This window comes from Stomoxys calcitrans, chromosome 4 (assembly GCF_963082655.1).
Source record: "Stomoxys calcitrans chromosome 4, idStoCalc2.1, whole genome shotgun sequence".
Classification (NCBI taxonomy): Eukaryota; Metazoa; Arthropoda; class Insecta; order Diptera; family Muscidae; genus Stomoxys; species Stomoxys calcitrans.
The window spans coordinates 110,153,051-110,297,229 of record NC_081555.1 but is presented as its reverse complement, the minus strand read 5'-3'; positions in this window follow the sequence as shown (position 1 = coordinate 110,297,229).

Here is a 144,179-nt window from a genome sequence, read left to right as displayed (position 1 = left end):
TTGCTTGCTTATAAAGAGATATCTTTAAAATTCAATAGAGCCAAATAGTCTTAGAAAATATTTTGCATTCAATTTGTTTGAGTAACATTTAGATGTGACTCTGATGGCAGACTTCAACTTAACGTTTATTTGACTTAAATAAAAACAAAAAGCAAACAACTAATTCTACAACTTTAGTAACTTCAATTTCTTCTCTAACTTCAATGAAATAATTTGTCTAACTTTGCTTAACCTATCTCTCTCTTAGTCTAGACTAGGTTGTTGGATTATTTGCTGTCAGCCATATTTCCGTTTCCTACTTACATTTTCTGTGAAAACTCATTTCGAACTCATTTTTATTTCCTCCTGCTGCTCAGAGCATCGACCTAACAAAACACATTGTTCAAGTTGTGACATAATAACTAATTATTTCGGAAATATAATGTCTATCTATATGGCTACCAATCCGTTTAGGTGCCTGCAAAGTGTAGTTGTCGTCAGTGGAAAATGGGCTGTGAATAAGAGAAATAAAAGAAGTTACAAAAGAAGGGGAACATTTTACATGTATATCTAAAAATACTAAAAACCTGTAAGGAAAGGCAAAAGTCGAGCGGATCACACTATAGTATACCTAACACACCGAATCTACGTACTACTTTTCAAACAAAGAACTCATGTCTAAATCTAGTAAACTTTAATATTTAAGAACACATTGAACAGCCTCAGATGGGTGGACGTTTTGAGGGCCATGGAGATGGACTCTAAAGTGCTGGAGTATCTGATGAGGATCATGGAAAGCTTTTTGAGAGACCGGCTGCTCTTCGACACATCCACCGAGTATATAGGAAGGTATGAAGTGGCGTCGGACGCTGCACAAGGTTCAAAACTTAGGCCCGACCTTTGGAACGTCAGCTACGACGGTGTACTGAGGATGGAGATACCAGTAAACACATTTATGGTCGGATACACAGGCGGCATTGTGGCTGTCATCACAGCAAGAAATGCGGACGAGGCACTAAGAAGACTACAGTAGGTCATGATCAGAACTAGACATTAGTTGGAATCCCACGGACTACAGCTGGCAGTGGAACGATTGAGCTACTCCTGCTCACGACGAACACATCCCCACAGAGATAGATATGCCGATCGGGGTCTTCATCTTACCCAACAGAAGCCACGTGAAAATCCTAGTGCTACGACTCGACACCAAACAGACGTTTACAGCTCAGACGCAGTACGCGGCAACAAAAGGGGCGAAGAAACGGCCCAATTAGGGTGATTAATGGCAAAGATCGGAGCACCTCTACCAGGCAGGCGCAAGGTAATGATGGATGCCTGCTATAGTATTTTTTTATATGACAGCAAAATCCGGGCTAAACCCACATTTAGGGCGAAGGCGCTGGTTTCGGTACAAAGGATGGCTGACCTAAGAGTTACGTCATCTTACGGAACAGAGATCTCAATCTACTCCGATGGCTCCAAGAAGAAGTTAGCGATTCGATTGGACGTCTACTCTGACGCGCTCAATATCGGTATGTCTTTGAGACTACCGGACGAGTGTACGGTCTTTCAGGCAGAGGTCTGTAGCATTGCAGTGGCCTCAAGGGAAATTCCGGTAAGAGATTTACCGCCCTCAAAACTCAGAATTTATGTGGACAGTACGGCGGCACTCAAGGCCTTGGTGTCGAGGATGGTCAGGTCGAGATGCAAGGTGGACTGTGTCCCTTGATAGGCTCCGGGCCCAGAATGTGATGCTGACATGGGTTCCTAGGCATGAGGAGATGAGGCCAGAGGTGTTCGTCTGCGCCGCGCGGACCAGTCACCGATCTTGCCTATGTGTCATTTGTCGAGCTACTGAACACAGTAGAGGGGATGGCCAGAGCGGTGTCGGTGGCGAGATGGGATTCGGTGGATGGTTGTCGGACTGCAAAGGCGCTCTGGCCTGTCATCGACCGGAGAAAAACGAGGGAGCGGCTGGCGTTCAATAGGAGGTCGATGAGTACCTTAACAGGGATTATAACTGTGCACTATGCCATAGGCTGCAAGGCGGCGCGCATAGGAATACCGAACGATGATTTCTGTAGGAGTTGCCTTGATGACTATGAAGAGGACAATATTCAGCACTTGCTGTGTTCATATTCCGGTCTGCAGGACGTAGTCTCTTCTTTTTGGGGAGTCGTTTCTTCTGTGATCTTTGTGAACTTGCAGACGTACCTCTGGTAGGTCTCCTGAGATTTGTTGAAGGAACAGGATGGTTTCGACGGGAGGTGTCATAAGCTGCGGTGTAGTTACATGCGTGCTTTCGTGGGGATGGGCGTTTCTTCACCCTCCGCTCGGTTTCTCCATTCCTCCTGTTTTTCTTTTACTCGTGTAAAACCTCTAGTCCGAGGTGTCACATCTTCCATCTCTTCCCTTTATTCCCAGTCTGGCATTCTTTGGTGGCATTCTAACTTACGGAACAGTGTCTGAACCAGCAGTTCTCGTTATTGCCAGTATGGTGCCAATCGATCTACAAGACCTAGAGCGGATAAAAATATATGCCGCCAAACTGAACCCCTAACAGAAGTCCATATTGGAAGATATTCGACAAGACATGCTGAGCATTTGACAGTCAAGATGGAATAATGTCATGCGAGGCAGATGGACGTTGAAGCTCCTCCCCGATATACAACAATAGATAGGTGGATATAAAGGTTACGTAAACTTTTTGATGCAGGCAATATGTGGACACGGATACTGCCGCAAGTACCTGCGTAGAATGTGAAAATGAAGCTCATCATTCTGCTTTTACGAAGAAGAAGAGGTTGTGGATGATGCAGAGCGCACAGTCTTCTGCTGTTAACGCTGGCGCGAAGGCCGGAAGCGACTGAAATAGATGATCGCTGAAATAAGAGCGGAAAACCTAACAAAGAAGATGTTCGGCAGAGAGGATAGGTGGAGAGCTGTGACAACTTTCGTCGAAGTAATACTCACGTAAAAAAAAGATACCTTGATGCGACATCAATAATAAAGCGACTGCTATATGAAGAGGGCACCTGGACGCAGGAACACTCAGACGCATGGTTTAATTTCCACAGAGGATCCACATCTAAGTAATGCGAGAGCGGTGTCGAGATGGTTTGGCATTTTCCAAGAGATAAGGTGGATTTTTAGCCGGTAGAGACCGAGCCCGGCAGAGGCCATTTTATATTTAAATCCGATCCGGATTAGTTCAAATTAATAAGGGTTTTCCTTAGACCAAGTTGTTAATTTAAGTAGATTCTATATAGTTTGGCTAAAACTTATATTTTTTCTCTTCTTTTTTCAGGTGAGTCCAATCATACATTTGTTATCATAAGCCAAGTGAGTACCCGAAATTTTATTATTATTATACCCAAAACTATAATAGTATTTAAGAAGTCCGTGCCCAACTATTGATAACCATCACCATGGATATATATATGTTATATACTCACCTAGACGTTTACGTCTGACAAGTTCTAAAAGAAATGAGAACCTAAAGTGGAACTCCTTCTGACTGCCAGTGCGAGCCACACATACAGCAGATGTTCTATAGTCTCTTTTTTCCTCGACGTCCTCACAGCAGCTGCAAAAGTCGTTACTCCCAGCGTTCAGTCTGTCAGCATGTTTTCCGATGAGACAGTGACCTGAGTAGTTTACATTTCGCTAGAGGCATACCTCTATTTCCTTGTGTAAGGTAGTTCCTAGTCTCGCAAGCTCGTCCGCTCTACAATTCCCTGGGCTATCTCTGTGGCCCGGCACCAAGAACAGGTGAATTTTAAAATGTTTAGCCATATCGTTGAGAGATCTGCCACCGTCGAGGATGGTTTTTGAATTCAGAAATACTTTCTCCAGGGATTTAATGTCAGTCGTCATTATAACATTACATCTAAGCCATTCTACCACTTCTTTAATCGCAATGATCTCCGCTTGATACACACTGCAGAGGTCGGGTAACCTTCTCTATATGACCAGTCCAAAATCTTTAGAATACACGCCAAAGCTTACCTAGTTGTTTAGTTTGGAGCCATCCGTATGAAAGTCTATGTTATATCTATTACTAGGGATCTTGCAGTTTCAATGTGTCCTATCAGGAATGTGGTACAGTACTTTTCATCAAAAAGCAGTTAAGGCAGTGTGTAATCAACACTGCCATACTGATGTGTGACTCAGACACCATTTCCCTAATACCCATCAGTGAATGCATACCAGTGACAACCTCTTTTGGCGCCACTCTGTCTATTGGAGAGTTTCCCGTTAAATGTGTATCATCGAGTAGCTCTAGTGTTTCCTCACTATACATTGTCCATACATACTCCGAGATCTGAGTGTATCCCACTGTAATAGGCCTCGAAGACAGAATCTTCCTTAGTCTAGAGACCTCAAATGTATCCACCACGGAGCTGCTGAACTCCATTGTCGACTTGTTATGAGCCTTTCTCACCTCGCCCTTGTTATACATTAGCTCAACCTTGTTGACTTCCCAGTCGTGTGGTTCCCTTGTGGCTTCTGCCCTGTTGAAGGGGTTTCTGCAGCCCTTCCAGTTCCTGGGTCCACCATGGTGGTCGCTTTTTCCCCCTTGGCTTGGCACTAGGACATGCTGACACAATCGAGTCTTTCAGGGCCTTCGTTATCCGCTTGATCCGCCATTATGTCTATGTCATCCGCAGTTTCCACTTAATTTTTCGTTCTAAAAGGGAAAGTCGTGCAGAATATATGCCAAAATTTATTCCAGTCCGCCTTTCTTCTCCAAGCCTGAAACAATATAGCGATGATCAGAGAAGCTGTGGTCATCCAACTCTTGTCAATCGAATATCTTTCCGCTTATATCTGCCGATACAAAGGTGACATCTAGTACCTCCTGCCTGGTTGTAGTACCTCCTGCCTTTCTTCGCCAAGCCTGAAACAATATAGCGATGATCAGAGAAGCTGTGGTCATTCAACTCTTGCCAATCGAATATCCTTCCGTTTATATCTGCCGATACAAAGGTGACATCTAGTACTCCCTGCATGTTTTTGGTAATAAAGGTCGGTTTATTCCCTTCCCTTCCCTTAGTTTCAATCCAGGAATTCTTGGTCAACAAACCATACCTCTTCAAAACCTCCTGCAATCAGAAGGACCTTTATTTCCGCCGAAGCGGCCTTACAATGGTAGATTTTTATATCCAGACACTGGACCCTAGTCAGAATTCAGAATTACCACCACCGTGACGTTAGCCTCATCTTCTGAGTCCGCCAGGAGTTCAATCTCACAAGATTCGTTCGATCTTGTCATTATGAGTTTCCTCACGCATCCAGGGGTAGTTGCGAAAGCATTGAAGACACTCTTCCTCATGACACTAGACACTTGCGGTGCGGACGATTCTTCCATGCATGCTTCACAACTGCTACTGTGGAAGCATTTCTTGAGCTCTGTCCTTCTCTGCAGGCGCACGCCTTGAGCCCAGTACCGCCGGATGACCCACACACACAGAACTTGTTGGGTTCCGTTTCGATATCTTTCCCTCCATTTTTAATCGTTGTTTAGGAATTTCCAATTCTGTCCTTCTCTGCAGGCGCACACCTTGAGCCCAATCCCACCGGATGACTCACACACACAGAACTTGTTGGGTTCCGTTTCGATATCTTCCCCTCCATTTTCAATCGTTGCTTAGGAATTTTCAGTCTCCAGCAATCCGTCTGACTTTAGTGAACTGGTCGATAGTTCCTCGGACATGTGCTCAGTAACAACTGAATTTTCTTCTGATTCCACAACCCCACCGATTCTATAAACCTTAAGTCTCAACTTGATTGGCAGGATCTCGTCAATCTTTCTTAGGTCACAACGATACATTTTAATTGAGTGTTCATCCCCGGAAGCAATTAGTTTGTATGCGCCCCGCTACCAGTCCGCATCCTCACAAACTGGAGGAGGTCCAGGCAATTCCGCTAGGACAGCAGAGTATACAGATGACTGCCCATAGACTATCCCACTCCAATTGTTCCTGAGTATGCAGCCCTGTTCTTCTCTGTCGACAACTACCATCACCACTCTGCCCCTAGCGACATTAGCTAAGCTTTTTGGACCCATATTGCTATTGTTCGCTTAGTCCTCTTGAGCAAGGGATGGCCTCCAGTTGGCCGCAGCCTTTTGGCTGACTGCAGTGCCGTTTTCGATTCTAGCCGTATAACCTTTAGTGTAGAGAGTCTACAAGAACAGTTAAGGGAGTCTCTCCCCTTATCGGAGAGAGTCTTAGGATCATTCGCACCAAGCCTCTTAATTAACCTGAGAGCGATGCGCCTCTCATCATTCCAAAATCTTAAATGGCGTATTTGTTTGTCGAAAAAGGCCGGCGGACTAGGTAAATTATTGGCACGCAAAGATAAAATAGGTTCGGCCTTGTCCTTAAGACCCGAATCGAGTGTCTTCGTCAAAAGCCCCTGCTGACCAGACACTTGTCGGTTAGTGGAGCCTGGCGCAACCGTTCCCCCAGTCGAGGTTTCAATAGCAGACAACAGGCTCCGGCCTGATATAAGCTCCGCAGCTGCTGGGTCTTTGGAGTCCATTCTAAACCTACTCCCGGGCTCTATATCTGCCGCCCCACCGCAAATGGCCGCAGATCATCAACCGCCTTATGGCAAACACTATCTTTAAGTGACTTTAAATCTTATCTGAAAATAATTACCTATTGGGTTGCCCAAAAAGTAATTGCGGATTTTTTAAAGTAAGTAAATGCATTTTTAGTGAAACTTAGAATGAACTTTAATCAAACATACTTTTTTACACTTTTTTTCTAAAGCAAGCTAAAAGTAACAGCTGATAACTGACAGAAGAAGGAATGCAATTACAGAGTCACAAGCTGTGAAAAAAAATGCCGACTATATGAAAAATCCGCAATTACTTCTTGGGCAACCCAATATTACGAGTTACAGAAAACTCTTGCGAAGCGAAGTAAAAATGAGTCCGCTCAACTCAAGGGTTCAAACAATATACCCGTTTAAGCCTATCTAGCAATGCCCGTCCATCCGTTTATCGAAAGCAAGTTGACTTTCGAAGCGACAAAGCTTCGAACTTGAAATTTTGTACAAATATTTCTTATTAGTGTAGGTCGGCTGGAATTGTAAATGGGCCAAATCGGTCCATGTTTTGATATAGCTGCCATATAATGCGATCTTGGGACTTGACTTCTTGAGATTCTGGAGGGCGAAATTCGTATCCAATTTAGCTGAAAATTTGCACAGATGTTTTGGTATGACTTCCAATAACTGTGCCAAGTATGGTCTAAATCAGTCCACAACCTGATGCCATATAAACCGATCTCCCGATTAGACTTCTTGAGCTTCTAGAGGTCGCAATACTTATCGGATGTGGCTGAAATTTTGCACATTTCGTTTTGGTTCAAATCAGTCTATAACCTGATATAGCCCCATATAAATCGATCTCCTGATTTGATATCTTGAGTCAATTTGGAAGAAATTTTGCATATGTCTTTTGGTATAACATCCAACAACTGTTCTAAGTATGGCCTAAATCGGTCCATAAACCTTGATCTCATATAATTATTACTCGATTTGCCTGAAATTTTGGAGGTGGTATTTTTCTATGTCTTGTTCTGCATGACAAGTACGGCCCATATCGGTCATATAGCTCATATAGATTTGAAGAAATCATTCAAAGAGCTTGACAAATGCGATCCATGGTAGAGGGTATACTATGGGTTGCCCAAAAAGTAATTGCGGATTTTTTAAAAGAAAGTAAATGCATTTTTAATAAAACTTAGAATGAACTTTAATCAAATATACTTTTTTACACTTTTTTTCTAAAGCAAGCTAAAAGTAACAGCTGATAACTGACAGAAGAAAGAATGCAATTACAGAGTCACAAGCTGTGAAAAAATTTGTCAACGCCGACTATATGAAAAATCGGCAATTATTTTTTGGGCAACCAATAGATTCGGACTGGCCAAACTTATCACGCTTTTTCTTGTTTGCTGTTTTTACTAACAAGTCTCTGTGAGTGTATTGACCAATTCGGCAAGATCCCTTTAGAAGGATATTTAAAAGTTTGTGCTGGCCCAACGCCTATATTTTACTTATTTTATGAATTATGTAATTTTCTCATTAATTTTCGTTTTCATTCCACAGCCTAAAAGCATGTAATTCCTTTTTGTTTACTCAGCCTTAAAAAGGATAAGTTAATTTTCCCAAGAACAAGTTAACTGTCAACATAATAAGATCATAAATGTGTATGACCGTCTTTATTTAATTCTATCCCTTTTTAAAGAGAGCTCTTAAAAATCATAAATGACTTTAGACAAGTTAATTTAATCTTTTCATTTACTCGGAAGACCTTAAAGGACATTTGGCTGTATTTGAAATTTGATATGGGATATTTAATTTGCTTTTGCTGTAATGTCATTCATATAATCGTTCGAGGGTTGTTAAATACGGTAAAATGTCATTTGAAGCACTATTCAATTTCTGCAGTTGTTTGTATTTTCAATGTTTTTAAGTTGTATCACATTATAAGGCCATAGAATAAGATACTAATATGCTACAATGAAGGTTAGTGAGTTCAAATAAGCCTCTTAATGCCGTTACTGTCAATTAATTTTGTCTCAGATAACTTTTTGTTTTGATTTGTCATAGACTAACTATAAAGTTTAGAACACTTGAGAAAAATAAGGGAAAATATCATTGAAATTTACATTGAAAAGAAATTTTGTCTTTAGAGAAAATTTCATAGAAATTTTGTCTTTCGAGAAAATTTCATAGAAATTTTGTCTTTAGAGAAAATTTCATTGAAATTTTGTCTTTAGAGAAAATTTCATTGAAATTTTGTCTTTAGAGAAAATTTCATTGAAATTTTGTCTTTAGAGAAAATTTCATTGAAATTTTGTCTTTAGAGAAAATTTCATTGAAATTTTGTCTTTAGAGAAAATTTCATTGAAATTTTGTCTTTAGAGAAAATTTCATTGAAATTTTGTCTTTAGAGAAAATTTCATTGAAATTTTGTCTTTAGAGAAAATTTCATTGAAATTTTGTCTTTAGCATTTTTTGTCATAGCATGTTACTCGTTAAAATTTTGCACAAATACTTTTTATTAGAGTAGATCGGTTGGGATTGTAAATGGGCCAAATCGGTTCATGTTTTGATAAAGCTGCCATATATACCGATCTTGGGTCTTGAATTCTTGAGCCTCTAGAGGACTCATTTTTCGTCCGGTTTAACTGAAACTTTGCAAGTGGTGTTTTGGTATCACTTCCAACAACTCCTCTAAGTATGGTTAAAATCGGCCCATAATCTTGACTTATGCAGCCTCTAGAGGGCGCACTTCTCGTCCGATTTGACTGAAATTTTGCACGTGGTGTTTTTCACTTCCAACAACTCTGCTAAGTATGGTTGAAATCGGCTCATAACCTGATGTAGCTGCCATATAAACCGATCTTGGATCTTGCCTTCTTGAGCCTCCAGAGGGCGCAATTCTCATCTAATTTGGCTGAAATGTTGCATGAGGAGTTTTGATATGACTTTCAATAACTGTTCTTAGTACGGCACAAATCGGTACATAACCTGATATAGTTGCCGTTTAAACCGATCTGGGATTTAGACTTCTTGAGCCTCTAGAGGGCCCAATTGTCTTCCGATTTGACTAAAATTTTGAACGTGGTATTTTCTTATCACTTCCAACAACTCTGCTAAGCATGGTTGAAATCGGCTCATAACCTGATATAGCTGCGCAATTCTTATCTAATTTGGCTGAAATTTTGCATGATTAGTTTTGATATGACATCCAATAACTGTGCTAAGTGTGGCACAAATCAGTACATAACCTGATATAGCTGCCATATAAATCAATCTTGGGTCTTGACTTCTTGAGCCTCTAGAGGGGGCACTGCTCGTCCGATTTGATTGAAATTTTGCACGTGGTGTTTTGGTAGCACTTCTAACAATTGTGCTAAGTATGGTTGAAATCGGTCATAACCTGATATAGCTGCCGTTTAAACCGATCTGGGATCTTGACTTCTGCAGCCTCTAGAGGGCGCACTTCTCGTCCGATTCTCATCCGATTTGGCTGAAATTTTGCATGAGGTGTTTTGTTACGACTTCCAACAACTGTACTTAGTACGGCGCAAAACGGTAAATAACCTGATATAGCCGCCGTTTAAACCGATTTGGGATCTTGACTTCTGGAAACTCTAGAGGGCACAATTTTCATCCGATACGGCAGAAATTTTGTACAACGGCTTCGTCCATGACGTTCAATATACGTGCCCAATATGGTCTGAATCAGTTCTTATTCAATATTCTCTGTTTACTTAAAAACAGATACCGCGAAAAGAGCTCGACAAATGCGTTCAATGGTGGAGGATATATAAGATTCGGCCTGGCCGAACTTAGCACGCTCATACTTGTTCTTGATCGTCTCGACACTCTGAGTTGATCTAGCCTTGTCCGTCCGTCTGTCGAAATCACGATAGAGGTCGAACGCGAAGAGATAGGCGCTTGAAATTTTGCACAGGTACATAATATTGATGTAGGTCGTTGGGGATTGCAAACGGGACATATCGGTTCAGATTAGGATATAGCTGGATATAGTTAAACCGATCTCCCGATTTGACTTCTTGAGTCCCTGGAAGCGTCAATTTTCATCCTATTTGGCTGAAATTTTACACATAGTGTTCTGGTTCGACTTTCAATAACTGTACCAAGTATGGTTCAAATCGGTCAGGAAATTGATATACAATAGCTCCCATATAAACCGATCTCCCGATTTGAATTCTTGAGCCTCTGAAATTTTGAATATAGGGTTCAGGTATGACTTTTAACAATTGTGAAAAGTACGGTCGAAATCGGTTAGGAACCTGATATAGCTTCCGTTTAAAAGGATCTCCCGATTTCACTTCTTGAGCCCCTGGACGCCTCAGTTTTCAACCGATTTGGGTGAAATTTTGCATATAGTGTTTTGTTATGACTTCGAACAACTGTGCCAAATTTGCTCCGAATTGGTTTATAACTTGATATAGCTTCCATACTAACCGATCTCTTGATTTGACTTCTTGAGCCTTTAGAAGCCTCAGTTTTCATCCGATTTGACTGAAATTTTGCATATAGTGTTTTGTTATGACTTTGAACTACAATGCCAAACTTGGTCCGAATCGGTTAAGAACTTTGTATAGCTTTCATTTAAACCTGTCTCGATAACCCTTGTACGTTTCCTAGAGCTTTTATTTTTGCACATAGTGTTCTGTTAAGACTTTCAACAACTATGACAAGTATGGTTCCAATCGGTTAGGAACTTGATATAACTCCCATATAAACCGATCTCCCGATTTGACTTCTTGAGCCCCTGGAAGCCGCAATTTTCAACCGATTTGGCGGAAATATTGCATATAGTGTTTTGTTATTACTTCGAACAATTATTTCAAATTTGGCTCGAATCGGTTTTTAACCTGATATAGCTCTCATATAAACCGATCTCCCGATTTGACTTCTTGAGCCTTTGGAAGCATTAGTTTTCATCCGATTTGGCTGAAATTTTCCTTATAGTGTTCTGTTATGACTTTGAACCACTATGCCAAATTTGGTCCGAATCGGTTAAGAACTTTATATAGCTCCCATGTAAACCTGTCTCTCGATAGCCCTTGTGCGTTTCCTAGAGCTTTAATTTTTGCTGGTTCGACAGAAGTTTCGTATGTAGAAAAAAATTAAAATAAAATTAAATTTATTTTGTAAAAATTTTTTGCATAATCCATGGTGGTGGGTTTCCAAGTCAGAACTTAGCACGCTTTTACTTGTTTATTGGAAATAGTTCCTTACAGAAAATTTTACTGATAGTTTTGCCTTTACTGGAAATTTTTCTTCTTTAAAACTTTGTCTTAAGAGAAAATTTTATTAAAATTGTGTCTATAGACACTTCCGGCACACCCCTGTTTTAACCTTGAGCCTATAAAATGCAGTTGAAATAACAGCATCGCTATAACAAAGCGATGCTGTTATTTTAATATGACATCAATATAGTAGTCCTCAATGAAAAAACGTTAATGCATACTCTACGACCACCATTAGCAGAGGGGGAAAATTGGCACGATACAGCAAATACGTATCCATCCATTCTCCTATAGACGGCTACTTTACGTATGTGGAACCTGACACAAACATAAATGGACTTTTTGTGAAGCATTATCCTGGAAAATGTTCCACGAAAACGATACGATGGCTCACTCATCGTGTCAACATAAACTGCGAACAACCAAACAAGGGATAATTGCTTTTCCCTGTTTTGTTCTTTGAATATCTATGCCATCCATTGCCTCCTTTGCGAAAACCAACAAATATGTCATGTGGAAAATTGTCTTGAAAATTTAATCAACCGACATTGTTAAAGGTTCATTTGTGTTGGTAGGCGGTCCTGATTGGCATGGCCAGGAGAGGTGGTAGAATGGTTTTATTCGTTAGCTCTCAGACATGATAAATGTAGTGGAAACACTGTTTCTCTATATTCTCTATTTTCTATTTTTTTTTTTTGTCAAATTTAAAATTTGAATTTTCTTTATTGTCACTTTTCTTTTCCTTCGCCTTCGTAAGTCGTATATCTAGTCAATATCATTCAAAAGCATCGTAAAATTGTGTAAATCGAAGATGACTTCGATTTACAGACGAAAGGGATGGGATGACCAAGTTTAGTATGGGATTTACAACGGCTAGTTAACATTTCAAGGACAATGGAAAATGCTTGACTATTAAATAGATTGCCTTCTATAAGCTTCGTTTTTTTGAGTGTGAGCAAATCAAGAGAACAAAACTTGGTTTATAGGTATATTCGAGTAGAAGCAAAATAAAATTAAGACTGGATTTTTATGCCCAACACCAAAGGCAGGTTAAGGTCGTTTTACCATCCAAAACTTCTCTATTTATCGAATTCTAGATATACAGCTTTTACTTCAGTGCTGATTATGGTCCAGATCCGACCATATTCGGATAAAGCTGTTATGTGGCTATACAGAGTTCGAGCCACCCAATCTTACCGAGTAATTACTAAACTTGTACTAGTTTTTATAGCCTCCACTATATGATGGGGGTATACCAACTTCTCCATTCCGTTTGTAACACATCGAAGTATTGGTCTAAGACCCTATAAATTATATATATTCTTGATCGCCATGGCATTTTAAGTCGATCTAGCCATGTCCGTCCGTCCGTCTGTCTGTCTGTGGAAAGCACGCTAACTTTCGAAGTAGTTAAGCTCGGCGCTTAAAATTTTGCACGAATACTTTTTATTAGTGTATGGCGGTTGGGATTGTAAATGGGCCAAATCGGTCTATGTTTTGATATAGCTGCCATATGAATCGATCTCCCCATTAGACTTCTTGAGCTGGTAGAGAGCGCAATTATCCGATTTCGATAAATTTTCCAAGAGGAATACTGATTTGACCTCCAACAAGTATGCCAAGTATAGTCCAAATCAGTTTATAACCTGATAACGCTCTCCCGATTACACTTCTAGAGCCTATAGAGGGCCCAATTCTTATCCGATTTGGCTGAAATTTTATACAACGACTTCTATGACCATGACCAAATATAGTCTGAATCGGTCTATAATCTGATATAGCTCTCATATAAACTCATTTCGCGAAATTACTTCTGGTGCTCCTATAGGGCGCAATTCTTATCCGATATGGTTGGCATTTTGTAGAACGACTTCTACTATAGTCTCCAACATCTATCCGAAACGGTCCATAACCTTATATGACTTCAATGGCTTGGAATCTGCGGCAAGCATATGATTTATCAAGTCTCTAAGCACCCGGTCCACCTAGACCTGGATCAGTGTGTAGGTCTGCACATTTTTCAAACCCCCTCATATCAATGCATACCGCCGTAGTCTACAATGATCTTCCCTTGACATAGGCATGCTTTTCATATTTCAGGAGTTCGCTCTATCAAGAAAATCGCAGTGTTCGGCTCACTAATTCCATAGCAAGATCTGTCGTGATCAGCGATCCAGTCCTGGCCTTAATGGCCTGGGACTCAGCAGAGCTTGACAACCTTTGCCATGTTCCGAAGTAGCTCTTAACTTCTTATAACCAGTTTCGATCTCACGCGTCCTGACGCCGGAGCCTTCAGCGCCGCCTAACAGTCCACGTGTATCGTAACAGACTGATCCGGCCGCCGCTCCCGCATCAACATCGTCTTCAGTGCCTCCAGCACCACAAAGCCCTCCACCTCAAATATGCTGCATCCATCCAGAAACCTACAGGATTCAATGAAGATTCTGCTCCCGTGTCCCAACCAATTTAGATCCATCTGTGTATACAGAGGGTGGCGGGAAGGTTTGACTTGACTTTTAAACCATCAACAAAGGACTCCTCTGGTATGTAATCAGTTGTGCAGCATTTTCCATGAGTGGGGTGGCATCACCACCCCCCGCAGAACAGACAGAAGACCTAAGTTCGAGGAGCGCCATGTATTTGACTTCCAGTATCTCATGGCGATCTTTGTTACACGCACACAACGTATAGGCGCAGACATAAAATCGAAAATGGCATTTAGCGCTCCTCTCGGAGAACATCTTCTTGCCTTAAGATAAGCACTGTCGCGTTACCCTGTGCCTCCAGATCATCCTACGAAGGGCACAGTTGTAGGTGAGACTTGGCCAAATGACCGACATCCGTCCCACAGTGGGAGAAAATCGAAAAAAAAAACTATTAAAAAAATATGCCGTGTGAGAACGGGTAGAAATATCTTAAAGTGATGTCTCTACCCGTTCTCAAACGGTATGTTTATTCTGTACACCACATCTGTGGTACATGATATTATAACTTAGTGCGTCTATCTCACCCCTAAGGAAGAGAGATAGACGCATTGAAAAGTATACCGATCGACCCAGATTCACTTTCTGATTCGATTTAGCCATGTCCGTTTATCTGTCTGTCCGTCTATCCTAGTTGATTTGTGTACAAACTACTGGTCGGAATTTTCATCCTATCGTCTTCAAATGTGGCATGTGCATTTTTTTTGGCGAAGAGACGAAGCCTATTGAAATTGGAAAAAATCCTTTCCGATGTTAATATATATCTCCCATGTATATGCTCGTCCGATTTTAATAAATATTGCAATAAAGTGCTCATTCGTTAATCGATTCTCTCGAAATTTGGCAGGAAGGATTTTATTATGAGTCTTAGTTTTACTGATGTGTTTTATAGAAATCGGTTAAAATTTAAATATTGCTGCCATACATGTATTTCGTCCGACTTTCAATTTAGGTCCACTGCAAGCGTATTTATTGACCATTCTTGCCAAAATTTTGCACAAAGATTTCCTCGACGACTATCACAACATCGTAGAAAATTTGGTCAAAATCGGTTCAAATTTTTGTCATATTTTCTAGAAATTTAATACGGATTGTTAAATAACCCATCTAAAACATCCGCCGAGGTCCACCAAATTTGGTTCAGAATTAGATATGGCTCCTTCTTTGTACTTTAAGGGTAGGAGTAGGATATTATACAGTCGGCATCACCCGACTTTTGCCTTTCCATACTGACTTTTTCTAGCCTTTTTTCGATTTTCTCCCACTGTGCGTCCCCAGCCTTACCCTTAAACTCCTTTCTATCGAGTTGCGACAGGAGTAGAGTGCATTTAGTCCCCTTTTGAAGAGAGCGGTAACTCCACCGCATGCAGGACAGGTCCTTTAAAACACATAGCTTCCTCCGCCTGGTAAAAAGTACCATTTCAGTCTTTCTGGGATTTATGCCAAGACCGTTGTCCCTTGCCCATCCGGACAGCTTCCACCATGACAAAGACGTCGTCCTCACAAAGACCTTCACTCTCATAATCTCGGAAAACCGTAGTCCCATGGATCATCAAAAGACACAGTAGATAAGATGAAACCTCTCCTTGCGGAGTTCCTTTAGTTACAATTCTCCTTAACGAGGCATCTGCCAGTGATGCGTTGACAACCTGACCTTTCAGCATTGTATAAACCCAATTTACAAAAAAGGGGGAACTTTCATGTTCACCAGAGCGCCATGTAAGGACTCCAACTTCACTTTGTTAAAAGGACCCTTTATGTCCAAGAAGACCGCCAAAGTGAAGTCGCCAACTCCCAAATTCCCTTCGATGTAACCAACCACATCATAAAGGACGCTATCAACCGACTGACCCTTACCGATTGCATGCAAGCCGATAGCGGATTACCAGTGAAGGATGGAGACGGTCCCTATTACATATGTCAAATTGGTCCCTCTAAAGTCTTCAAAGTGAAGGATGAAAGGATTATTGGCCTATAGTCCTTGTGTAGATGCTCGGTTTTCTCGCTATTGCGAGATCACTTATTTTGGGTAATCCAAAACGAATTTTATTTCAATTGGTGACAGCATTGAAATCTAAAATTCATAAGTATTTTATTCACGCTTAAATCTAATAGTTCACGATGTCATCTTACATTTGTGTTTGGCTCGGGCTTAGTCTGGTGCACTTCTCACAATTTGTTTGGCAATATTAAAAAATATTTCTTACTAACAATGGTTGACGAACATTCAAATGTAGATTTATTTGCAAAAAGGGCAGAGTCATCGCTGATTGTTGACAGATGACAGATGCTCAGCTAGTCGAGTGCCAGACTGCCAAAAATCAAATGACGTCTTGTAATCAAATGCGTAGTTAGTGGGCAGAGTGCATAATTAGCACGCAGCATCCGCTTTCGGTATGATAACTCCCTAACTTCTTGCCATCTATTTGTTACATATTCAAACAAAGCGCAGCCGGTTTCACCTACCGGATTGACCCGATGAAGTCCTTCAACGGCATGGGCTGCCTCCTCGGTGTACTCAAAGCTCCCATGGAAAGATCAAGTGGTAAAAGTGACATTTAAACTTGGCTTCAGAGATTACAGAAGCATCCCAGAAGATCGAGGCGCTTGAAAATTGAAAGTTCTTTGCTGTGCTATTCTTTGAATAGAAATCATTGAACGAAATGGTCCATAGCCGGACAATTTCCTGCAATGGTATTTAAAAAAGTTGTTTCTTTCTTCAAAAATCTGCTACTTAAATTGTTAACTAAATGCGGTTGTCATTTAGTTTTCTATATCAATTTTCAAACTCAGTCATTTGTCCAAACACATTTTAGTTTATTTTTTGGTTTATTCCTTATTTATGTACATCTGCAAGCAGTGTGGTATAGTTGCGGTTTGTAAGTCTTTTGGTTGCTGGCAATTTGCTCAAGAAAATTACAACATAATATAAGAAAAATTTTCTCCTATACATAGGAATTCAACAAAATTGTACTCATTAAGTGTAAATTCGTTAGTAAAATATATTGGTTTTCCTATGTGACCAAATTAACTTGGAGCAGTGAAGTACAAACTTTATATTCAAGGGGGCCACTATGCTTTTAATATGTTCTTCCAATATATTGTACCTACTGTTTCTTATACTTGAATTAATTGGATAAGCATACCCAAAAGAGGATATTAAATTTTGGCTACTTCAGCCATAGAAGCACGTATGGTGTGCTTTTCTCATACTCCTTAATCCTCTTTCATTGTACGTCACTTAGTTGGTTCAAGTCCTGTACTACATTTGATCCAAAACGCTAGAACCTTTACTTTCCGAAGGATGGACATTGGCATCCGTCTCATTATATGCGGGTTTGGTTCCTCTCTTATATTTCCGCTAGTTTTACACCGTATATACAACTTGTCGCATGTGCATACCTCGCCCATGTTCATAACTCAGTTCGTATTGCCACGATAGGTTTCTTGTTTCCCAGATTATCATCGACAAACCTCTGACTCTTACCAGTTTGTCCCTTCTTTCATTACCCCTTACCCAGCTGTTAAAGTGCCCATAGCTCAGTTGGTAGCTTGCACAGATAACCGTTGTGGGAGTCGTGGGTTTGATACCCACTATAGGACATTCCGTTTGCAACACATCGAAATATCCATTTCCGATATATATTCTTGATCAGCGTAAAAATCTAAGACGATCTAGCCATGTCCGACCGTCTGTCATTTGAAATCTCGCAACAGTCTTTAACAAAAGAGATATTGAGCATAAACTTTGCACAGATTCTTTTTTTGTCCATAAGTAGGTTAAGTTCGAAGATGTGCTATATCGGACTATATCTTGGTGTAGCTCCCATACAGTCCGATCCGCCGATTGAGGGTCTTAGGCCCAAAAAGCCACATTTATTATCCGATTTTGCTGAAATTTGGTCTAAATCTTGGTGTATTCCCATACAGACCGATCCGCCGATTTAGGGTCTTAGGCCCAAAAAAGCCACATTTATTATCCGATTTTGCTGAAATTTGGTCTATATCTTGATATAGCCCCCATAGAGACCGATCCGCCGATTTAGGGTCTTAGGCCCATAAAAGCCACATTTATTATCCGATTTTGCTGAAATTTGGGACAGTGAGCTGCGTTAAGCCATCCGACAGCTATCTTCAATTTGGCCCAGATCGGTTCATATTTGGATATAGCCGCCATATAGACCGATCTCTCGGTTTAAGGTCTTGGGTCCATAAAAGGCGCATTTTTTGTCCAATTTTGGTGAAATTTGGGACAGTGAGTTGTGTTGGGTCCTTCGACATCCTCCTTCTATTTATCCTTCAGATCGGTTCAGATTTTAATATAGCTGCCATATAGACCGATTTCTCGATTTCAGATTTAGGGGCCAAAAAAAGGCTAATTTATGTCGTCGAAATTTGGGCCCCTCGACATCTTTCTGAAATATGTCTCAGTTCGGTCCAGATTTCGATATAGCTGTCATATAGACCGATCTCTCGATGTAAGGTTTATGCTCATGAAAGTCGCATTTATTGTCCCATTGCGCCGAAGTTTGGGACAGTGAGTTGTGTTGGGGCCTTCGACATCCTCCTTCAATTTGGCCCAGATCGGTTCAGATTTTAATATAGCTGTCATATAGACCGATCTCTCGATATAAGGTCTTGGACCCATAAAATGCACATTTATAATCCGATTTAGCTTTAACTTTACACGGTGACTCGTGTTAGGCTTTTCGACATCTATGTCGTTTATGTTTCAGATTTGTCTATATTTCGATATGGCTACCAAAAAGACCAATATCTCATTCTTCAAAATTGAACAATGACTTTTACTTAGTAGACCACTCAATATCCGTGTCGAATTTGGTCCAAATTGGATCACATATCGGTAAAGCTGCTAGGGGGGCGTAAATTGTGAATATTTCACCGGATTATGTTGAATGGTGGTGTACAAATATACCCGAGGTGGTGGGCATCCAAAGTTCGGTCCGGCCGAACTTAACGCCTTTTTACTATTGGGTTGCCCAAAAAGCAATTGCGGATTTTTTTAAAAGAAAGTAAATGCATTTTCAATAAAACTTAGAATGAACTTTAATCAAATATACTTTTTTTACACTTTTTTTCTAAAGCAAGCTAAAAGTAGCAGCTGATAACTGACAGAAGAAAGAATGCAATCACAGAGTCACAAGCTGTGAAAAAAATTGTCAACGCCGACTATATGAAAAATCCGCCATTACTTTTTGAGCAACCCAATAGTTTTTCATCCATATTCAGTTTCCATTTGTTTTTTATTCAATGTTATGGAAGTCTTCGAAATTCTCTGCAATTATTATGGATTTTACGGAAGCAAGGTTGTACTTCTCTGACCATTATAAATACCAATCACATACTCTTATGCTAAACCTAAAGTATGGCAAAGGACACAACCAACAAAAAGGGTTTATTTAACATAAATTCAAGCAAATTAGTAAATTTTTTTGGTAATGTAGACTTAACATGTATCTAATGTCACTATGCAAACATATACTACATAGACAACATACATAAGAGACATATGAATGGTGCGGGTCGGCATGCTGCTGCTACTTTTCTTAAACATCTAAATTCAAGCTTCACTTAATGTCTTTGTTGTTGGCTACAACCCTCTCAAGACAAGTTCACGTCCACGTCCAATAAGTAAAAATCTATACCCAAGAAATTGTGGTCTTGTCACTGTCGTATACCAGGACGTGGCAGAGTTGGTTGCTTACTTAATTACTACTGCTCGAAAGGACACAATATCAACACAAAGGCACAACTACATCAACTTAGTTGCAACTATTACCTATACCTAAGAAGCTCCAACAACCATTGGCCACAATAGGCCAAACCACTCAACGACAATGACAAAGTGCAAAATATAATAGAGAGATTAATTTTAATAAGACTTTTACCGAGTTCTGTAAACAAAAGAAATAACATAAAATATAAACATTTTCTGGCCATAACACAACTCAATGGCAAAATTTGGGTCATGCCATGTTTGTTTAATTAGGAACTCGGTTGGGGTTTTTTTTATACATTTTAGTAAATGCATGTCTTGTAATTTTTGTGAATTGCCTTGTAATGACTTTCATGCTTAAGTACTCTTTAATTATGTGATTTTTGCCTAGAAATGGTATATAATTGAAATCATGTTTTAAATATACCAGAAGTGAGTATCCCTTCTTTAGAAGATCGTAAAATTAAAGTAGCTCATAGTTGTTCGTATTAAATGAGGACAAACTTTAATGTCAACTGTAAAAATCATAAACAGTTTTCGGAAAATTATGTTAATATATTTTGTTTTAGTTAGTGTTTAAAAATTAATATCGGCCAATTGTTCCTCGGGTTTCGCTGGCATACCTTTGGTTAATATTTTCATATTTCTATGGGACAAAATAACTTTCATTGAGCTTCGACTTGAATAGGACATTTTGTTATAGCCACATTGCATGTGGAGGTAGCAATCCTCGTCAAACTCCTAAGGATGAGTAAGCTCGTTCCGGTCCGTAGGACCGATTGCTGCGGGAACCTGAAACTCCCCTTGTTTTATCGAACATCATAGGCACTTAGTATTTAAGCAAGAGTCGGTGCCGCCCGGCTTCTCACTGTGACTCTCCACACGACATCGTTGATTATCGCGACTGCAGTTGCAACTATTCTGTATACAAAGCATCCCTCTATCCGCAACCTGTGGACGCGCTCTGTAGCTCCCAGCTGAGCTTATCGTGATAACAACCTATGACCACCACACAGATCGGAGCTCAAAGTTCCAGCCTGGGTTGTTCATAGTTATTTTGTGCCGCGACTTGAAAAGGACATCACTCACTCTTGTGTTTACTATATGGCAAGTGGCACCATACTCTTGGAATACCTAAAAAAATATGTTTGACTTTATCAGCAAGCACTGTCTGGTGATTTTAGTTTTTATACCCACCACCATAGAATGGGAGTGTCTTATATATAAAAGTGACTTTGTGTTTGTTTGTCTGTTTGTTCCGTATAGACTCAAAAACGACTGAACCCAATACCTTGAAATGTTCACAGATTGCGTAGCTTGGTCTAGAAGGAAACATAGGCTATATAATTTTTTTGATATCGGTTGGGGGGCGGACCCTCCCCCTTACCCCAAAACGTACTACACTAAAATAAAAGTAGACCGATTGGAACAATAAGGGATTCAAATGAAAGGTATTCAAGATGAGAGTATGAATTTCATAATAAAAGTAGGGTCCAAGTACCTGGGGGCCGCCCCAGCCCCAAAACCCCTTGAAATATATTTATTTGACGATCATGGCAATATGGGACTCAAATGAAAGGTATTCGGGAGTAGATTAGGAATATGGTCCCGAAGTAGAAATAGGCTCTATAAATTATTGATAACGGAAAGGGGCGGACCCTCCACCGTTACCCCAAAAACACTACCCAAAATCAAAAGTGGACCGATAAAGACAATATGGGTATCAAGTGAAAAGTATGCGGGAGTAGATAACGAATCTGGCATACAAATTCATGTGGAAGTATAGGGGATTACCCCACCCCCACAAAAACGACCAAAATGGGCACGGATATATGGGACTCGGATTGTTTGTTCCGTTATAGACTGAAAAACGGCAGAATCGATTTTCTCGAAATTTTCGCATATTATGTAGGTTGGTATGGAAGGAAACAAAGGCTATTTAATTTTTCGGTATCGAAGGTGTGACGGACCCTCCCCCTTATGCCAAAAACACAACCCATATGGTATTAAGATTTGAGTCTAAGTACGCATCGGGCCGCCCCAACCCCAAAACTCCCTCAAGCAGATGGGTATTGGAGACCAGAAAACGAATATGGTTAACATTACCCTGTGGAAGAACATTACCACCAGGATCCGAGAAGGGGAAAATTCTCACACATCAATGAGTGCTTTCCGATTCAAGTTTAAACTCAACGATAAGGGACCTTTTCGTTCTGAGTCGATCTAGCCATATTCGTCCGTACTTCCGTCTGTAGAAATCGCGACAATGGTCGAACGCGTAGAGCTAGCCTTTTGAAAATTTCCACAGATACTTAATAGTGTTGTAGCTTATTAGGGATTGCAAATGGGCCATATCGGTTCAGATTTAGATGTAGGTCCTATATAAACCGATCTCCCGATTTGACTTCTTTAGCCCCTGGAAGCCACAATTTTTGTCCGATATGGCTAAAATTTTACACATCGTATTTTGTTATGACTTCCACTATGCCAAGTACGTTTCAAATCGGTCTATAACCTTATATAGCTCCCATATAAACCGATCTCCCGATTTGACTTCTTGAGCCCTTACAAGCAGCAATTTGGAATTTTTGTCCAATTTGACTGAAATTTTGAATGTCGTGTTTTGTTATGACTTTTCACGGTTTATGACGGTTCAAATCGGTCTATAACCTTAAATAGCTCCCATATAAACCGATCTCCCGACTGACTTCTTGGGCCCTTACTAGCCGCGATTTTTTCCAATATGGCTGAAGTTTTACATGCGGTGTTCTGTGACGACTTTCAACAACTGTGCCAAGTACAGTGCAAATCACTCTATAACCTGATATAGCTCCCATATAAACCGGTCTCTCGATTATCCTTGTTTGGTTCCTACAAGCTTTAAATTTTGCTGTTTTGATAGAAGTTTGGTATGTAGAATAAAATTATGACCTTCAACTAAATTTATTTTGTATACATTTTGAGCAAGATCCATGGTGGTGGGTTCGAAAGGTTTGTCCCGGCCAAGTTTAGCACGGTTTTACTATTTATACCCTACACCACCACTGTGGTACAGGGTATTATTTGTGAATTTGTTTGCAACGCTAAGAAGGAGAGGAGCTAGACCCATTGATAAGTATACCGATTGACTCAGGATCACTTTCTGATTCGATTTAGCCATATCCGTCTGTCCGTCTGTGAGTCCATGTATTCCTGTAATTAAAGTGTAGGTCGTATTTGTTGCTCATTCATCACGAAATTTTGCACATATCACTTTTTTGGACGAACGCTATTAGTTTTAATAAAAATCTAGAGCATTCAAAAATTTAGATATTGAGCTGAAATTTGGCACAGATACGTCTTTTTGATGCACGGTTAGGTTCTTGAACGGGCCAAATCGGACCATATTTGGATATAGCTGCTATATAGACCGATTTTTTGATAAAGGGTCCAATGCCCATAAAAACTTTTTTCTTCATCCGATATTGATGAAATCTGAAACAGTGAGTAGGTTAAGGCTTCCCGACAACAGACCCAAATCTGGTTCATATCGGACTATATTTAGATATAGCTACCATATAGACCGATCTCCTGATAAAGGGTCTGAAGCCCATAAAAGCTTTATTTATTACCCGATTTCGCTAAAATTTAAAACAGTGAGTTATCTTAAGCCTCCTGACAACTGACCTAAATATGGATTTGATCGGTTCATATTTAGATGTAGCTGTCATATAGACCGATCTCCCGATAAAGGGTCTGAAGGCCATAATACCTTTATTTTTTAACCGTTTTCGCTGAAATTTGAAACGGTGGGTTATTTTAGTCCCCTGACATCTGAGGTAAATATGGTACAGATCGGACTATATTTAGATATAACTGCCATATAGACCGATCTCCCGATAAAGGGTATGAAGGCCATAAAAGCTTTATTTATTACCCGATTTCGCTGAAATTCGGAATAGTGCGCTGTTTTAAGCCTCCCAACATCCGACCCAAATATGGTACAGATCAGATTATATTTAGACACAGCTGCCATATAGACCGATCTGCCGATTAGGGGTCTGAGGACCATAAAAACTTTATTTATTACCCGATTTCGCTGAAATTTGGAATAGTGCGCTGTTTTAAGCCTCCCAACATCCGACCCAAGTATGGTACATATCAGACTATATTTAGACACAGCTGCCATATAGACCGACCTGCCGATTAGTGGTCTGAGGACCATAAAAACTTTCTTTATTACTCGATTTCGCTGAAATTTCGAACAGTGGGTTATTTTAAGCCTCCCGACATCTGACGTAAATGTGGTTTAGATCGGACTATACCTAGATATAGCTGCCATACAGACCGATCTGTCGATGAGGGGCCTGAAGCCAATAAAAGCTTTATTTATTACCCGATTTCCCTGAAATTTGAAACAGTGAGTAGGTTAAGACCTCCCAACATCCGACCTAAGTATGGTTCAGATTGGACTATATTTAGATATAGCTGCCAAATAGACCGATCTGCCGATAAGGACCCATAAAAGCTTTATTTATAACCAGATTTCGCTGAAATTTGAAATAGTGAATTCTTCTGAGCCTCACGATATTTGACCTTTATATTGTTCAAATCGGTTTATAATTGGATATATCAGCCAAAGAGACCCATATTTTGTTCAACAAAATTGTATAGAGACATATTTATTAAACCACTCAATGTCCTAGTCGAATTTAGATGCTTAAGTTATCCAATTTTCTCCGGATTGTGGCGAAATGGGATTTACATATATACCCGAGGTGATGGGTATCCACAGTTCGGCCCGGTCGAACTTAATGCCTTTTTATTTGTTTTGAATTCACTTCTCATTTATTAGAATGCCGTTGACTAAGATGTATACCTGTGTTGACAAAAGATGTGGGCTTAGATCCTCACCCTCTAAAAGCGCACCCTCTGTCGCCCACTATTTAAACTAACTTACGATTATTTAACAATTGTATCCTAAGTAATAGCCAATATCCGTGCCATTGATTATGCATTTAATTTGCGTTACTTTATCATCTTACGCGCCATATACTAAATGTTACTAATTTGTGCATAAAAAACAATTATCCGAACGCACGCACCATGCAAAAGTCTCCTATTAAAGGGAAGACAACATTTATGTTCAATATTAATTTAATTTTATTGCATATGCGAGTTGGCAGCTTTGCTGTCTGTGCCTGCCTGCCTGCCTGTCTGCCATTGCTATAGCGTCAGATATTGCTGTTATTATGTAATTATATTGGCCCCAAAAATAACCGATTAATTTAATCACCTAGAATCATCAGACATGATTAATGGGAGGCCATTAATAAAGGTTTTATTATAACACACTGGCGTTTATTAGGCAAACAATTTAATGGCGAAACTCTAGCGAAAAAAAAACCAAAATCATCTCTTTATTCTCCATTTGGCTCAAAAAGACAATTTTGTGGTATAACGAATTTTTACCAATGATTTCGATAAGCCTCCCTTGCTACACACACACGATTTTCAAATAGATTCTGCCCAAAGATTTCATTACTTCCGCCATTGATAACAAATTCGTTTTAAAGCGTGAATTTGTAACGCATTTTGGTTGCGTCAATATCCAATTGTATATCGTTTAGCAGAAATCGCACAAAAGAGGCATTAAATTTTAACCGATTGTAAACAGGGAATAAATTATCTACTATGCAACAGTGAATTGTTATCGCATGCATACAAATGACTGCTCCTGGAAAATGAGAATTTACCAGCACATGAAACCAATTTTCACTAGCATACGAAAATTTTAAATCATTAAATGGCCATATATTGTCATTATCTATGTCTATAGCGCTTCTACATTGTATCTTGGCCCATAGATTTGGGCCCTATACAAATGTAGGATAGGGTGAAAATGACTCATGACTCGACTCACACAGTACGCATTATGGTAATTTTGATATATTTTATCTAGAATAGGATCCAGTGCCCTAGTGGGTGTGGTCCTTATCGCTCCGTCTATGAGAGACTATTGTAGATATCCGACCCAATGACATACAGATGAAGTGTGAGGCAGCCACTGCGCCTATGAGACTTAAGGCGATGGGTGAATGGATTAGGATGGGAAAAGCTCATACCATCGCGGGATAATCGAGGCAACGATAGGAACCCTGAAAGGAAGGGAAGAGGTTTCCAATCGGATAGATGAGACGACACTTGGGGTCGAGTGCGAAGCACAGCTGCCAGCTGGGAGATCATATTACACGGATGGATCAAAGTCTACATTGAGAACCGAGGGACTGAGATCTGTTTTAGATTGCCTGACCATAATACGGTCCTGAAGGCGGAGATTTGGGATGTGAACATCCTTATGGACTGTAAAATGGTCATACGGGCAATAACAACCAGGACGTTAGGTTAAGAACAGTCTTGCAGTGTGGGGAATGAAATGGCAAACGATTTTGCGGTGAAGGCCACAGACGCAGTCCGATTCAAGAGCGAGGGCGACGAACCCTCATGTAGCACTGTGGAACAGCGAAACAGTCGGTAGGACGGTGAAAATCCTATAGGGTGGCCCGGGTCGTGGGATGACTAGGCTATTACTGAAAAGAAGTAAGCAGGAGGTCCGTATTGCTTTTGGTATCATAACGGGACACATGAGACTATGAGCACACTTATGCAAAATCGATATGGCAAGTGAGAGCTTGTGTGGGGCAAGTGGGGAAGATGATGAGACGTTGGAACATTTCGTATATTATTGCCCGTCTTTCGCTGCTAAAAGACACCGGTACTTGGGTGGGGTCACAATACCAGACATGCATCAACTTACGGGAATGGTATTGAAAACAACTAACGATTTTGTAAGTAGCACTGAAGTCGTAACTTAAATTTTTCTTTTCGCTGTTGCTCTTTATACGTGGGGGTATATTAATTTCGTCATTCTGTTTGTTACTACTCGAAATATTCGTCTGAGACCCTATAAAGTATATATATTCATGATCGTCGTGACATTTTATGTCCATCTAGCCATGTCCGTCCGTTTGTTTGTCGAAAGCACGCTAACTTTCGAAGGAGTAAAGCTAGCCGCTTGAAATTCTGCACAAATACTTCTTATTAGTGTAGGTCGGTTGGGATTGTAAATGAGCCATATCGCTCCATATTTTGATAAAGCTGCCATATAAACCGATCGGGGATCTTGACTTCTTGAGCATCTAGAGGGCGCAATTCTTATCCGATTGAAATTAAATTTTTTCACGACGTGTTTTGCTGTGACTTCCAACAACTGTGCTAAATTTGGTTCAAATCGGTTCATAACCTGATATAGGTGCCAAATAAACCGATCTTGGGTCTTGACTTCTTGAGCCTCTAGAGGGCGCAATGCATATCCGATTGAAATGAAATATTGCACGACGTGTTTTGCTGTGACTTCCAACAACTGTGCTAAATTTGGTTCTAATCGGTCAATAACCTGATATAGCTGCCATATAAACCGAACTTGGGTCTTGACTTCTTAAGCCTCTAGAGGGCGGAGTTCTTATCCGATTGGAATGAAATTTTGCCCGACGTGTTTTGTTATGATATCCAACAATTGTACCAAGTATGATTCAAAACGGTTCATAACCTGATATAGCTGTCATATAAACCGATCTTGGGTCTTGACTTCTTGAGCCTCTAGAGGGCGCAATTCATATCCGATTTGCCTGAAATTTTGTACGATGGATCGTCTCATGACCATCAACAAATGTGTTTATTATGGTCTGAATCGGTCGGTAGCCTGATACAGCTCCAATATAAATTGATCTCTCTATTTTACTTCTTGTTTTTCCTTAGAAGAGATGCCGGGAAAAGAACTCGACAAATGCGATCCATGGTGGAGGTATATAAGATTCGGCCCGGCCGAACTTTGCACGCTTTTACTTGTTCTTTTTAGTTTAAAGAGCGCACAAAAAGGCGATTTCTGGCTTAGGCGAATGGTCATAGTGGCATGCGGCGGATTAATATCAGTACCCTCTTTTCAATCTAACCTAGTTACAATATATTTAATGCCAAATAAACACATGAATAAGGATAGGTAATGTTGAGTTAATGTGAGGTGATGTGAGAATTGCTACGCAATTCCCTGTTACTTCGTGGAATGTTCATGAGCAATATTTGCATTTGCATGCTATTCGAGCTATACCAAGTTATGAACCAATTGAGGTCATACTTGGTTTGACTATTGGAGACCAAAGTGGAAGTCATTATGCAAAATTTCAGCCAAATCGGATTACAATAGCGCCCTATATAGGCGCGAGAAATAAAACCAGAAAATCTGTTTATTTAGAAGCTATTGGGTTGCCCAAAAAGTAATTGCGGATTTTTCATATAGTCGGCGTTGTCAAATTTTTTCACAACTTGTGACTCTGTAATTGCATTCTTTCTTCTGTCAGTTATCAGCTGTTACTTTTAGTTTGCTTTAGAAAAAAAGTGTAAAAAATGTATATTTGATTAAAGTTCATTCTAAGTTTTATTAAAAATGCATTTACTTTCTTTTAAAAAATCCGCAATTACTTTTTGGGCAACCCAATACATTAAGTTATTGACGGGTTCGGACCATATTTGACGCGTATAGGTCATAAAATAAGTATAATTGGGAGATCGGTCTATATGGGAGCTACATCAGGTTATGAAACTATTTATACCATGCTTTTCACAGTTGGTGGAAGTCAAAACAAACCACTCCATTCAAAATTTTAGCCAAATCGGGTGATAGTTGCGGCTCAAGAAGTCAAAATACAATATCGGTTTATATGGGAGCTATATCAGGTTTTGAACCTATTTGAATCATATTTGGCTCAGTTGTTGGAAGTTAAAACAAAACAGTGTGTGCAACATTTCAGCCAAATCGAATATGAATTGTGCCCTTTAGAGGCTCAAGAAGTCAAGATCCACGATCGGTTGGTATATATGGTAGCTATATCAAAAGATACACCGATATAGCCCATTTACAATCCCAACCGACCTATACTTATAGGTAGTATTTGTTCGACATCCGTCTTCAATTTGGCCCACATCGGTTCAGTGAGTTGTGTTAGGCCCCACGACATCTTTCTTTAATTTGGCCCAGATCGGTTCAGATTTGGAAATAGCTGCCATATAGACCGATCTTCCGATTTAGGGTTTTGGGCCCATAAAAGACGCATTTATTGTCCGATGTCGCCGAAATTTGGGACAGTGAGTTAGGTTAGACCCTTCGACATTCTTCGTCAATTTGACTCAGATCGGTCCTAATTTGAATATAGGTGTCGTATAGACCGATCTATGGATTTAAAGTCTTGGCCCTCTAAAAGCGCATTTATAATTCGATTTCGCGGAAATTTGGCTTTTCGACATCCGCGTCGTATATGGTTCAGATCGGTTTAAATTTGGACATATTGTAGCTCCCAAAAAGACCAATATTTTGTTCTACAAAATTTAACAATAACTTGTACTTATTAGACCACTCAATGACCGTGCCGAATTTGGTCCAAATCGGACCATGTTTCAATATATGCATAAATTATGCATTTTTCAGCGGTTTATGACAAAACGTGGTTTACATATATACCCGAGGTGGTGGGTATCCAAGGTTCGGCCCGGCCGAACTTAACGCCTTTTTACATGATTAGTATTTATTTCCTTCTACAACTTCGCGCTGAACCCGTCCAAGGGCTGTGATCTGACAACTTTTATCTCCGGTTTGTCTGTAACCCATTTTTCGTAGCCTATCTCGATATTTTCCCCAGTGGCCTTTTCATGATCGCCTCGTATACTTAGCACTATTGTCGTCTTCACATACGATGATAATCCCATCTCGGTCGAGATCCAAAGAATGTCGTTCACTAGATTCTAGAAAATCGGCAACAATCCTCCTTGAGACATTCCCCTTGTCACCCGCCTTCATATCATATTATCTCCCTGGTCGGTAGTTGTTAAATTGTCCTCCAATATCCAGGAAGACCCCCCATCGTCTATTCGTTCAGTTGGAGACACGTCTAAACTTCGTATACTACCTCATGGAAGTCCGTCACCACTATCCTACGCTTGACAATCCTCCTTGAGGCATTCCCCTTGTCACCCGCCTTCATATCATACTATCTCCCAGGCCGATCGTTGTTAAATGCTCCTCCAATTTCCAGGAAGACCCCCATCGCCTATTCTTTTAGTTGGAGACAAGTCTAAACTTCGTATACTACCTCATGGAAGACCGTCGCTACTTTTCTACGCTTGAGGAATGTGGCGCTACACTAAAATATTCCGTCACCAGTCCATTCCTCATCTTCATAGATATTCTTGCCAGTATTTTGAGCAAAAACGATGACAGACCTACAATCCTTTGTCGTGCTGTGGATTCACGTTTTGGAGATAAAGACTATGATCTCTTCATACCCCCGGTATGTTGGCTGAGGCTGGCTCTGAGAATCCATCCCAGATAGTAACTCCAAGAAATTGCTACACCATCGCCGGGATCACTTCGTCCGCTATGTCAGATTAAAATGGCTTGAAGGTGAGAACTAACCACCAGAGGGTAATATCGTCATTCCGTTTGTAACCCCTTGAAATATTCGTCTAACACCCCATAAAGTATATATTGGGTTGCCCAAAAAGTAATTGCGGATTTTTTAGAAGAAAGTAAATGTATTTTTAATAAAACTTAGAATGAACTTTAATCAAATATATTTTTTTTACACTTTTCTTCTAAAGCAAGCTAAAATTCACAGCTGATAACTGACAGAAGAAAGAATGCAATTACAGAGTCACAAGCTGTGCGAAAATTTGTCAACGCCGACTATATGAAACATATCGCAATTACTTTTTGGGCAACCCAATATTATTGATCGTCTCGACGTTCTGAATCGATTTAGCCATGCCCATCTGTCGAAATCACGATAGCGGTCGGGCGCGTAAAGCTAGCCGCTTGAAATTTTGCACAGGTCGTTGGGGATTACAAACGGGCCTTACCGGTTCACATTTAGTTATAGCTCACATATAAACCGATCTGCCGATTTGACTTCTTGAGCCCCTGGAAACCGCAATTTTTGTCTGATTTGGCTGAAATTTTGCACATGGTGTTTCGTTATGACTTGAACTGTAGTATGTACGGTCCAGTCTAAATCGGTCTATAACCTGACATAGCTTCCATATAAACCGATATCCCGATTTAACTTGTTGAGCTCTAACAAGACGTAATTTTTATCCGATTTGGCTGACATTTCGCACATATTGTTCTGTTATGACTTTCTATAACTGTGTCAAATACAGTCCAAATCGGTCTATAACCTGATATAGCACCCATATAGACCGGTTTCCCGATTTGACTTCTTGAGCCCCCGGAAGCCGCAATTTTTGTCCGATGTGGCTGAAATTTTTCGTGTTGTATTCTGTTATGACTTCCAATGACTGTGTGAAGTACGGCCCAAATCGGCCTATAACCTGATATAGCTCCCATATAAACCGAACTCCCGATTTGACTTCGTGAGCCGCTGGAAGCCGCAATTTTTGTCCGATTTGGCTGAAATTTTTTATGCAGTGTTTTGTTATGACTTCCAACAACTGTGTCAAGTGCTGTCCAAATTGGTCTATAACCTGATAGAGCTCCCATATAAACCGATATAGCTCCCATATAAACCGATATATCTCCCATACAAACCGTTCCCCCGATTTGACTTCTTGAGCCCTTAAAAGCCAAAATTTTTGCATGTAATGTTGTGTTATGCTTCCAACAACTGTGTATAAGTACGGTTAAAATCGGTCTATAACCTGATATAGCTCCCATATAAACAGATCTCCCGATTTGACTTCTTGAGCCCTTACAAGCCTCAATTTTTGTCCGATTTGGCTGTAATTTTGCACCCGATGTTCTGTTACAACTTCAAACAATTGTGCGGTCTTAATCTATAGCCTGATATAGTTCCAATATAAACCGATCTCCCAATTTGACTTCTTAAGCCTTTTCATGCCGCAATGCTTGTCCGATTTTGCTGAAATTTTACATGCGGTGTTCTGTTACGACTTTTAATAACTGTGCCAAATACGGTAAAAATTTGTCTATAACCTCATATTGCTCCCATGTAAACAGGTCTCTCGATCATCCTTGTTCGGTTCGTTTTTCGCTGCTTTGACAGAAGTTTGGTTTGTGGAATAAAATTATGATTGGGTTCGCAAGATTCGGCACGGCCGAACTTGCTCACTGTTACTTATATCTCCTCGTCGACAATGTCAACGATTTGATATTCCGTTGATATCTCTCTATGGCATAGATTGGCATCATACACATCCGCATATAAAAAACGAATAGAAGCACACGGACAGTATAAACAACATTATGTTGATATTTGATGATACTCGCACAAACACAGTTTGCCCTTTTCAAAAGTGTTAGTGTGCCTCTCACAAATTTATGACATTGTGTTATCTTTATCCATCTCTCTCAGTTTAAATTCTGTCTTCGCTGCTCATAGAGATTGGTGTGCTGGGATGCTTAGAGGGAACTTTGAGCACTTTAGATGCCTCACTGTAGTCTTCTAATTCTCCGCAGTATTTCACCCAAGAACCCCACACTTTATCCCAATATACTTTTTGGAACTACCCAGATCTCAAAGATATTGGTCCCAGCACTCTGACGAGTTCCCTCTCTTGGCCTTTCTAAACAGACTCCTGTTTTCCTTCAAGAGTACCTTCAACTCTGGTGCCCAACACCGTTTTGGCATCCGCTCTGGACATGCCTTCTGAAAGGTTTCGGTGATCTGAATTGCCGACAGAAAATATTGCGACAGATATCTCTCTATGGTATTGCGTTATCTTGATCCGTCTCTCTTGGTTTAAGTTCTGTTTTCGCTCCTTAAAAAACTTGGCGCGATGGAATCCTTAGACGGCACTTTGAGCAAACTGGATGGCTCACTAGCGCTCTCCAATACTCCGCAATATTTCGCCCAAGGACCCCACTCTTTATCCTAGTATACTTTTTGGAACTTCCCAGGCCTCAAAGATATTGGTCCCAGAACTTTGACGAGTTACCTCTCTTCGCCTCCTGCTTTCCTTCATGAGTACCTTCAACTCCGGTGTCCACCACGATTGGTTCGCTTATGCTGTGGTATCCATTCTAGACATGCCTTCCGAAAGCCTTCTATGGGCTGAAAATATTGCGACCAGAACAATATTTACTCTGTTTTGCTTAAAATGAATTTACTCCCTCTACCTACGGTTATGACTATCCAAATAGTTGCATGCTTGTATAGTTCGAGCTTTCAATTCATGACCTTCGATCTGTGTTTGCCACTTTCTCTTTGGCAATTGCAGATATTTATAATGTGACCAAATGTGTTGGCAATTAATGAAACTAAATATGATTTATGAGCGGAACAGACGACGAAAGGACAAACATTCAATTATGCATGGTAGCTAGCAAGCGTTGCAAAAACAAAGTTATTAGTATTTTCAACAGTAACGAAAGTTTTATGTCTTGTTCTCTTTTCTGTACCAAATTAATTTTTGGTTTCCTGTCTGCGGGGTTCGAGTGCAAGCATGTGAAGGACATTATCAAGTACTAATCACTGACATGATGCAGAAATTTAAACGCTCTGGGGATTCCTTTAGTTGGCATTACTTGCAGGATTGAAATGAGAAAAACTAATGAGTTTTTGGAATATGTGCAGGAAGTGAAGGCTTTAATGAATGATTAATCACATGTGATGGGCTGTTTCAAGGAAGATAAAACTCCATGTGATTTCAAAATGAAAGAAAATTGTTTTTAATTAACCAAGGAACATTTTTGAAAGCTTAGAAAAGGTTATTGTGATAGTCTAAAATCAGACAATGTGATGAACCAGTCGGATCTTATTAAAGAACCTAATTACCTGCAAATGTTTACATTCTTCAATTCAAACAAGTCTTGAAAAAAAATGAAAATCTGTAAAAAAAAGTTTCTTCTGCTTATCAGTGTTTGACTTATTGACATAGAGCAGATAAACACTCCAAAATTATGTGGCCTAGTTTATACTTTAGTAGGCCTACCGCTCTGCTGTCTTTGGCTTGAACAGATGTCTCAGTCATTGTGTCCGTAGTGACAGGTCATAACATGATGACAGCCTGAAAGTTGTAAGTACCAACTTCTGCGGTCGCCGAGGAAAAAGAGACTATGGAACATCTGTAGTGTGGATGTCAATCACTGAATGTCAGTAGGAGTTCTACTTTAGGTTCTCATTCCATTCCATTTTCATTCCATGACCATTTTATTGCATTATTACTGCAAATCGGACGAACTTATATATGGGATCTATTGTATATGAGAGCTATATCTAAATCTGAACCTCCTGCCAAATTTCGAGAAAATCTGTTCACAATTGACCATTTTATTGCATTATTACTGAAAATCGGACGAACATATATATGGGAGCTATATCTAAATCTTAATCTGACCAGACTCTATGTATGTATTTGGGAAGATTTGTCAATAAATGTGCTTGCAATGGCTCTAGGAGTGAAAATAGGGCTAACTATATATATGAGAGCTATATCTAAATCTGAACCGATATCTATGAATCACCAGTAATGTCGAGAGTCATAAGAAAATCCTTTCTGCCACATTTAGAGAGAATCGGTTAACAAATGACCTCTTTATTGCATTATTACTGCAAATCGGACGCACATATATATGGGAGCTATATCTAAATCTGATTCGATTTTTTCCAATTTCAATAGGCTTCGTCCTAGGCCTAAAAAAATATCTGTACCAAACTTGAAGACGATCGGATGAAAATTGCGACCTGTAGTTTGAACACAAATTAACATGGATAGACGGACAAACAGACAGACGGACATAGCTAAAGCGAATCAGAAAGTGATTCTGAGTCGATCGGTATACTTTTCAATGGGTCTATCTCTCTTTCTTTTGGGTGTTACAAACAAATGCACAAAGTTTCAATACCCTGTACCACAGTAGTGGTGTAGAGTATACAAATTTTCAGCGGTGGTTATTTTCTTACAATTCTGGCGACTGAATTGTGAGGTTTGGTTAAGTTGAAAAGAGGGTGCAAATATTAATCCGCCCATGTCAATATGGACATACACCTAACCCAGTAATCGGCTTGTTGTGCGCCCTTAACACAAAGAAAGGTAACTTCGAAAAAGAAAATCTAAATTAGAAATTGCGTGCTACTTACAAAATCCTTAATTGTTTTCCATGCCTCTCCCTTAAGTTGGTTCATGTCTGGTATAGTGTCCCCACCTAAATACCGGTATCAGTTCAACGCGAAAGTCGGGCAATGACAAAGGAAATGCTCCAACGTCTCATCATCTTTCCCGTATGCCCCACACATGCTATCACTTGCCGCACCGATTTTACACAAGTGAGCTCGTAGTCCTTTGTATACCGTTTTGATATCGTAAGCTATACTGACCTCCTTCTTATTTCCTTTCAGTAATAGCCTCGACCTCTCAAGATCTGAAATTCCCCATAGGATTTTCGCCGTACTCTCGACCGTTTCGCTCTTCCACAATGTTGCATGCACATTTGTCGCCCACGCCCCCAACTCGTACCCGAAAGGCTTCGGGTTAACCAAGTTTGTTGACGGCAGTCCCCTGGCCTTCACCGCCAAATCGTCTAACCTTTCATTCCACCTACTTCGTTATGGCCCAGCACCCAAACGATGCGGAGTTTGCATTTCTCAGAGAAGGCGTTAATCTCCTTCCTACACTGCAAGACTGTTCGTGACCTTTACCGTGCTGGTTGTTATTGTCCTTATGGCATTTTTATTGTTCGTAAAGATGTTCACACTCGATGTCCTCGCGTTAGCACCACCCCACTTCACGCATTCCTCGATCGCCCGGATCTCCGGCTGCAGGACCGCTTATGGTCAATCCAAACTGTGCCGCTGGCAGCAAAGCCTCGTACTCGACCTCAAGGTTCATCCAAGGTAACCGATCGGAAATCTCTTCTCTTCCTTCTAGTTTTCCTATCGTCGCTTCGATTTTACCGCGATGAAATAAGCTGCTCCCATTTTCAAATCAATCTCCCATCGCCTTAAGTCTCATAGCCGCAGTGCTGCAGTGCTGCCTCACACTTAATCTGTATGTCAATGGGTCGGATATTCAAAGTGTGCCAAGACAACATGTTTTCCGAACCTGTTGTATGGTCCTTATGTTGAACTTTTTCTCGAAAGCATTCCACCAAACTACTGAGGAGTAAGTAAGTATTTGTATAATCACGCTCCTGTAGAGCCAGTGGACTATCTTTAGATTCATGCCCAATTTCGAGCCTACGGCCCTTCTACATAGTACCCAACATCTGTGAGCCTTTTCAGTACGCTCCTACATCGGAGGATCGGTCTATATGGCAGTTATATCCAAATCTTGGCCGATCTGGGCCAAATAGACGAAGGATGTCGAAAGGCCTAACACAACTCACTGTCCCAAATTTCAGCAAAATCGGATAATAAATGTGGCTTTTATGAACCTAAGACAAGACCCTAAATTCGCAGATCGGTCTATATGGGGGCTGTATCAAGATATAGCCCGATACAGCACATCTTCGAACTTAACCTGCTTATGGAGAAAAAAAGAATCTGTGCAAAGTTTCAGCTCAATATCTCTATTTTTAAATACTATAGCGTGATTTCAACAGACAGACGGACGGACATGGAAAGATCTTCTAAGATTTTTACGCTGATCAAAAAGATATATACTTTATAGGGTCGGAAATGGATATTTCGATCTGTTGCAAACGGAATGACAAAATGAATATACCCCCTCCTATCGGTGATGGGTATAATATGTAGTTGTTTATACCCTACACCACTACTGTGGTACAGGTAATTATAACTTAGTGAATTAGTTTGTAATACCCAAAAGGAAGAGAGATGGACTATACTGTCCATCTCTCTTCCTTTTGGTGTTAGTGATACTAGTGATACTGCAATAAAATGGTTATTTGATTACCGATTCTCTCGAAATTTGGAAAGAAGAATTTTCTTATAACTCCCGACATTACAGATCAATTTCATAGAAATCGGTTCAGATTTAAATATAGCTCCCATATATATGTTCGTCCGATTTGCAGTAATAATGCAATAAAATGGTCATTTGTTAGCCGATTCTCTTGAAATTTGTTAGAAAGGATTTGTTCTTGATTCTCGTCATTACTGGAATGGAAATCTGTTCAGATTTATATATAGCTGTCATATGTATATATCGCCCGATTTTCACTTCTAGAGCCATTGCAATCGCATTTTTTGACCAATCTTGTCAAAAATTTTGCACAACGCTTTTCTCGACGAGTACCACATTATGTGAGAAGTTTGCTTAAAATCGGTTTAGAATTAGGTATAGCTCCCATATATATCTTCGTCAAATTTTGGGTCATTTGCAATAATGTTGTCATTTGTGAACGTAGTTATTACAGTTTGAATATATTTGCTCGAAATGTGATACGGATTGTTTAACAATCCATCTGAAAACATCTGGCGAGGCCTATCAAAATTGTTTCAGAATTAGACATAGCTCCCACTTTGTACCTACAGGGTAGGTGTAGAGTATTGTAAAATCGGCACCGCCCGTCTTTTGCCTTTCCTTAATGGTTTTCAATGCACATGATCTTCCTTACCACTACATTTTTTTTTTATAGCCTCTAAGCCTTTTGGACTACCCTTTATCTGCAAACACATTTTTTAGCCAGTATCATAGTTCGATCCAAACTTAAATAAAAAGTTGTTAATCATAGTTTTAACACAAAATGTTTTTTTTTTCATATTTATTTGATGATAAAAAGCACAAAGCATTAAATAATTTTTAGAGAATAAATACAAAACTTTTTATTTTGGTTTACTTTTGCTGTCCATAGTTTTTTGGGAACAAAAACCCTGTTTTTCATTGGCTAAATGACAGACTCAATTTACGTACAATATATCAACAACTGTGACAACATGAAAAATATTTCTGCTATTTAAATAAATAGTTTCGCAAACTTTCTGCAGGTATGTAAATACTGCATACCAAACTCAACAATTGTTATGAAACTTAAAATTGTGGTTAAATGCAAAAATTCTATGGAAACTTTTGTGAAGTAGAATATGGGTACCATTTTTAACCACAAGCCCCCTACACTGCACAAATAATTGACCCCTTAGGTGGATGGTTCATGTTCTACTCACCGCTGGTTTGTGGTAATTGCATTTCAAGGGAGATTTCATATTTTGTTGTCAAGTATGCCAAGGGGGTATTTGCAATTGAGGAAGTAAAACAATTCTGTCAGCATGAATCATAGTTTATTGTAAACCTCAGCGTAATTTAATTTCAATAAAAATGTATCATCATGTACTCGTATATCGGGTATACACCTAATGCCGCTTAGAACGTTGAATCCTAGGTTCATGTAATAACAAAGAACTTCCAAAATATGAACAAAATGCAATTGAATGCAAGATTTATCCGCACCGATACTTCTTTTTGATGTAGGACAAATCTATCCATCGACTTGACTACTTCTTGAGCCCCTAGAAGATGAAATTAATATCCGATTTGAAATTTAGCACAAAGTGTTCTTTTGTGACTGCATGCCAATTATGGTTCAAATTGGTATATAAACTCAAAAAGTAATTTCCCGCTTGAAATCTGCAATATCTCCACTGGTTTCAGGGATATTCGACTTTTATTAAACCCTCCACCCTAGAATGGGGGTATACTAATATCGTCATTCTGTCTAAGACCCCATAAAGTATATATATTCTTAATCGTCATGATATTTTGAGTCGATCTAGCCATGTCCGTCCGTCCGTCCGTCTGTCTGTTGAAAGCACCCTAAAAATTCGATGGAATAAAGCTATCCGCTTGAAATTTTCCACGAATACTTCTTATAAGTGTAGGTCGGTTGGGATTGTAGATGGGCCATATCGGTCCATGTTTTGATATAGCTGCCATATAAACCGATCTGGGATCTTGACTTCTTGAGCCACTAGAGGACACAGTTGTTATCCGATTTGGCTGATGCAGTGTTTCGCTATGACGTCCAACAACTGTGCCAAGTACGGTGTAAATCGGTCCATAACCTGATATAGCCCCACTCTAAAACTTACCAAATATATATGTAGACTAATGAGGACAATATGAGACTCAAATGAAAGGTATTTAAGATAAGAAAACGTATCTAATATCCAATTGGCGGACCAAGTGTTAGGGAGACCAACCAACCCGCAAAACACCCCTGAATCGGACATATTTACCGACCAAGGCAATATGGGACTCAAATGAAAGTTATTCGCGAGTAGAATACGAATCTTGTGACTTCCACCAACTGTGCCAGGTATGGTTCAAATCGGTTCATAACCTGATATAGCTGCCGTATAAACCGATCTTGAATCTTGATTCCTTGAGCCACTAGAGGACGCAATTATTTTCCAATTTGCCTGAAAGTTTGCATGAAGCGTTTTGTTATGATTTCCAACAAACGTGCAAAGTATGGTTGTAATCAGTTTGTAACCTGCCATAGCTGCCATATAAACCGATCGGGGATAAGATGCAAATTCTATCCGATTTGGCTGAAATTTTGCATGACGTGATTCGTAGTATCTTCCAACAACAGTGCCAAGTATGGTTTAAATCGGTTCATATCCTGATATAGCTGCTATATAAACCGGTATTGAATCTTGACTTCTTGAGCTACTAGAGGACACAATTATTATCCGATTTGGCTAAAATTTTGTGCAACGGCTCCCATGACCGTCAATATACGTGTTAAATATGGTCTGAATCGGCCTATAGTCTCATATAAACCCATTTCTCTATTTTACATCTTGAACCCACAAAGGACACAATTCTTATTCGAATTGGCTGGAATAAATGCGATCCATGGTGGAGGGTATATAAGATTCGGCCCGGCCGAGCTTAGCACGCTTTTCTTGTTTCGTTTTGTTGTGAAGAGGACATATTTTAGATGTGTTTCAAGTGAAGTTTGAATAAGATATGCCAACATAAACGGGTGCTTTATATTCTTCAAAATAGGCAATTTTGTATTAAACACGTAAAAAGGCTAAAGTTCGGTCAGGCCTATATTTCGGATAATAAATGCCCCTTTTATGGGGCCAAGCCCGATCTCTCAATTTAAGGTCTTTGTCCGATTTCACTGAAATTAATGACACTGAGTTATGTAAGGATCTGTATGGATTTGGATATAGCTGCAATATAGACCGATCTCTCGATTTGACTTCTTGAGTCCTTACAAGCCGCAATTTTTGTCCGATTTGGCTGAAATTTTTATGTAGTCTTCCGTTATAATTTCCAACAATGGTCCTTGTCGGTCTATAACCTGATATAGCTACCATATGAACCGATTTCTCGATATAACCTTATGTCCTTACCGGCCGCAACTTTTGTCCGATTTGGCTGTAATTTAGCATGTGATGTTCTGTTAAGACTTTCAACAACTGTGCCAAGTACGATCTAAATCGGTCTTTAACCTGACATAGCTCCCATATAAACCGATTTCTCCATTTGACTTCTTGAGCCCTTACAATCAGCAATTTTTGTCCGATTTGGCTGAAATTTTTATGTAGTCTTCCGTTATAATTTCCAACAATGGTCCTAGTCGGTCTATAACCTGATATAGCTCCATATAAACCGATTTCTCGATTTGACCTTGTGTCCTTACCGCCCTTAACTTTTGTCCGATTCGGCTGAAATTTTGCTAGTGGTGTTCTGTTTATAAGTAACAAAATCAAAAAAATGTGTTTTGAAAAAAAAAGAAAACTTAGAATCTTTTAACATTGATGAACACAAACACAAAACAATTTCATTTGAACTTTCCTTTTTCTGTGTTTGTTAACCGTGTGTTGGTGAATCCTCGCGCATCTCTCAATGTCTCTCTTGTAGTTAGTTCGTCTGTCGGGAGCGTTATCTATGATGTGTAATATGGGGTTGCCCAAAAAGTAATTGCGGATTTTTCATATAGTCGGCGTTGAAAAATTTTTTCACAGCTTGTGACTCTGTAATTGCATTATTTCTTCTGTCAGTTATCAGCTGTTATTTTTAGCTTGCTTTAGAAAAAAAAGTGTAAACAAAGTATATTTGATTAAAGTTCATTCTAAGTATTATTAAAAATGCATTTACTTTCTTTTAAAAAATCCGCAATTACTTTTTGGGCAACCAATATCTCTAGAATGAATCTTCGTAGGCAGTTGTTTTCCTGTGCTAGGATCTTTACATTGCTTAAGCTTGGTTTGTACCCAGTCAGCGTACAGTGCGCAACAAGTACAGTTTTTATACCCTACACCACCACTGTGGTACAGGGTATTATAAGTTTGTGAATTTGTTTGCAACGCTAAGAAAGAGAAAAGCTAGACCCATTGATAAGTATACCGATCGACTCAGAATCACTTTCTGATTCTGAGTCGATTCTTTCCATGTATGCTTGTAATCAAAGTGCAGGTCGTATGTTTTTCCAATCATCAAGAAATTTTGCAAATATCACTTTTTGACCCAAGGATGAATGCTTTTGATCTTGATAGAAATTGGTTCAGATTTAGATATAGCCCCCATATATATGTATTGCCCGATTTGCACTCAAATGGCCATAGTAACGACAATTTCCCACCGATCTGCACAAAACTTGGCACGGATTGTTTTATTGCTGATCTTAACATTTCTGCAAAATTTCATAAAAATCGGTTCCGATTTATATATAGCTCCCATATATTGGGTTGCCCAAAAAGTAATTGCGGATTTTTTAAAAGAAAGTAAATGCATTTTTAATAAAACTTAGAATGAACTTTAATCAAATATATAATTGCCATTTTGTTCGATAACCTTTTGCCATCTTCCTGGCAAATTTAGTATTCCACGCTCATAGAACTTCTGGCCTTTATCTGCAAAAACTGAACCAAGTGCGATTTTATAGCCTCATCATTGCCGAAAGTTTTACCATTTAAGGAGTTCTGCAAAGATCGAAATAAATGGTAGTCTGATGGTGGTGAAGGTCAGGGCTATATGGTGGATGCATCAAAAGTTCCCAGCCAAGCTCACTCAGTTTTTGGCGAGTGACCAAAGATGTGTGCGGTCTAGCGTTGTCCTGGTGGAATATGACACCTTTACGATTGACCAATTCTGGTCGCTTCTCCTTGATGGCTGTATTCAATTTGTCCAATTGTTGACAGTAAACATCCGAATTAATCGTTTGGTTCCTTGGAAGCAGCTCAAAATATACCACACCCTTCCAATCCCACCAAACAGACAGCATAACCTTCTTTTGGTGGATATCAGCCTTTGAAGTGGTTTGAGCTGTTTTACCATGCTTGGACCATAATCGTTTTCGACTAAGGTTGTTGTAAACAATCCATTTCATCGAATTCATTGCGTTTAAGGTGCATATCACAAGCGTTGATTCGGTTTGTAAAATGAATTTCTTTCAATACATGTGGTACCCATATTAAAATTGACGCCAAACAAACAAATGTAAACAAAATTTCGCGCACTTTTTTCTAAAGCAAGCTAAAAGTAACAGCTGATAACTGACGGAAGAAAGAATGCAATTACAGAGTCACAAGCCGTTGAAAAAATTTGTCAACGCCGACTATATTACTACTATATTACCGACAATTACTTTTTGGGCAACCCAATATTTGATTTTGTCTAGCTATACAATTCGCTGGCCGTCCTTGTTGTTTTAATTGCCAGCTGATATTTTTCTTTATTATATATGTTGAACTTGATTTTTGTTAAAAAATACTCTGACTCCGACTCCGGGCAAAATTGCTCGACTCCGCCTCCGCTGGCCTCACGAAGACTCTTCAAAAAGGCCCTGACGAAGACTCTTACTTCCCTTGTGACTGAACAGAATATTTACTTATTAAAGTTTTATTTTAAAGAATTTAATAAAGAAAAATATTTGCAATCATGACCCCCTCTTTGTGGATATAATTACATATACTTATGTGTATGTTATGCTTTGTAGCGAATCGAGATGATATTGAGAACATCACATTTCACTTTACTTTCATTAAATGAACTTGACGCACATAAAAACAGGACACACATTCTCGAGGACGGGGACATCGACACAAAACTGAGCATTACGAATAATGAAAGTGAAAGTATAGCAGCGTGTGCAGTCTCGAAAAAGAGAACCAAAATAAATACTTCTATATACGATGCATGGTCATGAGCATGAACATTTTTTGCAAAACAAGCGACACACATCTACTTGCCGTCATTAACAGAGATCATATAATGGCCCAGAGTTTGATAAGCATACGAGTTGCGATTTAACAAATTTGGGAAAATCATTGCAACCAGGAATATGAAGACAACGTAAGGGCATAGAAATAATGCAGATATTACCAGATATCGGAGGCTACCGTAGCGCAGAGGTTAGCATGTCCGCCTATGATGCTGAACCCCTGGGTTCGAATTCTGGCGAAACCATCAGAAAAAATTTTCAGCGGTGGCTTTCCCCTTCTATTGCCGGCAACATTTGTGAGGTAATATGCCATGTAAAACTTCTCTCCAAAGAGGTGTCGCACTTTTGCACGCCGTTCGGACTCGGCTATAAAAAGGAGACCCCTTATCATTGAGCTTAAACTTGAATCGGACTGCACTCATTGATATGTGAGAAGTTTGCCCCTGTTCCTTAGTGGAATATTCATGGGAAAAATTTGCAATTTCCATTACCAGATATCGAAATTTCTGGTAATGTGCCTTAGCATCACATTACTTCCCACAATGTTTAATTTCGCTGCATAACCTGTTTCTACCAGAAACTTGGCTTTTGTGGTATCTCTGAATTGTATGTCGAGAGAAATAGCATCACTGGTGTATCTTTGGCGACACTACATTAGCAAAGGTTTTTGGAATCGTAATGCCGCCGCATTGTCTTTGCATTGTCTTTGGGGATGGAATGATTAAGATAAGTGATATACCGTTGCTGGATTATAAAGGGTGATTTTTTTGAGGTTAGGATTTTCATGCATTAATATTTGACAGATCGCGTGGGATTTCAGACATGGTGTCAAAGAGAAAGATGCTCAGTATGCTTTGACATTTCATCATGAATAGACTTACTAACGAGCAACGCTTGCAAATCATTGAATTTTATTACCAAAATCAGTGTTCGGTTCGAAATGTATTAAAATTTTGACAAATTTTGTTCAGCGATGAGGCTCATTTCTGGTTGAATGGCTACGTAAATAAGCAAAATTGCCGCATTTGGAGTGAAGAGCAACCAGAAGCCGTTCAAGAACTGCCCATGCATCCCGAAAAATGCACTGTTTGGTGTGGTTTGTACGCTGGTGGAATCATTGGACCGTATTTTTTCAAAGATGCTGTTGGACGCAACGTTACGGTGAATGAACACATTTCGAACCGAACACTGATTTTGGTAATAAAATTCAATGATTTGCAAGCGTTGCTCGTTAGTAAGTCTATTCATGATGAAATGTCAAAGCATACTGAGCATCTTTCTCTTTGACACCATGTCTGAAATCCCACGTGATCTGTCAAATACTAATGCATGAAAATCCTAACCTCAAAAAAATCACCCTTTAGATAGGTAGTCTGCCAAACCTTTGTGTCCCAAACTCAATCGAGGGGGAGTGTTTTTACACCACTCCTAAAATCCACTTAACGGACATTTGTGTATACCCACTATAATAAACAAGTAAAAGCGTGCCAAGTTCGGCCGGGACGAATCTTGGGAACGCACCACCATGGATTCTGCTAAAATGTGGGAGCTATATATAGTTGAAAACCAAATTGTTGAGAGACATAACAGAACACTATATGCAAAATTTCAGCCAATTCGGATAAAAATCGCGGCTTGTAAGGGCTCAAGAAGTCAAATCGGGAGATCGGTTTATATGGAAGCATGTTCTTGACGGATTTGAACCGCACTTGGCACAGTTTTTGGGATTCATATCCAAACACTATGTACAACATTTCAGACAAATCGGACAAAAATTGCGGCTTCCAAGGGCTCAGGAAGTCAAATCGGGAGATTGGTTTATATGGGAGATAAGTCAGGTTATAGACCGATTTGGACTGTACTTGGGTCCATTGTTGAAAGTTGTAACAGAATAGTATGTGCAAAATTTCAGCCAAATCGGATAAAAATTGAGGCCGACCGGTTTATATGGGAGCTATACCAGGTTCTTGACCGATTTGGAGAGTGCTTGGCACAGTTGTTAAAAGTCATAACAGAACAGTATGTGCAAAACGGATAAAAATTGTGACTTTCATGGGCTCAAGAATTTAAATCGGGAGATCGGTTTATATGGGAGCTATATCAGGTTCTTGACCGATTTAGACCATACTTGGCATAGTTGTTGAAAGCTGCAACAGAACATGCGAAATTTCGGCCAAATCGGACAAAAATTGTGACTTCCATGGGCTCAAGGTGTCAAATCGGGAGATCGGTTTATATGGGAGCATATCAAAATCTGAACCGATATGGTCCAATTGCAAGCCCCAACGACCTACATCAATGTAAAGTATCTGTGTAAAATTTCAAGCGGTTACCTTTAGGCGTTCGAACGCTATCGTGATTTCGACAGACGGACGGACGGATAGGCTAGTTCGAATTAGAATTTCGAGACGATCAAGAATATATTGGGTTGCCCAAAAAGTAATTGCGGATTTTTTAAAAGAAAGTAAATGCATTTTTAATAAAGCTTAGAGTCACAAGCTGTGAAAAAATTTGTCAACGCCGACTATATGAAAAATCCGCAATTACTTTTTGGGCAACCCAATATATACTTTATGGGGTCCGAGATCAATATTTCGAGATGCTACAAACGGAATGACTAGATTAGTATACCTCTATCCTATAGTCGTGGTTATAAGAAGGACTCAAAAATAATCACGGTACTCACTAAATGCAGATCTAAAATAGGTTAATATGACAGATTTCCTTGGCATTTGTGATTCACCATTCCATGCAGTAGAGACCCATCTTGCCTGCACCTGGCGCTAGTGACCCCAACATGGAGTGCATGGGGACAGCAGTCAGGTCCCGTACAGCCGAGATAGTGCTGTACAACGTGTACATACCGCCGGTTGGTAGTTGTGACTCAGTTAATGGCCCAACTTACAAGCCCCACGTAAGTGGGTAATTATTATCTGGTTCTAGGAGACTTTAATGCGCATCATCTTTTATGGCATTCTCCCCTAATTAACGACCAGCGGGGAATAGCTTTGGCAGAGCAGATTGAAGGCTACACGTTTTGCACGGATAATGAAGATGCCCCATTAGGATTACGAGGAGGTGTAGTTATTTGCAAGACATTTCCATTGCATTTCCTTATCTCCTGAGTGACGTAACCTGGCAAGTCGTAATTTCTTTGAGATCAGACCCCTCCCCCCAAATAATTTTCACCATCGACCGATCAACCGACTTCATAACCTCTGAGCGCTGGACGTTTATCAATCAAAAGAAGGCCGATTGGGTCGGCTTCAGAGGGCACACACATCGCCGCTTCAATGAACTGACACTCCCTCAAATGTGCTAGTTGCCGAGAGGAAATTCTGAGACATCATCAACGCAGCAGCCGCTCGCTTTTTAACAGCAAGTCGAATACCCCAATTTCCGGCGCAGGCATCTCTACACTGATGCTGAAGAATTTGGATTTACCTGGAGTACTCAACTCCTCATACAACTGTCCTCAACCTGTCTTTGAAGACTCTTGTAGTTCTCGATGTCTGGAAGATGGGCAAAGTGATCCCGCTACTGAAGCCTGGAAAGGACGCGAGTTTGGGGCCATCGTACAGACCGTTCTCCATTCTCTCACCAGTAGCCAAGACGCTTGAGGCACTACTTCTCCCGAGCCTCGTTGGAGAATTTCCATTCTTCGGGCATCAGCATCGCCCGACCCACACGGGATAACTATGAGCACCACACAGGCTGGAACTTTGAGCTCCAACTTAAGTGGCGTCTATTATTATCACCGGAAGCTTAGCTGAAGGCTATCGGGCGCATCCACAGGTTACGGAAAGTAGAAAGCATCGTTTGTTGCAAATGCGGCCGCGGGCAGCCAGCGATTTTCGAGAGGAGAGTCTCAGTGAGGAGTCTGGTGGCACTGGTTCTTAATTAAATACTGAGTTCCAATGATAAAGACAAGGTGAGTTATTGGCGCCTTCAAAAACCAATGGCCAATATCGGCGTACGTTCCCAGATTAGGGCCGGCTCGCGACAACGGGGGATACATGTGCGATCGCACAAAACCTATGCGGTTGGGGCGGTAACCCGCCCCCGGACAACTGTAAGAGTCACTATAAAAAACAAAGGAATAGTAAAAACGAACCCCCCTAACGTTGACGCCCCACGCAAATGAAAAAAGTACCATGATTTGAGGATCTGCACTCCGCACTCCGAGATAGTGCTTGAAGTGTTTGAGAGAAAGACTCTTTGTAAAATATATGGACCAGTTTGTGTTAATGGACAGTATAGGCGTCGTATAACCATGAGCTGTATGACGGCGATAGCATAGTTACTCGTATCAAAATAAAACGGCTGCGTTAGCTAGGTCATGTTCTCAGAATGGATAAAAAAGCTCCAGCAAAGAAGTCTTTTGAAACAAACACGTTGGTACACGCACAACGGGACGATCAAAAGCATCTCGAAACTTGTTGTCAGCGATTATAAAATGAGCGCAGAAGATCGTGGCGCTTGGAACGCTAGTCTACGTTCGGCTAGTGGAAACATTTTTTTGTCATAGCCAATTAAAGAAAAGTAAGGCATCAGCATGGATTTCAAAGACTACATAGGACAACAAGTGCTTTGCATGCCATCACCGCACACATATCCCATGGCTTCAATCAGCCCAGGCCATATGATAGGCATTGGACCTATCGAATTCATTCGACACGATCAGCCATGCCAAATTATTTTGAGGGCTTCGCCAACACGTCCCTCTAGCCAGGCCTGAAACGCTGGGTGGCGAATTATCGATGTGGTCGCCAGTCATTTGTGATATTCAGGGATGAGAAGTCGAAGCAACGTAGAGTGAAACAGCGAGTTCGCCAAGGCGGGGTGATATCTCCGGCACTGTTTAACCTCTTCCTATCCTCCATTTAGCCACATTGTTCACTACAAATACGCTAAAGGTGAATAATGAGCCGAGTGTGATAGTCGATGGAGAACCGATGCCGACCATCAAGTGTCCCAAAATACTTGGCGTGACCTTTGACAGCACTAACACATTCTGCCCGGAGGCCTCCGTAACGCAGAGGTTATATTGTCTGCCTATGACGCTGAACGGCTGGGTTCGAATCCTGGCGAGAACATCATGAAAATTTTCCCCATTGGAGAGAACACATTCTTCCCGGAGGCCACCGAAGAGCAGAGGTTATCATATCCTCCTATGACGCTATACGGCTGGGTTCGAATCCTGGCGAGAACATCATGAAAATTTTCCGCGTTGGCGCGAACACACATTTGACAGCACTAACACATTCTCTCCGGAGGCCACCGTAGCGCAGAGGTTATCATATCCTCCTACAGGGTGGCTGATGAATATTGCTACAATGATGAATATTGCTACATTTTTTTTTCGGTGTATGGAATACATTTTTCTTTTATTCATGTTAAATTAAATTATTGAATTAATTATTAAATTATTATTAATTAAATTAATTAATTAATTAATTAAATTAATTATTAAATTATTATTATTAAATAGAAAAAAAGTTATTACATTTTTTTTTGGTAACGGCTTTCATCAGCCACCCTGTATGACGCTATACGGCTGGGTTCGAATCCTGGCGAGAACATCATGAAAATTTTTCGCGTTGGTTATCCCCTTCTAATGCTGGAATAACACATAAATAAATAATGTAGCCATGGCGGCCATGTAAAAACTTCTCCACAAAGAGGTGTCGCAATGTGGGACGCTGTTCGGACTCGGCTATAAAAAGGATGCCCCTAAACTTGTATCGGACAGCACTCATAGATAGGTGCGAAGTTTGACCCTGTTCTTTGTTGAAATGTTCATGGGCAAATTTGCATTTGCATACACATTCTCCCCACATGCCACATCAATTTGCGATAAAGTCAAAAGTAGAAATAAGGACCTCAAGTCACTTGCTGGCAGGACTTGGGGTGCTGACAAAGAAACCTTGTTGACCACGTGCAAAGCTATTGGCCGGTGCGGTAAGTTATTCAACACCAGAGTGGTCTCGTCAGCTCTATGAAACACAGTGAAATAGTATTCAGATCTGTCAGAATGCCGCCTTTCATTTGGACCACTTCCATCAGGAGACAAAGATCCTACCCATGCGAAGACATAACGACATGCTGTCCGAACTGCGATGTGCTATCTCCTCAGTTCTCTTGTGGACTACCTCCATCAGGAGACAAAGATCCTACCCATGCGAAGACATAACTGCATGCTGTCAAAGCAATGCCTTCTGGGCTGTTATCGCAGAGATCATCCAAATCATCACATTGCGGACAGATATCCACCGCCCAGAAGCCTAAAAGTAGATCGACATGATCTATAGCGTGAGGTTCAGCGCTACAAGAGGGAACCTCTAGATCAAGCGGGTCTAGACAACATTCATGCGGACAAGGTAGCAGATGTGGTACATAGCTACCGGGTGAATGTGGTCCTTGGACGGCGATCGCCTCCCATCGCACCTGAAGAAGTTGTCTTCCCCCGGCAAACCAGAGAAGTTCTGGCTGGTACGATCCGGCAAATGCAGCCGCCTCAGCCCCTACAGAGCAGGGATTGATGATGACGTGCGGGTGTATGTCCCAATTGTGACCAGGAACCCCACGACACAGGTCACCTATTTAGCGGCCCAATGAGACCCAGATTCCTCTGGACGCACCCCATCTTAGGCGCTGAGTTCCTGGATCTGGATACTCAACAGGATCTAGCAGACGAGAGATAGAACACAACAAACTGCTACAACATAAGATTTTCGTTATAGAACTGTCAAATAAACCTATTTTTTTAGTTCATTTCATTTATTTTTGTGAATACGGCCAATAGTGTTTGGGAGATAAATACGAATCTGTCATCCAATGTTGCAGTCAAGTGTGTAACGGACTGCCTCGCACTCCCAAACATGACAATATGTGAATCAAATATTGGGTTGCCCAAAAAGTAATTGCTTTTTGCCCAAAAAGTAACTGGATTTTTCATATAGTCGGCGTTGATAAATTTTTTCACAGCTTGTGATTCTGTAATTGCATTCTTTCTTCTGTTCTTCTTTTAAAAAATCCGCAATTACTTTTTGGGCAACCCAATATTAGACATTTGACATCAAATGTCTGACAATCACAAATCTAGCATCAAAATATTAGGCCTGGATTCAAATGGTCACCCCAAATCAATAATTTGGACATTTGTATGTGGACAGATCATTACAATATGGCAATGAATTGAAAGTTATTTAGGAGCAGAGAAAGAATTTGACTACCAATTTCGGTGTCAAGTATCTGGACTGTTACACCCAAAAATATTTTTCCCAAAATTTTCATACTCACCCCGTATATGACACCAATATCTCATGTAGACTTATTTATGGTTTGCGCGTTTTTCATACGTACGAGTGCTCTTCTACTTACCCGCATGATGTAACTAACATTTCGTTTTAATAAACCCCAAACACGCAGCAAATACAAATTTACGCACCACTTGTTGTTGCAGTTGGTATTGCCACTGTTCTTGCTGTTATACGTTCTAACCAAAGACTGGGTGACGGGCGTTAGCCCAAAAAGAAAAGAAGCTAACGGCTTGTGTTATATTCTCTGGAAATAGCAATATGAAATTTTCATCTCACAGTCGACGGAGTTCCAAACACGCATTTGTCAACTGCAGATGTTGTCAACATTAGCGTCAGCAACAGCAACTTAAGCAAAGGCAAACAACATCCATCCATCGCCAACATTATGCCGGAATAATAGTCCACCATCATCATCATTTCTCGTATTACTTGAACAAAGTGCCAATGCTCTCAGTATGTGGTAGTTTGCGATGCCGGAATCAGCCATATTTTCACTTTTTATACTCGTATGTATGCAGGAAAATCTGAGCAAATGCTTGTGTGTGTGTGGGTGTGCAATTTTGAAAGGCGAATGCCGAAGTAGTAGGTCAATGATTTGATCAGTGGATAGCAGAATTATGAAGAGTTTTTAATTGCGGTCAAAAAATTGCAATGCAAGTATCAAAGAGAGTCCAATATACCATTGAAACAGTTGTGTTTTTCATTCATATGTCAACAACCTAAATTGTCCTTGTGGCATATTTCCATTCACCCCTAGTTGACCATACATGCTACTCGTACCAAAAAGCATACCACAACAATGTATTGAATGAGTAGAGCAAAACTTCTTGGTAAATTTAATCTTTGCTTTATTTTCATCCTATTGTCTTTGTGAATTTAAGCCAAATTAGTTCATTTGTTCGTGAGAACTTTCGCACGCCCCCAGAAGGGTTCCAACTTGCGTCTGGTGTGTGTGTGTGTGTGTCTATGTGTAAATCAAAGACTCGCATCTGTTACGCCAGAGCTTTGATTTCAACAGCCATGTTCGCTATGCTCTGAAATAACTTTTGGGACTTGGGGACAATGGTTGGCCAACTGGCAACTGTAGTGAAAGGAACCCCGGTGGGCGGTGGATTTTCTGCTTTTTCGCTAGGAATTAAGTTCTTTGCTGCTCCATGATTGATAACTTTTCGCTGTTTGATTAGTTAATATTTGACAAAGTTTTAGCTTTTATTATGGCTTCTCTTTCTAGTTTTGACCGAATGTCAAAGTAAATAAAAACTTTTACTTTATTGGAATAAAGTTTTCGTTTAAAAAATTGTCAGAATTTATTCCAGGCGAGTTGTTATTGTGGAACGAAAGTTAGAGCTAGTGGGATGATGGGGATGGAATAAAAAATAAGCAAAAAAGGCAAAAGTCGATCGGAGCAATTTATATAATAGCCTAGACTTCCAAGGGGGGCCACCGTAACGCAGAAGTTCGTATGTCCGCCTATGACGCTGAACAGCGGGGTTCGAATCAAGAAGAGACAATAAGAACAAGTAAAAAGGCATTAAGTTCGGCCGGGCCGAACTTTGGATACTCACCACCTCGGGTATATATGTAAATCCCATTTCGTCAAAATCCGGAGCAAACTTGACAACTTAAACATCCAAATTCGGCACGGACATTGAGTGGTCTAATATATGTGACACTATTTCATTTTGTAGAAAAAAATTTTGGTTTTTTTTGGCAGATATATCCAATAATAAACCGATCTGAACCATATTAAGGTCGGATATCGGGAGACTCGGAAAAACTCACTGTTTCGACGAAATCGGTTAAAAAATAAAACTTTTATGGGCTTCGGACCCTTTATCGGCAGATCGGTCTATATGACACCTGTATCCAAATGTAGTCCGCTCTGTACGATATTCTGGTCGGATGTTGGGAGGCTTTTAACTGCGCACTATTGCAAATTTCAGCGAAATCGAATAAAAAATAAAGCTTTTATGGCCCTCAGGCCATTTATCGGGAGATCGGTCTATATGACAACTATATTTAAATATAGTCCGATCTGAACCATATTAACGTCAGATATAGGGAGGCTTAAAATAACCCACTGTTGCAAATTCCAGCGAAATCGGGTAATAAATAAAGCTCTTATGGTCATCAGACCATTTATCGGGAGATCGGTCTATATGACAGCTATATTTAAATAAAGTCCGATCTGAACCATATTAACGTCAGATATAGGGAGGCTTAAAATAATCCACCGTTTTAAATTTTAGCGAAATCGGGTAATAAATAAAGCTTTTATGGGCTTCAGACCCTTTATCGGGAGATCGGTCTATATGGCAGCTATATCTAAGTATGGACCGATCTAATCCATATTTAAGTCAGATGTCGGGAGACTTAAAATAACCCTCTGTTGCAAATTTCAGTTGTCGGGAAGCCTTAAACTGCCCACTGTTTCAAATTTCAGCAAAGTCGGATGAAAAATAAAATTTTTGTGGGCATTAGACCCTTTGTCGGAAAATCGGTCTATATTCCAGCTATGGCCAAACATGGTCCGATTTGGCGCGTTCAAGAACTTAACCAGCATGTATCAAAAACACGCATCTGTACCAAATTTCAGCTCAATATTTCAATTTTTGAAGGCTCTAGAGAGATTACAACAGACGGATTGACAGACGTTTAGACGGATAGACATACGGACATCGTTAAATCGTCTTAGAATTTTACGACGATCCGAAATATATATACCCTGTAGGGTCGGAAATTGATATTTCGATGTGTTGCAAACGAAATGACTAAATGAATATACCCCCTATCCTACGGTGGTGGGTATAAAAAATTTTTAGCTGTTATTTTCCCCTCCTAATACTGGCAACATTTCAAAGGTACTATGCCATATAAAAACATCTCTCCAAAGAGGTGTCGCAATTCAGCACCTCTCACAATGTTGCCTTTTCATGTATTCGTGGGATAAAGAGATTTGGAGTTAACGTAGAGCTCTAACATTTTGCGAAGCGGTATATTTAAGTCTAATACAGAAAACAAGTAAAAGCGTGCTAAATTCGGCCGGGCCAAATTTTGAGAACCCACCACCATGAATTCTGCTAAAATATGGGAGCTATATCTGGTTGTACACCGATTTGGGCCGTACTTGTTGTTGAGAGTCACTACAGAACACTATGTGCAAAAATTCAACCAAATCGGTTGAAAATTGCGGCTTCCAGGGGCTCAATTTGGGAGATTGGTTTATATGGGAGCTATATCAGGTTATAGACCGATTTAGACCATACTTGGCACAGTTGTTGGAAGGCATAACGGAACATTATGTGCACAATTTTAGCCAAATCGGATGAAAATGGAGGCTTCCAGGGGATCAATTTGGGAGATCGGTTTATATGGGATCTATATCAGGTTATAGACCGATTTAGACCGTACTTGGCACAGTTGTTGGAAGGCATAACGGAACACTATGTGCAAAATTTCAGCCAAGTCGGGAAAAATTATGGCTTGTAGGGGCTCAAAAATCAAATCGGTTTATAAAGGAGCTATGTCAGATTCTTGACCGATTGGAACTGTACACAGCCGTTAGAAGTCATAACGGAATACTATATGCCAAATTTTAGCCAAATCAGATGAAAATATCGGCTTCCAGGGACTTAAAAAGTCAAATTGGGAGATCGGTTTATAAAGGAGCTATATCAGGTTCTTGACCGATTTGAACCGTACTTGACACAGTTTTTGACAGTCATAATAGAACACTACATGCAAAATTTCAAACAAACCGGACTAAAATTGGGTCTCCAGCGGCTTAAGAAGTCAAATCAGGAGATCGGTTCATATGAGAGCTATATCCAAAACTAAACCGATATAGCCCATTTGCTATCCCCAACAACGTACAACAATAATAAGTATATGCGCAAAATATCAAGTGGCTAGCTCTACGCGTTCGACCGCTATTGTGATATCGAAAGACGGACGGACATTGCTATCGAGACGATTAGAAATATATGTACTTTATGGGGTCCCAGAACAATATTTCGAGGTGTTTCAAACGGAATGACTAGATTAGTATACCCCCATCCTATGGTGTTGGGTATAAAAATTGAAGTATGATCCAAATCCGTCTACAACGTGATATAGCTCCCATATAAGCCGATCTACCGATTTATCATCTTGGGCCTTGAGGGATTGCACCCCCTATTATCCGTTTTGGCTGAAATGTTGAACAATAACTGCTATGACACTTAAATATGGTTCAGATTGGTATATAACCAGATATAGAAGCTCCCATATAAACCATTTGCCCGATCACCATTTGAAATCACGCTAAAGTCTTTTAACACAGAGATATTGAGCTGAAACTTTGCACAGATTCTTTTTTGTCCATAAGCAGGATAAAGCGTTGTGCAAAATTTTGACAAGATTGGTCAATAAATGCGCTTGCAGTGGCTCTTGGAGTGAAAATCGGGCGATATACATATATGGCAGTTATATCTAAATCTGAACCGATTTCTATGAAATTCTTCAGTAGTGTCAAGAGTCATAAGAAAATCTTCCCTGCTAATTTTAGAGAGAATCGGTTAACAAATGAGCACTTTACTGCAATATTTCTCAAAATTGGACGTACATACATATGGGAGCTACATCTAAATCTGAACCGATTTCAAGCAAACTTCTCTTGTTTTGTGTTTGACAACTTACTAAATCGAAACGAGAACATTAAGTTCAATGTTTGGGACTATCTCAATCGATTCAATGCAAATTTAAAAAATCCATCAATAAATGTGGACTTTAGAGCAAAAATATTCAATGGTAAAAATGTCCCATTCGTCCTCAAAGGGTTAACATGTATTTTCACCTTTTTTTTTTGCTGTTATACTAATTATGCTATCACATATCGCAATCTCCCACTACTCGTGCCATAAATTTCCATTTTATATATCTCTTAACATACCTGGGGCTCTCTGTAGTTGAGTTATCATGTGTGCATCGTTTAAATGTCAGCGATACGCTTGCGGTGTTGATGAATTGCGGATGTTTAAACAAAACTTTTCAAATATTCATTTGGAAAAGTTTTCAAATGTACATAAATATTAACAACACCCGCAAAAACTAAACGAAACGAATTCACATATCGATACCACAAGCCCAAGAGCGCAGCAGCAGCTTAGCCACAACATCGCTTTGGCTGCAACATAACCTTAAGATAGTTTGTCAGCAGGGTGCGAATGTCCCTCAACGTTTGCCGGCGGCAAGAAAGTTGAAATGTTTCACGAAAACTTTAACAGCTAATCAAAGCTGAATAAATTGGAAATTGCAAATTTATTTATAAAGCATTGCGGTTTACAATGCTAATAAAGTAATCACATAAAGGGTGTTTTTTTAGGATGAATGAATTTTAAATGTAACTTGAACAAGGGAGGAAACAGATAACTTATGAATTTAGTTGGTTTTTTTAGGAATGAGTATACTTTTCATTTACACTTCTTTATACCCTACATTTTAACTTAGTGCATTTGTTTGTAACACTCAGAAGGAAAAGAGATGGACCCATTGATAAGTATACCGAACGACTCAGAATCACTTTCTGATTCGATTTAGCTATGTCCGTCTGTCCATGTTAATTTGTGTACAAAATACAGGTCGCAGTTTTCATCCGATCGTCTTCAAATGTGGTATGGGCATGTTTTTCGGCCAAGAGATGAAGCCTATTGAAATTGGAAAAAATAGGTTCAGAGTTGGATATAGCTCTCATATATATGTTCGTCCGATTTGCAGTAATACTGCAATAAAATGGTCTTTTGTTAACCGATTCTCTCGAAATTTGGCAGGAAGGATTTTCTTACCGTAGAATTTCATAGAAATCGGTTCAGATTTGGATATAGCTGTAATATATGTTGTTTATATATGGTTGGGTGCTTATCTTGCCCCTTTAAATTATTCTTTTAAAAGAACACTCCTGATCAGTGTTGTCACTCAAAAAAATTATTTCCTACCAAAATTTCGGAAAAATCCTTCCAAACCCGACCAAAACCTGCCAAATATTCTACAAACCAAAAATGCCGAATATGTTTTAAAGCCACCACCAAAGAATTATCATTTTGCCATAATATTTACAACACATCAATTTATATATATTCAACTCTACAAAGAAGTTTACGTACTAGGTCGCCGTTATATTCATTGACAATCTACTCTACTACTACTACAATCCGTCTGTCTGCTTGCTGGAATAACTCTACAGCCTAAAGTTCAAAGAATACTAGGACGTCTTTGAACATAAGGCTGTAGAGTTATTCCAACAAGCAGACAAACTGATTGTAGTAGTAGTAGAGTAGATTGTCAATGAATATAACGGCATATAAAGCACTGATGTCTCGATTAAGGGGGATGAGCCCATAAATAAGGTTTACTACACACTATTGACGTTTATGAGAGCTACATGGACCCTCAACATCTGAGTATGGACCATGATCTGACCATATTTGCAAACAGCTGCCATATTACCCTGTTTTCCGATTAAAGAAACGCAAATAAGAAAAAAGGCGTTAAGTTCGGCCGGGCCGAATTTTGGATACCCACCACCTCAAATGTGTATGTAAACCACCTTTCGTCATTATCCGGTGAAAAAGGCATAATTTATGCCCCCATAGCAGCTTTATCGAAATATGGTCCGATTTGGACCAAATTCGACACAGATATTGAGAGGTCTAATAAGTATAAGTCATTGTTCAATTGTTCAATATTGGTTTTTTTGGTAGCCATATCCAAACATAGACCGATCTGAACCATATAAGACACGTATGCCGAACAGCCTTACACTGTGTCAAATTTCAGCGAAATCGGATTATAAATGTGCTTTTTATGAGGCCAAGACTTAAAATCGAGCGATTGATCTATATGGCAGCTATATCCAAATCTGAACCGAACTGGGCCAAATTAAAGAGGGCTATCGGGGCCTAACACAACACCCTGTCCCAAATTTCGGCGAAATCGGACAATAAATTCGCTTGTTATGGGTCCAAAACCATAAATCAAGAGATCGGTCTATATGGCAGCTATATCCAAATCTGAACCGATTTGAGCCAAATTGTAGAAAGTTGTTCAAGAGCCTAACGCAATTCACTGTCCCAAAATTCGACGAAAACGGACAATAAATGCGCCTTTTATGGGCCCAAAACAATATATTGAGAGATCGGTCTATATGACAGGTATATCCAAATCTGCACCGATCTGGGTCAAATTGAAGGGGGCCATCAAGGGGCCTAACACAACTCCTTGTCCCAAATTTCGGCGAAATCGGACAATAAATGCGTATTTTATAGGGGCAAAAGATTGTTTCGAGAAATCGGTCTATATGACAGCTATATCCAAATCTGAACTGATCTGAGCCAAATTGAAGAGGGCTATCGAAAGGCCTAACACAACTCCCTGTCCCAAATTTTGGAGAAATCCTACTATAAATGCGCTTGCTATGGGTCCAAAACCAAAAATCAAGAGATCGGTCTATATGGCACCTATATGCAAACCTGAACCGATCTGAGCCAAATTGAAGAGGGCTGTTGAGGGGCTGGGACAACTCCTTGTCCCAAATTTCGGCGAAATTGGACAATAAATGCGCCTTTTATGGGTTTAAAACCTTAAATTGGGAGATCGGTCTATATGGCAGCTATATCCAAATCTGCACCGATCTGGCCGAAATTGAAGAGGGCCATCAAAGGGCCTAACACAACTTCCTGTCCCAAAATTCGACGAAAACGGACAATAAATGAGCCTTTTATGGGTCCAAAACATTATATTGAGAGATCGGTCTATACGACAGCTATATCTAAATCTGAACCGATCTTGGCCAAATTGAAGAGGGCCGTCGAGGGGCCTAACACAACTCCGTTTCCCGAATTTTGGCTAAATTGGACAATAAATGCGCCTTTTATGGGCCCAAACCCTTATATTGGGAAATCGGTCTATATGGCAGCTATATCCAAATCTGAACCGATCTGGGCCAAATTGAAGAGGGCCGTCAAAGGGCCTAACACAACTCCGTTTCCCGAATTTTGGCTAAATTTGACAATAAATGCGCCTTTTATGGGTTTAAAACCTTAAATCGAGAGATCGGTCTATATGTCAGCTATATCCAAATCTGGACCGATCTGAGCCAAATTGAAGAGGGCCATCAAAGGACCTAACGCAACTTACTGTCCCAAAATTTTGCCGAAATCGGCCAATAAATGCAACTTTTTATGGGTTTAAAACCTCAAATCGAGAGATCGGTCTATATGGCAGCTATATCTAAATCTGAACCGATCTGGTCCAAATTGAAGTGGGAGGTCGAATGGCCTAGCACAGTTCATTGTCCCAAATTTCAGCAAAATCGAATAATAAATGTGGATTTTAAGGGCCTAAGACCCTAAATCGGCTGATCGGTCTATATGGGGACTATATCAAGATATATTCCGATATAGCCCATCTTCGAACTTAGCCTGCTTATAGACAAAAATACAATCTTTGCAAAGTTTCAGTTCAATATCTCTTTTTTTTAAGACTGTAGCGTGATTTCAACAGACAGACGGACGGTCATGGCTAGACCGTCTTAGTTTTTTACTCTGATCAAGAAATGGATATTTCCATGTGTTGCAAACGGAATGACAAAATGAAGATACCCCCATCCTTCGGTGGTGGGTATATAAAGCCGCATTCCTTGACCAACACTGATACCAGTTGCAATCAATTTCAATCCCAATTTCAAATCCCATGGCAGCCGGTTGTACGAACCGGATTGACCCGATGAAGAACTTCATCGGCAAGGCTTCCCGCCTCAGTTACAACACACTGCTACAACAACAATCAATTGCAGAATAATTTCAGAGAAGCAGTGACATCCCTTGGAACAGTAATTGTCCCCTCGCATCCATGGTTGTATTCAGCACTCTTAATAAAAAACCTACCAAAAATTTAGGTTATTGATTGCCCAAAAAGTAATTGCGGATTTTTCATATAGTCGGCTTTGACAAATTTTTTCAACGGCTTGTGACTCTGTAATTGCATTCTTTCTTCTGTCAGTTACCAGCTGTTACTTTTAGCTTGCTTTAGAAAAAAAAGTGTAAAAAAAGTATATTTGATTAAAGTTCATTCTAAGTTTTATTAAAAATGCATTTACTTTTTTTTTAAATCCGCAATTACTTTTTGGGCATAAGAAACGGCAACACTGCTCCTAACATCTATCCGTTGACAAAGTTATTTGGTTTGGTTTCTTGTAACTTCCTGTTGATTTTTGTCTTATTAAGTTTGAGTTTTACTAGTAAAGATTGTGATTATATCTGCCCTACTTTGTCTCCAATGGAAAAATTGGGATTTGTTTGATAAAAAGTTTAGTATAAGTATTTAATTTTGAATTATTCGGCTTCACCTCATCCAATGCATTGTGAAATTGTAATCCACTCAAAAGAAATTTTTGTTTTTCAAATAAAATTCTGATATAATATTCGCATCAAAAGCAAATGTAAAACCACCATAACTGCAATCGTATCACAATAATACGAATTAAATTGAAAATGCTCTTTCACTAGAGGAAAAGTCTTGTTTGCCTTTTTTTCGGTTTTACCAATTTATTTATACGGAAGCGTGGCATGCAATTTTCGATTAAAAACGCCAGTGTACAGGAGCGTGGTAACTATTGGGGGATCAAAGGCAACTAAAGGTGTTTTTGGAACTCGTATATGGAGAAATTTTTATAGCCTACAACACTAATGCGGTGCAGTATTATAACTCGGCTCGGTATTATAACTTAGTGAATTTGTTTGTAGCACTCAGAGGGAATAGAGATAGACCCCATTGATAAATATATGGATATGGATGGACTTTCTGATTTGATTTAGCCATGTTCCCCCGTTTGTTCTTCTCGCTGTCTGTTAGCCACTTTGTTATTTTTTGTACAAGTTACAGTTCAAAATTCTCATCCGGCCTTTGCAAGGAGATTTACCAACCGATGTTCTCAAAATTTTGTATGTACCCCCACCATAGGATGGAGGTATACAAATTTCGTCATTCCGTTTGTAACACCTCGAAATATTTTGGCGCAATTTTTATCCGATTTTAACAACTGTGCCAAGTGTGGTTTAAATCGGTTCATTATCTGATATAGCCCCCATATAAACGATCTCGGATCTTGAATTTTTGAGCCGCTAGAAGGCACAATTATTTTCCGATTTGGCTGAAATTTCCATGAATTGTTTTGCTCTATCTTCCAACACCTATGTTAAGTATGCTTCAAATCTGTTTATATCTTTATTCCAGCTGGATCGGGCCCGCTCCGTTGCGCCTTTATTTACTTAATATGGAACAAAATTTTCCTTGGAATATTTATTTTCAACAATAAAAGAGCTTTAAGTAAAATACCATGCTACGAAAATAGTATATCGCTTGACAAAGAGTTTAGCAAATATATTGGGTTGCCCAAAAAGTAATTGCGGATTTTTTAAAAGAAAGTAAATGCATTTTTATTAAAACTTATAATGAACTTTAATCAAATATACTTTTTTTACACTTTTTTTTAAAGCAAGCTAAAAGTAACAGCTGATAACTGACAGAAGAAAGAATGCAATTAAAGAGTCACAAGCTGTGAAAAAATTTGTCAACGCCGACTAAATGAAAAATCAGTAATTACTTTTTGGGCAACCCACTAAGTGCTTTTATCTGAATCCCATATGATCTTGGCCTACGAACTTAAGTTAAAACTTTAATTCAACCCGATATTCTCATGATGTCTGATTTAGGGGTGTTTTCGGGGGTAAGGTGATCCCCCAGACACTTGGCCCTGAAAAAATATCATCATCGTGCTCTTCTCTCAAATACCATTTATTTAAACCCCATGTTGCCATTGGTTTTGAGAGGAGTTTACAGGATGAGGCGTCCCCCAAACGCATGGTCTCAAAATTGGTTATCAAATCAGTTTTCTAATCTGAAATACCCTTCATTTGAGCCATATATTGGCATGGTCGAAAAATGTTTACCCTTTGGCGAGTGTTTGGGGAAGAGGTGATGCCTTAAATACATGGTCCTACATTTGGATATCAAATTCGTAGTCTACTACCAAATACCTTTATTTGATCCCTATATTGAGAGGATCAGTAAAAAATTGCTCTTTGTGGGGTATTTTGGGAAAGGGGTAGACCCTCAGAAAATTGGTCCCGAAAGGGGGTATCAATTCTTGCTCTACACCCCCAAATTCCTTTTATTTAAGCCCCACATTGACATGGTCGGTAAATATGCCCGATCACGAAGCCCTGAAAATATATCAACAATGTGCTCTATTCTCATATATTTGAACCCCATATTGCCATTGGCCTTAAAATTGGATATCAAATTCTTTGTATGTTCTCAAATACTATTCACTTAATCCCTTATTGAAAAAGCCAGCAAATATGTCCGGTTTGGGGTATGGACCCAAAAAACTATGAATATCAAGCACCACTGGCTTGAAGACCCAAATTGTCTTGGTGAGCAAATACGACCTACTTGGGGGTTGTTATGGTGGTGGGACGTCCCCTAGACAGTTGGTCCCGAATGTTGATGTCAGATTCATGGTCTACTCCCAAATACCCATCATTTCAGAAACATTTTTCCATAGACGGCAAACATGACCGGTTTGGGGGGTGTTTTGGGGAATGGGGCAGCCACTCAGTGACTTAGCTTTGAAAATATATATAAGATTCGTGTTCTACTATAAAATACCTCTTATTTGAGCCTCATGTTGCAATGGTCAGCAAATACTTCCTATTTGGGTAGTGTTATGCGTGTGGGGTGGCCCCATAGACACTTTTCCCGAACATTGATATCAGATTCGTGCTTTACTTACAAACAACTTTCATTAAAGCTCCATATTGCTTTGGCCGTAAGTTTGTCTTCTTTGGGGGATGTTCTCGGGGATGGGCGGCCGCCCAAACACTTGGTTACACATCTGGATATCAGATTCGTATTATACACCCAAATATCTTTTATTTAAACCCCATATTCCCATTGTCGGTAAATTAGTCCTGTTTGGGGGGTGTTTTGGGCAAGGAGTGGACCCCCGGAAAATTTGTCCCAAATTTGGACATCAGATTCGTATTTTACTCGCAAATATCTTTCATTTGAGTCCCATATTTCCATGGTCGGTAAATATGTCCTATTTAGGGGTTTAGTTCTGAGGGTTGGGGTGGTCCCCAAACACTTGGTCTGACGTTTGGTCGTACGTTTTCAAATCTTAAATACCTTTCATTTGAGTCCCATATTGTCGTGATTGGTATATATACAATATATATTTGGTAGGTTTTGGGGTGGAGCGCCCCCTCCCTATCCGATATTTGGACATCAAATTTTTGTTTGTAGATTACTATAAGAGAGGACACAAAATTTCGCTTACATCGCGTGACCCATCTCCGAGATCTGGCTTTTCTGAAAATGAGGGTAAGGGGGAGGGTCCGCTTCCCCTTCAGATATCAAAAAATGTAGTAACCGATTTTCACCACGGGATCATTATGCACCATCAGTGAAAATTTCAAGAAAATCGGTTCAGCCGTTTCTGAATCTATAAGGAACGCACAAACAAACAAACCTACAAACAAACACAAATTGATTTTTATGTATAAGAAGATAGCTCTCATATAAACCCACCTCGGATCTTGAGCCGCTAGAGGGTGCAATTAAGTGTTTGCTTTAAGTGTTTTGCTTTAACTCCCAACAACTGTGCCAAGTATTGTTTAAATCGATTCATTGCCTGATGTAGCTCCGAAATCTTGATTTTTTGAGCCTCTAGAGGGCGCAATTATTGTTCGATTTGTCTAAAATTGTGCACGAAGTGATTTGTTTAAACTTTCAACAAATGTGCCAAGCATGGTTCAAATAGAATCATTGCCTGATATAACTCCCATATAAAAAAAACTCGGATCCTGACTTCTTGAGCCGCTAGAGGGCGCAATTATGACCAGATTTGGCTGAAATTTTGCACGAAGTGTTTTGTTATGACTTTGAACAACTGTGCCCAGTATGGTGTAAATTGTTTTATAACCTTATAAAACTCCCAGTCTATAGAGGGCGCTATTGTTCAGTCTATAAAGGGCGCTATTGTTATCCGATTTTGCTGAAATTTTGCACAATGATTTTTAGTTTAGTCTTCAAAAGCCAAACCATTATGGCCCTTATCGGTTTAAAACTTGGCATAGCTCCAATAGCATAGCAAATTTTTATCCATTATCATTTGTTTCCCTATAAAGAGATTTCTGCCAAAGAACTTGACAAATGCGATCCATGGTGGAGGGTATATAAGATGCTTCCCGGACGAACTTAACACGCTTTAACTTCATTTAAATGGCATAGTTCCTCACAAATGTCGCCAGCATTAGAAGAGAAAAACCACCTTTGAAAATTTTTTCTGATGTTTAAGCCAAAATTCGAACCCCGGCGTTCAGCATCATAGGCGGACATGCAAACCTCTGCGCTAGGGTGGCTTCTATGGGCTACGGTAAATGGGTTGAGGACTAACCCAAGGAAAATGGAGCTGGTCCTCTTCACTCGGAGATATGTGACACGGGATTTAAGACTTCCGTCTTTGGGACCATTTTGAAGTTGTCGAAGGAGATAGAATAGGTAGGCCTTGTCTTTGGGTTAAAACTAAATTTAGTAAGGAGGAAAGGAGCTGAAAGTCCTAATGGTGCTTAATGCAGGCACCTGCCGTGTTGACTTAATCCTGCACAATGTGGGTGAATATAATGCGTCCACCAACGCCCACAGGAGGCCACCGTAGCGCAGAGGTTAGCATGTCCGCCTATGACGCTGAACGCCTGGGTTCGAATCCTGGCGAGACCATCAGAAAAAATTTTCAGCGGTGGTTTTCCCCTCCTAATGCTGGCAACATTTGTGAGGTACAATGCCATGTAAAACTTCTTTCCAAAGAGGTGTCGCACTGCGGCCCGCAGTTCGAACTCGGCTATAAAAGGAGGTCTCTTATAATTGAGTTTAAAGTTTGCCCCTGTTCCTTAGTAGAATGTTCATGGGGCAAAATTTGCATTTGTACCCACGCATAGCCTAGGCTATGTATGGGTACCAATTCGAGTTCACGTTGTTTGGACGTGTTGTTCCCCTTGGTTAGGGGCGAAACACTATCCAAAACTCCTTTCGATCTATAGGTCACGGCACCGGGTTGCAATGCAACACCATATCGACCTTGCGCTCTACCCGCGATTTGGGTCCAAACCACAGCTACCACGTTAGTCCCCACTGGAGCCTCACCATAGTCGTGCCGGGATCGAAATCCCAGGGTCTCTCGACTACCGTGGTACCAGATTAAGGACTCCAGTATCCTGCGGGAGGGAGTTTGGTAGAAAGGGGGAAGTTAGCCCGAAGATGCGTTTCTTCATGTAAGCAGCCATTATGAAACCTGCGATGACATATGGGACACTGTTACGGTTGAAGGCGGTGGAATGAAAAACTCGTCCAGGCGGTTCGAGCATGTGTGCAAATTTTGGTCACATTACTCCCCAATGGGGCCTAACCATAGGCGGGCTTGAATCGAAATTCCAGAGGGTCCCGACTACTGTGATACCAGATTAAGGACTCCGGTAACCTGCGGGAGGGAGTTTGGTAGAAAGGGGGAAGTTAGCCTGAAGGTGAGTTAGTTCATGCAAGCAGCCATTGTGAAACCTACGATGACATATGGGACACTGATATGGTTGAAGCCCGTGGAATGGAAAACTCGTCCAGGGTGTTCCAGCATGTGTGCAAACTTTAGTGTGCCTTGGAATCACGGCTGCGTTAGGGTCCAAAACGTAAAATGGAAGCGATGTTGAATATTCAACATATTACTCTGTACCGCTTAGGTTGCGCTCAGGCTGAGGGAACTCGGCATATTGAAGGAGTACGGGTAAGGCCGAGTTTCCATTGTACTTACAGTGGTTAAACTGAAGAAAATCTCTGACAATCTAGCATCGAGACCGACTCCAAATAGGATCTTTAGGATTAATTTTCCCAGAAGGGAGGAATTGGAGGCGGAGGTCTCATTATCCTCAACCACAGAGGAGGATAAGACCACAGTCTGCACAAGATGGAGTCAGGAACGGCCTAAGGGGTATATGCCGAAACACTCGATCCGGTACTGCCGCACGAGTGTACGATCTTTCAATCGGAGGATTGCGCTATTATGGTAACCATAAATGAAATCGCAAAATTGAATTTATCGCCTTCGAAACTCAAGATTTATGTGAACAATATGGCAACACTTCAGTCCATCGATACGAGAACCGTGAGTTTAAACGGTGGGCTCAAGAAGTGAAGCCGAAGGACCACTTGCAATTCCAACGATTTATAATGTTTTTATAAAATCTCCAACCGTTTTCGCCCCTGTCATTTTATTTCGCTTTAAGTTCCAAGCACCCAGCTTAATGTTTTGTGGCAATTATCCCTAAATCGCTTGCTTTCATCAACGAGTTTTTAATTATTCGTATTTTTTTCTTCTTTTTTGTTCAACACTATAAACCACCGCACATCACATTTGCTCCCTTTTGTGATTTCATTGATTTATTGGCATGAAAAGCACAAAAAAATGAAAAAATACAAAATTGCATGATTTCTTGCTTTGTAAATGTGAATAGACAGTCGGTCGATTATCAAAGTTAAAAGGACGAACTGTTGTTAGGCACTTTCATAGGAAGGAAGCTAAAGTGAACTACAAATTATTCTGCAGTTGGTAGAGAAAACACAACATGTATAACACTTAATTATTCGTTTGATATTTGAATAATTAAAATGCTCATGTTGTTTTTCAAGTTACTATTGAATTGGTTTTTTTCTTTCACTTTTGTATGAGGGAGGAAACAAGCTTGCATTCGTATACCATAATCATTAAAATGTATAGGTTTTCATTCTAACAAATGAGTAGTTAAACGATGAGCAATCATGATAAAGTACTTTGCACTCGAGACAAAAGTGGTTGGCATTTACATTGACATTTTTTTAAGGTGAAATCTGGTTTTTGTCGCTTTGTTGAAGGTGCAAGGTGTAACTTTTTTTTTGCTCTCCGGCATTTGGGTATGATGTATAAGTTCCGCCTTTGACTTCGAATGCCTGGGTTTAAGTACCGGAATGACCACCAAAAAAAGTTTCAGCGGTCTTTACCCTCGGCTACATTAGTGAGGTATACTGCCATGTTAGAACTTCTCCACCAAGTGGTGTGGCTATACGGCACGCCGTTCGGATTCCTCATAAAAGAGGAGGCTCCTTGTCATTGAGCTTAAACTTGAATCGGACTGCACTCTGCATTGCATATGAGAGAAGTATCCCATGTTCCTTAATGGAATGTTGATGGGAAATTTAGTAGTAGTATAGTTTGTATATATATTCTTGATCGTCGTAAACATTCTAAAATGATCTAAAAGTATCCGTCTGTCTATGGTTATCACGCTACAGTCTTTAAAAATTAAGAAATTGGACTGAAACTTCGCACAGTTAATGTTTTTTAGGCAGGTCAAGTTCGAAGATGGGCTACCACGGACAATATCTTGATATAGCCCCCTTATAGGGTGATCTCCCGATTAAAGGTCTAAGGCCCGTAAAAACCGCATTTTTTACCCGATTTCGTTGAAATTCGGCACTGTGAGCTGAGCTTGACCGTTCATCGTCCGGTGCGGAGTACAGTTCAGATCGGATCATGTTTGGGTATAGCTACCATATATACTGATGCACCGTTTAATAATCCGAAACGGATTTATGGTCTAAATAATAAATATTATGCGATTTTAGTACGATGCATTTTATTACACTCCTTAACATCCTTCCCAAATAAGATGCTGCTCGAATCATAGTTAGCTGTAGCTATCATATACATTGATCTCCCAATTTTAGATCTGTCACCCATAGTTTATGTTGAAAAAAGGATGCGGATATTAATCCGCCCCATGCCACTATGGACATACAGGGTGGCTGATGAAAGCCGCTACCAAAAAAAAATGTAATAACTTTTTTTCTATTTAATAATAATAATTTAATAATTAATTTAATTAATTAATTAATTAATTTAATTAATAATAATTTAATAATTAATTTAATAATTTAATTTAACATGAATAAAAGAAAAATGTATTCCATACACCGAAAAAAAAATGTAGCAATATTCATCATTGTAGCAATATTCATCAGCCACCCTGTACACCTTTGCCAGTAATTGGTTTGTTGTGCGCTTAAAATACTAAAAAAAAAAAACAAATAAGAGGAATTTAGTTCGGCCAGGCGGAACTTTGGACACCCACCACCTCGGGTATATATGTAAACCACCTTTCGTCATAATCCGGTGAAAAATGCAAAATGTATGCCCCCATAGCAGCTTTATCGAAATATGGTCCGATATGGACCAAATTCCTCGAAGATATTGAGAGGTCTAATAAGTACAAGTCATTGTTCAATTTTGTAGAACAAAATATTGGTCTTTTTAGTAGCCATATCCATTTAGACTGATCTAAATCATATACGACACGGATGTCGAAAACCTAACATGAGTCAACGTGTCAAATTTCAGTGAAATCGGACTATAAATGTGCCTTTTATGGGCCCATCCATCTATATCCAAATCTGGATCGATCTGGACCAAATTGCGGAGAGAGGTCGAAGGTCCTAACACAAGTCACTGTCCCAAATTTCGACGAAGTTGGACAATAAATGCGCCTTTTATGGTCCAAGACCTTAAATCGAGAAATCGGTCTATACGGCAGCTGTATCCAAATCTGGACCGATCTGTTCTATATACTAGGAAAATGTCGAGAGATCTAACCTTACTCACTGTTCCAAATTTCGGCGACATCGGACAAGAAATGCGTCTTTTATGGCCCAAGACCTTAAATCGAGTGATCGGTCTATACGGCAGCTATATCCAAATCTAATCCGATCTGTGCCATATTCCAGGAAAATATCGAGGGACCTAACCTTACTCACTGTTCCAAATTTCGGCGACATCGGACAATAAATGCGCCTTTTATGGCCCAAGACCTTAAATCGAGTGATCGGTCTATACGGCAGTTATATCCAAATCTAAACCGATCTGTGCCATATTCCAGGAAAATATCGAGGAACCTAACCTTACTCACTGTCCCAAATTTCGGCAAGATCCGATAACAAATGCGCCTTTTTTGGGCCCAAAACACTAAATCGAGAGATCGGCCTATATGGCAGCTATATCCAAATTTGAACCGATCTGAGCCAAATTAAAGAAGGATGTCGAATGGCTTAGCATAGCTCACTGTTCCAAATTTTGGTAAAATCGGACAATAAATGCACCTTTTATGGACCCAAGACCTAAAATTGGGAGATCGGTCTATATGGCAGCTATATCTAAATCTGGATCGATCTGGACCAAATTGACGAAGGATGACGAAGGACCTTACACAACTCCCTGTCCCAAATTTCAGCAAAATCGGATAATAAATGTGAAATTTATGGGCCTAACACCCTAAATCGGCGGATAGGTCTATATGGGGGCTATATGAAGATATATTCCGATATAGCCCATCTTGGTAGTTATCCTGTTTATGGACAAAAAAAGAATCTGTGCAAAGTTTCAGCTCAATATCTCTATTTTTAAAGACTGTGGCGTGATTTCGACAGACAGACGGACGGACATGTCTAGATCGTCTTAGATTTTTACGCTGATCAAGAATATATATACTTTATAGGGTCGGAAATGGATATTTCGATGTGTTAAAAACGGAATGAGAAGATGAATATACCCCCATCCTTCGGCGGTGGGTATAAAAATAACATCAAACAAGTAAAAGCGTGCTAAGTTCGGCCGGGCCGAATCTTATATACCCTCCACCATGGATCGCATTTGTCGAGTTCTTTTCCCGGCATCTCTTCTTTGGCAAAAAAGGATATAAGAAAAGAGTTGCTCTGCTATTAAAACGATATCAAGATATAGTCCGGTTCGGACCACAATTAAATTATATGTTGGAGACCTGTGTAAAATGTCACCCAATTCGTATAAGAATTGCGCCCATTGGGGCTCACGAATTAAAATAGAGAGAACGATTTATATGGGATCTGTATCGAGCTACAGACCGATTCAGACCATAATAAACACGTTTGTTGATGGTCATGAGAGGATCCGTCATACAAAATTTCAGGCATATCGGATAATAATTGCGACCTCTAGGGGTCAAGAAGTCAAGATCCCAGATCGGTTTATATGGCAGCTATATCAGGTTATGAACCGATTTGAACCTTATTTGACACAGTTGTTGAAAGTAAAAATAAAATACGTCATGCAAAATTTCAGCCAAATCGGATAGGAATTGCGCCTCTAGAAGCTCAAGAAGTCAAATCCCCAGAACTGTTTATATGACAGCTATATCAGGTTATGGACCGATTTCAACCATACTTGGCACAGTTGCTGGATATCATAACGAAATACTTCGTGCAAAAATTCATTCAAATCGGATAAGAATTGCGCACTCTAGAGGCTCAAGAAGTCAAGACCCAAGATCGGTTTATATGGCAGCTATATCATGTTATGGACCGATTTGAACCATACTTGGCACAGTTGTTGGATATAATAACAAAATACGTCGTGCAAATTTTCATTTCAATCGGATAAGAATTGCACACTCTAGAGGCTCAAGAAGTCAAGACCCAAGTTCGGTTTATATGGCAGCTATATCAGGTTATGAACCGATTTGAACCATACTTGACACAGTTGTTGGGTATCATAACAAAACACGTCGTGCGAAATTTCATTTCAATCAGATAGGAATTGCGCACCCTAGAGGCTCAAGAAGTCAAGACCCAAGATCGGTTTATATGGCAGCTATACCAGGTTAAAACATGGACCGATATGGCCCATTTACAATACCAACTGACCTACACTAATAAGAAGTATTTGTGCAAAATTTCATGCTGCTAGCTTAACTCCTTCGAAAGTTAGCGTGCTTTCGACAGACAGACGGACGGACAGACGGACGGACATGGCTAGATCGAAATAAAATGTCACGACGATCAAGAATATATATACTTTATGGGGTCTCAGACGAATATTTCGAGTAGTTACAAACAGAATGACGAAATTAGTATACCCCCCATCTTATGGTGGAGGGTATAAAAAAATCTAAAGTAGGAATTCCGTGCTACTTACAAAATCCTAAATTGGTTTCCATGCTACGCCCTAAGTGAGTTATGTCTGGTGTTATGTCCCCACCTGAGTTTCGTTATCTGTTAGACGCGAAAGCCGGGCAATGACATAGAAAATGCTCCAACATTTCATCATCATTACCGCATGCCCTACACATGGTATCACTTGCCTCACCGATTTCAAGTGATCTCGTCGTCCTATTGACTTTTTCGCTGTTCTACAGGGAACTGCGTCGACCCGAAAGGCTTCGGGTTAATCAAGTTTATCGACGGCAGATCTCTGGCCTTCACTGCCAAATCGTCTGCCCTTTCGTTTTTCCTTACTGCGGTATGGGCCGGCATACAAGCGATGCCGATTGTGGCATCCTCAGAGCAGGCGTTAATCTCCTTCTTACACTCCAAGACTGTTCGTGACCTTACCCCCCTGGATATTATTGCCCTTATGGCAATTTTTCTGTTCGTAAAGATGTTCACACTTGATGACCTCACATTAGTACCACACCACCTCACGCGTTCCGTGATCGTTCGGATCTCCGCCTGCAGAAGATTGTTATTGTCTGGCAGTCAAAAACAGATCCCTGTCCCTGGATTATAAATGTAGACCCCGCGGGCCCACTCAGTCCCCAAGCTTTAATCCATCCAGATAACATGATCTTCCATACGGCAATACTTGGGTTTCGTCAATCCAAGACTGTGCCGCTGGCAGCAGTGTTTCACATGTGACCTCAAGTATCGTCTCAGGTATCCCATCGGAAATGTCTTCCATTCGTTCCAGGTTTTTCTATCGTCGCCTCGAGTATACCGCGATGGTATGAGCTGCACCCATCCTCAATCCATTCTCCTATCACTTTAAGTCGCATAGCCGCAGTGGCTGCCTAACACTTAATCTGTATGTTAATGGGCCGGATATTTAGAATAGTCTCCAGTGCCCTAGAGGGCGTGGTCCTCATAGCTCCGCCTATGCCAAGACAACATGTTGTCTGAACCTGTTGTATTATCCTTACGTGGTACTTTTTCTCCATCGCAGTCCACCAAGCTACTGAGGCGTAAGTAATTATTGGTCTTACCACGCTCCTGTAGAGCCACTGGATTGTCCTCGGATACAGGCCCCACTTCGAGCCTACGGCCTGTCTACATAGTATCCAACATCTGTGAATCTTCTCGGTACACTCCTGAATGCGACACTTCCTTGCTCGATACCCTGTCTTCTAGCTATGAAACAATGCATGTGTTTGTGTGTGTAGTGGAAAATTTTTTGTCTACGCAACTACACTACTCCCATGGCATACAAATGTTTCTGTGCATCTTTCGAAAGTTGTGTAAATGGCTTCGAAAGTTAGATAAAGGCAGCTGTCTCGCTGTTGCTCCGAGTGTTCAGGTTTAAATCGCGGCTGGGCTCCGCCGAATTTTCTACTTCGCCATAAAATTAAGCCTTAATCGTTTTGTCACCTTAGTTCACCTTCAATTTTGTATTGAAATCTCCAACCTCCAGGCATATTTCACATCAGCTGTGGTGTCATTCGATTTAAAGCTTCACTACAAACTCTACCTTGAGCTTCATTGTAATGAAATTTACTGCTCATTGGTGGCAATTCAATGATGCATTTAAACGCCCATACAAAAGTAAGCACTTCTCCCTAAAGTGAATAGTTGTGCTTTGTGCTGATTTTTTTATTTTCATCGCCTCGCATTTTGTTATCAAAGCGACATCCTTGCCAAGCAAATACAATTCAAAGACTTCGTATCTAATGAATTCCATTTGTCTTTAAGACAAAAGCGAATTCATCCCATTATGTTCAACATCCTGATGACTGAAAAGACACAGACAATGACTATGACATCGAGGTCATATTGCCAGACAAACGTTTCCTCAATGGATAAATGATGGCCTTTTTGATACATACACAACAAACTCAAGCGAATACAATTTCGAGAATAGCTATTTTAAGGAAATTTTCCTAAGGCAAATGATGAGAGAAAAGGGCTTTTATGTTGATTGAGTTCAAGCTTTAAATTGTTGGTCCATTGGGAAATTAGTGTGCTGTATTTAAGACAAGAAAAGAGTAATGAAAAATTTTATTTATTTGACATGAAATAAAAACAAGTAAAAACGTTTTAAGATCGGCCGAACTTTACATATCCACCACCATGGACATATGAATTACCCTATTTCTATCTACTATATCCAAATATCTGGATATTGATATTAAAATATGGTTCTCTCTGGTTCATATTTTGACAATTCACAGTCTCAGATTTCTGCTAAATCGGAAATAAAATAGACCGATTTGGACATATTTGAGTCCGTACATATGGGACGAATTTCAGTATAATTGAACAATTAATGCGGCTTTTATTGGCCTAAGACACTTTATGGCCGATATACATATGTAAATATGGCCCGATTCCCTTCGGATGTCGATGGGCCTAATAAAACTCCCTAACCCAAATTTCGGCGAAATTTGGTAAAACGAACTGCGATTTTTATTGGCTTAGGACTCTGTATAGGCATGCCGGTCTATATGGCGGTTATATGTAAATATGTCCCGACATGGACCATATTTGGGTCGGATTTAGGGAGCACTAGTAAAACTCTGTGTTCAAAATTTCAGCGAAATCGAAAAAAATGCTGCTTTCATAGGCTTAGGACGCTAAGTCCGCAGATCAGTCCTTAAGGCAACTATATTCAAATATAGTCCGATTGATAGTCCGATTTGACTTATTAAGAGCACAACCTGAGCATGGAGAAAATGTGGATCCGTGCCATAGTCGAAAATTGATATTTTGATGTGTTGCAAACGGACTGACTAAATGAATATATCCTTCATCCCATGGTGGTATGTATAAGAAGAAACAAGTAAAACTTTCCCCAAATTTCAGCGAAATCGGACAATAAATGCGGATTTTATGGGCCCAAGACCTTAAACCGATAGAACGGTCTATGTGGCAGCTACATCCAAATCTGGACCGATCTGGGTCCAGATTTCGGCGAAATCGGACAAAAAATGGACCTTTAATGGGCCAAAGGCCTTAAATCGAGAGATCGGTCTAAATAGCAGCTATATTCAAATCTGGACAGATCCGGACCAAATTAAAGAAGGATGTCGAGTGGCTTAACACATCTCGCTGTACCAAAGCTTAAATCGGATAATAAATGCGGCTTTTATGGGCTTTAGACTTTAAATCGGCAGATCCGTCTATATGGAGGCTATATCTAAATCTTGACTGATCCGGGCCAAATTATAGAAGGGTGTCGAGTGGATTAACACAACTTATGTCGAAATCTTTCTGCAATTTGGCCCAGATCGGGTCAGGTTTGAATATATCTACCATAGAGACCGATCCCGCGATTCAAGGTCTTGGGCCCATAAAAGGCGCATTTAGTCTCCGATTTCGCCAAAATTTTGGGAAGCTGAGTTGTGTTAGACCCTTCTACATCCCCCTTCAAATTGGCTCAGATCTGTCCAGATTTTGATACAGCTGCCATATAGACCGATCTCTCCATTTAAGGTTATGGGCCCATAAAAGCCATTATTATCGGATTTTGCTGAAATTTGGAACTGTGAGTTGTGTAAGGCCTTTCGACATCCTTCGTCAATTTGGCTCAGATTGGTCCAGATTTGGATATAGCTGCCATATAAACTGATCTCCCGATTAAAGGTTTTGGGCCCATAAGATTCCCATTTACTGTCGGCTTTCGCCGAAATTTGGGACAGCGAGTTGTGTTAGGCTCTTAGACTCCTTTCTGCAATTTGGCCCAGATTGGTTAAGATTTGAATATAGTTACCATATAGACCGATGTCTCGATTTAAAGTCTAGGTCCAATAAAAGGCCCATTTAATGTCCGCTTTCGTCGGAACTTGGTCCAGATAGGTTTAGATTTAGTTATAGCTGCCATGATCTGTCGATTAAAGGTCTTGGGCCCATTAAAGGCGCTATTACTCTCAGATTTCGCCCAAATTTGGGACTGTGAGTTGTGTTAGGGCCTTCGACATCCTTCTTCAATATGGGACAATGAACAATGACTTGTACTTTTATACCACCCAATGTCCGTGTCGAATTTTGGCCAAATCTTACCATATTTCGATATAGCTGCTATGGGACATAAATTTTGCATTTTTCACCAGATTGTAACGAAAGGCGGTTTACATATATACCCGAAGTGGTGTGTATGCAAAATTCGGCCGGGCCATCTTATGCCTTTTTATTATACCCACCACCGTAGGATAGAAGGTATATTCATTTAGTCATTCCGTTTGCAACACATCGAAATATCAATTTCCGACCCTACAAAGTATATCGTCGTAAAATTCTAAGACAATATAACGATGTCTGTATGTCTGTCTGACTGTCCGTCTGTAAGTATGTAAGTCTGTTCGTCTATCCGTCTGTCCGTCCGTCTGTTCTAATCATTCTACAGCCTTCAAAAATTGAGATATTGTGCTGAAATTTGGCACAGATACGTCCATTTGATGCACGCTGGTTAAGTTCTTGATCGGGCCAAATCTGACCATATTTGGACATAGCAGCTATATAGACCGATTTTTCGATAAAGAGTCTAATGCCCATAAAAACTTTAGTTTTCGTCCGATTTTGCTGAAACTGAGTAGTTTAAGGCTTACCGACAACTGACCCAAATATGGTTCAGATCGTACTATATTTAGATATGGCAACCATATAGACTGATCTCCCGGTAAAGGGTCTGAAGACCATAAAAGCTTTATCTATTACCCGATTTAGATGAAATTTGCCTTCCGACATCTGACCTCAATATGGATTAGATCAGTCCAAATTTAGATATAGCTGTCATATAGACCGATCACCCGATAAATGGTCTGAATGTGGTTCAGATCGGACTATATTTAGATATAGCTGCCATATAGACCTATCTCCCGATAAAAGGTCTGAAGACCATAATAGTTTTTTTTTTTTTGTACGATTTCGCTGAAATTTGGAATAGTGCGCAGTTTCAAACCTCCCAACATCCGACCCAAATATGGTACAGATAAGACTATATTTAGATATAGCTTTTATATAGACAGGTCTGCCGATAAGGGGACTGAAGCCCATAAAAGCTTTATTTATTACCCGATTTCGCTGATATTTGAAACAGTGAGTTTTTCTGTGCCTCACGATATACGACCTTAATATGGTTCAGATCGGTTTATAATTGGATATATCTGCCAAAAAGACGAATATTTTGTTCTACAAAATTGAATGGTTACATATATATTAGGCCACTCAGTGTCCGTGCCGAATTTCGGTGCTTAAGTTAACCAATTTTCTCCGGATTGTGACGAAATGGGATTTACATATATACCAGAGTTGGTGGGTATCCAAAGTTCGGCCCGGCCTTAGTGCCTTTTGCTTGTTTTTATGTTATGTTTTGTTGAAACATTTTTTCTATTTTGTCGGAGTCGATGTAATTTTTTGACTCCGATCCCAGGGAAAATTGCTCGACTCCGACCCCAAGAGTCTGCAGCGTTTCGCATTTCGTATTTCGCTTATTGGGATCAAAATGGGGAAAAAAATGGAGAGTCGGTGTTAAAAAAAAAAAATACTTTTTGTTTTTTCGGGACACTCTAAAATTTATACACTTTATGGAGTCTTTAACAAATGTTTTTGAGATGTAACAAACGAAATAACGAAACAGTTTTACCCCCTCCAATGGTGGAGGGTACACAAATTGTGAAATATTTAAAATAAACTTTAGTAGCTGCAATTTTAATGCAAATTTTTTCATGAACAGTCCATTAAAGAACAGGGGGCAAACACACATATCTATGAGTGCTGTCCGATTCAAGTTTTAAGCTCAATGATAAGGGGCCTCCTTTTTAAGCCGAAGTTTTCGCAGAAGTTTATCTTATTTACATGTAAAAATTATTAAATTTTATTAATACGACATTTATTTTTCTCTTTTCATTGCATGCGAATAATTCTTTACCAATACAGAAGGTGAGTAAAAACAAAAACTTTTTGCACACAAATAATTTTGTTTTTTTATTAGCCTCTCAAAATTTAATCCTCTTGTGAAGTGTTTTGTTTTGTTTGGAATTTGTTTACATATTTGCATTAAAATTTACTAACGAATTTTTAATATGAATATTTAATTAAATTTTTAGTTTTGGTTTTTTTAAGTAATGTTTATCCGCTAAGGTAATACTACTTAGTTTTGTTGTATTTTTTAGGATTTTGAATTTTTGTTGTCAATGTTTGCAAAAAAAAAATGGATGAATTTGGGGATGTACCTGTGCATGAATATATGATGGTTGTGGTTTTCATGTGGAGAAAAATAAGAATAATGAATTTCTGCAAATGTGAATATTTTTATAACAATTTCATAAAACCATCTTCGTTATATATCTTCTTTTGGCATTGAGGGTAAAGACTTATAATGCACTCTTACAGTTGGGTTCTAGAATTAAAGTTTTTATCTTTAGGGTATAACATTGAGAATTCTTATTCGCTTACACCCAGGAGGAGGTAAACACTCTTACCCAACTTTTGAAAATGCATCAATTTAAGGGTGATGCAATTAAAGTCCACTGCCATGCTCTTAATGGTGATGAATAAAACGAGTTTAATCCCGGAGTACTTTTTTGATACTCATTTATTTCTTCAAAATCTCATCCTTATATAAATTATTTTTAATGAATGGATTAAACTTTATTCATTGAGTATGAGTTAAAAACTAAGCTTACAATAATGCTGTTACTTAAAACTAAGCCACCACATTATGTTGCGCCGCTGTCGCTCTGCCAACGTTGCCATTGCATTTCTTGCTGACACAGTGGCCCGTGTAGAATATTGGGCTATTAACCTGTAGTGGGGTGTTGAATAGGCGGCTCGTGTTACTTGTGGGAATACGGGAGCATGAAGGTTTCCCATGAATGGTTGTAAGTAGTTGGTTTGGGTGCAACCAAATGAATAAGGTGTCTAATGCGCTGACTTAGCAGCTCGTGTGGGGTTTTTGGTTGCCTTGGTGCAGCTAAACTGAGGGAATACGGAAACACGAGGGTTCCTCATGAAATAAACAAAAAATGGAAAGTATCTTATCTATTCGTTCTCAAGGCTAAAACATTTCCATGACACACATCAACTAATATCCCATGTTTAGAAATCTAAACATTCTGCGGGCGGCCAAAACTAATTATGAAATAGCTCTACTTATAAACTGTAAAAATTCAGCAAAATGGACTGTAATTCAAATATATATGTTAAAATCTAAACATCCCGAGGACGAACAACAACTATGTTACTTTCTCTTGTTAAATACTTATAGATTACATAACTTAAAAATAATATTATTAAGATTAGTGAAATATGACCACTGATGTGATGCCATGATAGCTCCTTAAGGTGGATCGGATTCGCCTTCATCATTTTAATTTCTTCCTCCAATCCTTGAATCGTTGACGAATGATCGATTTTATTGTAGTTTAGCTCGTCCACCATCGCTATGTCCTTCACCTCTCTCAAGATATATGATGTGGAATTATAGGACATCTCAGTTTTTGCTTCTTGTGACGCAGTTAATACGGTTCGTCCAATCCTAGCAGTACACCCAGGCTGGAGAGTGATGATACCTAGGCCTGGTAATTCAAATACTCCTTTAGTGCGCTCAGCACATAGAATATGGGCCGAAACTTGATCTTTAGTTTTAAACAACCATGACCCTCTTGTCTTCAGCTCAATCCAAAAATTCCTGTTCTGAGTCTTCAAAAACTGGCAGCCATATTTACTTGTTGGCTTAAGCGCTGCTAGCTCACATGAATGATCGTTGGCGTCTTCCCAGGCCCAGTTGCCTCTGCAAAGAAATTCATCTTCACCAGTTAGCTGACATTGGTTCATCAATGACTGCGACAGTAGATGATAAGCATCCATTTCATAGTTGTAGGCCAGGAACTGCTGTCTTAAAGCTGCTACCATTGCGGTTCCGTTTCTCACCATCGGCAGTGGTACGACGCGGAATATTTCTGCTGATGATTTTTCTACCAAGGGAATCTGCACGTCAATCACTAATTTTTCTTCCACCAGCAGACCATGCGCCGTCATCACCTTGTATATTGCCTGCAACACATTGTCCTTCTCACCAGGCAACCTTAGTCCTTTAGGTAGCTGATCCTTTATTTTCATCACCTCTGCCTGCAACTGGTTTGGCCGTACTAAATTTGGATTTACTTTTCCATGGTTGATGTCAATTAATAAGCCAATTACCCTGGCTTGAATATGTTCCACTTCAGTAAACAAGCTGCTAAGTTGATCGGCTACCGCGAAGAAGTCCATCGCCTTTTTGAAGAGGGAATAGTCAGTGTTCAGCATCTGACTTATGTTTTGCACCTTCTCATTCAGCTCTTTAAACTGTCCATTTATTTCATCCGTGGTCTTTTTCAGCACATTAAGCGTTGCTTCCACCACAGACGTTTGCTTCTCAGCCAAATATTTCAAGTTGTGCTGATTTTCAAGTACATTTTTCATATTTGCTTCCATACTCTCTCTGTCGTCCGCATCCATTACTCCGAAAAGAATGTGGAAAAGAGACCCAACAAACTCTAAAGGAGCCCTTTTATTTCGTTGACGTTTTTTGTGTGAGAGTAACAAGTGGTTCTCATCTATAGTGTTCAGTCTGTTCGTCATAATATCCATCTGCGTGTCGCACTGCTGCTCGAACGATCTCAGCCGAACACATAATGATTTACACGCTTCTAGACCCTTATCCAGATGATTCACCGTGATAAAATACCCGTGCAGATCGAAATATGTCATAAGGTTCCATGACGATGTTACTCGGTTGATTCTGCCAATTTTATCCATATAAATGATTGTGTCATTTCCCAATTCTTTTATCGCACCGCCGGTAATTGAGGTTGACATCGATTGAACACTTGCCATCATTGCCATGATCATCCATAACATCATTGCTACGTTTATTTTTCTTTTTTGAGGTAATTTGCAAATATATGTCTGCGACACTTCAATGTCGGCTTCCTTTTCACCACCATTAGCGAATATCTCCAGCGGGCATAACTTGTGTATGGGCCGTTTTAACAACCCCTTTTGTTTAGCGACCTTTACTGTAGCGACTCGAACCTTTCCATCTTTGCCTTTATGTACTTCCGCAATACTTCCCAAAGGCCACCTTCCAGGAGCAGTATTTTCATCCCTCACTATCACCATCTGTCCAACCTTGATATTTGGTACTGGAGTTTTCCATTTTACTCTCTGCTGAAGACTACTCAGATAGTCATTGCGCCACTGTTTCCAGAAATCATCCCGCATTCTTTGAATTATTTTCCACCTGTCTAAAGATCCCAGTTTATTCTCCACGCCTCTTTCTGGAATACTTAGCAATGGTCTTCCGACTACAAAGTGTCCTGGCGTTAAAATCTCGCAGTTGTCCTCACTGAGTGGACACAAGGGACGAGAGTTGAGAACAGCTTCTATCTGCGACAAAAACGTTGCCATTTCCTCATACGTTAATTTCGTTTCACCAACAACCCGTCTCAAATGGTGCTTCACAGACTTCACGGCAGCCTCCCACAATCCTCCGAAGTGAGGAGCTCCGGGCGGAATAAAGTGCCACTGTATTCGCTCAGATGCTAATATATGAGCCACGTCTGAATTTTGCTGCACCGCTTTGACGAACTCTTTATCCAGATGTCTTGCCGCTCCCACGAAATTAGTGCCATTGTCCGAATATATATGGCTACTTTTTCCTCTTCTACTGAAGAATCGCCGTAGCGCAGCCAAAAACGCTTCTGTTGTTAGATCGCTGACTGCCTCCAAATGTAATGCTTTGGTTGCCATACAAACAAATACAGCTATGTATCCTTTGTAAGCTCGCTGTCCTCTTCCTTTAGACACCTTCATTTGAATAGGACCTGCATAATCAATTCCTGTGTGATCAAATGGATGAGACACACAAACTCTGCTTTCTGGTAGGTTACCCATTAATTGAGCCGCAGTTTCTCGCCTATAACGCAAACATTTGACGCATGACCGAACTGCTCTCTTGATGGCATTTTTGGCACCAATCACCCAATATCTGCTGCGTAGTTCATTTTCCATGAGTTTCGCACCTCCATGTAGCGTTTCTGTATGGATGCCATCAATTATTCGATCCACCAGACAACCTTTCCCCAATAGAATTGGATGCTTTCTGTTGAAGCTTAAACCAGAATTCTCCAGCCTGCCTCCAACTCTCAACACTCCAGCTGCATCAATGAACGGTGTTAGTCCACATATCTTGCTCCTCGTCGGTACTTCGCTGCCATTCCTTAGACACGAAATCTCTAACGAAAATTGGTTTGCCTGCACGCTCGTAATTATTAATTGCTCTGCCTCGTTTATTTCTTCCGCAGTTAATTCATTTTTTCCTGGTTTACGCTGAGCACGTTCAATAAATCTTCGCACATATGCTATAATTCTTATGAGTTTTTTGTAGCTAGAAATCCTCGTAATTAACTGCATGATGACATCGTCTTCCTGTTTATTTTCCTTTAGAACTCCAACAAAGGGTTGAACCGTCGATATGGGCCAATTGTTTTTCTCCAGCAGCCAATGTGGACCACTCCACCATAACTCATCTCCTTTTAGCAGCTCTGGCTTCATCCCTCTTGATGCAGCATCCGCTGGATTCTCCTTGGATCGCACATGACCCCATACGGCACCAGGAACAGACTTCTTAATTTCCTCTACTCTAACCCGAACAAATTTGTCTTTAATATTTTCAGCCTTTGCGATCCATGCTAGAGCAATAGTTGAATCGCTCCATAAATATTTCTGTTGTTTTTGGACTATTAACTTTTCCACATTAAGCATCAATTTAGCCAACAGATGCGCTGCACACAATTCAAGTTTTGGCAGTGTTTTCCTATTTTTCACTGGGTTTACCTTAGATTTTGCTGCTACCAACGTAACTTTGTTTGCGGCCCGGATGTATATGACAGCTGCGTACGCCTTTTCCGAAGCATCAGCAAAACCATGCAGTTCTATTTCCATTAGTGATGAGGTAGACAACCAACGCGGTATTCGGATTTCTGCTAAGTCGGGCAATTTCCTCATGATGACATCCCATTCCTTTATCATCTCAGAGCTTAACTGGTCGTCCCATGCCATATCCATTACCCATAGTCGCTGAATGAATAGCTTGGCTAGAATGGTTACAGGAGCCAGCCAACCCAAAGGATCATATATCTTGGCCAGTGTGGAAAGCGCCTTCCGCTTAGTCAACTTGTTATCTTCAATGATCTGAAAATAGAAAGCAAAATTATCTGTATGGGGATCCCATTGAACACCCAACGTTTTCATTGTTTCGCCTTCCTCAATCCTAATGACTTCATTTTCGCCAACATTTGGTATTGCTTCCAATATGTCATTTTCATTAGACATCCATTTACGCAGCTTGAAACCAAACTTATCCAATTGTTGGCTGATGTCATGATGAATTCCAATGCATTCCTGTACTGAATCAGCACCTGTCATCAAATCATCCATGTAAAAATCATTTTCTATGATGGCTTGAATCTTTGGATTCCGTTCGCTGCACTCTTTTCCAATTTCAATTAGAGCTCGTTTTGCCAGAAATGGAGCACATGCTGTTCCGTAGGTAACAGTCGTTAGCGCAAACTCCTCAATTGGCATATGTTTATTCTCGCGCCACAATATGCATTGGTATGACTGATCTTTATCTGCTACTAACACTTGTCGATACATTTTCTCCACATCCGCTACCAAGACAAATCTCCATAATCGCCATTTCAATAGAATTTGAAATATATCTTGTTGTAGTTTTGGACCAATTTCAAGTACGTCGTTTAAGCTTTTACCATTCGATGTCTTGGCTGAAGCATCAAATACCACCCGAACTTTTGTTGTAAGATGGCTTTCTCTTATCACCGCTTGATGTGGTAAATAGTACTTTCCACTATTTCTTCTTGAGACCTTTTTCATATGCCCCATCTCCAAATACTCCTTCATAAAAGCACAATATTGTTTCTGTAACTTTTCATCCTTTTCCAATCTTTTTTCAAGATTTAAAAAACGTGCTAACGCCATTTTCCTTGATGCGCCCAACTCGATATCCTCCTTAAACGGCAATCTCACCACCAATCTCTTATCCTCATTTATTGTTGTTGTTGTTGTAAATAGCTGCTCGCATCGATCTTCCTTGACGTCGTCATCTTCACATACTTCCTCCATCTCCCAAAATCTTTCCAGCTCTTTCGTAACCGCCATCACGGCATTTCCAGATTCATGTCCGCAAACGCAACCACAGATTATGAGACCAAGTGACGTCTCTTGTCCAGACAAAGAGCCAATTTTGACTACCCCTTCTTGAATGATTTCATGATATAAATCTGCACCAATTAATAAGTCAATTCTATCGGACTTATAGAACAGCGGATCAGCCAAACAGTAATTTCGCCAGCTCTCCACACTGACGTTCAAATTTCTATCAGGTTGCGCTGAAGATAATGTTGACAACACCATAGCATCTATAACATGAACCGCATCGCTCTCAAACCGTGGTTTGATTTCAATTTGCATGATGGCTTTTGATCTGCCGACTGTCGTGTTACCCAGACCCACTAAATCTGTAACTAACTTCTTTCTGGGTAACCTCAGTATTTGGGCTGCCTCTTCCGATATTGAAGTGCGTTGAGAACCTTGATCGATTAAGGCTCTCATTAAAATTTGCTCACCACTTGCAGCCTTTACTCGTATTTGTGCTGTTGCCAACAGAGTGACAGCATTGCCTTCCATGATTAATTGAGCTTTGGAGTTTGATCTCTGAGTTTCCTGCGTTTTGTTTCTTTCGACGTGAAGCATAGTAATATGTTTTCCGCCGCACTTTTCGCACTTGGTGTTAAATTTGAAGCATTTCTTTTCCGACGGGTGACTCAAACAAATTTTGCACATTTTCATTTTTTGTGCCCACGCACCTTTTTCAGCTGGTTGCAGTTTCAAAAATTTGTAGCACTCTTTTAACCCATGTCCTGATGCTTGACAAAATGCGCACGATCGTTGAGTTGTTTGGTATGACTGTGTTGTTTTTGCTCTTTGATGCGTGTTTCCTTTTTTGCTGTATACCGCTTCCAAAGCCAAGTATTGCTGCTCCAGAAAAGACAGGACATCCTCTAGCCTTTGGACTTCTTTTGATTTCTGGACCCATTGCTCATATTTCAGCAATCCTTCCTTATCTAGCTTTCTAATAAGGATCCGAGCAATGAATGGATCTGCCTCGTCTACCTTCATTCCCATAGCTTTCAATGCATGTAATGATTCCGTAGCCGTATCCAATAGCTGCTTTATACTGTTGCTATACTGAATATTTATTATGCCGTGGTCGATGATCTTGTCAAACAATGTGCAGAATAACAGCCGCCGGTTATCGTATCTCTGCTCCAGTATCTTCCATGCCGCACTGTAGTTCTCCCCTGTCACTTGAAGATGTTGTATTAAGCGAGCAGCATCACCTTTCACCACACTTTTAAGTCGATAAAATTTTTCGACTTCCGATAGCCTTCTGTCCTCCTCTACTAACTTTGTAAATATTTCTTTGAAGGAATTCCAATCGTTGATATACCCACTGAATATGGGCACTTTTAACTCTTCCAATCTAATTAAACTTGTTGATCCTGTATTTTGCATTGTTTCCACACGTTCTTCAATTTCCACACAGACATCCACGTATCTTTCCCTGATACAGTCCCAAGCTTCAATCATGTCTAAATCATCTTCGTCATCATCATCAATAATTATTTCCACTATTGATTCCAGTTGTCCATACTCTGATTGCAACGCCAGCCATTGCATATTTAAATAACTTTTATTCGCAGTTGGCAATCTGCTTTCTATTACTTCCAGCTTTCTTGTAATAGTTCTATACTTCAATTCAAATTTTCTTCTTAGCTTCGACACAGGCTTTTCTTGCTCTCTGCTAATTGCCTGATCTCTCGGCTGGGTGTTACTCTCATTTGCCGTTTGTTCGCTAGGTGCCAATGCAGCTGCACCTTGCGTTACCATTAATTTTTTCTCCGCACTGCCTTGCGTTATCTCTGCGTCCTGATTAGCTGCCACTTTGGCTGAGGCTCCTTTTTCTTGCTGCTCAAACCCTTGCACAATTTTATCCATTTTGCTAATTGCTTCTTCTACTCGTCTTTGCAGCTCCTGGACCTCTTCTTCATGCCCACTGGACGACTTTCCGATATCCTTGTTTAACTTGTTGTAGCCTACAATGATTTCCTGCAGCCACTTTCTATTTTTCTTGACAACTGGCAGTAACATTTCCTCCACATCGAGGTCAACTGCTTTTACTGCCAACAAATGTTCAAGGTTTTTCAATTTCTCCAACAGAGAATCCGATTGACTCCTTGTGAACATTTTTCTTTCAATTTTAAATCACTTACACTGATTCGATACGTGTATTAAATCTTTGTTTATTCTTTACTACTTTGCAAGAATCACCAACTTTTACTTTAAACACACTTAACCGTACCGAAGGTTCGAAGGACCAAATGAATAAAACGAGTTTAATCCCGGAGTACTTTTTTGATACTCATTTATTTCTTCAAAATCTCATCCTTATATAAATTATTTTTAATGAATGGATTAAACTTTATTCATTGAGTATGAGTTAAAAACTAAGCTTACAATAATGCTGTTACTTAAAACTAAGCCACCACATTATGTTGCGCCGCTGTCGCTCTGCCAACGTTGCCATTGCATTTCTTGCTGACACAGTGGCCCGTGTAGAATATTGGGCTATTAACCTGTAGTGGGGTGTTGAATAGGCGGCTCGTGTTACTTGTGGGAATACGGGAGCATGAAGGTTTCCCATGAATGGTTGTAAGTAGTTGGTTTGGGTGCAACCAAATGAATAAGGTGTCTAATGCGCTGACTTAGCAGCTCGTGTGGGGTTTTTGGTTGCCTTGGTGCAGCTAAACTGAGGGAATACGGAAACACGAGGGTTCCTCATGAAATAAACAAAAAATGGAAAGTATCTTATCTATTCGTTCTCAAGGCTAAAACATTTCCATGACACACATCAACTAATATCCCATGTTTAGAAATCTAAACAGGTGATGTGGTCATTATTTCAACCTTACATATGAAGTTTGAGTTTGAGCTTTTGTGATTTTATCATTCGCATGGCTTAAAAAAATAACAGACCACCCTGAAATAATGAATAAAAATGCTATGCAAATTAATCCATTAAAAATATGCCAAGCACTATACAAAAAATTCCCTTGTGTATGTGTGAGTGTTTTTATTTTATTTTTTTGAAGGGAATATAATTTATGAAAACATTTTGTCAATTTATTAACGCAATAAGTCTTAATTTAGTATGTTATTATTGTAAGGGTAATTTGAATGATGGTCAAGCAGTAATGCAAATGCAAATTGATGAACCATAAAAAAAAGATAATAATTTATGGCATAAAATTGTAGTTTTTTCAGTGTTTTATACCCTACACCACTACTGTGGTACTTGGTATAATAACTTAGGGAATTAGTTTGTAACACCATAATGGAAGAGAGATAGACCCATTGATAAGTATACCGATCGACTCAGAATCACTTTCTGATTCGATTTAGCTATGTCCGTCTGTCTGTCTGTCCGTCCGTCTGTCCATGTTAATTTGTGTACAAACTAAAGGCCGTAGTTTTCATCCGATCGTCTTAAAATTTGGTATGGGCATGTTTTTCGGCCTAGAGACGAAGCCTATTGAAATTGGAAAAATCGGTTCAGATTCCGATATAGCTCCCATATATATGTTCGTCTGATTCGCAGTAATACAGCAATAAAATGGTCATTTGTCAACCGAATCTCTCAAAATTTGGCAGGAAGGATTTTCTTATGACTCCCAATATAACTGGTGAATTTTATAGAAATCGGTTCAGATTTGGATATAGCTCCCATATATATGTTCTTCCGATTTGCAGTAAAACAGCATTAAAATGGTCATTTGTTGACCGATTCTCTTGAAATTTAGTAGGTGGGATTTTTATATGACCCTCAATTTTACTGATGAATTTTATAGAAATCGTTTGAGATTTGGATATAGCTCCCATATATATGTTCGTCCGATTTGCAGTAATACAGCAATAAAATTGTCATTTGTTGACCAATTCTCTTGAAATTTGGTAGGTCGGATTTTTATATAACCCTCATAAATTTTATAAAGGGTGATTTTTTTGAGGTTAGGATTTTCATGCATTAGTATTTGACAGATCGCGTGGGATTTCAGACATGGTGTCAAAGAGAAAGATGCTCACTATGCTTTGACATTTCATCATGAATAGACTTACTAACGAGCAACGCTTGCAAATCATTGAATTTTATTACCAAAATCAGTGTTCGGTTCGAAATGTGTTCAAATTTTGACAAATTTTGTTCAGCGATGAGGCTCATTTCTGGTTGAATGGCTACGTAAATAAGCAAAATTGCCGCATTTGGAGTGAAGAGCAACCAGAAGCCGTTCAAGAACTGCCCATGCATCCCGAAAAATGCACTGTTTGGTGTGGTTTGTACGCTGGTGGAATCATTGGACCGTATTTTTTCAAAGATGCTGTTGGACGCAACGTTACGGTGAATGAACACATTTCGAACCGAACACTGATTTTGGTAATAAAATTCAATGATTTGCAAGCGTTGCTCGTTAGTAAGTCTATTCATGATGAAATGTCAAAGCATACTGAGCATCTTTCTCTTTGACACCATGTCTGAAATCCCACATGATCTGTCAAATACTAATGCATGAAAATCCTAACCTCAAAAAAATCACCCTTTAGAAGTCGGTTGAGATTTGGATATAGCTCCCATATATATACAGCAATAAAATTGTATATATATACAGCAATAATACAGCAATAAAATTGTCATTTGTTAACCGATTCTCTCGAAATTTGGCAGAAAGGATTTTCTTATCACTGGTGATATTAGAAATCTGTTCAGATTTAGGTATAGCTCACATAAGTATATATGGCCTGATTTTCACTCCTGGACCAACTGCAAGCGCATTTATTGACCAAACTTCCCAAAATGTTGTACAACGCTTTCCTCGACGAATTCCACAATATCCATAAAGTTTAATCGAAATCGGTTCAGATTGAGATATAGCTCCCATCTCCCCTCATTTGTCAATCGTAGTTATAATTGGGTTGCCCAAAAAGTAATTGCGGATTTTTTAAAAGAAAACAAATGCATTTTTAATAAAACTTAGAATGAACTTTAATCAAATGTACTTTTTTTACAATTTTTTTTCTAAAGCAAGCTAAAAGTAACAGCTGATAACTGACAGAAGAAAGAATGCAATTACAGAGTCACAAGCCGTTGAAAAAATTTGTCAACGCCGACTATATGAAAAATCCACAATTACTTTTTGGGCAACCCAATACATTTTGAACATATTTGCTTTGCTCGAAATTTGATACAGTAATTTTAATAACCTATCTGAATACATCCGCCGAGCTCCATCAAAATTGGTTCAGAATTAGATATAGTCCCACGTTTGTATTTAAAGGGTAGGTGTGGGGTATTATCAAGTCGGCAGCGCCCGAATTTTGCCTTTCCTTACTGGTTTATCATATATAAAATGAATTTTTGGTGATTCGTATAGGGATGTAAGCTTTAATGATATAAATGCTCGAAGGGTCGAACTTTAGGTATCCACCACCATCGATTCATCTAAATGAATCACTAGGTTAGGTTGAAAAGAGGGTGCAGATATTAATCCGCCCCATGCCACTATGGCCATACAACTAAGTCGGTAATCGACTTGTTATGCACTGTAAATACACAAAAAAAGTAACCTCGAAAAAGAAATTCCTAGGAATTCCAAGCTATTTACAAAATCCTTAATTGTTTTCCATGCCCCCACCTAAGTGCAGGTATCTGTTAGGCGCGAAAGCCGGCAATGAGAAATTAAATGTTCCATCTTCCCCACATGCCCTACACATGCTATCACTTGCCGCACCGATTTTACATAAGTGAGCTCGTAGTCCTATGAGTTCCGTTATAATACCAATAGCTATACTGACCTACTTCTTGCTTCCTTTCAGTAATAGCCTCGACGATCTGGATCCCCCCATAGGATTTTCTACGTCCTACCGACCGTTTTGCTGTTCCACAATGTTGCATACGCATTCGTCGCCCACTCCCTTAACTCGGACTGCGTCGACCCGAAAGGCTTCGGGGTGACCAAATTTATTGACGGCAGTCCTCCGGCCTTCACCGCCAAATCGTCTGCCTTTTCATTTCCCCTTACTCCCTTATGGCCCGACACCCTAAAAATGCGGGTTCTGCCATGCTCAGAGAAGGCGTTAATCTCCTTCTTACACTGCCAGACGGTTCGTGATCTTACCGTCCTGGTCGTTATTGCCCTTATGGCAATTTTATTGTCGGTAAACTTGTTCACACTCGACGTCCTCGCGTTAGCACCACACCACTGCACGAATTCCGTGATGGACTGGATCTCCGCCTACAGTAGCGTATTATGGTCAGGCAGTCTAAAACAGACTTCAGTCCCTGGGTACTCAATGTAAACCTCCAGGCCCACTCTGTAACCTAGCTTTGATCCATCCTGGTACCATGATCTTCCAAATGGCAATACTAGAGTTTCGTCAATCCATGTCTGTACCGCTGGCAGCAGTGCCTCGCACTCGACCTCAAGGTTCATCTCATGTATCCTGATCGGAAACCTCTTCCCTTCCCTCCTGGTTTCCTATCGTCGCCTCGATAATACCACGATGGAATAAGCTGCTCCCATACTCAATCCATTCTCCCATCGCCTTAAGTCTCATAGCCGCAGTGGCTGCCTCAGACTTAATGTGTATGTCAAAGGGTCTAATATCTAGAATAGCCTGGGATCCGCTCTATGTTCTCGCTCCTCCTATGCCAACAGAACATGTTCTCTGAACCTATTGTATTGTCCTTATATTGCACATTTTCTCCAAAGCAGTTCACCAAACTACTGAGACGTAAGTAAGTATTGGTCTAATCGCGCTCCTGTAGTGCCAGTGGACTATCCTCGGACTCAGGGCCCATTTCGATCCTACGGCCCGTCTACATAGTGCCCAAGATCTGTGAGCATTCTCAGTACGCTCCTGAATGTGACACTTCCAATTCAGTTTCCTGTCCTAGATCACTCCTAAGTATTTGACCCTGTCAGATATCGATATCGTATTATTGAGGAAACGGGGTGCGTAAAATTCGCCCACCTTCATCTTCCTCGTGAACAGGCATATTTCAGTTTTCTCTGGGTTAACATTGAGACCTCTGGATCCGCCAACCATCCGCAGAGTCCCATCATGCCAACGACTCCACTCTGGCCATCTCTTCTACTGTGTTCAGTAGCTCGACAAAAGGCACGTAGGCAAGACCGGTAGCTGGTCCGCCAGGCGCATTAGTCCGCCTCCCATTCCCTGGAATTCCCTCATGTCCAGGAACCCATGTTAGCGTTACATCGTGAAGTCGGAGCCTGACGAGGGACTCCAAATAATTCGCCACGCACCTCGATCTTACCGTCCTCGACCCCAAGGCTCTGAGCGCCGCCATGCTGTCTATATAAATCCTAAGGTTTGAGGGCGGTTAATCCCTTACCAGAATTTTTCTTGCGACTGCTGTAATGGCACAGACCTCTGTCTCAAAAACCGTACACTCGTCCGGCAGTCACTGATATTGAGTGCGTCAGAGAAGACTGCCAATCCAGTTCCTGACTCCATATTGGAGCCATCGGTGAAGATCGAAGTCTCATCCTGGCTAGACCGGTAGCTGGTTTGCCAGGCCCATTAGTCCGTCGCCCATTCCCTGGAATTCCCTCATGTCCAGGAACCCATGACAGCGTTACATCGTGAAGTCCGAGCCTTACGGGGGACTCCAAACAATTCGCCACACACCTCGATCTTACCGTCCTCGACCCCAAGGCTTTGAGCGCCGCCATACTCTCCACATAAATCCGGATGTTGAGGGCGGTTAATCCCTTACCAGAATTTTGGTACTTTTTGGTACTAATTTTGCGGCTACTGTTATGCCACCGTGGCGCAGAGGTTAGCATGTCCGCCTATGACGCTGAACGCCTGGGTTCGAAACCTGGCGAGACCATCAGAAAAAATATTCAGCGGTGGTTTTCCCCTCCTAATGCTGGCAACTTTTGTGAGGTGCTATGCCATATAAAACTTCTCTCCAAAGAGGTATCGCACTGCGGCACGCCATTCGGATTCGGCTATAAAAAGGAGGACCCTTATCATTGAGCTTAAACTTGAATCGGACTGCACTCATTGATATGTGAGAAGTTTGCCCCTGTTCCTCAGTGGAATGTTCATGGGCAAAATTTGCATTTTATACCCTCCACCATAGGATGGGGGGTATACTAATTTCGTCATTCTGTTTGTAACTACTCGAAATATTCGCCTGAGACCTCATAAAGTATATATATTCTTGGTCGTCGTGACATTTTATGACGATCTAGCCATGTCTGTCCGCCCGTCCGTCTGTCTGTCGAACGCTCGCTTACTTCCGAAGGAGTAAAGCTAGCCGCTTGAAATTTTGCACAAATACTTCTTATGAGTGTAGGTCGGGTATTGTAAATGGGCTATAACGGTCCATGTTTTGATATAGCTGCCATATAAACCGATCTTGGGTCTTGACTTCTTGAGCCTCTGGAGGGCGCAATTCTTATCCGATTAGGATGAAATTTAGCACGACGTGTTTTGCTATGATATCCAACAATGGTGCCAAGTATGGTTCAAATCAGTCCATAACCTGATATAGCTGCCATATAAACCGATCTTGGGTCTTGACTTCTTGAGCCTCTAGAGTGCGCAATTCTTATCCGATTGAAATGAAATTTTGCACGACGTGTTTTGTTATGATATCCAACAACTGTGTCAAATATAGTTCAAATCGGTTCATAACCTGATATAGCTGTCATATAAACCGATCTTGGGTCTTGACTTCTTGAGCCTCTAGAGGGCGCAATTCTTATCCGATTTAAATGAATTTTGGCACGTATTATTTTGTTATGATATTCAACAACTGTGCCAAGTATGGTTCAAATCGGTTCATAATCTGATATAGCTGTCATATAAACAGATATGGGGATTTGACTTCTTGAGCTTCTAGAGGGCGCCATTCTTATCCGATTTGTCTAAAATTTTGATTGACGTATTTTATTCTTACTTTCAATTACTGTGTCCAATCAGTGCCCCCCCTCACCCCGATGCTGGTCAGTCTCTGGAATTTCTTGAATTCCATCATACGAGTCCTCATCCACCATACATATGTACTGGTCTCACGATGGCCGTATACATCCAATAAATCAATTTGGGGGTTAGCCCCCTTTTCCTACCGAACATCTCCCTGCAGGAGAAAAAAGCGCATAGTGCCTTACGGCCTATCTCCTCGGTACTCCTCTTCAAGGAAAGCTTCGAATTGAGGGCTATGACAAGGTACTTGTTTCTGTTTTATCTGGCAAATTTCCTTCACCCCTTCTGGTATACAAAAAAGTTTAGCTTGAAATAGGCTAAATTTGCTTTCTTTCGCTTATCGCTCCCTCCTCACCAAGCACATACCTTACCTTGTTCTGCATAATCGGATGTAATACTTTATTTACATAAAAGTATTCTTAGCCCATCACCCAGTGGGGCATAGCAAATGCCATTTTTCATTATGTATGGGAGTTTAAAAGCAATTAACACCACAAATCAAGCTTATCGAAAAATATTTTAAATAAATAACAGATCGAAGGAAGCCATTTCTACTCACACATGCACACAAAAACAATCACACTGGCAGACACGAGGAAAATGGTAACTCTGCAGAGAAACCCTATTTGATGGCCTAATGAAAAATGCATTGAAAGCCGTAAAATGAAGCCCAAATTAACTTAGATTCTCATTGAGGCACCATGGCCCAAGTGTGGTAAGACATGCCGACCCAGGGATTATTTTGTTTGTGCGGCCCCTAGTACGTGCTTAAGTTGCAAAATTGTGAACTTTTCCCAGGCTCAATTTGAGGCAACGTCAGTAGCAGGCAGCAGCACTAACACCAACACCACCACATCTCTGACACCATAGATACCAAAACAGACATTGGAGTGTCTTCGAGCCGGTAAATGGATGAAAGGCTCTAATGGTGCCCGTCTGACTCCCAAGCCATATTTAGAGTTATATGCCGATGTAAAAGTGTTTGCATTGCTGTTCACACAATCCATACACAGGCACTGAAAATCGCATCTACTAACACAGCGGCAGAGCTAGTTAGTGTTACATCTATTTCGGATTAAGTTCAAGCTCAATGAAATTGCAATTGCCTTTCCTCCTCTCCACTGTAGTTCTCTAGATTCTGGTTTTCTTGCAATGCATTTGAAACCATCTGCCCGTATACCCATTTTTCTCAATGGCTGCCATGCAGCACATCCCTACATTTCTATCGATAAACTTAAGGCTATTTAAGCTCGACATCGTTCGCACACACACACACAAAGTGTGAATCGAAAGTAAGGCTGTTTTCCTAATCGGCTTTTTCTGTGGTCTACCGTTGTAGGAAGTGTATTTTTGAGGCAACATAAAGCAAATGTTTCACTGCTGGCTCAGTGCTGTTTTTAAAGCAGCACATTTCCAATTGTGGTTAAAGATTTGGAGTTTAAATACATTTATGGAAAAATATGTAAAAAAAAAACACTTTTAAGATTTTAGTAACATTTTCTTATCATTTATTCTTAAAATGTTTTATTAATTCTGCTAAATATCCAGATTTATAAACTCTGCAACTTATGTCGTGTGCGTGTAAAAGAGTTGTGGTCGTAAGTCGAGTATGATTGGCTGGGCAGAAGAACAGTTGATAACTAAAGTTAGTGCCAGTTCATCCGCATGACACCTTCTGCACGTTATTTGATACCTAGGTTAGGTAAGGCTGAAAAGAGGATGCAGATATTAATCCACCCCATGCCACTATGGACATACGCCTAAGCCAGTAATCGGCTTGTTGTGCACTCTAAATGCTATAAAGTAACCTCTAAAAAGAAAATTTTAAGTTAGGAATTCGGTGCTACTTACAAAATACTTATTTGTTTTCAATACCACTCCCCTAAGTTGGTTCATGTCTGATATTGTGTCTCCACCTAAGTACCGGTATCTGTTGGACGCGAAAGATGACAAAGGAAATGCTCCAACATCTTATAATCTTCCCCGCATGCCCTACACATGCTATCACTTGCCGCACCGATTTACATAAGTGAGCTCGGAGTCCTATGTGTCCCTTTATGATACCAATAGCTATACTGAGCTCCGTCTTGTTTCCTTTCAGCAATTGCCTTGTCTTCTCACGATCTGGATCCCCCATAGGATTTTCGCCGTCCTACCGACCGTTTCGCTGTTCCACAATGTTGCATGCGCATTCGTCGCTCACTCCCTTAGCTCGGCCTGCGTCGACCCGAAAAGCTTCGGGTTAACCAAGTTTATTGACGGTAGTCCTCTTGCCTTCACCGCCAAATCGTCTGCCCTTTCATTTCCCCTTACTCCGTTATGGCCCGGCACCCAAACGATGCGGATTTTGCCATCCTCAGAGAAGGCCTAAATCTCCTTCTTACACTGCAAGAGTGTTCGTGACCTTACCGCCCTGGTTGTTATTGCCCTTATGGCAATTTTACTGTCCGTAAAGATGTTCACACTCGATGTCCTCGCGTTAGCACCACACAACTTCATATATTCCGTGATCGCCCGGATCTCCGCCTGCAGGGCCGTTTTGTGGTCAGGCAGTCTAAAACAGATCTCACTCCCTGGGTTCTCAATGTAATCCCCCAGGCCCACTCTGTCCTCTAGCTTTAATCCATCCGGGTAACTTGAACTTCCAGATGGCAATACGTCAATCCAAGACTGTGCCGATGCAGCAGTGCCTCGAACTCGACCTCAATGTTCATCTCAGGTATCCGATCGGAAACCTCTTCCCTTCCTTCCAGGTTTGCTATCGTCGCCTCGATTATACCGCGATGGTATGAGCTGCTCCCATCCTCAATCCATTCTCCCACCGCCTTAAGTCTCATTACCCGAAGAGGACAACTATCTTCGAAGGACCCCACCAGTCCAGTCGTAATCCTGTTGACATTTTCGTCAATGTCTTTTAGGCTTGGACAATTTAAATTATCTTGCACAAGTCTTCTTCTGAGTAGTCTTCCGAATTTTGTCCAGTTGGTTTTCAACTTATTCCCGAAGCTCATCGGCTCCGGCGCTGGCCGTGCTATTCTAAACCTAATGTAGCGATGGTCAGAGAATAAGTGCTCCATGGAGACCCTCGAATTCTGAACCCCATCGATAAGATTTTCCGAACATATCATCACATCTAATATCTCCTCCCTAATCCTATTAACAAAGGTAGCGATGCTAACAATATTAAGTGTTATTAGGTCGTTAGTAATCAAGAACCCTGCCAGGACTTGGCCCCGCATTAGTGTTGATACTACCCCACGAAATGGGGTGAGAGTTCGCATCGCACCCAATTTGTACCTCGTTTCCAGTTTGTTTTGCTTTCCTCACCTTTTCTGTGCATCAGCCGGATGCACAGCCGATATTGGTGACTGAATAAGACAGATCATCTCTGTTGGGCTTCCTTGCCACTCTGGCGTAAGAGGCTGGCTCCTTACCATTCTCAGCGACCATTTTCCCCTTCCGTGATGGCTGTGGCCTCCTATTGAAAGTCACAGTCCTCCATGAAGACTCAGGGGCCGTGCGCGCTTCGTTCGTTCCTGTTCAAACGGAGTCTTCATTGCGGGATGGCTGGCTTGGTTTTCCCAGAGTACTTGAAAGCGGGGAGCTCTTTTTCTTCTTCAGCATTATAGCAGTATATGCTCTTTGGGAGATCTGATTCTTTTTCCAGCTTCCGTAGAAGTGTTTGGAATGTCAGTTCTATCCCTTCCAGCATCCTGCACTTTCGCCCGGTTACGCTGCCGGTACATACTCCTCTGTCTCCTTCGTCGTGCACCGGATCGCTTTCTCGGCCTGCTTGTGAGCTTAGCAAAGCCATCGCTCACTTCTGCTGTCATCCCAATGCCCTCATCCCTTGATTCCGCTGCGATAAATGGCTGGGGACGAACTGTGCATACCTCTGGTATATCCGTCTCTTCCTCATTGATTAGTCTGACTAGTTGTGCGGTTGAAGCATTACTCTGGACTACAGGTGCCAAGGCACCCACATCTATAGGAGGGGAGGACAACACGCTACGCCACTACACTCCACCACCGCAGATGTTGAGTCTTTGGAGTCCATTTCTAGCCTACTCCAAAAGGCGTTAAAATTTTTTCGTAATAGGTAGTACCTATTCCGAGATACGGATATATATATATTATACCCACCACCGAAGGATGGGGGTATATTCATTTTGTCATTCCGTTTGCAACACATCGAAATATCCTTTTCCGACCCTATAAAGTATATATATTCTTGATCAGTGTAAAAATCTAAGACGATCTAGACATGTCCGTCCGTCTGTCTGTTGAAATCACGCTACAGTCTTTGAAAATAGAGATATTGAGGTGAAATTTTGCACAGAGTAATTTTTTGTTCATAAGCAGGTTAAGTTCGAAGATGGGCTATATCGGACTATATCTTGATATAGCCCCCATATAGACCGATCGGCCGATTTGGGGTCTTAGGCCCACATTTATTGTCCGATTTGGCTGAAAATTGGGACAGTGAGTTGGGTTAGGCTCTTAGATATCCTTTGGCAATTTGGCCCAGATCGGTCCAGATTTGGGTATAGCTGCCATATAGACCTATCCTCCGATTTAGCGTCTAAGGCCCATAAAAGCCACATTTAATATCCGATTTAGCTGAAATTCGGGACAGTGAGTAACGTTAAGCCCCTTGACATACTTCTGCAATATGGCCCAGATCGGTCCAGATTTGGATATAGCTGCCATATAGACCTATCCTCCGATTTAGGGTCTTAGGCCTATAAAAGCCACATTTATTTTTCGATTTGGCTGAAATTTGGGGCAGTGAGTTGAATTAGGCTCCTAGATATCCTTCGTCAATTTGGCTCAGATCGGTCCAGATTTGGGTATAGCTGCCATATAGACCTATCCTCCGATTTAGGGTCTAAGGCCCATAAAAGCCACATTTATTATCCGATTTAGCTGAAATTCGGGACAGTGAGTAACGTTAAGCCCCTTGACATACTTCTGCAATATGGCCCAGATCGGTCAAGATTTGGATATAGCTGCCATATAGACCTATCCTCCGATTTAGGGTCTTAGGCCTATAAAAGCCACATTTATTATCCGATTTAGCTGAAATTCGGGACAATGAGTTGTGTTAGGCTACCCGACATCCATCTCTAATTTGGCTCAGATCGGTCCAGATTTAGATATAGCTGCCATATAGACCGATCTCTCGATTTAAGGTATTGCGCCTATACAAGGCTCTTTTATTGTCAGATTTTGCCAAAATTTGGGGTAGTGAGTTGTGTTAGGCCCTTCGATATTCTTAGTCAATTTGGCTCAGATCGGTCCAAATTTGGATATAGCTGCCATATGGACCGATCTCTCGATTCAAAGTTTTGGACCAATAAAAGGCCTATTTATTGGTCAATGTCTCCGAAATTCGGGACAGTGAACTGTGTTAGGCCCTTCGACATCCTTCCTTAATTTGGCCCAGATCGGTCTAGATTCGCATATAGCTGCCATATAGACCGACATCTCGAGTTAAAGTCTTGGCCCCATAAAAGACGCATTTATAATCCGATTTCAATGAAATTTGACACAGTGACTTATGTTAGGCTTTACGACATCCGTGTCGTATATGGTTCAGATCCATTTATTTTTGGATGTAGCTACAAAATAAAAGACCAATATTTTGCTATACACAATTGAACAATGACTTGTACTTGTTAGTATTTTGTCCGAATCGCAACATATTTCGATATAGCTGCTGTGGGGCATAAGTTATGCATTTTTCACCGGATTTTGGCGAAAGGCGGTTTACATATATACCCGAGGTGGTGGGTATCCAAAGTTCGGCCCGGCCGAACTTAACGCCTTTTTACTTGTTTTTTCTTTGAGAAGCGATATAAAAACACGTCCGCTTCACTCAACGGCTACAATATATTCGGCCATGCTTTTACTTGTTATTATTTTCAATATTTTAAAGCAATTTATATATACACATTCTACTCGTGTAGTTATGCCACAATTACAACACCTGTCTTTCAGTACATGTAATTTACCTTATTTTTCTTTGCCTCCATACCACAAAGTAATAACAATTTATTTAATTGATATAACATACATTATGATGTATGAATGCCACATTGAAAAGCTATTCTGCATAGTTTATTTTAATGATGCTATTAGAACCAAATTGTAAGAATATAAAAACAAAATGAGGTTAAATGATTTGATTATTATTTTCTAATCATTACAATCCCATATCATTTGCAGATATAATCATTTGTGTGTGAGTTTCGCTCAATGTGTGTGAATAGAGCCTCAAAAATGTGCAGCAACACTTGTATGGTATGTGCCTGTGTGTGTATGTTTGCCTCTGTCTATTCATGGATTTTAATTAAAAAGCAATTTGTGAAATTTATTCTACTGCAGTTGCCCATTTAAAGTTAATTCATATTTCGGTTTTGATTATTCGCTGCTGCTGCTGCTGCATTTGAATGCGCCGATTTTCCCCTACAAAAATTGCATTTGCTCAACTCAATGCACACTATATGCCTAATCTTCGCCAAAAACGTAATTTAACGCAATACTTTGCGGTCCATGCTTAATGGTATATCACTGCAAATATGAAATGGGCATCCAAAAATTCCTCAATGTCAATAAAAGTGAAATCAGTTAGAAACCCATAGGAAGTTGCTTAAAAGTGTCATATTGTGTTATGAATGAATGGCTTAAATTTTATTCATATTGAAGGATTTGGGTTTTTATAGTCAGTAAAATGGTAATAAAACTATTTTTTGTGAAATTTTAGAAAGGATTAAGTGGGAAAGTTTTACAAAACGTAATCTGCTGTAAATGAAAGAATTTATTAAAATTAATATTTGTTATATAAACAAATTTTATCCATTAGATAAACACATTGCGCCTGAACTAGCATTAAATAAAAGGGTCTTACACCTAGAAGATTGGTAGAGATTCTGAATTTTCAATGTTCGCGGATGAGAAAGATCCAAAAACTATAAAAATCTATGAAGAGATCTTTAAATAAATTCAGTTTTCAAATTCGTGCCTACGAAGTACGATTAATTTATTTATTATACCTACCACCGAAGGGGTGGGAAGGATGGGGGTGTATTCATTTTGTCAATCCGTTTGCAACACATCAAAATATCCATTTCCGACCCTATATAGTTTATATATTCCTGATCGTTGTTAAAATCTAAGACGATCTAGCCATGTCTTTCCGTCTGTCTGTTGAAAACACGCTACAGGCTTTAAAAATAGAGAAATTGAACTGAAACTTTGCACAGATCCTTTTTTTGTCCATAAGCAGTTTGTTAAGTTCGAAGATGGGCTCTATCGGACTATATCCTGATATAGCCCCCATATAGACCGATCCGCCCATTGAGGGTCTTAAGCCCATAAAAGCCACATTTATTATCTGATTTTAATGATATTTGGTACAGTGAGTTGTGTTAGGCCAGTCGATAGCTGGCGATAGACCCAGATGGGTCTAGATTTGGTTATAGCTGCCATATAGACCGATCTCTCGATTTAATGTCTTGGGCCCATAAAAGGCGCATCTATGGTCTGATTTCGCCGAAATTTTGGATAGTGAGTTGTGTTTGAACCTTCGACATCTTTCTTCAATTTGGCCTACATCGGTCCACATTTTGATATAGCTGCCATATAGACCGATCTGGCGACATAAGGTTTTGGCCCACAAAGGACGCATTTGTTGTCCGATTTTGCTGAAATTTGGGATAGTGAGTTGTGTTGGGCCCTTCTACATCTTTCTTTAATTTGGCCCAGATCGGTCCATATTCGGATATAGCTGCCATATAGACCGATCTCCCAATTTAAGGTCTTGCGAACATAAAAGGCGCATTTAATGTCCGATTTTGCCAACATTTGGTACAATGAGTTATGTTAGGCCCTTCGAAATCCTTCCCCAATTTGGCTCCGATCGGTCCAGATTTGGGTATTGGGCCCATAAAAGGCGCATTTATTGTCCGATTTTGGTAAAATCTGGGACAATGAGTTGTGTTAGGACCTTCGACATCTTTCTTTAATTTGGCCCAGATAAATGGCGCATTTTTTGTCTGATTTCGCCGTAATTTGGGACATTGAGTTGTATTAGGTCCCTCGACATATTTCCTGAAGTTTGCCTAGATCGGTCCAGATTTGAGTATAGCTGCCATATAGACCGATTTCTCGATTTAAGGTCTTGGGCCCATAAAAGGCGCATTCATTTTCTGATTTCGAGCTCACTCAGTTTTTGGCAAGTGACCAAAGATGTGTGCGATCTAGCGTTGTCCTGGTGGAATATGACACCTTTACGAGTGACCAATTCTGGTCGCTTCTCCTTGATGGCTGTATTCAATTTGTCCAATTGTTGACAGTAAACATCCGAATTAACCGTTTGGTTCCTTGGAAGCAGCTCAAAATATACCACACCCTTCCAATCCCATCAAACAGACAGCATAACCTTCTTTTGGTAGATATCAGCCTTTGAAGTGGTTTGAGCTGGTTCACCATGCTTGGACCATGATCGTTTTCGACTAACGTTGTTGTAAACAATCCATTTTTCATCTCCAGTTATGATTCGTTTTAAAAACGGATCGAATTCATTGCGTTTAAGGTGCATATCACAAGCGTTTATTCGGTTTGTTAAATGAATTTCTTTCAATACATGTGGTACCCAAATATCAAGCTTTTTCACCAGTTCAAGACTTTTTATGTGATAATGAACGCTTGATTTTGGTATATTTAACTTCTCTCCCAGTTACATGACGATCACGCTCAGTTACATGACGATCCAATTCGATTAATGCTTAAAATTTGTCAACGCCGACTATATGAAAAATTAGCAATTACTTTTTGGGCAACCCAATATAATCCGATTTCGCTGAAATTTGATACAGTGACTTATGTTAGGCTTTTCCACATCCGTGTCGTATTTGGTTCAGATTGGTCTATATTTGGATATGGCTACAAAAAAGGCAAATATTTCGTTCTACAAAATTAAACAATGACTTGTGCTTGTTAGACCACTCAATGTCCGTGCCGAATTTGGTCCAAATTGGACTATATATCGGCAAAGCCGCTATGGGGGCATACAATATGCATTTTTTACCGTATTATTATGAAAGGTGGTTTACATATATATATGGGTATCCAAAGTTCGGCCCGGTCAAACTTAACGCCTTTTTACTTTGTTTTTTTTTTTTTTAGATTTTTGGAAAGAACACACTTATTGAAAAAATTTTAAGAATAGAATATATAGAGATATCTTAATGATTTTTGGCGGTTTGCAAAAATGTTACTTAAAACCAAAAAATAAATACTGCTCGAAGTTTTTCATAAAAAAAAATCCAAAATACCTATTTTGGGTCAATATGGTTTTCTTTCCAAATCGCTATGTTTAGTGAATTGGCTGTGGAGGCTACAAATCTTGTTTCGATGAGTTAAGGAGAAGTAAAAACAAGTAAAAATTTATTAAGTTAAACCGGCCCGAACTTTGGATACCCACCACCTCGGGTATATATGTAAACCACCTTTAATCATAATCCAGTGAATAATGCACTATTTATGCACCCAAAAGCAGCTTTATCCAAATATGGTCCGATTTGAACCAAATTCGACAGGGACATTGAATGGCTTAATAAACTGAAGTCACTATTCGATTGCAATATAGACCGATCTCAAATATATAAGACACGGATGTCGAAAAGCCTAACATACGTCATTGTGTAAAATTTCAGAGAAATCGAATAATAAATGCGCCTTTTATGGGACCAAGATCTGAAATCGAGAGATCGGTCTATATGGTAGCTATATCCAAATCTGGACCGACCTGAGCCAAACTGAGGAAGAATGTTGAGTGGCCTAACACAACTCCCCGTCTCAAGTTTCAGCAAAATCGGATAATAATGTGGCTTTTATGTGTCTAAGACTTGGCAGATCGATCTATTGGGTTGCCCAAAAAGTAATTGCGGATTTTTTTAAAGAAAGTAAATGCATTTTTAATAAAACTTAGAATGAACTGTAATCAAATATACTTTTTTTACACTTTTTTTCTAAAGCAAGCTAAAAGTTACAGCTGATAACTGACAGAAGAAAGAATGCAATTACAAAGTCACAAGCCGTTGAAAAAATTTGTCAACGCCGACTATATGAAAAATCCGCAATTACTTTTTGGGCAACCCAATATATGGGGGCTATATGAAGATATAGTCCGATGTAGTCTATCTTCAAACTTAACCGCTCCCTCGTAGGTTAGCATAAAACTTCTCTAGGCTGAGACGGAAGTTGCTTTTGTCGTGTCCAAGGAAAGTTCTGATCCACATCCAAATTTTCTTATTTCTGCACTGGCTGGTTTCGTGACTGCTGCAACTGGTCTAGGATATTTTTTCTACCGTTCTATTTGTGAGTGTCTTGCCTGTTACTAGTGAAGGCGCCATTTTTCTCAATTCCATTGATTATGGAGGGACTGCAACATTTTTGGCCGTGCTCTTCATATCCACCACAGGCGAAGGAGTTCCAGTCACTAATCGTCCACTGAAGGGAAGTGGATGATCAATTTCTTTTATGTTTAGGGGCATGTCTTCTCATAACGAAGAACTGCCCTCCAGTTGAGTTTGTGTAGTCCTCTTTTTCTCACGCCAACAAACCTTTGTAGGTAAAAGCAAGTCCGTTGATAGACATCCCTTGATTTTGACTTGGTTTTATCTACCAGGTTAACTTCTCTTTTCCCGTCAAGCTTCTGTACCTTGTGAGTGTGTCTCTCCAACTTACGATCGCTTGGTAGATGATTCGTGCTCCATTGAGGCATCATGCATCCTCACAGGTAAAGACGGTTCCCTCTTCGCATAATTTGTAATTCCTGACTTAACCAAAGAAGGAGTTGGGCACATAACTGCTTCAGATCTTTGTATGCCTAGTTAGATCCTGCTGGAACACTCTCCTGACTGAGTCCAATGCATTATTAATCGTCGTATCTATCTCGCTTTATTACTCGGACGGTTCTTATGCAGCGTCTTAAGGTCTTACATAACAGGTGACTTCACTTGATGATGATTTTTTATGAACTTTAATATAGCCTAAAGGCGTTAAATCGTCTAAAGGCGTTAAATCGCACGATCTAGGCTGTCAATTGACCGTTCCCGAACGTGAAACAATATGTTCACCGAACTCGCCTCTCAATAAGGCGCATGTGCTGTGTGGCTGTGTAGTTACGCATGTGCTGTGTGGCATGTGGTACCGTCTTGTTGAAAGCATGTGTCATGTAAGTCAAGCTCTTGCATTTTGGGCAAAATGACGTTACGATGCGCATCATCTTTGAAGAAGCACTGTCCAATGATGCCACCAGCCCATAAACCACAACAAACTGTGACTTTTTCAGGATGCGTTGGGAGCTCTTGGAATGCTTCTGGCTGCTCTTCACTCTAAAATCGACAATTCTGCTTATTTACGTATCCATTGAGCCAAAAATGAGCTTGGTCATAAAATGAAAGAAGCGCGCGATGAACTTTCTTAACAGATCACACAATGAATGATAAAATCGAATAATTTGCAAGCGTTGTTAGATTATAGACCAAACTGAAGATGTTTGACGGTGAAACAAAACACGAGAGGTGCGTGAGCTGTTTAAACCATTTTATTTTACCATGAACACGGATAACTTATAGTACCACAGAGGATAATTGTTATGACGAGAAGCTTAGCTGCGAGCTACTGGGAGCGTTCACACAGGTTGTGGATAGTTGAATGTTCTTTACGGAGTGGAATGCTCTATACGGAGAGTTTCAGTGAGAGGACGGGCGGAACCGGCTCATGTATATGTACTGAGTGCCCATGATGCTCGGTACGACAAGGTGAGTTATTGGCGCCTTTAAATAACCAATGGCCATCATGTTCCCGCGGCGATAGGTTCTTTGAACCGGAACTTGCTCATCTATAGGAGCTAGAAGAGGATTGCCAGCTTCGCATATAGACATGTGGCTACAACAACATCATTAACATGCCATTAAGGAACAGAGGATATTTCTTTCATATCTAAGAGTGCAGTCCTATTCAACCGTTTATAGAGACCACTTGTTGGAGAATTTTAGCATGGTTGGATATAATATTCTGCAATGGAATTTCAATGGCTGGATACCTAACAAATGCCAGGGGATAGCCACCGCTGAAAAATTTCATGATGCTCACATCGGGATTTGAGGCTGACATACTAATCTCTGCGCCACGGTGACCTCCGTACTTATTGACTCCTTTATTGTGTCATAAAGGGAAGCTGAGCTTTGTCTTTCACACGGATGGACTATTATCTATTTAGAGATTAAAAAAAAAGTTTAGATTGACTTGTTGCTGGTGGACAGGTCATTATCCATATAAAGTACCAAAAGTTTAGCGGATATGGGTTTCCTCCAACATAGCCCCTTCTAATGGGGTAATGACTTGGCAAATTCGTCTATTACACTCACAGCCGGCTCTGAATTTTGGGAAAAAGATTTAGGCATATCGCTTTTTCTTCAAAGCTTTCATTTAAATACGTTTCATGATTATATCTGGTTGTTGCTACCCAATATTGCGAACTTTTATCCTGCTCTATAGCAGTTGGATGATAGATTTTATCTAAAAATTGATGTGGCCAACCAAAAAATGTTACTCCAGACAAATTGAAACAAATTGCAATATAAAATTTATAGGTTCGATACAAAGGTAACGACGAGTTCAATTGACATGTTTAGCCTGTGTCGCAACCCCCCAAAATCCTTTTAAGGATCCTAAGCAAACCTCACCTTTTGGCGACAAAATAAAATTGAACAAACAACAACAAGAAATCACACTCATAGAATTTTATGTAGTGAGGATAGGCCATTTCGGGTTAAATTTATTTTATTAGCATCTCCTTCGTTTGATGACTGTTAACGGAAGTGGCAATTACCACATTTCTTTCACTTTATATTGGTGTATGCTGCTGCGAGCATGTGTGTATGTGTGTGTGTGTATGTTTTACTGGTATAAATAGCCTTTCACTACGTTGCGCCATAATATTAACCACTTTATTTTTATGCATTGCAAATTTTCAACAATTGTCAAAAATAAAAATGTCATTTAACTGAAACCATCTGTTCAATGACAATGACATTTAAACCTTTAAAGGTACACTCTACACATACGAAATTAGAAGTGGTGTGGGTGAGGGCGCTTAGGTCTCTCAACTATGTCAAATACTTGGCAGCTCTAAGTGTTTGAGTGAGGGCTGCGAATGGACGGACAAAACCTTTGCTCAACCCTAGTTTGGCAAATGGCAAATACGAAAATAATGTTATTTCCGTTTTCCATTTAGCTTTCGCAAAAGATTGACAAACAAATAACAGCAGAGACGAGAAAATTTTCATTTACCAGAAGTTTCCCCCAAGTGCTTCGGCTCTTGATTTTTGCAATAAACATTGGCGTAGAATTTGGTAAAGAGGAGAAATTTGGATTTTTTTTAGTAGTAGTTTTAGTAGTTCAATATTTGTTAGTTCAGCTTTAATACTGCGGTATCAAAATCGAAAAAATCTGAAGTAGGAAATAAATGACTTCTTGAATGATAGTTGTGTGTTTCTAGTAATTTTGAGTCTTAACATTAATCGTCTAGGTACAAAGAAATTGCAATTTTGCCCATGGAACATTTTGCAGTAAGGAACATCGGTGATGCTAATGCAAATTTTGCCCATGAACATTCCGCTAAGGCACAGGGGCAAACTTCTCACATATCAATGAGTGCAGTCCGATTCAAGTTTTAAGCTCAATGATAAGGGGCCTCCTTTTTATAGCCGAGTCCGAACGGCGTACCGCAGTGCGACACCTCTTTGGAGAGAAGTTTTACATGGCATAGTACCTCACAAATGTTGCCAGCATTAAGAGGGGAAAACCACCGCTGAAAATTTTTTCTGATGGTCTCGTCACGATCCGAATCAAGGCGTTCAGCGTCATAGGCTGACATGCTAACCTCTGTGCTACTGTGGCCTCCGAACATCGTTGATATTTCTCTCATATCAATGAGTGCGGTCCAATACTAGTATAAGCTGAATGATAAGGGTTTATTGCCTTATCCGATCGGCTTATTGCCTTATCCGATCGGCTTGTCACACTGATTACATTGCTGATTTTTGCTCCCAAGAGTCGCCAGCATAAGGAAAGAATAATCACCACTGAAAACTTTTTTCTGATGTTCTCGTTTCGAAACCAGGCATTCAGCGTCTAAGGCGGACATGCTAACATCTGACTTATGGTGGTCCTTTATGTGTACGCCATTTATAAATAGTAGTCAGTTCAAAATTGTTTGTGATATGGTATATACTACGCGGTCGAACCATACTCCTATGTTCCTACATCAGATACCACAGGAATAAGGAGTCCGTGAAACTTCGATTCAAGTCTGAATATTCCTAAGGACGCGTTTGCAAATCGCAAAATGCTTGGTCACAAGATGGCGTAAATAATTCGGGCGCCGTGACCCATAGATCGAATGAGGTTTAGACGACGCACTGCTCCTATCCAAATTGTCGAACAAATCCAAACAATTTATAGACAAATTGATACTGATGTATGTCCTTTGCTATTCATTAGGTCGTTGCTCAGTGGAATAGAGTCGGAATAGTCACAAGTAAAAAGGCGTTAAGTTCGGCCGGGCTGAACTTTGTATACCCACCACCTCGGGTATATATGGAAACGCCTTTCATCAAAATCCGGTAAAAATTTGATATTTATGCACCCAAATTCGGCACGGACATAGAGTGGTCTAATAAATATAAGTCCCTGTTCAAATTTGTAGAACAAAATATTGGTCTCTTTGGCAGCTATATCCAAATATAAACCGATCTGAACCATATAGGACAGGGGGTGGCGAAAAGCCTAACATAAGTCACTGCGTCATCGATTTGGACAAAACTAAACAAGGATATAATAATCATCCTATTTTATAATAACTCCAATACTATATCCGTAGTTATATCTTAATAGGGGCTGGTCTTGATAATATTTTATTCAGGTCTCGAGAACTCATATACAAGTAAAATTTTCAGACATAAAAAGACGGACATCGTTAAATCGCCTTAGAATTTTACGACGATACGAAGTATACATACTTTGTAGGGTAGGAAATGGACATTTCGATGCGTTGCAAACGGAATGACTAAACGAATATACCCCCTATGCTATTGTGGTGGTTATACAAAACATTATAAAAACATTAGCCCGGGTGACGAATTTTGTCTTTGCAATTTGAGAACTCGAGGGGTTTTCCAATTTTTATACCCACCACCATAGGATGGGGGAATATTTATTGAGTCATTTCATTTGTAACACCTCGAAATATTCATCTAAGACCCCGTCTTGACGTTCAGAGTCGATCTAGCAATGTCCGTCCGTCCGTCCCCTCGCCCATCCTTTTGTCGAAATCACGATAGCGGCCGAAGGCGTAGAGCCAGCCGCTTAAAATTTTGCACAAATAATTATTATTGATGTAGGTCGTTGGAGATTGCAAATGGGCCATATCGGTTCAGTTTAAGATATAGCTCCCATATAAACCGATTCAACCGATTTGGTTAAAACTTTGCAAGCCGTGTTCCGTTATGACTTCCAATAAAAGTGCCAGGAACGGTCCAAATCTGTGTATAACCTTACATAGCCTCCAGATAAACCGATCTCCCTCAATGTTCATTCGATTGGGCTGAAATTTTGCACTTGGTGTTCTGTTATGATTTCGAACAACTGTGAAATGTACGGTACCAAAGTCGGTCTATAACCTCGGAAAGAGGTCCCATTTCGAGCCTACGGCCCGTCTACATAGTGCCCAACATCTCTGAGCCTTCTCAGTACGTTCCTGAATGTGACACTTCCAATTCAGTTTCCTTTCTATGATCACACCTTAGTATTTGACCAATATCTCAGAGCCTTCTCAGTACGTTCCTGAATGTGACACTTCCAATTCAGTTTCCTGTCCAAGAGCACACCTAAGTATTTGACCTTTTCAGATATCGAAATCGTCTTATTGAGGAAACGTGGTGCGTAAAATTGGCCAACCTTCGTCTTTCTCGTGAACAGGTATATATCAGTCTTCTCTAGGTTAACAATGAGACCTCTGGATCTAGCCCAGTCATATGCCATATGCAAGACCCTTTCGGCCCTTCTACATGGTTGGTTCGTATCCTTATCCCTTAGAAGTATTATAATCAATCAATGACTGTGCCGCTGGCTGCAGTGCCTCGCACTCGACCTCAATGATCATCTCAGGTATCCGATGGGAAACCTCTTCCCTCACATCCGGATTTCCTATCGTCGCCTCGATTATACCGCGATGGGATGAGCTGCTCCCATCCTCAATACAATCTCCCATTGCCTTAAGTCTCATAGCCGCTGTGGCTGCCTCACATTTAATCTGTATGACAATGGGTCAGATAATCTGAATAGTTTCCATTGCCCTAGTGAACGTGGTCCTCATCGCTTCGCTTATGCCAAGACAACACGTACTCTAAACCTGTTGTATGGTCCTTACCTTGCACTTTTTCTCCATAGAAGTCCACCAAACTACTGAGGCGTATGTAAGTATTGGTCTAATCACGCTTCTGTAGGTCCAGTGGACTATCCTCGAATTCAGGCCCCATTTCGAGCCTACGGCCCGTCTACATAGTGCCCAACATCTGTGAGCCTTCTCAGTACGCTCCTGAATGTGACACTTTCAATTCAGTTATCTGTCCAAGATCACACCTAAGTATTTGACCTTATCAGGTATCAAAATCGTCTTATTGAGGAAACGTTGTGCGTTAAATTGGCCCACATTCGTCTTCCTCGTGAACAGGCATATTTCAGTCTTCTCTGGGTTAGCATTGAGACCTCTGGGTTTAGCCCAGTCATATGCAAGACTCTTTTGGCCCTTCTACACAGCTGGTTCGGATCCTTACCCCTTAGAAGTATTTTAATGTCAGACGGGTTCAAATCCCTCCTCAGTCAGCATCCTTAATAGGTCATTTATGGTGGTCACCCATAGGAGTGGCGATAAAATGCCCCCCTGTGGCGTGCCTTGTGCCACTTTCTCCCTTATATTTATGCCATGGGACACACAATTTATCTACCTGTTCCTTAGGATATAGTTTATCCAGTTTCCAAGGACCGGGTCCACCCGGTACTGGTCTAAGGATTGGATCAGTGTGTCTGTCCGCACATTGTTAAAAGCTCCCAATGAGTACGTTTTGGCATCGAAGGATTCTTCTACTTTATGCAAAACCTCGTGCAGGGCAGTCTCCACCGACCTTCCCTTGACATAGGCATGCTGTTTGTAGTTGTGCAGTTCGCTGGATGTCATACTCTTTATATTGGTGTCCACAATATGTTCCATGATTTTGAATGGAGAGAATGTAAGTATTTTCTGTCGGCCTTTGGTGTGTCATAACTTGTCTTGCCGGGCTTGAGTATAAACACCACACTTGCCTCCAGCCAGGCTTTCGGAGTATATGCAAGTCCTAGGCAACCTGTGAAAATATTGGTTAAATGAGGCGCCAGTTAGTGTGCCTCTTTCTGTAGTAATGCCGGAAATATTCCATCAGGTCCGGGTTATTTAAATGGTTTGAAGCTCATAAAGGATTCGTTCACCATAAATTCCGTAATTATAAACCTTCGATCAACGTCATGATTCCATTATCCGATTAAAGTCATTATTCCGATACGACCTAATCTAACGCTTTTTTACTTGTATTTTGATACCCTCCATCCATAGGTAGGAGGTATACTAATTTCGTCATTCGATTTATAACACCTCGAAGTATTTTAATCAAAGACCCCATAAAGTATATGTATCCCTGATCTTCATCACATTTTAAATCGATCTAGCCAAGTCCGTCTGTCTGTCTGTCGAACTATCGAAGTAGTAAAGCTAGGTGCTTGAAATTTTGCACAAATACTTCTTGTTATTATAGGTCGGTTAGGATTGTAAATGAGTCATACCGGTCCATGTTTTGATATAGATGCCATTTAAATCTAGCATGGATCCTAACTTCTTGAGCCACTAGAGGGTGTTTTGTTACGGCTTTCAACTGCTGTGGTAAGTATGGTCCAAATCGGTATTAACCAACCAACCAGTATTAATTGATCCCCCGATTATACTTCTGTAGCCTCTAGAGATCGCAATTCCTATCCGATTTGGCTGAAATTTTGTACAACGGCTTCTCCATGGACCTTCAACTTACGTAGCAAATATGGTCTGAATCAGTCTATAGTCTGATACAACTTCACATAAAACGATCTCCCGACTTTATTTCTTGGACCCCTAAATGGCGCAATTCTTACCCGAAGTGGCTGAAATTTTTCACAATAAATTCTACCAAGGTCTCCAACATTCAGTTCAATTATGGTTCGAATCGGATCATAACTTGATAAAGCTCCAATAGAATAGCAATTTTTATCCATTATCCTTTGTTTGCCTAAACAGAGATACCGGGCAAAGAAGTCGACAAATGCGATCCATGGTAGAGGGTGTAAAAGGTTCAGCCTGACCAAAGTATTCAATGTAAACAAAAAATTCAAATAATTTTTTTTTTTTTTTTTAGGCCCCCCTTTTCCAATATCTATTCTACGCTACATCAGTTCAACCCTAAGGCAACGACAAATGTGGAAGCAAAACTATTGCTTAAATATTTGCAAACTTGAAGCGCAAGGAAACCCATTTTCCTTTTTCAACTTTATGTGCTACTGAATGGTAGTGTTGTTGTTGTTGTTGTATTTTTCGAATTGACTGCACCAATGTTGAAATGTTTATTCGAATATTCCATTTCGACATTAACGACACCATTATCAATTTTTTCAATTAATACCAAATTAGAAGCGAAAACAAGTGCAATGTTGTAGTAGTCGTAGTCATCTTTGTGTTATTTTCGATTTCTCCATTTGCTGGTGCTGAAATCAGCGAAATGAAAACGATTTGTTCTTCGAAATAAATTGGCTCATTTACCACGACTGCTCCAATTCGAGGAGCTGGTGACTTGGTTGTTTGCAGTATAGCCCACTATTGGTAATGGCTTTTAGAGGGGGAGCCAATTTTGTGTTTTTATGCTTTTGTTTTTTTTCCTACTTTGATGCTAAAGTTGTTTTCTTATTCACCAACTTGCTTGCTAAGCTCTGCAAATGGTGGAATTTATTTAGCGCTTTTCACCGTGTCTTATGCTTAGAGAGGCAACAGAGTTTTACCGCTTAAGAAAAATAATCTATTGGGTATTTTTTTTTTAAGAGGTTATATTTTGAGGATTAGCATTAGTTTTTTTGTTATATATTTGTACTTTCTTTATTGTTTAATGACAATTTTTGCTAAGACTTTGTATAGTTACAAGACATTGTCTTTATTAACGTTAGTTCTGTGGGAATGGCATTGTCTTCCGTGAAAGACGATAAGGATTTTTCATCGTAATCGGCTTTAGCATGGGAACTTTGCCAGTGTTATACAGATTGTATTACAACAACGGATTTTCATTCAAAGGACACACACACACACGCAAACACTGATGCCATCTAAGAACTTTTGAAAAAGAATGGTTTGCTGTTGTTCCCACTAATAGGTTTGTAAGGTTTTGGAAGTATTTTTATACCCTCCACCATAGGATGGGGGTATACTAATTTCGTCATTCTGTTTGTAACACCTCAAAATATGCGTCTGAGACCCCATAAAGTATATATATTATTGATCTTCATGTCATTTTAAGTCGATCTAGCCATGTCCATCCGTCTGTCCGTCCGTCTGTCTGTCGAAAGCACGCTAACTTTCGAAGGAGTAAATCTAGGCGCTTGAAATTTAGCACAAATATTTTTCATTAGTGTAGGCCGGTTGGGATTGTAAATGGACCAAATCGGTCCATGTTTTAATTTAGCTGCCATATAAACCGATCTTGGGTCTTGACTTCTTGAGCCTCCAAAGGGCGCAACTCTCGTCCGATTTGACTTAGGTTTTGCACGCGATGTTTTGGTATCACTTCCAACAACAGCGCTAATTAAAAAAAGTGCTTTAGGAAAAAAGTGTAAAAAAAGTATATTTCATTAAAGTTTATTCTAAGTTTTATTAAAAATGCATTTACTTTCTTTTAAAAAATCCGCAATTACTTTTTGGGCAACCCAATAGTTCAAATCGGTCCATGTTTTTATATAGCTGCCATATATACCGATCTTGGGTCTTGACTTCTTGAGCTAATAGAGCACTTAATTCTCATCCGATTTGGCTGAAATTTTGCATGAAATGTTTTGTTATGATTTCCAATAACTGTACTAAGTATAGCGCAAATCGGTACATAACTTGATGTAGCTGCCATATAAACCGATCTGGGATCTTGACTTCTTGAGCCTCTAGAGCTCGCAATTCTCATCCGATGTGGCAGAAATATTGCACAACGGCTTCTCTCATGACCTTCAACATACGTGTCTTATAAAGTCTGAATCGATCAATAGCTTGATACAGCTACCATATAAACCTATCTCCTGATTTTGCTTCTTGAGCCCCTACAAGGCGCAATTCTTATCCGAATGAACTGAAATATTATAGAATGACTTCTACAATGTTCGGCATCATTTATGGTCCGAATCTGACTATAACTTGATATAGCTCCAATAGCATAACAGTTCTTATTCAATATTCTTTGTTTGCCTAAAAAGAGATACCGCTCATAGAACTCGAAAAATGCGATCCATAGTGAAGGGTTTATAAGATTCGGCCCGGCTGAACTTAGCACATGTAAGGTAAGGTAAAATTCAGGCAGTGCCGACTATATACGAGTAATACCCTGCACATACCCTATAACTGCTAATTGGGCGATATATTGGGTTGCCCAAAAAGTAATTGCGGATTTTTCATATTGTCGGCGTTGACAAATTTTTTCACAGCTTGTGACTCTGTAATTGCATTCTTTCTTCTGTCAGTTACCAGCTGTTACTTTTAGCTTGCATTAGAAAAAAAGTGTAAAAAAAGTATATTTGATTAAAGTTCATTCTAAGTTTTATTAAAAATGCATTTAATTTTTTTTAAAAAATCCGCAATTACTTTTTGGGCAACCAATAATTATATGTACTTTTTATATGAACCGATTCTGTTAAAGTTACTTTGCTTTACTTTACTTTAATTTGCTATGACAGAATATTTGTTCCACTAGTCGAACGTAGAGTAGCGTTCCAAGCGCCTCGATCTTCTGCGCTCGTTCTAAAATCTCTGACACCAAGTTTCGAAGAGTCTCCCACAATTTGATCTTTCCATCGGGCTTTTGGTCTTCCCAGTTTGCGTGTACCACCTTGTTTTCCATCAAAAGACTTCTTTGCCGGAGCTTCTTCATACATTCTGACAACATGACCAAGCCAACGCAGCCGTTGTATTTCGATGTGTGTAACTATGCTATCGTCGTCATACAGCTCGTGGTTCATAAGTCGCCTATATTCTCCGTTAACGCAAACTGGTCCATATACTTTACGAAGAATCTTTCTCTCAAATACTCCAAACACTGCCTCATCTGCTTTCACAAGTACCCATGCTTCAGAACCATATAACAGCACGGGTAGTAACACTGTCTTGTATAGTGTAATTTTCGTCTGTCGAGAGGTGGCCTTGTTTCTAAACTGATAACTTAATCCAAAATAGCATCTGTTTGCCAGTATTATTCTTCGCTTAATCTCAAAACTGGTGTCATTCGTTTCGATTACGGCGGTGCCGAGGTAGATAAAGTTACTGACTGTCTCAAAGTTGTGGTTCCCAACTTTCTGCTCGGTTGTGCAAGGCTTTTTGGGCGTTGAAACCATCCATTTCGTCTTATCTCCATTTACTGCCAGACCCATTTTCATTGACTCTCTTTCGATTCTTTCAAAGGCTGCAGTTACTACTTCCGGTGACCGACCTATGATATCGATGTCGTCGGCATAGGCGAGTAGCATGTGTTCTCTTGTGATTAGTGTGCCATAACTATTCACATCTGCATCTCGCATAATCTTCTCCGAACAGGATATTAAAGAGATCACACGATAGGCTGTCTCCTTGTCTGAAACCTCGTTTAATATTAAATGGTTCGGAGAGATTCTTTCCTATTCTTACTGAGGAACGCGTATCACCAAGTGTCATAATGCAGAGTCTTATTAATTTTGCAGGGATACCAAACTCAGACATGGCTTGAAATACCTTTGAATGTAAAGGAGTATCGAAGGCGGCTTTGTAGTCAACAAAGAGATGGTAGCTGTTGATTTGTCCTTCTCGTGTCTTTTCCAGGATTTGTCGCAGTGTGAATATCTGGTCTAGGGTGGATTTACCAGGTCTAAAGCCGCATTGATAGGGCCCAATAATCTCATTGACTTTAGGTTTTAATCTTTCACACAGTACGCTCGAGAGTATCATGTATTCCCCTGTAATTGGCACATTCCGCCTTGCCTCCTTTCTTGTGTACGGGACATAGTATGCTGAGGTTCCAAACATCGGGTATGCGTTCTTCTAGCCAGATAAGCTGATACATACGCCTTATCAGCGTGTCGCCTCCGGTCATAAATAGTTCAGCGGGTAACCCATCGGTTCCTGCTGCCTTGTTGTTCTTTAGTCGGGTCACTGGACCTCATTCTGACTAGGAGGTAAACCTTCTATACCATCATCAGGGATTGGTTCTGCGGTATCCTCTTCGCCATCAACATCGGACACTAGCAGTTGGGTAAAATGTTATTTCCATATCCTCAGCATATTATCTGTGTCAGTTACCAGATTTCCTTCTTTGTCTCTGCAGGAGGATGTGCCTGCACCAAAGCCATCGGTTTGATGTTTAATTCTTTGGTAGAATTTCCGGACTTCATTCTGACTCCTGTACATCTCAATTCGCTCACACTTACGTCTTTCCATTTCCTTTTTATACCCACCACCGAAGGATGGGGGTATATTCATTTTGTCATTCCGTTTGCAACACATCGAAATATACATGTCCGACCCTATAAAGTATATATATTCTTGATCAGCGTAAAAATCTAAGACGATCTAGACATGTCCGTCCGTCTGTCTGTTGAAATCACGCTACAGTCTTCAAAAATTGAGATATTGAGCTAAAACTTTGCACAGATTCTTTTTAGTCTACAAGCAGGTTAAGTTCGAAGATGGGCCAAATCGGACTATATCTAGATATAGCCCTTATATAGACCGATCCTCCGATTTAGGGTCTTAGACCCATAAAAGCCACATTTACTATCCGATTTTGCTGAAATTTGAAACTGTGAGTTGTGTTAGGCCCCCTAACATCCTCTGTCAATGTAGCTTAGATCGGTCCAGATTTGGATATAGCTGCCATATAGACGGATCCTCCGATTTAGGGTCTTAGACCCATTTATTATCCGATTTTGCTGAAATTTGGGAGTGTGAGTTGTGTTATTCCCTCTTACATCCTCCGTCAATTTGGCTCAGATCAGTCCAGATTTGGATATAGCTGCCATATAGACCGATCCTCCGATTTGGGGTCTTAGGCCCATAAAAGCCACATTTATTATCCGATTCTGCTGAAATTTGGTACAGTATGTTGTCTTAGGCCCTTCGACATCCTTCGTCAATTTGGCATAGATCGGTTCAGATTTGGATATAGCTGCCATATAGACCGATCCTCCGATTTAGGGTCTTAGACCCTTAAATGCCACATTTATTATCCGATATTGCTGAAATTTGGGACAGTGAGTTGTCTTAGGCCCTTCGACATCCGTTGTCAATTTGGCCTAGATCGGTCCAGATTTGGATATAGCTGCCATATAGACCGATCCTCCGATTTGGGGTCTTAGGCCCATAAAAGCCACATTTATTATCCGATTCTGCTGAAATTTGGTACAGTGAGTTGTCTTAGGCCCTTCGACATCCTTCGTCAATTTGGCATAGATCGGTCCAGATTTGGATATAGCTGCCATATAGACCAATCTCTTGATTTAAGGTTTTGTGGCCATAAAAGGAGCATTTACTGTCCGATGTCGCCGAAATTTGGGACAGTTAGTTGTGATGAAACTTTCGATATTATTTTTCAATTTGGCTCAGATCGGTCCAGGTTTGGATATAGCTGCAATATAGACCAATCTCTTGATTTAAGGTTTTGTGGCCATAAAAGGCGCATTTATTGCCCAATTTGGCTGAAATTTGGGACAGCGAGTTGTGTTAAGCTCTTCGACATTTATTTGAAACTTGGTCGAAATCGGTCTAGATTTGGATATAGCTGCCATATAGACATATATCTTGATGAAAAGTCTTGGTCCCAAAAAAGGCGCATTTATAATCCGATTTCACTGAAATTTGACACAGTGACGTAAGCTAGGCTTTTCGACATCCGTATCGTTTTTGGTTCAGAGCGGTTTATTTTTAGATATAGCTACTAAAAAGAGCAAAATTTTGTTTTATACAGTTGAACAATGACTTCTACTTAGTAGTATTTGGTCCAAATCGGAACATATTTCGATATAGCTGCTATGGGTCATAGAATATGCATTTTTCCCCGGATTTGATGAAAGGTGGTTTACATATATACCCGAGGTGGTGGGTATCCAAAGTTCGGCCCGACCGAACTTAATGCCTTTTTACTTGTTCTTTCTGCGGAATAGACGTTTCTCCTCTCTCCTTTTCTCCCGATACCTCTCCTTCATCTGGCGAGGTGCTACTGATTGCAAGGTTGCTCTATATGCCGCATTCTTGGCTTCAGTAGCTTTTCGACACTCTTGGTCTTACCATTGGTTTGTTGGAGGAGGCTTCCGGTACCCAAGTACGGATTTCGCGGCATTTTTCATGGAGTGGTCAATAGTTTGCCACTGCGCCATTATATCATCGGAACAAGGAGTGCTTTCATCAAGCAGTTGGGTCAGTCGAGTGGAGTATGCCGTTGCCATTTGTTGCGTTTGCAGCTTTGCAATGTCCAGCTTCCATCGTACTTTCCTCGCCATGTTCAAACGGATTCGAACCTTTGCTGCAACAAGGTGATCCAAATCTATATTCGCTCCACGGATCGATTGTACCTCTAACACGCTGGATGAATGCCTTCCATCATTGCTTTGCACAAACTTTAATTCACTATGATCCTTGCTGTCCTTTGTGATGGCAACTACTTTTTTCTTAGTTTAAAATACTCCATTTTTCTTTAAGCTGCCTTTATTGTGTATTTCAACAAATTTGGCCAACAATACCATGTCCTTGTGGTAGTCAATACATCATCGCCTTAGTTTCTTCGTACACTTTTTCGTTAACTCGCGCTCACCTAACACGAACCCCAAATAGAAAATTTCGCATTCATCTCCAAACGCAACGATTTATGTACTAGATGCAGATTTCATTTAAATTCTCCCCACATTGTATGCTTCCATATTTCCACCACTTAAGGTTTGTCTTGGCGTTCTATTCAATTTTATACGTGGAATTGTTTCTTATATGCGTTTGTTTAAAATTTCTATTAGGATTTTTTTTTTTTGTTTTTCCTTCTTGCTTTTTGTTTTGCTTTATGGATTTCCTGCAGTTGTGTGGGTTGGTTGGTTGGTTGGTGAGCGTCTTTTTGCTGGGTTTATGAATTAATAATTTTGTCATTGAATATGGGTACTTGGGAGCTTAAGTTGCTCGCTTGGTCGCCTTTATGTCTTGTTGCTACATTGACAAGAACAAATTTTAGAAAACCATTCACGTATTTTTGCTATTATACGAGCGAAAAGTGTTTTTTGCCTTCTTACTGCTTGTGAATTTTTCTTTCCTTTTGTTGCTGTTATTACGGTTCCTTTGTTTTTGTCCGTATAGTTGTGGTTGTTCATCTTTTCTGCTGCTGTTGGAATATAACAGTTTGACATGCATTCGCAGTGTCATTCTTTTTGTTGAGTTTTCTTCAAAGCGCTTTTAGCAGATTAAAACCTAGTAAATGTTGTTTAAATAATTCATAAAGGGAAAAAAAAACAATTAAACCCTAGCGACGGAATGGTTGGTTAGAGAGAATAACGCAAACGAGTTTATTATCAAGACTTGCTGTGCGGAAAAGTCTATTTTAGAAGGTAGGATAATATTATACATACTTGTGGAAATTCTCATATTAACCCTAAAATCCTCTTCTCTAAAGCTAAGGTTAGATTAGGTTTAGTTTCACAGCATTGCTTCCAAGCTGGCAATCAAATGAGGGTTCGTTCTAGCGAGCGACAACATTGCGACAGACCTCTTCAAGTTAAAATTCCACAACGTCATCTTGAAAGGGTTGTAAGAGCGTATATGCTAGGCATGCTGTGAATATAGCGGGCAGATGGGGTGCCAGGTGCTAGGCTTCATTCTGTGGTACTCAAGCTCATTATTAATAAGTTGTGATGTTTCCGTGAGTGCCGTGATTACTAGAGAATAAAGCCCAACTGCCTACTATGTTCACAGCATGCCTAGCATATACACATAAAGCCTGTAAGTAGATAAGTGGAATTTATACTAAAGCCCGACAAGACAAGCTATACGAAACCAAAGGCCTATGGACTTATAAGGCTTACATCAGAAAATTTGTCAGCGGTGGTTATCCCCTTACCAATGCTGGCTACATTTGTAAGGTATCCTGCCAATGTACAACTTCTCTACTCTTCTCTACAACTTCGCTATGCGGCACGACGTTCGGACTCGGCTTAAAAAGGAGACCCCTTATCATTTCTTTTTTTCACGTAACCAACACGCAGGAGATGTCCCCTATATATGCAGTGCATTGCGTTAGCAATTAGAAAAGTAAAGGGTTGGAGGGGGAAAAGAGGGAGTAGTGTTTATTAATAGTAGTCTTAAATTTCGGAACCTCAATGTCGGTAGGAAAGACATTAGCCGGAAGTCGATTCCACACAGGAATGGTTCGGGCGAAAAATGAATTTTCTCGGTAATGCATGGTTCGGTCATTTTTCTCGGTAATGCATGGCCAATTAATTACAAACGGGTGTGAGTTCCTGGCAGGTCTTGTATTCCTGGTGAACATCCTAACATCAGTGATAAGAAGACGAATATACCTGGAACACATGCCATGAAAATAACGATAGAGCAATACAACGCTACCCACAATCTGACGATGTTCAAGAGAAGCAATAGAGTTGGATACCCTACTGTCCCCAATCAACACCATCGCTCTCCTTTGAACTCGGTCAACTAGGTCCAAGGATGATTTTGGAGCTCCTGCCCATATATGAGAGTTATATTTCATCCTCGGCCTGATGTAGGTAGAATAGATATTGAGAAGATCAGAACAGGTGAAATATTTCTTGCCCAAAGAAAGCCCAAACACTTGAATGCTTCTTTCGACACTTCGAATACCTGTTTTGACCAACAGACATCACATTGTATCTTCATGCCCAGAACATCAAGAGCATCTGTTTGTTAAAATATCTATACCGTCGATAGATATCCACAACTGAAGTGGGTCAGTGAATCGCTTGTGAGACAAGAAATAGCACTGCGTCTTCTGTGCGTTAAAGTCTACTCTGCTCATTCGGCGCCACTCGGAGAAGGCCAACAAATCCTGGGAGATCGTCTCATTCATAATGCGCCTTCTGTCCAAAATTTCTTGAGGACTGAGCCTATGGTCGAATGAATATGAATGACACAGACTACTGTCATCGGCAAATGAGTAGACTGGATTCGAAGTCTGACCCAAAATAAGAAAAAGGGAGGGGGAAAGGACAGAGCCTTGTGGCACAGCTGCGGTCAATGTATACTCATGATGGGACCCATCTACAAAAACTCGTATAGAGCGATCTCTGAGAAAACTCGATATAAATCGAACGAAGTTATTACCGACACAGTTTGTGAAATTAATGAGAGACTTTGGAGATCATATGGCACCAAGGCTATCAATAAAGTTGACAGCGCCTTTCATTCTTTTCTGCCAGAGAGGGCAGTTTGCTTAGCCGAATCGCATTCATACGTTGTTGAGATTGATCAGTAGATTCTTCAGATCAGCCGCTTGTCGGTTGTACACCAAAGGTTGGCAGGTGTTAAATATATTTTGCTGAAACTTTGCGCAGATACGCAGGGGTATACTAAAGCAGCCGTTTGTAACATCTGCAATATTGGTTTGCAGCGGTTTATGGGCTGGTAACATCATTGGACCGTACTTGTTCAATGATGATGCGAATCGTAACGCAACTGTGAATGGTGAGCGCAATCGTGAGATGATATTTACGTTTTTTCCCAAGCCTATGGAATTATGTTCCGGTATACGTACATAATAACGTGAAAACGTCTGTATGTAAATATTTGCCCACCAATGATTTAAAGCATATAGACGTTGCAAAGATTTTCAGTGGGAAAGGGCATTGTTTGAGCAATTGCTGTCATTGGTTTGGTAGCTTTTAATAAAGGCAAGGCTTATTGAATGCAAAAGACTGAAAGTGTATTAGGTGGTTTTCCTAAAGGAAGGGGATTTTCAGAGTAGATGCCTTAGATTTTTGAGTCAGATAATCTTAATTTCTCACTATGTGTATAAAAATTAGATTACTAAGATGGACAATTCACTTTGACGATCCGTGACACTTCAGAAAATACGAATTTATGACCAATGCAAAGGTAATGGAACGTGTAAATTTCCCTGCTTCATCAGACATCACAAAAAAATCCAACGCAAACGCAACTTCAACAAGTAAGAGCGTGTTAAGTTCAGCCGGGCCGAATCTTATATACCCTCCACCATGGATCGCATTTGTCAAGTTTTATGCGCGGCAAACAAAGAATATTGAATAAGAACTGTTATGCTATTGGAGATATATCAAGTTATAGTCCGATTCGGACCATAAATGAATGCTGAACATTGTAGAAGTCATTGTGTAATATTTCAGTTCATTCGGATAATGAACTGCCTTGTAAGGGTCTCAAGAAGTAATATCGGTAGATAGGTTTATATGGGAGCTGTATCAAGCTATTGATCGATTCAGACCTTAAAACACGTATGTTAAATGTCATGAGAGAAGCCGTTGTACAAAATTTCTGCCAAATCGGATAATAATTGCGCACTCTAGAGGCTCAAGAAGTCAAGATTTGAGATCCCTTTATATGGCAGCTATATCAGGTTAAGAACCGACTTGAACCATTCTTGGAAAAGTTGTAAAAAGTTAAAACAAAACTCCTCGTGCAAAATGTAAGCCAAATCGGATAACAATTGTGCTCTCCAGCGACTCAAGAAGTCAAGTTCCGAAATCGGTTTATAGAGGACCACCTCGAACTATTTAAATGGGACGCCATGCAAATGAAAATTCTATTAAGGAACAGGGACAAACTTGTCATATATCACTGAGTGATGTCCGATTCAAGTTTAAGCTCAATGATAATGGGCGTCCTTTTTATAGCCGAGGACGAACGGCTCGCCGCAGTACGACATATCTTTTCGGAGAAGTATATATGGGACAGTATGCTTGATCGTATGAACATTCTAATTTGATCTAGCCATGTCCGTCTTTCTGTCCGCCGGTCTGTGAAAATCACGATAGCGGTCGAACGAATAAAAAAATCCGCTTTTAATTTCCCACAGATACTTCTTATTGATGTAGGTTGTTGGGGATCGCAAATGGGCTTTGTCGATTCTGATTTGGAAATAGCCCCCACACAAACAAGTTCCCGTTTTGAACCCCTAGAAGCCACAATTAATGTTTAATGAAGCTGAAATTTTGCACATAGTGTTCTATTACGATTTCCAACAATCGTATCATATATTGTCCGAATCGTTCCATAATCTCACATAGGTCCAATATAAACCGGTTTCCCGATTTGACTTCTTGAGTCCCTGTAGGGCGCAATTCTTATCTGAAATTGACTGAAATTTTGCACAATGACTTATACTTATAGTCTCCGACATATAATCCAAGTATGGCCCGGGTGGGTCCGTAACCTGATATAGCTTCAATAGTATAGCAATTCCTGTCCATTATTTGAATATTTATCAGAAGACGAGGCTTACGGAACAACGGTGGAAGTTCGGAACCCTGACTAAGGTGCGGTTTCTGCAGATAAATCTCCACTATTGTAAGGCCTCTTCGGAGGAGCTAAAGGTCCTCCTGATGGCAGGGGGATATAACGCAGTTTTAATCCAGGAACTATGGGTGTGTGGAGGAATGGTTCGCGGACTAAGAATTCCATAATTTAAACTACTCAAGGGTATGGGGAACGGGAGACACAGAGCCAATATTCTTGCAAAGAATAGTCTAAATGTTTTTCTTCTTCGCTAAGCACTGAAGATTCAGTAGTAGCCAACCTTGAAATAAATAAGTCTCATAACTGGCAGGCTACCCTATATATGGCACACGATTCAGAGATGCCGCCTTCAAACCTTAAGTTGCTGGTTGAAGCTGCTTCCGTAGGGAAGGTGAGCCTCATTGTAGGAAGTGATGCTAATGCACAGCACCAGATATGGGGAAGTTCGGATGTCAACAGAAGGGGTGACTTGCTTATCGAATATATTATAAGTTGCATTGTGGCGATTTGTAATAAAGGCGATTTGATATAAGCGCAGGAATAAGTGACTGGGATGTGTTGGAAGACCACAAATTCTTTGATCATTGTTACATTAGTGTCAGCCTTGGAGAAAATATTGCTGAAGTGGTCACTCGGCTAAACAAAATAAAGGCTGATTGGGATAAATTTCGGCATAAATTCTGAACATCTATCCTTTCTAGACCAGAAAAGCAAGTGGAAACTGCGGAGGATATAGACATTGTGGTCAAGCGGATCACGAAGGCCCTGAATGACTCGCTTGTGTCAGCATTTCCTAGTGCCAAGCCAAGGGGCAAACAGCGACCGCCATGGTGGACCCCAGAGCTGATTGGTCTAAGGAAGGACTGCAGAAAACTCTTCAACAAGGCGAAAGCCACAAGAGCACCACACGGTGGGGACATCTATAAGGCTTAGCTAAGAAGATACAAAGGCGAGCTGAGAAAGGCTCAGAACAAACCCTGGGTGGAATTCTGCATACCGTCGAGAATACATCTGAGGCCTCTAGGCTAAGGAAGATTATGTCCTCTAAACCTATTCCGGTGGGTTATATTCAGAAGTCAGATAATGTATGGACAATGTCTAGTGAGGAAACACTAGAACTGCTCGTTGGTACACAGTTCCCGGAAAACAATTCACCAACGGAAACGTGACGCCAGAAGAGGTTGTCACTGGTTTACATTCGTCGGAGGTTATGGGGGAACTTATGTGTGAGCCGAAAATCCTTTGGGCGATAAAACGTTTCTACACTTTTAAATCGCCAGGCCCTGATGATGTATCACCGGTTGAATTATATGCTGTGTCTGGTAGATTGGTTCCCTGGCTTAGGGAGATATACTCTGCAGCATGTCATATATACCTTGCGGGATGGAAAGACACGAAGGTAATTTACCACACGAATGCGAAAGATTTCCGTCTTATAAGACTGTTACCCTTTATGCTGAATACTGTTGAGAGGTTTATAGAAACATATTTTAGCGCAAATATCCCTGGTGTTCGCCTGTGGCGGCAGCAGCATGCACATTGTAAAGGCAAATCCACTGAAACAGCCCTTCATGACCTGGTCGGCTACATAGTGGTGTATCGCTGTCAAGGAATATACAATGGCAGCATTTCTTGACATTGAAGATGCTTTAAATTATGTAAAACCGACGTCAATCATGAAGGAGTTGTAGTTTCTAGGCATCAACACTACCATAAGGAAGTTTATTAATAACTTACTAAAAAATGCATTACGGCAGACTTGGGATCTGTAGAAGTGGGCTACCGAAAGTGGTCTAAGCTTAAATCCGTGCAAGACAGAAGTAGCTCTTTTCATCAGGAGATACAAATTGCCTGCAGTGGTAACCGTCTCCTTGGGCGAGAAAGGCAACTCTTGCCTTATACACCTGCAAGAGAGCTATTGGCAAACGTTGGGGGGTTTAGACCGCGCGTAATGCATTGGGTATATACTGCAGTTGTCAGACCTATAATGATATATGATGTTGTGGTGTGGTGGACGGCGTTTCAAAAGTCCACCTACTGTTCAATAGTAAACCGGATTCAAGGGATGGTTTGTTTGTGCATCATAGCCGCACGGAGGACGACACCATCCGATGCACTGAATTTAATGCAACATCCAATGCCACTGGTAATTGTGTGTAGACAAATTTCTGCGACAACTGCTGTGAGGCTAAGGGAGCTTTCTTATTGGTCATGTGGAGGCATCCTAAGTTCCAGGCAGTGTGGATTACACCCGATCTGAGCCGCTTTTTTGTATAAAGTACTGTACTACTATTTCTGATAGGACCGATTCGAACTACGGTATCCCTGGTAACAAAAGTTCTATAGACTTCTTCCAAAGGTGGTTTATGGGGTGAGCTCTAAAGATCTAGAACTGGTCACATCGAAAAGGTTACCCGAACACTGCAGTGTGTATCAAGCGGAGATCCTTGCCATTAAGGATGTGGTGAAATGGCTACGATATATATCTTACCGAAGATTGGCATAAATATCTTCTTTGGCAGCCATTAATCCCTAAAGAATGTATTTCTGAACACAAAACCGCTCTCGCAGATCTCTCAACGAGATAGCTGAACAGTTCGAAATTCACTTGTTCTGAGTGCCGGGCCACAGAGGAATCACAGGGAATTGTCAAGCGGACAAGCTTGCAAGACTAGGAACAGGGAAACTGGAATCTGCGGATATGCCTCTAGCGCCATGTAAGCTAAGGTTGCCAGCAACGACTTTTGCAGAAGCTTTAAGGTCATCGAAGAAGAAGAGACTTTAGAACACCTTCTGTGTGTGTGTGTGTGCCGCACTAGCAGTTAGAAGGAGTTCCACTTAAGATTCTCATTTCTTTGAGAACCTGTCTGATTTAGCGGATGTGAACATTTGCAAGCTATTTGGCTTTTTAAAGCGATCTGTTTGGTTAAACGGTAGGAGCTAGAAGACATCTTCCTTCTTCAGTTCCTTTGGTATCACAATGGACGGAACGTCTCAATGAGTCTGATGGCACACTGCCACTTAAACCTAACCTATCCGAGTGGTGGTGAATTCTCGCGCATCTCTCAAGTTGTTAGGCTTTTTCAGACGATCTGGATGATTCAACGGTGGGAACTAGAAGGCATCTTCTTTCTTCTGTTCCTGTGGTATCACAATGGACGAAAACGTCTAAGTGAGTCTGATGGCAGATTGCCACTTAAACCTTACCTATCTTTGGAGGCTACCATAGCGCAGAGGTTAGCATGTCCGCCTATGACGCTGAACCCCTGGGTTCGAATCCTAGCATGAAAATCAGAAAAATGTTTAGCGGTGGTTATCCCCTCCTAATGCTGGCAACATTTGCGGGGTACTTTGCCATGTAAAAACTTGTCCTCAAAGAGGTGTCGCTCTGTGGCACGCCGTTCGGACTCGGCTGTAAAAAGGAAGTTCCTTATCATTGAGCTTAAAGTTGAATCGGACAGCACTCAGTGATTTGTGGGAAGTGATCCCCTGTTCCTTAATGGAATGTTCATGGCAAGTTTGCATTTGCAACTTTTCCTTTATTTGCAAATAAAGATATACCGGGCAAAGATTTTGACAAATTGTGGGGCTACATAAGATTCGGCCCGACCTTTCTTATCACTCTTTTACAGATGCTTGTGGAAAGGGGTCTCGCATCCATCAAAAGAGCTACTGAGCTGAGAGAAAATGCTCAGTAGAGCACTTTCGATTGTGCCTGCGAAGCGAATTAAAAGCACGCCCAATTCATTCAGCGGCAGATATTATGTAACAAGATTGAAATTGACAAATCCATGTGGGAATTTTTATATCGTTATATAAGGTATAATAGGATTCTGGCCTTACAAAACACAATCCAAAAATTGTTGTATACTAATAAGAATTTGCGTTATGATTACTAGCTGGCTTTGCAATTTCTCAGAATTAAATTACTTCTTCGTGCAGGTTACTCTGTGCAAATGTAAATAAACTTAAATTCTGATATGCGTATGTTCAAATTGAATTTCTAGTGAATTCTACTCATACTCGAAGCCACAATTCATGTAACCATTTATTGAAGGAGAGGGAACGACTTATGTAAAATTTAAAATTAAGTGCTATACAAATATATGTAATCTCAAATATGTTTGAAGTTTACTTAGATAACCAAAAAGTTATTGTTATTAAATGAATGTAAGAATTCACTTTCATTGTTGAATTCTTTTGGCCAGAAAGGAAACATTTGATTTCATTCGCAAAATTTAAGCTGCTTTTATGTAATCCTTAAAGTATGCTATTGTTTGCGACTCCTAAAAGTATGCCAAAATAAAGGTGTATCTCGTATGAAAGACGACCTTTACTGCATGTAGTTGCATTAGAAATCCTTGCTTTTGTTATATGTTAAACACAACAGAGTTGAGTAAATATTTTAACAGGATTTATATTTTTCACACATTCTCACCCATTTACACACATACATACTAACACATATTTGTAAGTGTGTGTCTTAAATAAAATATATTTCAAGCGGAAATAAAATAATTAGTTTTGCATTTTGATTGTTGCAAGAGAGGAAGTGTGAATGGCAACAACAATATTTTTAAAGTAAAACAAATATGTTCATGAGTGTGCATACAGTTGTTCTATAGCTTACGCACAGGTGTAACAATTATTTGAATAAATTGAAAAGTTGGTATCTTCTAATTTAGCAAAAACAAGATGTAAAAGTGTAAGTTGCTGAAATTGAATTATTTTCAATAAAACAAATTATTTTATGTCAAAAAGTGCAATTGAAACTACTTACATACAAATATGATGTAATATTTGAAAATAAAAACCAGTAAGGAAAGGCAAAAGTCGGGCGGTGCCGTCTGTATAATACCCTACAGCTACCCTATAAGAACAAAGAGGGAGCTAAATCTAATTCTCAACCAATTTTGATGGACCTCGGCGGATGTACTCAGATAGGTTTTTAAACAATACGCATCAAATTTCGAGCAAATATGTTCAAACTGTTATAACTGCGGTTGACAAATGACAACCTTATTCTGAGGTTCCAATCATCGGGCATGCATTTTTCTAGCCAGATTGCGCAGATAAGCTGATGCATACGCCTTATCAGCGTGTCGCCTCCGGTCTTAAATAGTTCAGCGGGTCACCCATCGGCTCCTGCTGCCTTGTTTTTCTTAAGTCGGGTCAATGCTAAACTACTTGGACCTCATCCTGACTAGGAGGTAAACATTCTATACCATCATCAGGGATTGGTTCTGCGGTATCCTCTTCTCCGCCAACGTCGGACACTAGCAGTTGGGTAAAATGTTCTTTCCATATCCTCAGCATGTAATCTGTGTCAGTTACCAGATTTCCTTCTTTGTGTCTGCAGAAGGATGTGCCTGCACCAAAGCCATCGATTTGATGTTTCCGGTTTTCATTCCAACTCCTACACATCTCAATTCGTTCACACTCACGTCTTTCCATTTCCTTTTTCTTTCTGCGGAATAGACGTTTCCCCTCTTTCCTTTCCTCCCGATAGCTCTCCTTCATCTGGCGCGTTGCTACTGATTGCAGGGTTGCTCTATATGACGCATTGTTGGCTTCAGTAGCATCTCGACACTCTTGATCGTACCGTGGGTTTCTTGGAGGAGGCTTCCAGTACCCAAATACGGATTTCGCGGCATTTTCCATGGAGTGGGCAAAAGTTTGCCACTGCGCCATTATAAAGGGTGATTTTTTTGAGGTTAGGATTTTCATGCATTAGTATTTGACAGATCACGTGGGATTTCAGACATGGTGTCAAAGAGAAAGATGCTCAGTATGCTTTGACATTTCATCATGAATAGACTTACTAACGAGCAACGCTTGCAAATCATTGAATTTTATTACCAAAATCAGTGTTCGGTTCGAAATGTGTTCATTCACCGTTCAGCGATGAGGCTCATTTCTGGTTGAATGGCTACGTAAATAAGCAAAATTGCCGCATTTGGAGTGAAGAGCAACCTGAAGCCGTTCAAGAACTGCCCATGCATCCCGAAAAATGCACTGTTTGGTGTGGTTTGTACGCTGGTGGAATCATTGGACCGTATTTTTTCAAAGATGCTGTTGGACGCAACATTACGGTGAATGAACACATTTCGAACCGAACACTGATTTTGGTAATAAAATTCAATGATTTGCAAGCGTTGCTCGTTAGTAAGTCTATTCATGATGAAATGTCAAAGCATACTGAGCATCTTTCTCTTTGACACCATGTCTGAAATCCCACGTGATCTGTCAAATACTAATGCATGAAAATCCTAACCTCAAAAAAATCACCCTTTATCATCGGAACAAGGAGTGCTTTCATCAAGCTGTTGGGTCAGTCGAGTGGAGTATGCCGTTGCCATATGTCGTGTTTGCAGCTTTTCAATGTCCAGCTTCCGTGAGTGTCAGATCGTACTTTCCTCTCCATGTTCAAACGGATGCGAACCTTTGCTGCAATAAGGTAATCTATATTCGCTCCACGGATCGATCGTACATCTAACACGCTGGATGAATGCCTTCCATCTATCACAACGTGATCAATTTGGTTTCTCGTGTTTTGATCGGGAGACAGCCATGTGGCTTTGTGAATATTTTTATGTTGAAAACTGGTGCTACTAAATACCATGTTTTTTGCCGCGGCGAAATCTATCAGCCTCAACCCATTACTGGAAGTTATCTCGTGGAGGCTAAACTTTTCGACTCTTGGACCAAAAATGTCTTCCTTCTCTACTTCGCATTAAAATCTCCCAGAACGATTTTAATATCATGGGCAGGGCAGCGGTCATATTCGCTCTCTAGGCGTTGGTAGAAAATATCCTTGGTCTGCTCGTCTTTGTCTTCCGTCGGGGCATGGGCACAATTAAGGCTGATGTTGAAGAATTTGGCTTTTATGCGGATTGTTGCTAGCCTCTCATCCACCGGTGTAAAGCTGGAGACAAGGTGTTTCAGTCTCCGACTAACCACAAATCCACAGCCAAACTCATGCCTCGTATTATGGCAGCTATGGTGTAGTTCGTCACCGTTAGGTGTTGTAGTGACGCCATTCCCAGTCCATCGTACTTCCTGTAAGGCGGTAATATCTGCCTTGTACTTCTCTAATACATCCGCCAGCGCGTATATTGCAGCTTCTCTATAAAGAGTGCGGATATTCCAGGTGCAGATCCGCAAATCATGGTCCTTTTTTCGTTTGCGTGGGTCGTCAACGTTGGGGGTGTCCGTTTTTACTATTCCTCTGTTTCTCATAGTAGTTCTCAATTTTCCGAGGGCGGGTTACTGGACCAGCGCCCGAACCGCATGGGTTTTGTGGGATTGCACGCGTATCCCTCGTTGTGGCGAGCCTCTTGCTCCAAAATCTGACGCCAGCCGCCCCTAACCTGGGAGCAGACGCTGATGTTGGCCATTGGTTATTTGAAGGCGCCAATAACTCGCCTTGTCATCTCGAATATCATTGGCACTCAGTATTTAATTAAGAGCCAGAGCCACCTGACTCCTCACTGAGACTCTCCTCTCGAAAATCGCTGACTGCCCGCGGCCGCATTTGCAGTTACTCCGCATAAAAACAGAGCGTTCCACCATCCGCAACCTGTGGACGCGCCCGGTAGCTTTCAGCTAAGCTTCCCGTATTAACGGTGGGCACCAAACAAGTCGGAGCTCAAAGTTCCAGCCTGTGGGGTGCTCATAGTCATCCCGTATCGGCCGGGATATATATAAGAAATCTCTATGTAAATCTTAACCAATTTCTATGAAATTCACCGGTAATATTAAGAGTCATAAGAAAATTATTCCCGCCAAATTTCATTAAAATCGGTTAACAAATGAGTACTTTATTGCAATATTTCTACAAGTCGGATGAACATATATGTGGGAGCTATGTCTAAATTTGAACCGATTTCGAGCAAACTTTTTAGATATTGTGCTAGCCGTCGAGAAAAGCGTTGTACAAAATCTTGGTCAATAAATGCGTTAAAAGTGGCCCTAAGAGTGAAAATAGGGCGATGTAGTTTTATAAGAGCTGTATCTAAATCTGAACTGATTTCTGTGAAATTCACCAGTAATGACGAGAGTCAAGAGAAAATCCTTCCTACCATATTTCGAGAGAATCGTTATGACATTTTATCTAAGCAATTCCACTACTTCTTTAATTGCAAGGATTTTCGCTTGATACACACTGCAGTGGTCGGGTAACCTTCTCGATATGATCAGTCCTAGTTCTTCAGAGTACACTCTGAACCATCCGTATAGAAGTCTATGTAACTTCTATTACCAGGGATATTGTAGTTCAAACGGTTTCTATCAGGATTCTATAATTATCAAAAATTAGCGCAGGAAGTGTGTAATCCACACTGTCTAAAGGGAAAGCTCCCTTAGCTTCACAGCAGTGACCGCAGCAATTTGTCTAGTCACGATGTCCAGAGGTATAAGCATTAAATTCAGTGCATCAGATGGAGTCGCCCTCAGTACGGCTGTGATTCACAAACAAGCCCTCCTTTGGGTCCGACTGAGTATTGAACAGTGGGTGGACATCCGTAACTTCTATCGCCAGGCATATTGTAGTTCAAATGGATTCTATCAGGATTCTACAATTATCAAAAATCGGCTCAGTGAGTGTGTAATCCACATTGTCTTGGATATCGGGCATTATGTCAAGGATAACACAGTAGCCTCACAGCAGTGACCGCAGCAGTTTGTCTAGCCACGAAGTCCAGAGGCATTAGCATTAAACTCAGTGCAACAGATCGTGTTGCCCTCAATGCGGCTGTGATTCACAAACAAGCCATCCTTAAGGTCCGACTGAGAATTGAACAGCAGGTGAACTTTTAAAGCGCCGTCCACCAGACCACACCGCCATATAGCATTACAAGTCTGGAAACTGCAGTATTGCCTTTCTTGCCCTTTCGAAAATGTTGGATTTTAAGTTCAATTTCCGGTCCAGCAAGACACCCAAGTTTCTTTCACTTTCAGTAAATTTTACTTTCTCACCTCCCGAGTAGACAGGTGCCACTGCGGGTAACTTGTATCATCTTCTGAAAAGAAATACTTCCGTCTTGCACGGATTTACGTAAGTGTCTTTCGACGCTTGTTGGTCCATTACCCAACTTTTTTATCCTTGAGCTGTTTAAGCCTGTGTTGCCAAAAAGATAATTGCTAAAAAATCACCCTTTATATATTCTTGATCGTCTTGACATTCTTAGTCGATTTAGGCATGTCCGCCCGTCGGTCAAAAACACTCAAACTTCCGAAAAATAAGACTATGTGCTTGAAATTTTGCACAAATACTTTATATTAGTGAGAGACGTTTTGTACTGTAAATGGGCTACATAGGTTCATGTTTTGATATAGCTGCCATAAAAACCGAGTGCGGATCTTGAGCGCCAACAACGCGCAATGATAATCCGGCTAGCCTCAAATTTTGCATGATGTGTGTTGCATTGACTTTCAACAACTATATCAACATAGTCTAAATCGGTTCATAGCTCCCCTATAAACCGAACACCCTATTACACTTCTTAAACAATTTTTATCCAATTTGCCTGAAATTGGAAATTTTGCACAGATACTTAATATTCGTGTAGGTCATTGGCAATTGAAAATGGGCTATATCGGTTCAGAATTAGTTATAACTCCAAGCTGCAATCTTTGTCCGATTTGGCTTAAATTTTGCATGTTATGTGTTCTGTTATGACTTTCAACAACTGTGCTAAGTATGGTCCGAATCGGTCTCTAACTTTATACAGCTCCCATACAAAACGATCTATCGATTTTATTTATTCAGCTCTTACATGCCGCAATTTTGTCCGATTTGGCTAAAATATTGCATGTAGTATTCTGTTATGACTTCCAACAACTGTGCAAAATATGTCTAAATCGGTCAATAACCTGTTATAGCTCCCATATAAACCGATCTCCTGATTTTACTTCTTGAGACATTACAAGTTGCGACTTCTGTCCGATTTGTGTGAAATTTTGCATGTGGTGTTCCGTTATGACTTTCAACAGCTGTGCCAAGAACGGTCCGAATCGGTTTCTAACCCGACATAGCTCTAATATCACATCAATTCTTATCCATTATCACTTGTTTCCCTGTAGAGAGATACCGGACAAAGATCTTGACTAATGCGATCCATGGTGGAGGGTATACAAGATTCGGCCCGGCACGCTTTTACTTGTTACTTTTTTTACTAAATGTGTATCTGAATAATGTTTTTAATTTAAATTTCTTCTTTTTTCTTTTTATTTCAGGTAAGTTTTCGAATTGGTTTACTACTGAGAATAAATCGTGAGTAACATTTATCTGTACAATTAAAAAAAGTTAATGTTTCCTACTATCAGCCGGTTTTTTAATGCTATTGCAATATTACTCGTATTTCCTACGTTACAACATCAGATTTGCATACACCCAGAGAAAAGTTGATACCAAACGTGCTCAGTTCAGTAACATACGGTATTGATAGTAAAGCAACACCATATGGTACAAAAACAATACCGGATGGTATGTATGAAACACAAAATGATTAGTACCGTTTGGTATTAGCCATATTACCGAACTGGTATTAGTTTCATCATCTCAATCTGTTATTGGTTTTATCACCAGACCAGACCGTTATTGGTTTTAGTACCAATCTGTTATTGATATTGGCACCAGTCCATTATTGGTTTCCATCTAATTTTATTTCGATTATTTATGTTAATAATTGCAAAAAATTTATGTTACACCGTGATCGACCTCAATTCTTTGTATTCAGTAATTGATTCCATATCCACTGATTCTCAGAAGTGGCTTGGATATGAATACACCAACACAGCATCGTTTTCCACACAAAAGACTATCATGTTTTTGATGTAGAATTTCCTTAGAATTTTTTCTATTTCTATTTTCACCGCTCGTATCGTGTATTTGAGCAGGTTTTTCGCACTCAAATTGTATTAAAACTTTTTATTTATTGGTTTAAAAACTATTTCAATTAAATGGCTCAACAACACTTCTGGCGCGATGACAAGAATATAAATGGGACGCCGTCAATTCTTAATAGTCTTCTTTGTCTGGTATTGAATTGATACCAAATGGTATTAAAGATCTTTGCCAATTACGCGAACAAAATAATACCAAGCGGTTTTGACAAAGTACCGTCAGTTTTCTATCAGTATAGATCCCACATAAATGTATTGCTAAAATATCACTAACCGAACTACGAGTATACCAAGTGCAGTTATAAATACAAGAATATAAATGTGATGCCGTCAATTCCTAATAGCCTCCCTTGTCTACAATTGAATTGATACCAAATGGTATTAAAAATACCATAATAATACCAGGTGGTATTAGCAAAGTACCGTCTAATCAGTATATATCCCACATATATGTGTTGCCAAACTATCACTAACCGAACTACGAGTATACCAAGTGCAGTTATACAAGTGCATACTGTCCATATATATATATCCCAGCAAACGTTTTTATCTACAACTCTTAGCAATAAATTTGATATTGACTTCCCAAAAGCTAGCCAACTGTGTTCACATTTATACCGATCATCACAATTTCTCTTTTCTATAGCTAAATGCTTGTGTTTGCTTCAACCGCAATGAAGAGTCCTCGATATTTAATAAATTCGTTTATCTCAGCTTATCTCCTTTTGGTAACACAAAATATTTGAAATCAATCTACATTTTCTTACTCTTACTCCCCAAATGTGATTTTCAAAAAAAATGGTTTTATGAAATTTCCCATTTACTAACAGCATTCGTTAGTAAACAGCTTATTATTTGTGAATTTCGTTGTAAATAATAAAAATGTAATTTCACGTATACTTCGTACAACTTACTACATATCCTTTTGGAAGGGGAGGGGGGGGGGGGGGTGGCTAGAGGAGGTCTAGATCGTCAGAACAACGATGACGGATGCTATGACGGCATTCCTCTTTACTGAAAGTGAGCTGATGGCACAAAGTGGATGACATCTTAAGTCGAGCACCGACAATAGAATGCCTCATAAATAAATGAACACTTGAGTTGAGTACTGCTGCAGTTAGAGCCAGAGCAAAAGAGACATGAGGCAAAATGCAAACGGAAGTGTTAAATTGTAAAATAAGACAAAAATGCAACACTCACATGCACTCAAACAGCCATCTACTTGTACCCAAAAATCACATGAATAAGAAATGAAAGCATAGGAGAGAGAGAGAGAGAGAGAGGGAGAGAGAGAGAGAGACAGAGAAAGGACAGTAGACAAAGCAAGTCAATATGGTAGAACAAATCAGTCAGAACGAATGTTGTAGGCCCTAAGCTGGGAATGTCAAATTTCTTTAAAGAAAAACTGCTTAAAGAACGTAGAAAATTTAATGAAGGAGAAGTACTATAAGACAAAGCTATAATAAAACATATCGGGCATAAATTTGACCATTTCAGTATATTTGTAAAATGTTGCATAACTTTAGGGGCACCTTAAGATGGGGTATACTAATCTAGTCATTCCGTTTGTAACACTTCGAAATATTAGTCTAAGACCCCATATAGTATATAAGTATATATATTCCTGATCGTCTCGACGTTCTGAATCAAACTGACCATGTCCGTCCGTCCGTACGTCAGTCTGTCGAAATCGCGATAACGGTCGAACGCGTAAACCTAGCAGCTTGAAATTTTGCACGGACACTAAGTAAGGTTAGGTTAGGTTGAAAAGAGGAATTATATATTAAACCGCCCCATGCCACTTTGGACATATACCTAAAAATAAACCGATCTGAACTATATACGAAACGGATGTCGAAAAGCCTAACATAAGTCACCGTGTCAAATTTCAGTGAAATCAGATTATAAATGCGCCTTTTATGGGGCAAAGATTTTAAATCGAGATATCGGTCTCCATGGCAGCTATATCCAAATCTGGAACGATTTGGGTCAAGTTGCACAAAAATGTCGAAGAGCCTAACACAAATCACTGTCCCAAAATTCGGCGAAATCGGTCAATAAATGCCTTTTTTATGTGCCCAAAACTTTAAATCGAGAGATCGGTCTATATGGCAGCTATATTCAAATCTGGACCGATCTGGGCAAAATTGAAGAATGACGTCGAAGAGCCTAACCAAACTTACAGTCTCAAATTTCAGCGACATCGGACAATAAATGCGTCTTTTATGACCCCAAAACCTAAAACTAAGATATCGGTCTATATGGCAGCTATATCCAAATCTGGACCGATCTGTGCGATATTGCAGAAGTAGATCAAGGGGTTTAATGTAACTCATTGTACCAAATTTCGGCGACATCGGACAATAAATGCGCCAATTATGGGCCCAAAACCTTAAATTGAGAGATCGGTCTATATGGTAGCTATATCCAAATCTGAACCGATCTGGGCCAAATTGAAGAAGGATATCAAAGGGCCTAATACAACTCACCGACCCAAATTGCACCAAAATCGGATAATAAATGTGGCTTTTATGGGCCTTAGACCCTTAATCGGCGGATCGGTCTATATGGCAGCTATATCCAAATCTAGACCGATCTGTGCGATATTGCAGAAGTAGGTCAAGGGGCTTAGCATAACTCACTGTCCCAAATTTCGGCGACATCGGACAATAAATGAGCATTTTATGGGCCCAAAACCATAATTCAAGAAATCGGTATATATATATATATATATATATATATATATATATATATATATATATATATATATATATATATATATATATATATATATATACGCAACTCACTGTCCCAAATTTCAACAAAATCGGACAATAAATGTGGCTTTTATGGGTCTAACACCATAAATCGGAGGATCGGTCTATATGGCAGTTATCCAAATCTGGACCTATCTGGGCCAAAATTAACAAGAATGTCAATGGACCTAACGCAACTCACTGTCCCAAATTTCCACATAATCGGACAATAAATGTGGCTTTTATGGGCCTAAGACTCTAAATCGGCGGATCTATATGGGGACTATATCCGATAAAGCCCATCTTCGAACTTAACCTGCTTATGGACAAAAAAAGAATCTGTGCAAAATTTCAGCTCAATATCTCTATTTTTAAAGACTGTAGCGTGATTTCAACAGACAAACGGACGGACATGTCTAGATCGTCCTAGATTTTTAAGCTGATCAAGTATATATATGCTTTATAGGCTCGGAAATGGATATTTCGATGTGTTGCAAACGGAATGACAAAATGAATATACCCCATCCTTTGGTGGTGGGTATAAAAAGAAAATTTTAAGTCAGGAATTTCGTGCTAATTACAAAATCCTCAATTGTTTTCAATACCACTCCCCTAAGTTGATTCATGACTGATACTGTGTCCCCACCTAGGTGTCGGTATCTGTTAAACGCGACAGCCGGCATTGACAAGGAAATGTTCCAACGTCTCATCATCTTCCTCGTATGCCCTACACATGCTATCACTCGCCTTACCGATTTTACATAACTGATATCGTAGTCCTATGTGTCCCGTTATGATACCAGTAGCTATACCGACCTCCTTCGTGCTTCCTTTCAGTAATAGCCTCGTCTTCTCACGATCCGAATCCCGACATAGAATTTTCACCATCCTACCGACCGTTTCGCTGTTCGACAATGTTGCATGCGCATTCGTCGCTCACTCCCTTAACTCGGACTGCGTCGACCCGAAAGGCTTCGGGTTAACCAAGTTTATTGACTTCCTCTGGTCTTCACCGCCAAATCGACTGCCCCTTCATTTCCCCTTACTCCGTTATGGCCCGGCATCCAAACGATGCGAATTTTGCCATCCTCAGAAAAGGCGTTAAACTCTTTCTTACACTGCAAGACTGTTCGTGATCGTACCGTTCTGGTTATTATTGCCCTTATGGCAATTTTACTGTCCGTAAAGATGTTCACACTCGGCGTTAGCACCACACAACTTCATGTATTCCGTGATCGCCCGGATCTCCGCCTGCAGGACCGTTTTATGGTCAGGCAGTCTAAAACAGATCTCACTCCCTGGGTTCTCAATGTAAACCCCCAGGCCCACTCTGTCCTCTAGCTTTGATCCATCCTTGCAACATGATCTTCCAGATGGCAATACTAGGGTTCCATCAACCAAGACTGTGCCCAATGGCTTCAGTGCTTTGCACTCGACTTCAAGGTTCATCTCAGGTATCCGATCGGAAACCTGTCCACTTCCTTCCAGGTTTCCTATCGTCGCCTGGATTATACTGCGATGGTATAAGCTGTTCCCATCCTCAATCCATTCTCCCATAGCCGTAAGTCTCATAGCCGCAGTGGCTGCCTCACACTTAATCTGTATGTCAATGGGTCGGATATCTAGAATAGTCTCCAGTGCTCTAGTGGGCGTGGTCATCATGGCTTCGCCTATGCCAAGACAACATGTTCACTGAACCTGTTGTATGGTCCTTATGTTGCACGTCTTCTCCAAAGCAGTCCATCATACCACTGAGGCGTAAGTAAGCATTGGTCTAATCACGCTCCTGTAGAGCCTGCACAGATACTAACTATTGATGTAGGTCTTTGGGGATTGCAACTGGGCCATATCGGTTCAGATTTAGATAAAGCTCCCATATAAAACGATCTCCCGATTTGATTTCTTGAGCCCTTACAAACCGTAATTTTTGTCCGATTTGGCTAAAATTTAGCATGTTATGTTCTATTGCAATATGCCAATTTTTTTCCCATGAACATTTCACTAAGGAACAGGGGCAAACTTCTCACATATCAATGCGTACAGTCCAATTCAAGTTTAAGCTCAATGATAAGGGTCCTCCTTTTTATGGCCGTAATTCAAGAAATCGGTATATATATATATATATATATATATATATATATATATATATATATATATATATATATATATATATATATATATATATATATATATATATATATATATATATATATATATATATATATATATATATATATATATATATATATATATATATATATATATATATATATATATACGCAACTCACTGTCCCAAATTTCAACAAAATCGGACAATAAATGTGGCTTTTATGGGTCTAACACCATAAATCGGAGGATCGGTCTATATGGCAGCTATATCCAAATCTGGACCTATCTGGGCCAAAATTAACAAGAATGTCAATGGACCTAACGCAACTCACTGTCCCAAATTTCCACATAATCGGACAATAAATGTGGCTTTTATGGGCCTAAGACTCTAAATCGGCGGATCTATATGGGGACTATATCCGATAAAGCCCATCTTCGAACTTAACCTGCTTATGGACAAAAAAAGAATCTGTGCAAAATTTCAGCTCAATATCTCTATTTTTAAAGACTGTAGCGTGATTTCAACAGACAAACGGACGGACATGTCTAGATCGTCCTAGATTTTTACGCTGATCAAGTATATATATGCTTTATAGGCTCGGAAATGGATATTTCGATGTGTTGCAAACGGAATGACAAAATGAATATACCCCATCCTTTGGTGGTGGGTATAAAAAGAAAATTTTAAGTCAGGAATTTCGTGCTAATTACAAAATCCTCAATTGTTTTCAATACCACTCCCCTAAGTTGGTTCATGACTGATACTGTGTCCCCACCTAGGTGTCGGTATCTGTTAAACGCGACAGCCGGCATTGACAAGGAAATGTTCCAACGTCTCATCATCTTCCTCGTATGCCCTACACATGCTATCACTCGCCTTACCGATTTTACATAACTGATATCGTAGTCCTATGTGTCCCGTTATGATACCAGTAGCTATACCGACCTCCTTCGTGCTTCCTTTCAGTAATAGCCTCGTCTTCTCACGATCCGAATCCCGACATAGAATTTTCACCATCCTACCGACCGTTTCGCTGTTCGACAATGTTGCATGCGCATTCGTCGCTCACTCCCTTAACTCGGACTGCGTCGACCCGAAAGGCTTCGGGTTAACCAAGTTTATTGACTTCCTCTGGTCTTCACCGCCAAATCGACTGCCCCTTCATTTCCCCTTACTCCGTTATGGCCCGGCATCCAAACGATGCGAATTTTGCCATCCTCAGAAAAGGCGTTAAACTCTTTCTTACACTGCAAGACTGTTCGTGATCGTACCGTTCTGGTTATTATTGCCCTTATGGCAATTTTACTGTCCGTAAAGATGTTCACACTCGGCGTTAGCACCACACAACTTCATGAATTCCATGATCGCCCGGATCTCCGCCTGCAGGACCGTTTTGTGGTCAGGCAGTCTAAAACAGATCTCACTCCCTGGGTTCTCAATGTAAACCCCCAGGCCCACTCTGTCCTCTAGCTTTGATCCATCCTTGCAATATGATCTTCCAGATGGCAATACTAGGGTTCCATCAACCAAGACTGTGCCCAATGGCTTCAGTGCTTTGCACTCGACTTCAAGTTTCATCTCAGGTATCCGATCGGAAACCTGTCCACTTCCTTCCAGGTTTCCTATCGTCGCCTGGATTATACTGCGATAGTATGAACTGTTCCCATCCTCAATACATTCTCCCATAGCCGCTGTGGCTGCCTCACACTTAATCTGTATGTCAATGGGTCGGATATCGCCAGTGCCCTAGTAGGCGTGGTCCTCATGGCTCCGCCTATGCCAAGACAACATGTTTACTGAACCTGTTGTATGGTCCTTATGTTGCACGTCTTCTCCAAAGCAGTCCATCATACCACTGAGACGTAAGTAAGCATTGGTCTAATCACGCTCCTGTAGAGCCTGCACAGATACTAACTATTGATGTAGGTCGTTGAGGATTGCAAATGGGCCATATCGGTTCAGATTTAGATATAGCTCCCATATAAAACCATCTCCCGATTTGATTTCTTGAGCCCTTACAAACCGCAATTTTTGTCCGATTTGGCTAAAATTTTGCATGTTATGTTCTATTGCAATATGCCAATTTTTTTCCCATGAACATTTCACTAAGGAACAGGGGCAAACTTCTCACATATCAATGCGTACAGTCCAATTCAAGTTTAAGCTCAATTATAAGGGTCCTCCTTTTTATGGCCGAGTCCGAACGGCGTGCCGCAGTGCGACACCTCTTTGGAGAGAAGTTTTACATGGCATAGTACCTCACAAATGTTGCCACCATTTGGAGGGGAAAGCCTTCACTGAAAATTTTTATACCCTCCACCATAGGATGGGGGGTATACAAATTTCGTCATTCTGTTTGTAACATCTCGAAATTTGCGTCTGAGACCTCATAAAGTATATATTTTCTTGTCATTTTAAGTCGATCTAGCCTTGTCCGTCCGTCTGTCCGTCCGTCTGTCTGTCCGTCCGTCCGTCAGTCTGTCCGTCCGTCCGTCCGTCTGCCCGTCCGTCCGTCCGTCCGTCCGTCTGTCCGTCCGTCCGTCTGTCCGTCCGTCTGTCTGTCTGTCGAAAGCACGCTAACTGTCGAAGGAGTAAAGCTAGCCGGTTGAAATTTCGCACAATTACTTTTTATTAGTGTTGGTCGGTTGGGATTGTAAATGGGCCAAATCGGTCCATGTTTTGATATAGCTGCCATATAAACCGATCTTGGGTCTTGATTTCTTGAGCTATTAGAGGGCGCAATTCTCACCCGATTGGACTGAAATTTTGAATGTGTTGTTTTGGTATTACTTCAAGCAACTTCGATAAGTATGGTTTAAATCAGTCCATATTTTGATATTGCTGCCATATATCGATCTTGGGTCTTGACTTCTTGAGCCTCTAGACGGCGCAATTGTCGTCCGATTTGACTGAAATTTTGCATCTAGATTTTTGGTATCACTTCCAACAACTGTGTTAAGTACGATTCAAATCGGTTCATAATCTGGTATAGCTGTCATATGAACCGATCTTGGATCTTGACTTCTTGAGCCAATAGAGTGCGCAATTCTCATTCGATTTGGCTGAAATTTTGCACGTTGTGTTTTGGTGTCACTTCCAACACATCCGATTTTGGCTGAAATTGAGAATGTAGTGTTTTGTTATGACTTTCAACAACCATGTCAAGGACGGTTCGAATCGGTTTATAACCTGATATAGCTCCCATATAAACCTATCTCCCGATTTGACTTTTTGACCCCTTACAAGCCGCAATTTTTGTCCAATTTGCATGCTGTGTTTTGCTGGTACTTCTTATAACTGTGCGGTCTAAATCGGTCTATTACCTGATATAAATTTATGTTCATAAACATTTAGAAGTCCACCACCATGGATTCCCAAGATTCGACCTGGCCGAACTTAGCGCGCTTTTACTTGTTGTAAATAAGAAACAAACAATAAAAATACATACGGAATAGACAACAAAAAGGAGGCTACAACTCCAGCTAACAAAGTCGTAGAACGGATGACGAGATGAACATTGACAACAATTTTTCTCTGTGATTTATTCTACAGGACTAAGACGTTGAAGACGACAGCGACGTCAGGCGACGACGACATCAGGACATGCAGTCATCAACTTGCATCTACAACGTCAGCATTTTTTTTAAGTTATTGTCGTCCTCATCGTCATAGTCATCCTCATCAGCATCAGCATCATCGTCATTGTCAAGCAGTCCGGCTGCATCATCTTAGTCTTTATCACATTGATGGTATCTTTGGCCCAAGTCGTTCGTTGCTATGAGCAACTGGCATAGTGTGACATGTTATTATTTTATAGAAAAAGACGAAGGATAACAAGAAAAATAGAGCAAATGCAGTCAGAGCATCGTACAAGCTCTTCAGTGGTTTCTGTATGAATAGTTGCAACAAAGTCTACTCTGCCATGCATGGAAAAACAATGTCTCGAGCAATTTTGTTATGGATAGTCAAGTGAATACGTGCAGGGGGGGGAACTAAATTGGATTTTGAAAACCTTTAAATGCTTCGAAATTGTCGATAAATAATACCACAAGATTTTCCCTCTTAATTCTGTATAAGGAATATTTTGAAACAGCGATTTGTTGATAAACTTCGTGTTTAAAGAAAATTTCGGCTTTAGAAACACTACATTTTACTGTAGTCAATGTCAATGAGATTATGACTGTTATAGTGGATTCTGTCGCGGATGATGGCCTACCTTGAGCAAATAAATTGGCCCAAGAAAAGATGAACGAGAAAATTCGAAAAATTAGGAAACAGGAAAGAGAGGGAGAGTCTCTATAAAAGAGCTTTTAGGAGGAGCATAACACACGGGTCAGAGAGGACGACAAAATGATCAGACTGGCAGAAAAGGAAATCCTATAAGTTTTTCTACAAACAGATTAGTTTTCTAAGAACCCCATATCCAAACTGAAACATGGGTAAACGTTAAGGGAATAAATACGTATTTACCACAAGTGGCATATGGATAAATGGAAATGCCGGAACATGAAAACAATGAAGTTGATCCTGAGCTTATCATCATTAACATTACGTTCAAAGAAACCTTAAGCCATTAATGCCTGGTCCTCGATTTCCTTGTCCGATTTTGATGAAATTTCATTTATTCATTATTTAAAACCTTATATTGACGGAGGCCACCGTAGCGCATGTCCGCCTATGACACTGAACGCCCGGATTCGAACCCTGATGAGAACACCAGAATAAATTTTCAGTGGTGATTATCCCCTCCTAATGCTAGCGACTTTTGTGAGGTAATGTACCATTTGGTATGGCATCTATCTAAAAATTTGTCCTCAAAAGAGGTGTCACACTGCTGCACGCCGTTCGGACTCGGCTATAAAAAGAAACTTAAACTTGAATCGGACAGCACTCATTAATACGTGTGAAGTTTGCACATGTTCCTTAATGGAATGTTCATGGGCAAATTTGCATTTGCATATTAACGTTGTTTTTTTTACAAAAACAAACTTAATTAAGAATTTTTTTAACACAATTTTCGGCTCAATTGGTACGTAAATAAGCAAAAATGTCGATTTTGGAGTGAATGTCAGCCAGAAGAATTGCAAGAGCCACCAATGCATTCAGAAAACAGTAAGGAAGAGCAAAAGTCGGGCTGTGCCGACTGTATAATACCCTACACCTACCCTATAAGTACAATGTGGGAGCTATATCCAATTCTGAACTATTTTTGATGGACCTTGGCGAGTAAAAATATGTTCAAACTGTAATAACTACGGTTGACAAATGACAACATTACTGCAAATTACCCAAGATTTTCATGAAATTAATCAGTAGTGTTGAGAGTCATTAGAAAATCCTTCCTACAAAATTTCGAGAGAAACGAGTAACAAATGACAATTTTATTGCATTATTACTGCAAATCGGACGAACATATATATGGGAGCTATATCCAAATCTGAACCGATTTTTATGATATTAACCAGTAATGTCAGGAGTCGTAGGAAAATCGTTCCTGCTAAATTTCGAGAAAATCGGTTTACAAATGACCATATTATTGCAGTATTACTGCAAATCAGACGAACATATATATGGGAGCTATATCCAAATCGGACTCGAATTTTATGAAATTCACCTGTAATATTGGGAGTCATAAGAAAATCCTTCCTGCCAAATTTCGAGAGAATTGGTTAACAAATGACAATTTTATTGCATTATTACAGCAAATCTGACGAACATATATATGGGAGCTATATCCAAATCTGAACCGATTTTTATGATATTAACCAGTAATGTCAGGAGTCGTAAGAAAATCGTTCCTGCTAAATTTCGAGAAATCGGTTTACAAATGACCATATTATTGCAGTATTACTGTAAATCGGACGAACATATATATGGGAGCTATATCCAAATCTGAACCGATTTCTATAATATTCAATTTTAATGTCGAGATACATAAGAAAATCCTTCCTACCAAATTTCAAGAGAATCGATCAACAAATGACCATTTTAATGCTATTTTACTGCAAATCGGACGAACATATATATGGGAGCTATATCCAAGTCTGAACCGATTTCTTTAATGTTCAATTTTAATGTCGAGATACATAAGAAAATCCTTTCTGCCAAATTTCGAGAGAATCGGTTGACAAATGACCATTTTATTGCTGTATTACTGCAAATCGGACGTACATATATATGGGGGCTATATCCAAATCTGAACCGACTTTTCCAATTTCCATAGGCTTCGTCTCTAGGCCGAAAGACATGCCCATACCACATTTGAAGACGATCGGATGAAAATTGCGAACTGTAGTTTGTATACAAATTAACATGGACAGACAAACAGACGGACAGACGGACATAGCTTAACCGAATCAGAAAGTGATTCTGAGTCGATTGGAATACTTATAAATGGGCCTATCTCTCTTCCTTTTGGGTGTTACAAACTAATTCACTAAGTTATAATACCCTGTACCACAGTAGTGGTGTAGGGTATCACAAATCACAAATTGGTGCGGTTTATGTGCTGGTGGCATCATTGGACCGTACTTCTTCAAAGATGATGCGAATCGTAACGTAGCTGTGGGCGCTACCGTGAGATGATATCCAATTTTTTTTTCTCCCAAACTGCAATAGCTTGACTTTCATGACATATGGTTTCTTTTGGGAGAACCCGTTGTACAAAATTGTAGTCAAATCGGAAAATAAATAAGCCC